The sequence below is a fragment of the Macaca fascicularis genome, chromosome 13 (genome assembly GCF_037993035.2).
Source record: "Macaca fascicularis isolate 582-1 chromosome 13, T2T-MFA8v1.1".
Classification (NCBI taxonomy): Eukaryota; Metazoa; Chordata; class Mammalia; order Primates; family Cercopithecidae; genus Macaca; species Macaca fascicularis.
Genome location: NC_088387.1, coordinates 18,579,242 through 18,723,420, shown reverse-complemented (window position 1 = coordinate 18,723,420; position 144,179 = coordinate 18,579,242).

Genomic DNA, 144,179 nt, shown 5'->3' with positions numbered 1-144,179 from the left:
CCAGCATGACAGGTCTGGGTTCTGTTAGGGAAGCCCCATCTCCTTGCAGGGTGAGAGAATAGGAAACCGGAGGGCCGACACAGGCCCCGCAGCGCCGCGGGTGTGGGGGCGAGCCTGGAGACTTCGAGATCGGTCTGTGCTCACCCTGAGAACTGAGTCCACACACACCCCCGCCCCCTGATTATCTGTCAGAAAATGTGCTGTTAGAGAGAGGGCCCCAGGGCGCCTCAGATCGTGTCCTGCCGTCTCAGAATGCTTTGAGAACATGGGAGGCCAAAAGGGGGGTTTTGGAGGCCTTGAGGCCACCCTCACATTCAATGATGGGCAGTGCTCCCTGGACAGTCTATACTTCCTAGAGTGGCAGCTGGCACCTCCCGCTCCTCGTGGCTGGCTGAAGAGTGTGACCAGGTCCTGGCCAATTCGCTGTGAGCTGAAGTGACACCGTTGAGTGCTGATCTGAGACCCTGGAGAGTGTTCCTCTATCAGTCAGTGTCCCTGAGTGACCCCAGTGAGCACCGGAAGTTGGGGCTGCAGTTGAAAACCAAGGCCCTCCTAGCCCTGGGCAGTGGTGGCCACGTGGCAGAGAAAGCCAAACCAAGAAAATTAGGTGCCCAAGGACAATATCCATCAGAGAGCTTTAGCACTACGCCAAAACTGTCACATGGCTGGAAAGTGGGGAGGCAGGATTTGAACCCAGGACTGCTTCCAGAGTGCAGGCATCCTGCCTCCCAGTAATGGACCTGTGGTTCCTGATACAGACAGCTGTGAAGTAATGATGACAGGCCCAAGGGGTCAGTGACAGAGGCTGCTTCCCAGAGTACCCGGTTCTCTGGACACATGGTGGGTCCTAGAATTCATTGGGGGCGGAAGATGTCCTGGAAAGAGGAGCTGAATAACAGCCTCAGATGACTTGGAAAGCTGGCAAGGTGGCCTTGCCATACTCTCCTTTCTCTCTCTGCCCTGCACTGGGCACTGATTCCATGCCAGCTGCCTCACCTATGACCCTGTGAGGGCAGTGCTTATTATGCCAGGTCACAGAGAAGGTCCTTAAACAGCCCACTGGCCACTGGGTCAGCTCTGTACTCGCCTCACCTTAGTCACCAGCTTCAGGCTTGCAACACAGGACATGGGAACAATTTTAGGGAACTATCGCCTAAGTTAAGGGAGTCCTCTAGCTTGGCTAGATGTCCTTAGTTTAGGCCACAGAAATACCACAGACTGGGTAAGTTATAGGTAATAGAAGTTCATTTCTCACAGTCCTGGAGACTGGGAAGTCCAAGATCAAGGTGTCAGCAGGTTCAATGTCTGGTGAAAGCCTCTTCCTCAGAGATGGCGGCATCTTGGTGTCCTTACAGGGTAGAGGGGTAGAAGAGGAGTGACAGCTGTCTGAGGCCTCTTTTAGAAGGGCATAATCCCATTCATTAGAGTGGAGTCCTCCTGGCCTAATCATCTCCCAAGGACCCCACTTCTTAATACCATCACCTTGCGGATCAGGTTCCAACATATGAATTTTGAAGGGACACATGCATTTAAACCATAACACTAGATATAGGATGGACCTAATCCATTACCAAGGCTTGGCCTGGGCAGGGGTGAATGTGAATTGTGTGGAGGAGGGGTGACATGCTGTTTAATCTTCACCGCATCTTCAGTGCATTTTCCAGAGAAAAATGACTTATTTCTGGTCCTTGGGCATGTGGTTGACACCAATGCTTCTCAAACCTGAAAGTGCACAGGCATGCATGTTTATAGCGGCACAATTTGCAGTTGCAAAAATGTGGAACCAACTCAAGTGCCCATCAATCAATGAGTGGATAGAGAAACTGTGGTATATATATATATATATATATATACACACACACACACACACACACACACACAGTGGAATACTACTTAGCCATAAAATGAATGAATTAATGGCATTTGCAACAACCTGGATGACATTGGAGACTATTATTCCAAGCAAAGTAATTCAGGTATGGAAAACCAAACATCATATGTTCTCACTCATAAGTGGGAGCTAAGCTATGAGGACGCAAAGGCATAAGAATGACACAATGGACTTTAGGGACTCAGGGGGAAAGGTTGGGAAGGGAGTGAGGGATAAAAGACTACAAACTGGGTGCAGTGTACACTGCTTGGGTGATGGGTGCACTAAAATCTCACAAATCACCGCTAATGAACTTACTCATGTAACCAAACACCACCTGTTCCCCAATAACCTATGGAAACAAAAAATTAAGAAACCCCCCAAAACCCTTGAAAGTGCGTATGAATGATCAGGAATCTTGTTGACAGGCAGATTCTGGAACAGCAGGTCTGGAATGGGGCCTGAATTCTCTGGAGGTGCCCTGCTATTCTGATGATAGCAATAACTGATAAGATACTTTAATATCAGGCCCTGTGCAAACAGGTTTCAGAGTAGGCTAGATCTTATTTGGTCTCTGAAATTTTGCCAATTTGGCCACAGAACAGATTGTCAGCTCCAAAATAAGTTTCACTTTCTAGCATATTGAAATAATTAGAAGAAAGGGAACCTTTCCTGCTCTTTTGGAATAAAGAAGACAATGAGACCCGTGAACCAAGGCTAAACCACTGTGGTAGGTGGAATACTAAGATGGTGCCCAAGATGCCTGCCACCCTGGCTTCGACACAGCTTCTCCCAGCTGTTCAGTCAAACATGGATTGAGATGCTGCCACGAAGGGATTTTGCAGATGTAGTTAAGGTCCCAAATAAGTTGACCGTAAGGAAAAGAGACTATCCTGGGTGAGCCTGACCTAATTGGGCGAGCCCTTAGAAAGGCCTGGGCTCTTGTTGGTGCAAGAGATTTGGACCATAAGAGGGGTGGATGTGAGGGAGATTCTCAATTGCTGGGATGGAAGAAATGGCAGGGAATATGGATGGCTGCCAACAAGGAGCGTTCAGTTTCCTTGTGGTCCTGTAGGGACTTCCATCCTACAATTCATTCATCCAACAACTTAAATGAGTTTGGAAGAATCTTCCCTTGAGCCTCTAGAAAAAACAACACTGCTCATCTGAGGCTTTGAGTTCAGTCTCATGAGACCCTGACGGGAGAATTCAGGTACACCACACCCAGACTTCTGGCCTAATAAACTGTACGTAGCAAACGGGTGATGTGTGAAGTTAAGTTTGTGATAATTTGATAGGCACCGACATAAAACAAATACAGTCACAAGAGGGGAACTTTGCAGCCTTAGCAGCACTTGTGGAGGTGCAGCCCTGTGCACGTGGGTTAGCAGGATTCATCTTTTATATTGACATGGTGGGTCAGAATTGTCACAGATAGGGTACTTGGAACCTGAAAGACATAGGCTTTGTATCTAAAATTCGGTTTCTTCCATTTTTCTTGTAGAAAAAAAGACTGTGTGTTAAGGGAAGAACTATTATTTCCTTAAAACAATTGTGCCTGGTAAAGACAATGGTAGTGTTTTAAGTATGATATTTATATTTTTCTGGCCAGCTCAGTAGGAAAATTATGGTTTGAAAATATTTGGCTACACACTTAAGCTCACCAAGGGAGGTGAGGGTGGGGAGTGGGGTAGGAGCTTGGAAGCGGGGTCTGATTGGTGTCATACGTTGCATGTTGGGAGTGGGGTAGGAGCTCTGAAGCGGGGTCTGAATGGTGTCATATGTTGCATGTTTACTTTCCTTTTGGTTACATGTTATTTCTGTTGCTAAAGATCTCAGTTGCTTAGCTAAGAGGTGTATGATATTCAGCTTTATTGCCTAGACAGGTTGGAGGTAGCCCTTCTTAGAAGAGTTCTGAAGAAAGACTCCTCAGGGACACATTCCATTCCTCTGTGCTCCCCAACTCTAGCCACTAGGGGACTCCCACCTGGATGAGATCGGCCTTTATTTTATTTATTTATTTAGTTTTTGAGACAGAGTCTCACTCTGCTGCCCAGGCAGGAGTGCAATGGCATGATCTCGGCTCACTGCAACCTCCGTCTCCCAGGTTCAAGTAATTCTCATGCCTCAGCCTCCCAAATAGCTTGGACTACAGACATGCACCATCACCCAGCTAATCTTTGTATTTTTAGTAGAGACAGGGTTTCTCCATGTTGGCCAGGCTGGTCTTGAACTCATGACCTCAAGTTGATCTGCCCACCTCGGCCTCCCAAAGTGCTAGGATTACAGGCATGAGCCACTGCACCCAGCTGAGAACGGGCTTTAAAGACTGAAGAGATCTCAATGATGGTACTTTCCATGGATGATCTTGTAAACCTGCAAGGCTTAACCTCATTTTCAAATAACCCAACATCATTCATTATTATTATTATGCCATAATCATTGTGATGAACTTAGTATTTTAACAGGGGAACAGATCTCTGACTTCTGGGAGAATTCATGTCTTATTCTGCAATCTTGAGTTGAAGCTTTTCAACAGAACTAGCTAAATTTGGAGGCACAGTTCACCTCAAGTTGTTTGTAACTTCATCTTTCCTCGCTCTTGCCTATTAGATGGGTTAATGCCTGGACCTAACTTTAGAGTGGATTTAATGGGGCAATTTAAGTGACCCAAGTCACGTTCTTGACTTGTATGTCCTTGAGGGGTCTAGACTTTAACACATTGGTAGGTTAGGGGGTAGTTGGGGAAGGGGTGAGCAGACATGTCTAAGCTGGGGTATATATTCCCATTGGAGGTGTAGCACACACGGTCTGTGGGGGCGTGCAAGAAGCATTGCCAAGTGAGAGACCAGACAGCAGGGACCGTGTGGAGGTGATTGCTAAGGCCTGTATCAGAGAAGGAAACCCAGAGGCAGAGGTGAGGACTGGGTGATGGGTGTGATGTGGGAAGTGTGAGGGAAAGAGGAGGTGAGCTTGACTGTAAGGCTTCCAGCCTGGACATGTGAGCAGATGGAGAAACAGGAAGGAGGGCTCACAGAGACCATGGTTGGAGGAGGCATGAGAAGGGTTCTAAACTTGATGTATTTGACATGCTTGAAGACAATTGGTTGGGGAGACTTACAGTCTGTTGGAAAAATGTCCAGTGCTAAGGAGAGATGTGGGGATAGACTGGGAAGAGCCACTGATAGCTATGCTTTCTTCCATACTTATTTTTATTAACTTTGCCTTCTGAACCTCCCCTATTGTATGAGGATTTGTAACCAAGCAGCCCTAGGAAGCAAACTGGGTGACTTATACCAACAGGCATTTATTCTTATACAGTTCTGGAGGCCAGAAATCTGAAATCAAGGTCTTGGCAGAGCTATGCTCCCTCTGAAAGCTGTAAGGGAGGATCCTTCCTTGCCTTTTTTACCTGCTGCTGGCAATTCTTGGCGTTCCTTGGCTTGTAGCTGCATCACTCCGATCTCTCTGCCTTGGTCTTCACAAAGTCTTCTTCTCTGTGTGTCGCTCCACTTCTTATAAAGACACCAGTCATATTGCATTTTAGGGCTCACCCTATTCCAGTATGATCTCATCTGAATGAATTATATCTGTAAAGACCCTATTTCCAAATGAGGACACATTCTGAGGTTCCAGATAGACCTGAATTTTTGGAGGAACACCTGTGAACTCAGTACACCTTTCTTACAATGTATATTTCAAACTCCAGATGTGCAAAATGTGGATACTAATTTCAGGACCACAATTGCAAGATACATGATAGTATTGAAATTTGCATGCATAGCATCAGGCTATCTTGAAGTTGGGGTTGTCCATTCATGTAATGTAAGTTTGATGCAGGCTAGCTCCAGTATTTGTAGTTTTCTTCATGTAAGAGCTAAGACAGAAGTCAGTGCCTTTCTAGCTATCCCCCATAAAACATCACAGAGAGTTTTCTAGGGAGGATGTAAAGGAGGTTGCCCTCATATCATCACAGCCACTGGCTGACACATCCTCGCTGGACTCTGGAGGGCTCTCTTTCTGACACCTTCCCAGCCCAGCCTAGCCTCAGTGGCTCCTCTCATCCTCCAGGGCTTCCTTCATCCCCACCAGAGGAGGCTGTTGCTCCTCTCCTGTTGTATGGAGTTGTGATGGTTGCAGCTCCCTTGGCAAGGGTCATGTCCCCAGTCTCCCTTCCCTCTAGATGGGGCCCCTTGACCAGTTCCCCCCAGTGAGATGGGAGTGGACGTGATGTGGGTTGCCTTACTTAAGTGGTTGTCTACTGGCCAGAAGCCACCACGAGTTGGAAGGATCCTGGATCCCTGAAACACTGTGTGGAAGGCTGCCTGCTGAACACTCACCTTGGACTGCCTGTGAGCAAGAAAGAACTTTCATCGGGAGAAGTCTCTGAGCGTGGAGGTTTATCAGTCACAGCACTCATGTCCCTGCCCAGACCACCCTCAGCACAGCTGGGAAGTCTCCATCCTTGACTACCAGGTGCCATTCAGCCCTGCCCCTGCTCCTATTCCCACCTCACATCCCAGGCCTGCCGTGGGGCTCAGTGGAACCCATTGCTGCCCAGGGTGCAGGGCCCTCTTCATAGGGGGTAGTAGGGATGATAAACAACTCAGAATTGTTCAGGTGGGGTGAGGTATGGGGCTCACGCCTATAATCCCAACACTTTGGGAGGTCAAGGCAGGAGATTCGCTTGAGAACAGGAGTTCAAGACCAGCCTGGGAAACATAGTGAGACCCCATCTCTACAAAAATAAAAAATAGCCAGACACGGTAGCAGGTGCCTTTGGTCCCAGCTACTTGGGAGGCTGAGGTGGGAGGATTGTTTGAGCCCAGGAGTCTGAGGCTGCAGTGAGCTATGATCATGCCACGCACTCCAGTCTGGGTGACAGAGTGAGACCCTGTCTCTAAAAAATGAAAAAAGAATCCTCTGGTGCAGGTTAAACTTAAGCAAATACAGTGCTTGCTGCGGTATCTTTTTGGGGGGGAGAATTTAATTTTTTTCATCTGCTCACCTGAAAAATTCAGTTTTCGGTGCAAGACTAGAACAGCATTGGTGTGACCGATGCATTCTACACCACTGCCATCTCATCTGATACAGGATATATGTCCCGGTGGTTACTGTCACCAAGAAGCCTCTCGTCGGCATTGAATCGTCACAAATGCACATGGCAGCACTCATTTTAACAGATATCTGTGATTTTTAAAATGATGATGCAAGTCTGTGGCTTTTGAGCTTTGTGTCCTTTTCATTTAATGTCTTCTTGAGTGTGATGCTTTCCTTTTGAGGCCTGGGGACCCAGGAGTAAATGAAACAGACAAAGCTCACTACTCTTATGAACTGATAGTTAACTGTAAGCCCAAAATTTGGTTTTTGTTCTGCAATCAGTTTTATGGTATTTTTTTTTCTTATCTTAATGTTAACATTCTGCAGCTGCATATAGAGCTGTGACAAGGGGATTGCTTTGGAGCCTGGCAGACGTGGGCTGGAATGGTCCCTCTGCCCCCACCCTGGGTTTTCCTGGGGGTGTCGTGGGGCTGCTGCTGCCTACTGGCTGAGCTACTGTAAGGAATCAAGGTGTCCTTGTAAGCTTGGTGCCTGATCCTGGGGAACCAGTTGGTGGATGACTCATTTTGCATGAGTAATGCATGGCTTTTGCATTTTACAAATCATCAAATGTAGTGCACATGGATCACATTGTTTCTGGTTTATCAAATACCTAGAAAATCACTCCATTTCCCAAGGCAACCTTGCCCTGGTCCTTCCACCCCTGATGGTGCTTTCTCCTTCTATTCCTCATCTGCTTACTCCCCTGACTCAGCATCATTAGATCAAAGGAAAACACAGGCTTCCTCGGGGCACTTGAAAATGAGCCGTGACTGCTTAGGAGAAGAGAAGCAAAGGACTAGATTCAGGGAGGAGGTGGGGGAGGCAGGGCAGTTCTGGCTGTTAAGCCCCCACCCAGGAGAATCTTCTGTTTGTCTCCATTTCAGCACAGAACTACAATCAGGACTTTTCTTGAGGCCCATCCTGACTGTTACCAAGCTGCGGCGTGGACAGGCTGGTGTTTTACGTTTGCATCCGCTGATTTAAAACAGGAAAATGTGCGTCTTTTTAAAGCAATCAGAATGGGACTCTTCTAGCTGTGATTGCTGTGCACAGCTGAAAACACTTCTTCCCGCGTGGTTCAGGTTCTGTCACCGGGTGCCCCGGTCTGTGGAACGCTTGCTGTAACCTTGAACTGGCCTGGTTTAATTTGCTGCACATAATGATATCCCCCAAGTGTAGTTTTGGAGGCACCTGGTTCTATGCGGTTAATGACGGTTCCAATCCCTATTCTGTGTCAAACTGTTGTGAATGAAAAACAGGTGAAATCTGATCACCACAATTCACTTTGAATGGATAGGCTTTTAAAACCTATATTTTCTAAAGATAAAGGTAATATAAGCTCACATTTGAAAAAAAATGAAAATCAGCAAAGTCCCAAGAAGGAGGTGTACATATATATATATATATATATATGTAAAATCCTACTCAGGATACACATTCTTGCTGGTTTTATTTTGGATTTCCTTAATTTGCTTGTCATTTTCTACTGTCTCCCTCTATCACTTTAAGTCAATGATTCTGCGTGGTCTTCTTTCTTTGAAATTTTCCTGAATACATCTGTGATCTCTCTTAGGATGTTTTTGTTGTTGAAACTCAGATGGAAGTGAGCCCTGGACTTTCCCTTAGAGATGAGCTTGGGGCCGAGGCTGCTACGTCGAAACGACTCCAAACCCCCAGGGAAGGCAGACCTTGTTAAAAAAGGGGCATTTGGGGGTAGCTCCCAAGGACAGGACAAGGACAAGGACAAGGACAGGGTCGGTGGGGACAGGCCCATAGTAGTAGTTGGGGGCTACTGTGAGGCAAGCACTGGTCTAAGGGCTTGAAGATAATTAGCTGGCTCTCCCTTCGCAGGTGCTCTGATCACCCCATTTGCAGATAACAGGGGGAGGGGTGGGGATGGGTGGGCACCCAGGTGGGGCTCCTATTGCAGGCTTTGGCTGGCTAGGATGATGCCCAGCTGTGTAGCTTGGCATCCGCCACTCTTGTATGGGAGCTGAATACCTGGTAAGGAGCAGGCACTTGCTAAATAGTTATTGAATGGCTAAATGTATGGAGCTTTTATTTTATTTTATTTTTTTTGAGATGGAGTCTTGCTCTGTCTCCCAGGCTGGAGCGCAGTGGCCGAATCTCAGCTCACTGCAAGCTCCGCCTCCCGGGTTCACGCCATTCTCCTGCCTCAGCCTCCCGAGTAGCTGGGACTACAGGCGCCCGCCACCTCGCCCGGCTAGTTTTTTGTATTTTTTAGTAGAGACGGGGTTTCATCGTGTTAGCCAGGATGGTCTCGATCTCCTGACCTCGTGATCCGCCCACCTCGGCCTCCCAAAGTGCTGGGATTACAGGCTTGAGCCACCGCGCCCGGCTATATGGAGCTTTTAAATAACAATCAATAATCAATGATATTGAAGGAAATGAGCCTATTCCTAAAGAAGAAAGTCCCCATACCAGCCCAGCTTTAGACACTTGACTACGAAACCCGTTGTTCAGGTCTGTGGAGGTTGACCAGCAGTCCAGGTTTCTCTCCATTTGTCAAATGTGGCCATATATATTCGTATGTGGTTTGGTGTCCCCAGAGTGCTCCCAAGGCCGTGGTACTCCAGCAGTTAGTGTGGCCAAAGCCGCAGTCACCTGTGTGACCAAATGCTGAGTTTCTGGGCCTTCCTGGCGAGCAGCTCCATGAGCCAAGCGGGTCCCACATCCTCGGCTCCAGGGGCTCTATCTTCCCATGGGTTGCATAAGCTCTTGTTTCATCTTCCTGGTGCCTTCTGTTTTGAAGTTATTTTATCGTGAAAAACTAAAGTAATACACGGAAGCACAGAGAACACACCAGTCCCTGTGCTCGTACCGCAGGGATTCGGTCATCAGTACTGTCTCGTCATTCTTGCCTTGGGTCTTTGTTTTCATGCTATATTAAGGCATTGTATAGAGGTGGGAGTCTCGTTGGCTGTCCCCACTCCCCGGGCTCCTGCCCCAGAGGCAGCCTACTCACTACAGGTGTGTGCTCCTCCAGCCCATTTCTTACACTTGTCCATACGGTTCACACACACAGCCAAAGCAGAGTAGTTTATGCCTACCACTCAGCATCTGTGGTTCTTAGGATGTTACCACATTTGCTTACTTTCCTCCTATCCTCTTTGCTGAAGTGTTTTATCACAGATCCTAGTCATCTTGTCATTTCATCCTAACAGCTGTGTGCAATGCTACAATGTTTACTTTTTTTTTTTACATAGCCACAAAGCTACTATCAAATGTAACAAAAACAGTGAGAATTTCTTACCATCTGTAGTCAGATTTCCCTAACTGTCTTAAAAATATCGTTTTTGGTTGGTCTGTGTGAATTGGAGTCCAAATGCTGTGTGTGGAGCATCCTTCCCTCCCCTGTTTTATTTTTATTCCATGAGCAAAGGAACCAATCACTTGCCTGGAAAACAGCCCCCATTCAGGGGTCTCCTTTTGCTCTTGGAGTGTTGTAGAGCCCTGATCCTGCATTTCTTTAACTCCAAGAAATGGATATTTATCTACAGCCTGGACTAGAAGCTGGTTCAACTTGTGGGACAGGACTTCTTTGCAGGTGCAGAAGTTTTTCTTATTTGTGTATTTTAGCTCATCACTGTCATCTGTATCTTCCTGGAGTTTGAACTAGCTTGTTCCCTTTAACTGCTGACCAAGGCGTATTCTACTTCTCCATTCTGCCTGTCTCAATCCATTTGGGTTTCTGTAACAGAATGCCATCTGGGGTGGCTTTTAAACAACAGAAATTTACTCTTCACAGTTCCGGAGGTTGGGAAGTCCAAGATCAAGGTGCTGGCAGATTTGGCGACTGGCGAGGGCCTGCTTCCTGGTTCACAGTTGACGCCTTCTTGCTGTGTGCTCACGTGGTAGAAGGAGTGAGCGAGCTCTCTGGGGCCTGTTTTATAAGGGCACTAATCCCTTGTATGAGGATCTTAGTCTCGCGACCTGATCCCCTCCAAAAGGCCCCACCTCCTAAATACCATCACATTGGGGATTGGGTTTCAACACATGAATTCTTGGGAGACACACGTGTTCAGCCTATTGCACTGCTGTCAGTGGATATTCAGTTGTCTCCACCGTTCTGCCATCCATGTGGAACTGCAGGGCACACCCTGCCTTAGGGACCATGTGTAAGACGATCTCTAGGGGTTTGGTCCAGGTATGTAGTTACTATGTATAACCTTTTTTGGGAGGAAATAGAAATACCTCACTGCTGATGGTAAATATCTGAGCCCACAGCACTGAGTCCAAACATTGATATTTATATAATTTATAGTTTAGGCTTGCATTTAAACTGGTTTCAGTTTATCTCTTGTTTTTCAGACAATGGATTTTTGTGTGTGTGTGTGTGTGTTTTTGCCTTTGGATTTTTTTTTTTTTTATTACTCAAAAAAGTTTTATTTATTTATTCATTATTTATTTTAAATTTAGCTCTCTGGTTCTGTATTTGGGCCTTCAGAATGTTCCCAACAATTTTCGGCTCCTCAATAAGGAAAGCACACTTGGTACGGTCACAGACACATCCAGCACTCACAGTACCACAATAGGCCTTGCTGACATTTTTTTTTTTTTTTTTTTTTTCATTCTAGACAATCTCCTAAGAACTTTGGTTTCACAGCATGAATCCATTTGCCTGGGCACAGGTCACATGCAGATATGAGTGTCTTCCCAGCCTTCTTGGTATAAAGGTAAGCAGTTCTATTATCAGGAGTTCGGGGAAGTCTAGTTTTGTTAGAGGCTGTAGGAAAGCGTATGCCCAATGCTTCCAGACACCATCCCTGGAAGAGCACAGTGGAGAAGTTTTAAGTTTCACTTTCAAATAAAATACACTAGTTACAAAAATAATGAGTCAATCACTTAACTTGTAAAGTAAAAATCACCCTATAACCTACTCTTTCCATAAGCATGGTTCATAATTTGTTGACTGTCCTTCCAGATTTTTTTACATTTGTACACAAACATGCAAATATTCGAGCATTCCATTTAACACAACCGGGGCCCCCATAGGCATATTCTTCTGTGGCTAGTTTAACAAAAACATTCCATGGACATCTTTTCATGTCAATATGCTCAGATCTGAGCCTTTTTTTTTTTTTTTTTGACATGGAGTCTCACTCTGTCACTCAGGCTGGAGCGCAGTGGCAAGATCTTGGCTCACTGCAACCTTCACCTCCCAGGATCAAGTGATTCTCCTCCCTCAGCCTCCTGAGTAGCTGGGCCTACAGACATGTACCACCATGCCTGGCTAATTTTTTGTATTTTTAATAGAGACGGGGTTTCACCATGTTGGCCAGGCTGGTCTTGAACTCCTGCCCACCCTCGGCCTCCCAAAGTGTTGAGATTACAGGCGTGAGCCACCGTGCCTGGCGCAAGTCATTTCATTTAATGGCTGGGTAGCATTTGATGGCCCAGGGATAGGATTTATTTAAACATCCTTTTATTGAAGGGCATTTAAATTGTTTTTTTTCCAAGTTTTTATTTCAAAAAACAAACCTGTGGACCATTCCGCGTGTCTATATCTTTGTACCCTTGAGGAAGTGTGTCTTTAGCATAGATTTCCAGGAGTGAGATGGCCGGATAGAAAGATATTTCAGATTTTGATAAATACTGCCAAACTGTCCTCCCCCAAAAAGTGATGCCAACGTATGGCTCTGCCAGACGTGTACCAGAGCCAAGCCTGACTCTTAGAAAAACAAAATTATCTGACCTCAACTAGAAATAGCACAGAGGTTTAGAATACAGGGTGCAAACGGGGAAAGAGAGGAGCTGCTGGACAAATCTGCCTCTAGATGTGTTCTATTTGGCCAGCAGTGTTTAAATGCTGGAAAAAGTTAGTTGTTAATATTTCAAAGCAGGAGATTTAAAATCTGGATCTCCTGCCTCTCTTGGAAATTTGCAAGTGGACGAGAGGTGAGTGGTGGCTGCCCCTGGCACATGGGGCAGGGGTCTCTGGGACTGCCGGGCCTCTGTATTTGTCCCTTGAACCACCAGCCCCTGCCTGCGTTTGGGTTTGTGACCTCCAGCAGAGCATACCTAGAATGTTTGCAGGGCTGGGGGTGGAATGGCATAATTTGCTTAGACATGGTAACAGTAGGTTTCTATTTTTATCTTGATCTTTTTTATCTTGCAGTTTTTAAACTGTTGCAGAATGAAATAGAGCCACCAGATTTTTCATAATTTACAGCTTCCTTTCATGTGTGTCTGAGTTGTTTTTATGTTTCTCACTTTTACAAAAGTTTTTTTCCCTTCTGGGAAGTCGGGGCTATCCCACTCCGCAAAGGCCTCCCACAAAGGACAGGTCCCCAAGAGAGAAGAGGGTCGCCATCCAGGTACCAAGTCTGATTCCTGTGCCTCCTCACCTAGGACCATGCCGATTCCTGCAGGCGGAGGTGCCAGTTGGTCAGAGGAGGTGGGGAGGGCCTGATGCCAAAGAGCTTCCTGGGTAAACTGAGGCTCACTGCCATTTTTTTTTTTGGTGGGGGCGGGGACTTGCCTGCCAGGGCAGAAGCCTTCTAGTGGCCCTGAACTGAGAGTGGAGGCAGCTGGGTCTCTCCTTTCTTGCCCTGTCACCCCTCCCTCCAGCCTGCGTTGCAATCGTGTGAGGGACAGGTTGGCGAGGGGATGGTGAAGGTTTGATGTCACCGGCCCAGGGAGCATTTGACCGTTACCATGGGGAGGTCAGGCCAGGGCCAGCTCTTCTCGTATTGACTTTGGTTTCCTTCCTCTTGGGTGTCTTTCACTGATCATCTCACTCTTGTTATTCGGGGCTGTCCTCAAGTTGTAATTTACTTACGCTCAAATATCTCAGCTCTGTATTCTTATTGGAATAAGAGACACTCTTGGGCCCCCACCCTTCACTTCTCCATGGCATGTCTAGGTCTTGGAACATTTTGAAACATGACGGTTACTCCATGAATTAAAAAAAGAGGAAGGAATAGCTGCCACATGTTAAACTCTGCTTCACAAATGAGTCCGTGGAGAAGAGAATGGTATCTTCAAGCTCAGGTAGAGTAATTCTTATCCTACAGCTGACACAAGGGCCAGCACTGAAGGTCAGCAAGGCGAGCCACTCTGACTGGCAGGCAGGTGGCCCCTTCCCTCCGTCCATAGCAGGCCTGAGAGTCACACTGTGGAGGAGAGGGGTAACCTGCCTGCCCTCGTCATCACCAGTATCACCACTGCTTCTCTCTTTAGCCAAGTTTCTCCCCGTGCCCTGCCTTGTGGAGATCTTCCAATGCGTCCTAAGTCTCTTCCCCAAGAAGACGATGTTGGCTGTTAGCTGCCAAGAGGTGGGGGCTGGGAGCTGGGGGCTGGGGTTAGTATCTGTGCATAAGGCCACAGCTGCATTGTGCAGGTGGCTGGGACCTCCAGTTTAAAGAGTTTATTTATAGATCACTGTGTCGAGTTCAGACTCATCTATAAATGTGAAACGCTCATTCCATGCCCAGGCCCATGCCTGGTTTAGAGCAATTGAAATGAAAAACAAATTTAAAAAATTAATTTAAAAATGTCAGCTTTACTTAAAATGATTGACACGCACAATTTTTAAAAAATAGAGGTACTCTGGGCATGCTGTCCCAGTTAGCTGTTGAGTTAAGTTGTGCTAATACATAGGTGTTTACCTTTTGGGGTGTGAAAAGGTGGATTAGAGAAGCTGCCCCCATAGGTCTGCTAGCCACCTTTGCTCCTGTTAAATCAGATCTCTTCGAAAAATGTTTAGTTCTCAGCACAGGGCCTGGCCTGCAATGTCAGCCCAGGGCACAGTGTCTGCTTTATCATATACTATTATTAATGCCACACAGGCAGGCCCGCCTCTCTGAAGCTGTGTTGCTGAGGATGAAATGTCAGAATTGAGGCTGCACTCAAGCCAGAGCATATTTCCTGGGTGCTCCGTGTTCACAAATATCAATGTCCGTCAAGTCATAGAGCACTTCCTGACGGTCACCTCAATGGCCTTCTGTGCCGGAGGTGGACATGACCTGAAGGCCCTGCTGCAGCCTCATATGGGCTGTCCCTCCCAGGGAGGACCCGCACCCCAAGACCCCTCCTCTGGCCACAGCCTTTGAGCTGAAGGAGAGTGGTGATGCAGCAGGAGGCATTTTTGTGGGGCTCGTGGTGGTTTTTCAGTGGCTTGATCTGTTGACCAAAACTCTGGAGACATCTCAGATCCCCTTCTGTTACCACAAGAGGGTGTTTTAAAACTACCTTGCAAGTTCTCATAACTAAATACACTTAAATCTCCATTTGTTCTAAAACCAAGGCAGCATGTCACATGCAGAGTGGGCACGGTGCATTTGAAAGGCTGACCTGACAGAGGGTGACCAGCAGCTGCGCACGCAGGACATTTGCCCTCTGTGTGTTCTTGGCTCCCCGACTCAGCCCTCTCGTGGTTTATGGTGAGTGTTTAATGCCCACCTTCACCTCTAGATGTACGGGTGGGACTTCTCTCTCTTGTTTACCTCTGTGTCCCCAGCCGGTGCCTGACAACTAGTAAGTGCCCAACACAAAGTTGTAACAGACTAAATGGATGGGTGCTATTTTATATTTAATGGTTTAGAAATGCTTGTGAATGGAGTTTAAATAAAAAATCAAAATTGATTTAGAGAAGTTGAGCTTGATTATGAAAAAAAAAAAATGCAACCCTCCTCATACCCCTCATCAAGCCCACACACCCTCAAAAAGGGCGGGAATGCCAAGATGTTAACTGGGCTTGTTTACTGATGGTCAGATTAGGAATGACTTTTTTCCATGTGTTTTGAAAATAATTTTTAATTTTTCCAAACTGTCATCAATATGTATGTGTTGCCTTTATTCCATGGCAAATAAATGCAAAGTAAACAGAAAAATAAAATACTTCACTTTTGCTTTTCTGAATCACAAAAATCCAGTAAGTCGGGTGGGAGAGCAGGGCCCTCAATGGTGGGGAGCACCTGTCCTAGGTTACCTGTGTTATGTGACTTAGTGGCTGGAGGTGACTTAGGGGATGAATAAATGTATTTTGTTGTGTTTGTTTTGGTCATGCTCTGTAATCAAGTGTGCAGCTTGGAGCAGGCCAGTAAGAAACTCAGCAATGTCAAAAGCGGGCACAGGGATTCCACCAGTGCTGCCTGGCCATGTGCTTGGTCTACTCCATTCATGCAAGTTTGGTTCTTTGTTGTCACGGTGGTTAGTTTTACATGGTTGTGTGGGTCACGGGACACTCCTGGATGTGTCTGTGGGATGTTTCAGGATGAGGTTGGTATTTGAATCAGTGATTCTCTCAGGGAGACCTCCCTCCCCAGTGTGGGTGGTGTCATTCAATCCACTGAGGGCCTGAACAGAACACAAGGCAGAGGAAGGAGGAACTTGCCTCTTCCTACCTCACCATTTTAGCTGGGGCATCTCAACTCATTTTCTCCACCCCTTGGTCTGGGATGTATATCATTAGCTCTTTGGGTTCATTATCCCCTTGGTCTGCGATGTATATCATTAGCTCTTTGTATATCATTATCCCCTTGGTCTGGGATGTATATCATTAGCCTTGGGACTCAGTCTGATTTATACCACTGGCTTCTCTGGGTCTCCAGCTTGTTGATGGCAGATTATGGAGTTTCTCAGGTTCCATAATGTGTGAGCCAATACCTGAGAATAAATCACACATACATGTGCACGCACATGCGTACATGCACATGTACACATATTCACTGTTTCTTTGCATAGCCTCAGATTTGCAATAGAACATAATGATACACTTAGTGTCTTAGCCACAATCCATTTGGAGTGAAAACCTAAGGCAGACGCAGGGCAGGCAAGGCTCCAAGTTGGGGCTTAGCCCAGGAGGGTTCTTGGTGTCACCCAGGAAAGAATTCATGTGTGAGCTGGAGGTGTTAGATAGCAACTTTTATTGAAGCGGTAGTACACAGCAGCAGCAGAGGGACTGCTCCTCGTAGAGCACGGCTACCCATAGGCAGTGTGCCTGGAGTAGCAGCTCAGGGGCAGTTCAGCAGTCAGATTTAGATCCACTTTTAATTATATGCAAATTAAGGGGAGGATTATGCAGAAATGTCTAGAAAAAGGGTGGCAACTTCCAGGTTATTGCCCTGGAAACGGATGATAACTTCCAGGTGTTGCCATGGCAATGGTAAACTGACATGGCAGCGGTGGGCGTGTCTTGTGGAGAGGTGTTTAGTCTCTTCCCTGTCTCAGCCAGTGTTTAATCTGGTCTGGAGTACAAGCCCTGCCTTCAGAGTCAAGTCCCACTGCCTACCTCAAAACTGGATGATGAAGTTTCAAAAATCTGAAGAGAAACAACCCCTGTCAGGCATATTTCATGAATGCCATCAACAGGACCACATTGGATACTACAGCTAAAGTCTTATGGCTGAAGTCCTCAGAGCTTCATGTGCTTCCAAAAGGGCTGTTCCATGGAATTCCTTGGTTCCTCAGGCTGATGGTCTAGAGCTGGTAGTGGAGACAGCTGGGCAGGCTGGCACCCCGTGGGCCTGGGGCTGTGACTTCTGCAGCGCCTTGGCCTCTGCCTATGTGAGCTTGCTTCTCCTCTGTGGAATGCGGGTCGCAGAGCCTGCCCTGCAAGACTGTTAAGAGTCAGCAAGGGGCTCCGCACTCCATGTTTTTCTTACTTCCTTTTCCTTCCTGGATAGGGCGGTATCCACCTCCCTGATTTTAAGAGGTTTCCTTGTCCCCTCTCCTCTGCTCTCTTTTCCTTTCATTTTGAAGTACCTTTATACCTTTTCAGCAAGTTTTCTTATCACCTCCTAATTTTATCCTTTTGGGCTTAGGGATATCTTAACAGAATTTCCTGGATCAGCTGTTTCTTTTAAGACATAAAAAATGGCAAATTAAATTACATTTATTTAGTACCTACTGTGTGCCTTTGCCTGTAATATGTATACCAGTGAGAAATAGAAAAGAATTAGAAGCTGATGCTGATATGGTTTGGCTCTCTGTCCCCACCCAGATCTTATCTTGCAGCTCCCATAAATCCCACGTGTGTGGGAGGGACCCGGTGGTAGATGATTGAATCAGGAGCGTGGGTCTTTCCTGTGCTGTTCTCGTGAGAGTGAATGGGTCTCACGAGATCTGATGGTTTTAAAAACAGGAGTTTCCCTGCACAGTTTCTCCATTTGCCTGCTGCCATTCATGTAAGACGTGACTTGCTCCTCCTTGCCTTCCGCCATGATTGTGAGGCTTCCCCTGCTATGTGGAACCCATAAGTCCAATTAAATCTCTTTCTTTTGTAAATTGCCCAGTCTTGGGTATGTCTTTATCAGCAGTGTGAAAATGGACCAATACAGATGCTTTTCAAAAAAAGGGTTTACTTTTTTATTTTCTTTACCATAGTACCTGAAATTAATAACATTTTAATAAATCTTTGTTTCAATAGAATCTTGTCTATACCTAATACTGTTACCATTATAACCACCACCACCACCACCACCATCACCACCACCATCAGCTCCACCATCATCACCACTGGTACTGCTAAAGCTGCTGTCACCACCACTGCTGCCACTATCACCAGTACTGCCAGCACTACCACTAACACCACCATCACTACCACCGTCACTACCACCATGACTACTAATATCACCATTACTGCCGTCACTACCAATGGCACCACCATCACCACTACCATGAATACTGACAACACCATCATGGCCACTGCTACCAGTACTAGCACCATCACCATCACCACCATCATTACAATTATATCACCATCAATGGTCATCACCACTACTATTACCATTATCAGCACCATCACCTATATCAAATTACCATCACCTCCATCACCACCACCAACACCATCAGTGTAACATTACTACTATCACTACCACCACCACCAAGATCACTGCCATCACCATCACTACCAGCACTAACACTATCACCACTATCACCACCACCACTACCACTAACACCACTGTCACCACTGTCACTTTTACCCCAGTCCCAACCTCACCGTCACCATCATCATCTCTGCTACAATCACTCACCACCACCACAATGATCATCACCACCTCTGTTGCCATCACAACCACTACCATCTCCTCCATCATAATCTCCATCACCACCAGCAGCAGCATCCTCACCACCCTCATCCCACATGTGGACCACACTCAGAGCAGAGGTTTTCAGATTACACTTGTGAAACCCTCTTCAGTCTGGGGCTTGCCTCATGATTTGTTTCTCATATTGCAGTTTCTCATAAAATTCCACCTGAAGAAAGAGTTCCAGACCTTAAAGGCTCCTTTAAAACCCTGCCCGCACAGTGCTTCATCACACTTTCTCCCACTTGTACATGGGGAGCATTTGTGAAGATGTAAATGTGCTGTCTGAGGAGGGTGCACAGTGAAGGGGGAAGCACCGCAGATTTGTTTCATTAGAGGGCAGGGTCACCTTGGGTGCCATGGGGAGAGGCCGGGCTCCACACTCCTGGGCTGGCTTCACAGAAGGAAGCTGGAAGGAAGTGAAAGGGGGAGAGAAACTGGAAGGCAGCAGAGGCAAATATTGTTTTTATTTCCAAGGCACATTAAGGATGAGATGGGTTAGTCTAAGTTTAGGAAGAGCAGTAGAGGAGGCTGTGAGATTTTTGCAGGGCTCAGTGTGAGGACAGGCATTCCCCACCAGCCTGCAGCCCCCTGCCGGGTGGCTCCACCTGATGCCAGGGCCAGGCGGGCTCTCCTGGGAGACTTCTCTTTCCACACTTATTTCTGGCCCATCTCATCTTTGCAGGCAATGGCATGAGTTTTGTCTTTTTTGGATCAGAAGTGTCAGAGAGCATTATTGGATAATTCTGTCCCTTTAGATTTTACCCTCTGGGGAAGAAGACATATTAATACTTTCACTAGATACATATCATGCTTTGTTAAATCCAGCACTGAAACAGGCCTGAGATGTACAAACAGGTCCAGTACTAATGACACTTCCTTCGTTTATTTACTCAACAATGATTTCTTTGCCCGACTCTGTCAGATGTGGAGACACTGTGAGGCCAGCTTGGCTTTTCCAGTGTTCCAGAAGCTAGCTGAAGTTTGCTTCTCTTTCCTGCTCTGAGGGGCAACTAGATGGGAGTAGGGGTAGGAATGGGGAACCTGAGGCAGGAGAGGGGTGTATTATGAGAGAACCAGGCTCCAAGGAAGACTTCTGGGGCGCGAGCTGACATGCCTGCCGGTGGGCAGGTGGTGCTGGGCACAGAGGGCCAGCTGTGAGGCAGAGGAGAGTGGGGGCTGCAGGGAATGTGGAACACATGCCCATCTCAATGGAACAAAACACTGAGGTCCAGCCAAGTTTTGCCATGAGAAAAGTTGGGCCTATTGTTGCCAGATTTTCTGATCTTCTTTTTTCCAAGAGAAGCTGGAATCTAAACTTTATAAATGCAAAAATACCTCATTTTTAAATGTCGATAACTCCTTGCATTAATAAAAATTACAATGCCATGAGGTCAAACAAACACATCTGGGAACAGTATCTGGTCTCCAGATAGCCAGTTTGCCTTCTCTGTTCTATCCGGTAAAGGATTTCCAGTCTCCAAGTGAACATACAGAAAAAAATATTGGAGTATCTATGGCTAAAGAAGACTTATTTAGCAAAGAACTGTTTTCCCTCCATTGGCATAGTTTTGAGAATCTGTTGGGGAAGAGCCCTGGTTTGAGATGGTTCTGGTGGGCTGGGATGTTCAAGGCCCCTTTCCTGGGGCCAGGAAGCAGTTTGTGGTCAGATCACTGGTGGTGGGGTGAGGGGACCTGGATTTTAAGCATGACCAATGCTAATCAATCATTCCTTCCTCAGCCACCCGTTTATTACCTGTGAAATGAGAGAAATGAATTGGGCTTGGAATTTCAAAATGAGTATGTGTGTGTGTGTTTTTAATATTCTTACTCAAAACTACTCAAAGCTCAAAAAAAAAAAAAAAAAGAAAAAAAAAAGAAAATGCAGCGAAAGAAGCAGATGAGAGAAGATCATCTGCAGTTTAGGGGAAGGGAGGGTCTGCAGCCTCGTGCCTCCACCTCCCCAGGCCCTGGAAGAGTGTGCCAACCCTTGGCCTGTCTTTTCCAGATCCTTTGTGTTGAATCTATTTTTCTTCATGCTCGTCTCAGAGCCAAACTTTTGGGGACATAAATTTGGTCAGATGCCTTTAAGGAGGAGAACTTGGCCAGAGCAGATTCTCACTCTAAAAAAGTATAGTGGAAAATCCAGACCTCAAGGCATTTTATGCGCCAAAACATAAAGCGTATTTTCCTGGTGAGTTGGAACTCTCACTTCTACTAAGAAAAGAAATATAGCCTAAAGGAATCTTCAGAAATAGGAGATACTGTCTTGAAGTAAGCATGGGTCCAGGTACTGCTTGGCTACCGTTAGTTAGTGAAAGATCACAATTTCAGTCCTTAGGACGCTGATGGAAAAATCGAGATGGATTACGTCCTGCCAGCGCATGGGACCCTAGGGAGTGATGGATGTCATCTGTCTAGTTCCTCCTGCTGTGTGTTTCGCCTTCATAAGAGCCGCGACCACCAACAATGATGTGGAGTGTGGAGACTACACTTTGGAAGGGTGGAAAGAGCCAGCAGAGGGAGATGGCATTTGGAATGACTTAATGCCGTGTTTTGAGGCAGCATTCTCACAAGGGTGCTGTCTGTCACTCAGTAAACATGCACGTTTGTGGAACTAAAATCCAAGCAAAGAGCCTCTGAACAGTTGTAATGGAGATGATAACAGCTATCTTGAGCTGCAGATATATTATCTCATTGAGTCTTCATAATGACCCTTTGAACAAATAATTTGACAGATGTCACAGATGAGACTCCAGGATCACAGAGCAGCAGAAGTGGCGGGTTGGAGCCCTTCACCCCTGTCTGTTTTCCAGACCATGCTTAACCCCATTGATGTTCGAAAGAAGCCAGTTCCTGCCTGTCCCACTGATGTCTAGGATTTGCGAAGGGCCCTGGGCATCCTTGTCCTTAGTGCTGCCTACAGAAGCCTTGCTTCCTTGGGGATGAATGTGGAGTCAAAACATAGCTGAGCTGGCCTCCAAGGTGGCTGCCCTGCCCTTGCTGCTGGTTCTAGGAGAGTCTGTGGTTTGCTCCGTTCCTGGCTGAGATTCATAGAGGTTCCTGGTTTGGCCTCTCGGTTTCACCTTCTCTGGCAGGTTCTGGGTTGACTCAGAAGCTGAGTGTCAGGCTGTGAGCAATGGTCTAACTGCCCGGGTGCTGTTCTGCAGGAGAAAAATGCAAAAATGCAAAACAGAGTCCACCCTTTGCTTCCTAAGGGTCCTCTGGGACCTGGCATGTCTTGGAGCTGCAGGAGGTAGCCATATGAGCGACATGGGCTCTCTAGGTGCCAGAGCCGGGAGGAAGGAGAGCCAGGTACTGGTGGGGAGAGGGCCTGGGTCCTACTGGGGGCTCCTGGCACCCACAGTCTGACTGGGATGTGAGGAAAGGAAGAAGCTCTGGACAGGGCAAGAAGGGGTTTCCTGGGGCAAGAAGAACCCAAGAAAGGAAGCCAGAGGGCAGGAGGGTCGGTGGCTTGGGGCCTCATCACAGCCTGGATTTGGGGGATGGGTGCACAGCACAAGTCCCATCCAGCAGCTTGTGTCTGCAATTCAAAGCTGGTCTGGGTTTAAGCCTCAGATGTTGCTCTCAGGCCAAAAATACAGAATGATTTTCACAAATGAAATAAAGTGAGGCTTAGGCATTATTATCTTTGAAAAGAGATGTTTTTCTCTCCCTCTTCATCCCTTCTTCAGGCACCCTTCCCAAATTACAGTGAAAATCATCTCTGTCCAGGGCTTTGCACAGAGGTTACATGCATTGCCAGGAAGTGCAGTGTGAATCACATCTACTGGCAAAATCTGAGTCTCCGGCCCTGTGATTTTTTTTTTTTTTTGTAGAATGCATGCCACTAACAGAACTCTAAGAGAGGACTGCAGGGTTTCTGAGTTGAGATAGGCCTTGGAGATCACCACCTCAATTCCCTTATTTTATAGAAGAGCCCTGGGAGACTGGCAGGGTGGGGACAATGGCTATGGCCGCTTAGTCAGCTACTGGTGCAGACCAGGCAAGGTCTGCGATTGGAGTCATGGCTGTGCTATTTACTAGTTATGTCATCTTGGGAAACCCACCTGACCGCTCTAAAACTCGTCTCTCTCAAGTGCAAAATGAGAACAAGAATGTCATCTACTGTAGCATTTTGGTGAGAATTCAGTGAGTAGAAGCAAGTTCAATCTGTCTGACTCCTCTATCATTAGTGGTTTCCATGCCTTACTCATTTAAACCATTAGTTACTTCTATTTCTAGGTTTATGATTCAATTAAACGAATGTTTATTTCACCCATACTATGCTTCCAGTAATTAGGCAAACATATGACAAATTGAAGGCCTTAGCTCCACCCTCTGGAAACCTCCATATGGAGGGAACGGTTGAAGGGATGGCAGGGGTGTGGCACTGAGTGTTGAGGGTTGGAGAATGACTGCACCTCAGGGCACGGGAGGTGCCAGGGAAGGAGGCTGGGAAGGAATCATCCTCGCGGCGGGAGATCCAGGAGAAGGGGCTGGGCATGAAAGCAGGAGAGAGATCTGAGATGCAGGAGGTGCCAGGGGTCTGAGGAGTGAGTAGATGTGTGGGTTTTCTGTCCACTGACCTTGACTCCATCAACTTCATAAGCGAGAATATTAGTAGGAAGGGACTGGGGGAGGAAGAAGCTGAAAGAGACAGGGCACATGTGCCCTCATGCCACTGGGTCAAGATCTGTTGGATTATCCCAGGGGAACGAGGCCCGGTGGGGCTAGCCTGGAAGCTTACACCCTAGACAGGCACCCGGTGGTAAGAAGACCCAGGCGGGGAACCCACAGAGGTGGCCTTGTATACTCAGGAGTAAGAAGCTGGCTCTGCCACTCACTCTCTATATGGCCCTAAGTAATCTCTTTGCCTTCTTTGAGTCCAGTTTCCTCCTCTGTAAACTGGGCCACTAATAGCACTGGTGTCATAGGGTGCTGAAAGGATCAATGGGGAAATATATGGAACTGACTTAGGCCCATGCAGAAGAAATGTTGAATACATGTTTGCCATTAGTTTTGAGGCTTTGGTCTTCTCATATTTAAAAAGGAAGATGGCAATAGCTTTTCTGCTCTGGAAAAAAAAAATGAGACAGGGTAATGTGTGTGAAAGTAATTTGGAAATGAAAATGTGTAATGTAGTATTATTGTTGGAGGAGCCTTCAGTTCACTTTCGTTGAGGAGGTCAAGGGAACATTAGGGACATGGGGAATTTTATGTGTTGAGTTAGGAGAACAAGCTAGAGAATCACATGCTGGGTTTCAAAAGGAAAAATGGTCTTAAATAAAACTGTGTGTTTTCCCAGTGAATTTGTGGAAAGAACATAAAATCCCCCATTACTGGTCTCTGTTTTAATGCAAGAAAGGGAAACTTTATTGAGAGGGCCCGTCGACCGATGTTATCAAAGGGTAACATTGGTGAGCGCAGGAAGGAATCATCTAGGGCAAACTTAACTTTCAAAATGGGCCTAGTGTGGTGGCTCACGACTGTAATCCCAGTGTTTTGGGAGGCTGAGGTGGGAGGATCGCTTGAGCCCAAGAGTTTGAGGCTGCAGTGAGGCACGGTTGTGCCACTGCAGTCCAGCCTGGGTGACAGAACAATACTCTTGAGGAAAATAAATAAATAAATAAATAAAAAGGAGAGTAGGCCCTTTGAGTCCCAAATCAATTGCCTAAGTATGCTACCTTATAAGGTGGTCTATTAAACCTTTGTGAAATGATCATGCTAGCACTGTTGGTCCGGCACACACTGCTAAAGGGGTTCCCACGTGTTCTGCCCCATATATTATTGATGATGGGCTTTTCGGAATTGTGTTTCAAAATATTTCCATTTGAGCATGATGCCTTATGCTGGCTGTGTGAACCCTTTATTTAGGGGAAGGAGAGAGAAGTGCATTTTGAGTTTCTCATCATGTATTTTCAACCTGCTGCAGGCTAGATTATCTGCCCCTCAGTATTAAAATTACGAGGTTTCAACCCCTCTTGATGATCTATTAACAATCCGGTACCATGTGGAACCCAATCAGGAAGCCTCTGAGCTGGAGAAAGTGTGTGGTTATTGTTACTGATTGCATCAAAAGACGGGCATGTGATCAGGGAGAAGCTGGTGAGGAGGAAAGGCGAGGCTCCTTCCAGGGCCTGGGAGGGGTGAAGGGCATGTCCGTCCAGCACGGATTCTCTGGCATCAACTGGGTGTCCCACACCTCAGTTCAATTCTGATGTTAATTACCCAGAGTTGGCGCAGACCCGATAGGTGAAGGGGCTTGGCAAGACTGCCCTCACTTCAGGCACCAGTTGTAAGCCCCGGGTCTCCAGGCTACTCACACTTCTGTCCCACTTGGCTACAAATTTGAGGGTTCCCATGACCTCCATTCTGGTTGGATGATTTGCTTGAATGACTCACAGAGCTCAGGAATGTGCTACAGGTTACAATTACAGTTTTAATATAATGGATATAAATGAGCAGCCAGGTGGAGAGATGCAGGGCAGCCAGGTCTGGGGCAGGGGTGGGGGCGGGGACAGTGGCAGGTGCAGGAGCTTCTGCCCCGCTGGAGTCAGGGTACTGCATCTTCCCAGAGCGTCAATTATGTTCACCAGCCAGGAAGCCCCCAAGCCTCACTGTTGCAGTGTTTGTCTGGGGTTTCGCTAAGTAGGCATGCATGATGAAATCTTTGGCATGTGATTGAACTCAATTTTCAGCTCCCTCTGCTCCCTGGAGATCAGGGCGTGGGGCTGAAATCTCCAACTCTCTAATCACATGCTTGGCCTTTCTGACATGGCCAGCCTCTCCCTTGAAACTATGCGAGGGCCACCTCCTTTGTGCAAACTCAGGTAGGAGTTATATAAGGGGCTGTTTCTGAATAACAAAGCACACTGGAATCACTCAGGAAATGCGAAGGGTTTGTGAAGCTCTGTGCCAGAAACCAGGGGCAAAGACAAACAGGTATTTTGATGAGATCACAGCACAACTTTGCTCATCTCAGAGTCCTGGCTTCAGATCCTGGCTTCTCCTTGCTGCGAGAGGCTCTGCCCTCTCAGAACCTGATATGCTTCCTGAGTAAGGTGAGGGGACTGACAGGACCTGCCTCTCAGGGTTGTTGTCCAAATTCAGTGGATAAGGCTGAGAAAGGCTTGATGGGAGATCAAGAAATGGCAGGATTCAGGATGGCAGTGATGCTGCGGTGAGGGGTACGCACAAACGCCACACTGTGGATACAGACCCCAGACAGTCCTTAAAGTTCTCAACACGTAAGGCTAGGACAGATAACTTGGTCAACATTTGGAATTTACTGTTGTTGTTGTTGTTTTGTTTTGTTTTTGAATCAGAGTCTTGCTCTGTTGCCCAGGCTGGAGTGCAGTGGCACAATCTCGGCTCACTGCAGCCTCTACCTCCTGGGCTCAAGAGATTCTCCTGCCTCAGCTTCCTGAGTAGCTGGGATTACAGGTGCATGCCACCATGCTCCGCTAATTTTTGTATTTTTAGTAGAGACAGGGTTTCACCATGTTGGCCAGGCTGGTCTTGAACTCCTGACCTCATGTGGTCCAACTGCCTCAGCCTCCCAAAGTGCTGGGATTACAGGCATGAGCCACTGCGCCCGGCCTTGGAATTTACTGTTTTGAGAGAAGGTCTTGCTTGAAGATCCAAATAGTTTAAAAATTGATGAGAAGGATAGTTGCTGGTGCTAAGACTGAGCCCTAATTAGCTATGGAGGAAACATGGGCATTTTAGGGACCACTCTCTTGAAGGTTAGTGGTCAGAACCACTAATCTTTCGGTTCTGAGAGGAAAGGCCTCTCCAAACACCTCATGTCCAGGACTGTGAGTGATACATCCTAGTCTGAACAGCCCATGAGTTTGACCTGATGGCCTTTCCTTTTTTTTATTTTTTATTTTTTGAAACAGGGTCTTGCTCTGTTGCCCAGGCTGGAGTGCAGTGGTGCAATCATGGCTTGCTTCAGCTTCAACTTCCTGGGCTCAGGTTATCCTCCCACCCCAACCTCCCGAGTAGCTGGGATTACAGGCATGCACCACCATGCCTGGTTAATTTTTGTATTTTTTTTGTAGAGATAGGGTTTCATCATGTCTCCCAGGATGGTCTCAAAATCCTGAACCTGAGCCATCCGCCCACCTTGGCCTCCCAAAGTTGATGGCTTTTCTTGAGCCATCAACTTGATTTTAATTGTCTTTATTATACTCATTGTTTCTCAGGAAAAGAAATGAGCTGTGAAAACACTTTACCATATTGCAGTCTTAGAAGCTTGGTTGGTAATTGTGATCAGAAGTATCTCTTGGATATAAAGTACATGCCGAGTTGAACCAGGTTTCCTTCCGCTTCACTCTCTGGAGTGTTCCAGAAGCAGGCTGACAGATGGGGGTTCCCGTGAGTATTCCTGAGCAGTCTCACTGCTGAGACCCTCGATATGAGACCTCCAGCTGTTGAAAGTGAAGCACAGTGATAGGCCTCAGGCAGCCTGGTCACAGGGAGAGCATGGGGCATGAGGAGGTACGACTTCCAATCCCAGCTGTGCCTATGCGTGTCTGAGCACCCTTGGGAAACTCATTTCCAATTCTTGGGCCTTGGTTTCCTCATTATAAAGTGAAAAGATTCGACCAGATTCCATGCATCTTTTTGCCCCCAGCTGTCACGGTGCATAGCATCGATGGTCCTAGCACAGCCGGCACTTCCGGAGCTGTTACCGAGCATTGACTCCGTGGCAGGCCCTGTGCTAACACTTTCCATACTGTGTCTCACTGCCCCCTCCCAGAAAGTAGGACCCGTATCATCCTTATTTGTCGGGTGGGGAAATCGAGGCTCAGAGGTTGAGCGACTTGTTTTAGGGTCTCAGCTGGTCACTCGGGAGCTGGGTTAGAATCCAGTTGTGCCTGAGTCCACCGAATGAAAGCATTATTGGGAAGTGGCTTTATTAACACTGAGCCCCAGCGGAAAGGTCAGAGTGGATACGGTGTAAGACACCTGGAAAGCTTAAGGAGCGAGAGCTAGAGAGACGGAGAGAGAAACTAGACACACACACACACACAGAAAGAGAGAGAGAGAGAGAGAGAGAGAGAAATCTCCGATTTCCTCCGTAACAGTCCCACACCCTTCTCTGCCCTGGCTCAGGGCTAGCCATGACTGTCGTGGCTGCTTTCTGGCCAGCAGAAATGGATACCTTGTCACCCGGGAGCGGCAGTGGCTGATGGCACTCCATGAAGAAACCTTTGCCCTCTGGCTGGTAATAAAATAAGGAAAGCTTCAAGTAAGGTGACACAGAACAGAAGTAAGAATCACGGCAAAGTTATCCTGAGAAAGGCAGAGCAGGTCTGTGTGGGAGGACGGAGTCCTGGCGCTTGCTAACCTGCCCGGCTTGTCCGCCTGGAGTTATCATGAAGGCAGGAGGGAGGATGTTGAGCGGGAGGGGAATTGAAACCATTTGGTCTTGGGGCTGAGATTGTGTTTTACGTATTTGGCAAAGACATTTTCAGTCATTACCTGGATTAACCCTTGCAGGGAGCACAAAGAACAAACCCACGAATGTGGTCCTTTGCTGTGGAAAGACGAGGCACTCAAGGAGCAGGCACACTCCCTTTGCACGCTGACCCCAGCAGAGGAGTGGAGACCCTACTTGAGGCCCAGGGCCTCACAGAGCTCCGTTAAGGACACCCAGACATCGTCTTGCCTTTTCAACAGATGACAATACTGTGTCCCCGCAGCTGGAAGGTGGGCTGCAAGTGTGATGGTTGCAAAAGAGGCTGCTCTCCTGTTTGCCTCTCTGGCTGGCTTTCTGCCTTGTCTTGTGTTTCCCCAAAACAGAACCCCCTTTCTGCCCCCACACATATTCTACCTCCTCACCAACAATAAAAACAAACCCAACTGGGAATGGTTGTACTTTGAGGCTCTGTAGGAAGGTTTGGGTCAGAACTGCCTACTCCATGCGGAACTCTGAGTGCCTTCAGGGAGGTGGCAGGCCCAGGGTGTCCTAGCTGTGGCAGGGCTGAGAATATCAAGCCCATTGCGGGGGCACTAGTAATGCCAGCAGCACACACCGTAGCAATTGACAGTGACTTAAAAAGTGAAAAATGGAAATAATACGTTCCCAGAGCAAGACTCTTGGGGGAGTGATTTATCCATAGCATGGTCAATAAGCATCAATAGACGAAAGGGAAACTTTTGGGTAGAGTTTTTTTTTTTATTTTAATTTTAATTATTTTCTATTTTTAATTTTTTTTAAAAGAAATCTGATCTTTAATACAATCTGAAAAACTCTTCAACTGAAGACCCTCTGGGACTGAGGGGCTTGCAAAACTCTGTTAAGAGTCTCCCCAGTTACATTCTCGGATTTTCTTTTTTCTTTTCTCTCTTTTGGAACAAAGCCTTTAAAGTTTTTATGATTTGTAACATATATTGATCAGATGTGGGTAAAAATCTCAAAACCGTTCCCTCGGGTTAACCGTCTTGCTTATCTTTCCTTTCTGAAAAATGAAACTGTGCATACCAAAAGGTTGGGGCAAAATAAATAAGAGTGATATTTCAGAGAAAAACCCAATGACGAATGAAAAACCCAAGGCTGACAGCCAGTGTCTGCAGAGGAGGAAACAGAGCAGATACTGACCATGAAGTAGCATCTGTGGCCTGTGGGCTGCTCTAGAAATTGAGTGGAGTGGTCTGAGGCCGGTCACCAAGGGTGCTGCGGCTGGATTAGCAGAGAGCACATCTGTGTGTGTTCTGGGCATTATTTTCTTTTAATTAAGCTGAGGAATTACCTGCATCTTTATTGACAGAGAAACACTGAAACATTATTGTCGAACAGAAATAAATACCAGAGCTCTGGTCTCTTTCTTTGGAGGTGGTGGGGTTGGTGGGTGAGAGGCAGTTGAGGGTGGGCTGTGCAGGCTTGTTAATAGGGAGAAGCATCACCCGGTAGGGGCCTTCTTCCCACAGCACAGCCATCTGATGCCATTTCTTGGCTACACACTAAAATGTATGACTGGTGCTCTGCGCTAGTCGCTGAGCTAGGCTTGGTGTGTGAATTTATTTAAACCTCACAACAGCCCTGTAAATAGATCTAACCATCCTGACGCTACAGGTGAGAAAAATGAAGTTCAGAAATGCTGAGCAGCCTCTTTGAGGCCCTGCAGCCTGTGATCAGTGAAGGTGGGATGAGGCTCAGGTGGGCTCTCTATTCCCCTGCTGGGGTTGGCCTGCACAGAGCTCCCCTATCCACAACCTCTCTGTTTTTAAGGCAGGGTCTTCGAAGCCAAACTGAGCGCAGGCAGCCAAGCAGCTGTTCAGCCCTCAGGCTGTGATTCTGCAGTTGTCTCAAGAACTTGATGTGTGCCTGGGTCACCAATACCAGAACAGAGGATGTGGGCAGAAGGCCCAAGGGTGAGAATGCAACTTGCCTTCCTTTTCTTTTTTTAGGATTCAAGGGAGTGGGGGGCTAGAGTTTTTCCAGTGTGGGAGGAAGGTGTTGGGCTCTAAACTAGATTGTGAACATGGAAACTCTGTAGGAGTATGAATATCAGAATGAAATATCATGATTAATAGAACTATTAGAAACCGGAACAATTATTTTGTCCTTGGCTTGCATTTTTTGGACAACATTTTCCATTTACACAAAAGTTTGTATTGCAATGGATGAGACCTGAAATTTTGTAGAATGATCTGGAAAGAAGTATGCAGAGCCGTATTCCCTTCCCTGGAAGGCGATCCTTGAGGCAACAGCATCCTTCCACTTAGGCACGGCACCAACAGGCCCACACACTTAGCAACCACATTATCCATTTGTTATTTCTTTTTAGTCTCAGCGGTATTGGTATAGTGGTTTTTGAAGGAGTTGACTCCATCGGTTGTAAACAGAGAGGGGACTGTGGATGACTTGAGAGGGGCATGAATGGATTGTGTGCTAGAAAATAATGGGCTTGTTAACCGTGACCCAGCTGATCTATAACACATTCCAAATTGTGCATTCACTTCTTTGCCAAGATTGGAAGCTGATATTTACAAATCCCCATAAATGATAAAGATGTGGTTCAAGAGAAGCAGCCATGCTGTACCTCAATGCAGACCTTCCCAGTGTGGACCGGTTCAGGGTCCAGTGCGTTAGGATGGGATCACTGGGCTAGTGTACGTCTGTGCTCCCACATTCCAGCCCTCAGACGCAGCAAGGAATACTCACGGGAGCCCCCATCTGTCAGCCTGCTTCTGGAACACTCCAGATAGTGAGGAGGGAGGACAGAGGGAAGGATCTCAGCAGTGCCAGCTCAGGGTACAGCTCTCCTGAAGTGCTGATGTGCTGCTTCTGAAGGCGAGTGCCAAGTGACTTCCAGGGGCTGTGGCATCATCGGGAGGCCACCATCCTACAGGCACTGCCTGGAGTAATGGCTAGAAACCCAATACAGATGGTTTTCTTGACTGACAAGTGTGCCCTTGAGACATTGTCACTAAAGGGAAAACCTTTTTGCTAGGGCCCATTGTCATTCAGTTTTATAGAATAAAGAGCAGGACTTGAGCCTGGGATTGAATCAGACTTTCCATAGCATGTGTGGACCTCTTGAAAAGAACATCATTTATAGTTGAAATTTTGTGTTTGTTGTCATTTCTGTAAAAATTTGAGGTTAGTCTTTTTATTAGCCATGTGATATCTCTGGGGTGGAATCAAACAGCGTCCCAGCGTTTTCCTCTGGAAGGCACATTTTACCTTCTAGGTGCATGGATTTTGTGCATTGGATTTGAATTCCCTAAGAATATTTCTCCAGAAATGAACCCAGTCTTGCAGAAACTGCCTTTGGTAATATGCAGAGGCAATCTGGGTCTGTGTTAGTAGGAGGTGGTATCTTGCAGAGGTGGAGAGCACAGGCCAAATGCCAGCTCCGCTATTAACCAGCAGCGGGAGCTTGTCAAGGTGTCTACAGTTTTGTACTTTAATATCCTCATCTGTCAAATGGAATGATGATACTAAACTACGCTTCATAGGCTTGTTGTGAGGATTAAACAAGTTAATACATATCAAGGGCGTAGAGCACATCCTGACACGTGGCATGCACTCAACTGTGCTTGTTAGCAGTGCTGCTGAAGGAGCTATGAGTTCTGACATACAGGAGAATTGTGTGCTGGACTTCCAGTACTGCACACTTGCCTTCTGAAATCTGCCTAATATTGTTCCCTGGTCATCTTCAGAGACACTTTTTTTTCCCCAGTCAGCTCTGTGCAAGCACATTTCTTCCTTTTGTGCTATCAGGAAGGAATTGAAGATGGTTCAAAACTATGAGAGGAGGCAAGTGTGATAAAGTTTTCCATGAGGACCAAGTCAGCCTTTCTAAATGTCTCTCTCTCATACTCAGAATAGCAGCTGCTCCATTTCAGCAAGACGAAGCACTTGATTCCTGGAAAATGTGATAAGAGAGTAATCCGGCCTTGCTTTTTGACTTTGCTTGCAGATTCTGCTCAGACTCACTCTCACCTGGACTGCTTTTTATGTACACTTCTTCTGGCAGTTTCTGGATGACCTCTCTTGCCTTGCCTTCCAAACGCCTTCTTTGGTAAAACTTTTGACATACACAATGAACAGTGCACACACCATGATGAATTATTACATAATCAACATGCTTGTCTATATCCCACCTAAATACAGATATTGAACATTGCAAGCACTCAATACGCTTCCTCATGCCTCTTCATAAGCATTACTTCCTTCAACATTAGCCAGTATCCTGACTTTTCTCACAGTAGATTAATTTTTGGGTGTTTTAAAACTATGTATAAATGTAACTGCATGGTTTCATTCTTTTGAGCTTGGCTTCTTTTGCTTAATATTCTGCCTGTGAGATTCCTCCACATTGTTGACAGTAGTAGGGCTTTCTTTTCCATTGTTGTATAGGGCTCCATTGTATAAATTTTATCCATACATTTGATTTATTCATCCACTCTTTTTTAATGGACATTCGGGTTGTTTTCAGTTTTTGACTACCATGAATAATGCTACTATGAACATGCCTTTTGGTGATTACATGTAGGCATTTCTGTTGAGTCTGTGCCTAGGAGTGGAACTGATGAGTCATAAGGCATGCAACTGTTCAGCTTCAGTAAATGCTGTCTAATAGTTGTCAAAAGTGCTTGAACCAACTTATATTCTACTAGCAGTATATGAGTATTCCTTTACTGAACATCCTCACCAACACTTGGTATTATTAGTTTATTTTCTGGAGTGTGTCTAGTAGTATCTCATTGTGGCCTCAATTGTATTTCTTTGATGATTAATAATGTCCTGTACGTTTTCATATTTTTTTTTTTTGCCATTTGGATATCTCCTTTTTTGAAGGGCCTATTTACATTATTTGCTCAATTTTTAAATTGGGTTATCAGACCTTGTCTGATTTATAGATGTTCTTTATATATCCTGTATAGGAATCCCTTGTTGGATACCTATGCTACGGTTACTTTGTCCTACTAGATTATTTGCTTTTTTGCTTTCTGAATAGTGTCTTTTTTCCTCCCCCAACCTCATCAATAACCTCTAATTTATCTTCTGTCTCTATAAATGTAACTATTATTTGTTCTTTTGTTCCGTTTTTTTTTTTTTTCTGAGATGGAGTTTTGCTCTTGTTGCCCAGGCTGGAGTGCAATGGCACAATCTCAGCTCACCACAACCTCCACCTCCCAGGTTCAAGCAATTCTCCTGCCTCAGCCTCCCAAATAGCTGGGATAATAGAGATGCACCACCACGCCCGGCTAATTCTGTATTTTTAGTAGAGATGGGGTTTCTCCATGTTGGTCAGGCTGGTCTCAAATTCCAGACCTCAGGTGATCCGCCTGCCTCGGACTCCCAAAGTGCTGGGTTTACAGATGTGAGCCACCACACCTGGCCTTGTTTCTGTTTTTTAAACTTAGTATCATGTCTTCAAGGTTTACCCATGTTGTAGCATGTATTAAAACTTCATTCCTTTTTGTGGCTGAATAATATTCCATTGTATGTGTACAACAACTTATTTTATTCACTCATTTGTCTGTTGATGAGCAATTAAGTTGTTTGTAACTTTTGGCTATTGTGAATAATGCTGCAAGGAACATTGACATAAAAATATCTGTTCAAGTTTCTGTTTTTAATTCCTTTTGATTTATACCTAGGATTGAATTGCTGGATCATATGGTAATTTAACGTTTAGCTTTTTGAGAAACTGCCAAACTGCTTTTATAGTAGCTGGAGCTCTTTACATTCCCACCAGAAATGTATGAGAGTTCCAACTCTCCACAGCTTCACCAATGATTATCTTCCTTAGCATTTTTTTTTTTAAATAAAAACTATCTTAAAGGTTGTAAAGTGGTATCTCATTGTGGTTTTGATATGCATATCTCTGATGATGTTCAACATTTTTTCATGTGCTTAGTGGCATTTATGTATCTTCCTTGGAAAAATTTTTATTCAAATCATTTTTTTCACTTTAAAATTGTGTGACTTGTCTTTTTAGCTATGTAAGTGTTATTTATATATTCTAAATAATAGACTCTTATTAGATATGTAATTTTTTCCTACTATGTGCATTGTTTTTCATTTTCTTGATAGTGTACTTTGACACACAAAATTTTTAATTTTAATAAATTCTGATTAATTTATTTTTTCTTCAGTTGCTTGCGTTTTCAGTGTCATAGTCAATAAGCCATTGCTTAATCCAATATTATGAAGACTTGCACCTATGTTTTTGTCTAGTTTTATCGTTCATTTCTTATATTCAAGTTGATACATTTTGAATTAATTTTTTTATACTGAGTGAGGAAAGGGTCCAACTTTATTCTTTTTCATGTGTATATCTTGCTATCCCAATACCATTTGATGAAGGGAGTATTCTTTTTTTTTTTTTTTTAATTGAGATGGAGTCTTGCTCTGTTGTCCAGGCTGGAATGCAATGGCATGATCTCAGCTCACTGCAACCTCTGCTTCCTGGGTCTAAGCAATTCTCCTACCTCAGTCCCTCCCAGGGATTACAGGCACCTGCCACCATGCCTGGCTAATGTTTGTATTTTTAGTAGAGATCGGGTTTCACCATGTTGGTCAGACTGGTCTCAAACTCCTGACCTCAGGTGATCCACCTGCTTTGGCCTCCCAAAGTGCTGGGATTATAGGCGTAAGCCACTGCACCCAGCCGAAGGGAGTATTCTTTAGTTATTGAATGCATGGAGTGCTTTATAGACATAAGACTAGTTTGCTTATACCGTTGTTAATGTCTTATATTTCTTTGAAGATCTTCTGTCTGGTTTTCTACACATTATTGAAACTGGATTTTTAAAAAAATTCAGGTTGAAATATATATAGATTCAGGTTGCAATATACATAGTTCTACCTCATTGTAAGCTATTGTTGGATCTTGAATCTTACTGTGATTGGAAAAAAAAAGAAAGTGGAGTATTGAACTTTCTATTATTGTGGAATTGTCTATTTCTCCCTTCAATTCAATCATTTCTTGCTTCATGTATTTTATGGGTATATTGTTAGATGCATATACATATATAATTGTTGTATCTTCTTGGTTGATTGACACTTTTATCTTTCTAAATGTTCTATCACTACAGTAACAACAATTTTTTTCTTAAAGATTATTTAAAAAATATTAGTATAGCCACTCAGCTTTCTTTTGGTTACTGTTTGCATGGTGTATCTTTTTCCATTCTTTTATTTTCAACCTATTTGTGTCTTTAACTCTAAAGAATGGATCTCATATTCAACATATATTTGGTTCATTGAAAAAACAGTTCTGCCAATCTCAACCTAATAGGAGAGATTAACCCATTTATATTTAATATAATTGCTAATAAGATAGTATTTAGGTTTGCCATTTTTGCTATTTGCTTTCTATATGTGTTATGTATTTTTGCCCCTCAGTTTCTCCATTGCTGCATTCCCTTCTTTTTACATAAATATTTTCTAGAGTACCAATTTAACACACTTGTTATTTCTTTTAATATGTGTGTGTGTTTCTAGTGAACATATATACATATGTATTTACAAATGCATAGTGGGAGTCCCACAAATATAAATAAATACATATTTATTTATATATAAAATGTTTGTGTATATATACACATATATAATTATATTTATAAATATATAATATACAGACTTATTTATAAATATATATAATTTTATATATATGCACACATATATATATCTATATAATTTTCTTAGTGGTTGTCCTGGGGATTAACATTAACATCTTAATTTATAACAATCTAATTTATAAAAATTAGATTAATAACTACTCAATTTCAGTGGTATGCAATACCTTTGCTCCTATATAGTTTCATTTGCTTCTTCGTGCTCTTATTGCCACAAATTACATCTTTATACATTGTATGTCCATCAACTTAGATTTATAATTATTGCATTAGGCAGTTGTTTCTCAAATCAGATAGAAAAAAGGAATTATCCGCAAACATTCAATTATACTCTCTTTTACATTTATCTGTGTATTTACCTTTGCCAGTGCTCTTTATTTCTGCCTGTGGACTCAAGCTACTTTAATTTCATTTCAGCCTGTAGAACTCCATTTAATATTTCTTATAGACCAGGCGCTCTGGGCACAAGCCCTGTCAGTTTTGGTTTATGTTGGATATCTTAATTTCTTCTTTTTTAAAGGATAGTTTTGCTAGATATAGAATTCTTGGTTGCCAATTTTTTTCTTTCAGCTCTTTGAACATGTAATCTCACTGCCTTTTGGCCTCCATGGTTTCTGATGAGAAATTAGCTATTATTCTTACTGGCAAATCTTTGTATATGATAAGTCACTTCTCTCTTGCTGCTTTTAAGATTTCTATCTGTCTTGAGCTTTCAACCATGTCTTGGTTGGGGTATAGTTGAGTTTATCTTTTTTGTAGTTCTTGTAGCTTCTCATATGTGTAGATTAAAATTTTTCATAAAATTTGGGAGGCCTTTGGCCTGTTTGTTTAAATATTGTTTTTACACGTTCTCTTTATCCTGTCCTTCTGGGGCACCCACTGTACATTTGATAGTATGCTTGATGGTGTCCCAGAAGTCACTGCACTCTGTTCATTTTTCTTTATTCTTTTCTCCTTCTGTTCCTCATATTGGATTATCTCAATTGACATATCTTCAAATTTGCAGATTCTTTTTTTCTGCCTGCTCATTTTGCTCTTTATTTCTTGTAATCATTTTTCATTTCAGTGATTGTACTTTTCAACTCCAGTGTTTCTATTTAATTTCTTTTAATAATTAATAATAAAATAATCTCTTTATTGATATTATCTATTTGTTAAAGCATTGTTTTTATACTTTCTTTAGTTATTTAACCATAACTATTTTGATTTTTAAGAGAGGATAGCTGATTTAAAATAGCTGATTGTCTAGTAATTCCATTGCCCGGGTTTCCACGTGGACAGTTTGTATTAATTTCTATTTTTTCTGCATACCAGTTATTCTTTTTTGTGTGTTTTTGAATGTCTCTCCCCCCTCCTTTTTTTGTTTTGAAAATTTGACATTTCAAATGATACAGTGTGGCAACTCTGGAAATAATATTTTCTTTTGTTTTGTTGTTGTTGCTTCTTGTCTTAGTAGTTGTTGTTTGTTTAGTGATATTTATGAACTGATTAGTTAAAGTCTGTGCTTTGTAGTATGTGGCCACTGAAGTCTCTACTTGCTTTACATGGTGGCTGGCTAATAACTTGACAAAGATTTCTTTAAATGATTAACCAGTAAGTCTCCCAGTCTTTGTGTTTCTGCCGAGCATTTCTCTGTGGGTGCTGGGATGCTGCTTAACGATCAGCCAGCTAGTTGACCACTATGCCTTAGCTTTCACTTCTTGCTTGGAGAGTCTTAAGGTCAGTTAGAGGTAAGAGACTGGAGCTTTCTCGGGTATTTTCCTGAGCACACTCACACTCTTTGTAGATTCCCAGGACTGTGCGGGAGCTCTTCAAAGCCCATGTAGATATCTCACTTCTCAGCTTTTCCTTTTAAGTGTTTTGGTTAGCCTATTGTTTGGCCCAACTATTATCTATTACCTCAGGTAGCTGTAATTAAAAGATATTCAACAAAGGCCTCTGAAGAGAAGAAAGTTAGAGTGACACCTTTCCAGTATCTGCCAGGGAAACACCAAATAGGCCAAATAATAACTTTTTGTTGGGATTAAGGCTTTTAAAAGTACTCTAGACCCATAATACTCTGTCAGGCACTGGGAATGTGGCTGTTAATCTTCCCAGCCACAGAGCTGGGAAGTCCAGGATGAGACTAGAGTATGTTCAGTTGCCATGAAGCTGGCTTTTGGCTTTTCTTTATGAGATTCAGCAATGTTTCTTGATTAAATTCTCCCTGGGTTGCTGGGAGCTTTTGATTAATTTTCAGACTTCTGGAAAAAGTTGATTTTGAGAATTTTTACCCATTTTTTTATTGCTTTTATGGAGGGGAAGTTTTTGGAATTCATTACTCTTCTGTTTTTGCTGATGTCTTCTCAGCAATTTAATTGATTTATTTATCTCCTATATAATTATGCCTATTCTAATATATATATGTTCTAATATAAATATATATATATATTCTAATAAAAAATATATATATATTTTTAGATGGAGTCTCTCACTCTGTCACCCAGGCTGGAGTACAGTGGCGCGATCTTGGCTCACTGTAACCTCCGCCTCCTGGGTTCAAGTGATGCTCCTGCCTCAGCCTCCCAAGTAGCTGGGACTACAGGTGCGTGCCACCATGCCTGGCTAATTTTTATATTTTTAATAGAGATGGGGTTTTGCCATCTTGGCCAGGCTGGTCTTGAACTCCTGATCTCAGATGATCCACCCACCTTGGCTGCCCAAAGTGCTGGGATTATAGGCATGAGCCACCGCCTAGAATAGATAAATTCCGTTATATTTTTATCTGTATAACAAAAGGACCTAGGATTCATATGGAAATGAGCTTCATTACTGCTATTTCAAATGTACAAGTCATCAAAAGTGTTGCAATGTTTTTGTCACGTGGTATTTCCCTGCTTTGATCTCAAAATAACTACCTACTGTCAAAAGGATCCAAGAGAATACACGTGAAACACAGACACATGTCTTATTTTCCTATGCATATAATCTGTTTTACATTTCTTTCTCTCTCTCTTCCTGCCTCTTTTTGCATTAATAAAGTGTTTTTATCATTTGATTTCCACTTTGCATTAAGTCATTAGTTTTTTAAACCTTGGCCAATTACATCCAAATACAAATGAATATTTTTACCATTTCTCAGTCAATGTTATAACCTTAGAACACTTTAACTCTATTTACCCCTTTCATGCCTTTGTGCTCTTACAGTAATCATAAATTTTAATTCTACATATATTTTAGTTTCTATAAGCCATCATCATTATCGTTTTGTACAACCAATATTTGTCTACATTTACCCAATATACAATGTTTTCCTATGTTGTGAGCTATTTTCTTTCAGCCTTAAAGAAAAACCATTCCATTGTTCCTACTGGAAAGTTAACCATAAGACTCATTGTTGCTCCTTTGAAGACAAATATCGTTTCCTCCCTCTAGGTACTTTTAATATTTTCTTTTGTCTTTAGTTTTCTCTGATTTTATTATAGTACAGTGCAGAAGGTACTGTCTGTGTTCCACATGCATTCCCTTGGATCCTTTTGACAATAGGTAGTTGTATTGAGATCAAAGCAGGGAAATACCAAGTGACAAAAAATTGCAACACTTTTGATGTTTTATAAATTTGAAATAGCAGTAGTGAAGTTCATTTCCACGTGAACTTCAGGTCTTTTTGTTATACAGATAAAAATACAAAACAAGCCTAATTCTCAGCATATCATGTGTACTCTGTAAATGTTACAAATAAATATTTCAGTAATCTTTTCAATGAGGGAATAAATGAATGAATCAGCCCAAATTAATGACCAGGCCAAATTAAAGATATATGGGCCTCAGTTTTGATCTGGCACTCATTTCATTTTGTTGAACACACCCCTGAAACTCTCTTGGGGCCACTTTCTTCAGTTTATTTATTCATCTGTAACAGGAAGGTACTGGTGTGGAACATCTTTAGGTTTTCCTTTAGCTCTACTAGTCTGTGCAATATCTGAAACAAAGTATCTCTATGCGCTGCAGCCAACCCCCCTTGGTGATTTCTCAGTCTGTCCCAGGGCTTCCACACAAAATGGACTTGCCTAACTCATACATTTTTCTCTGTGGGTGCCTCACTTCAGTGCAGGAATAAGAAGATGATGAGGGTTGCTCTGTTCTACCCCAGATCAGACATTTCCTGTGCTCCCTCTAGCTCTGTGTCACCACCTTTGCTTTGCTTCGTGCCTGCACATCCATCTTTATGTCTGCTGCCTTCTTCCTGTGTATGTGTCTACCCAGTGCCTGGTGTAACATCTGACCCATGGCAGGCTCTCACTGAATCACGAAGGGGGTTCCTCTGCTTCTAATGGCACAGTCTTCTTCCTATCAATTGGAAACATTTTTTTCCTCCTCCGGATGAAGTTTATATTTAATGGTGGGAAAGAGATTGTTTTAAAAAAAGTGTGAACCAGAACTGCTCAGAAGCTTTTCCTTCAGTGCAAGTTACTCACCTGTGGGAAGAGCAAATTAGGAGAAGGAGGGAAGGTGCTTGACTCAGCTTCCCTCTTCTGGCTGTGCTTCCCCTTTCCCCTGCTCACCCTTCATTGCCCACTAACAGAGGCACCTTGGGACAGAAACCTGTCTTGGTCTCTGCTTCTCCTTCTGCATGTTAGGGGCTTATGACATCTCTGTGAGAAATATCAGATGAGATGATGCTTGTAATAGCCATAGCAGAGTTTCTAACTCAATACATGTTCATGATTGTTTCTTCCACAGCCTCTGAGACATGGTAGATAGTCAAGATCAATTTCCTCCTTTCTTCTTGGCTCAGCGGTGTTTGAGCACCGAGTCAAATCCTGACTTCTCTCTCTACTTCAGGAATCATAGGAAGAATGTAAAGTGGGAATGTTGCCTCTTCTGATGCTTTATGGTTCCCAGCTGAGGTTGCAGATGTGGGCTTCCTGGAAAACACTGTTGTACTCTTGAAGGAACTCTTTCCCAGTTAGTTATTTGCTGAACTGAATGGTCCGTCATTCATGGGCTTGCCTACATTTCACAAAATTGCAGATTTACTTCTTTTAAATAAAAAGAGGAGTTTCCTTTGGAGACGTCAGCAAAGTCCTGTGAGAAGGCATAAATCGGCCAGGGATGACACGTGGGTGCCCACCCTGGGTCATGGTTGCTCTGTCATAACTGCCCTTTGCAAATAGAGGCAATAACATCAGATACGAAAGAAAGAAAAGTCATTGAGGGGTTAGCATTGGGTGAAACCCCTCTAGTAATTCAATAAGTCACAGTCCACAAAACCACAGTTTATTGTGATGATTATTGTTCCATGTTAGAATTCTGAGAATTAGCGACAGAGAAATGTCAGATATTGTGCCTCCTTAGTGTGAATTCACTATTTTTATAACATTCATCATCTTGATCTTCATCAGATAGTAAAAGAAACCACATCATCTGTTGAGGATTCGTTTTTTTCTCCCTTTATTAACCAAAGTCTTTTATTCTAGATTTATATCTGGTTTCCTTGACTTTTAACAAAAGGATTCTTAAGATGATTAATTTTGTTGAAGCCTCTGGGTTTGATTTTCTATGGTAGGGAGTGGCAGGGGTGTGGACTTTGGTTCTCACCCTTTCTTAAGCAGCACACCAACCTTCCACATGATGTTTTTTCCTGTTGGAGTAGCTGCTGAACTTGGAAACTCTCTTTTCTAGTTTATGTCAAGTGTTATAAGAACCTAGACAACAAAAAGTTCTGAGTGATTTTATAATCAAACAACACAAGCAGACATTCCTGTGAAAAGGCACCTGGATCAGCACGGCAATGGAGTAGGAAAAGATGGCCGGGATGTTACTACTGTGTGTGTATGCATGCATGCCTGTGTGTGCTTCAGGGGACTAGGAGTTATTCAAGGGCTCTGTACTGGGACCCGGGACCCGGGGAGGCATCATTGCATAGTGGCTAATGGACAACCTCTGGGGTCCAACCAATTTGGGATCCCATCCCTACTTTCCATTTAGGGGCTGTGGCTGTATGACCTTGCAAAAGGGACACAGCTTCTCTATGACGCTGTATCCCTGTTATGGGCTGAATTGTATCCTCCCAAATCTATATGTTGAAGTCCTAACCTCTAGTACCTCAGAATGTAGCTGTACTTGGAGACAAGGTCTGCAGTCCTTTGCTATGACAGCCCTAGCAAATGAATACACTCCCATTCCATATAATGGAGATGATAACACTAATAGTTACCTAACAGGACTGTAGAGAAGATTGAACAAGACCAGGCATGTAAAGCTCTCAGCAGAGGCCTGATGCAATGCATGCATTATGACCGTATGTATTACTTTCTATTGTTGCAGTAACAAATCATCACAAACTCTGTGACATAAAACAACACAGATCTACCATCTTACCATTCTGGAGGTCAGAATTACAACATGGATCTCACTATGTGAAAATCAAGGTGTTGACAGACCTGTGTTTCTTTCTGGAGACTCTAAGGGAGAATCTCTTTCCTTGTTTATCTGGGTTATTTGCAGAACTCAGTTCCAAGTGGTTGTGGGACTGAATTCTCCATTTTCTTGCTGGCTGTAGACTAAGGGCCATTCCTAGCTTCTGGAGGCCATCACATTTCTTGGCTTGTGGCTTCCTTCCCCCATCTTCAAAGCCAACAATGGTGGGTTGAACCCTACTCATCACATCTCTGACTAACTCTTCTGCTGCTCTATCTTTTTTTTATTTTTTATTTTTTTCATAGAGATGGGGTCTTGCTATGGGGTTGCCTAGACTGGCCTTGAATTCCTGGCCTCAAGGAATTCTTCTGCCTTGGCCTCCCTTGGCCCTGGGATTACAGGCAGGAGCCAGCATGACTGACCCCTCTTTTGTTTTTAATAGCTCACGTGATTCAGTTGGGCCCACTAGATAATCCAGGATAATCACTTTAGCAGCTGTTTAACAACCTTAATTCCTTCTGCAACCTTAATTCCTTTTTGCCATATAACCAGTAATCTGTAATCCTGGAACCTGTAATATCTTTATACTCAGGTTCCAGGAATTATTAGGCAGACATCTTTGTAGGGCAGCTATTCTTCCTATCATGCCATCACAATCATCATCCTCATTCAGAATGCACTGGACTTGGGTTTGAGAGCCCCCTTTCTTGAGGAAAGCCTTGCCCCAAAGGTGAAGAGAAAGACAGGGGAGAGGCTGGCTGAAATTCTCCTCCTTCAGCACTAGCCAAGAGGCAGTTTCTGGATGTTTAGGTGGTGAGATGTAGAGAGATGTGGGTCCTCGAGGTAGCTGAAATTATGCTAATCTGTGCCCTCAGACAGACTGGTTCTGGCAGCATGGCCTTGCATCTCAGCTCTGAGACAGCCTGTGGAAGGAAGAGAGAATGGATGCCTCAGCCGGCATCTCTGTGTGAAAGTGGCTCAGTGGCAACACACACATGTGTCCATGTACACACACACACACACACACACACACACCCCTGGGGGCTTGATTAGAAAACTGAAAGAGTTCAAAGAACTTAGATTAAGTACAGAAGATTCATAACTTTTAAATCTATAAAACATGCTTCTTTCAGTGCGATACCAATATTGCACCCCTACTGTGTGTCAGGCCCAGGGCCAGGTGCTGTCTGTGCATTAGCTCTCTTAGGATTACCCAAAGCTCTGCAAGGATTTCCCCTTTTACCAATGACAGAACTAAGGTGCAGAAAGGTGGAGGGCGAAAGCTGTTGCTCAAGGCCCTCAACTGGTAAGTGGTGGAGCCAGGCAGAGCCTTCAGTGAACACAAGGAATAGACGGCCTTACGACACAACACAGAGGACTTAGGTTAGACATGAGACTAACTTGGGGAAAAGCTTACTGCAAGGCTTTGCAATGAATTACTAGGAGCCTGTGGAATCTTCTGAATGCCATGGGAAATAGGATGGTTTCTTAATAGCCAGAAGGTGGAAGCAACACAAGTGTCCATAGAAGGATAAATGGATAAACAATGTGGTATGTCCATAAAATGGAAAACAATTAAGCTTTAAAAAGAAAAGACCTTTTGGACATATGCAACAACATGGATGAACCTTGAGGATATTATGCTGAGTGAGATAAGCCAGTCACAAAAAGACAAATACTGTGTGCTTCCACGTATTTAAGGTATCTAGAGTTGTCAAATTCATAGAGACAGAAAGTAGAATGGTGGTTGCCAGGGGCAGGCAGGGAGAGGGGAGCAGGGAGCCAATGTTTAATGGGTATGGATTTTCAAATGAGATGATGAAACTCATCATAGATGGTGGTGATGGTTACACAATAATGTGAATGTACTTCATGCCACTGAACAGTACACTTATGGTGAATTTTAGGTTACGTGTATTTTACCACAGTTAAAACAATAGGATGGTTAAATGTGGTAATTCATGAAGGTGAGTGCTCGTCTTTAAGACAGGCTGTCATGCCCTCGGGTGCCATGTGACTTGCTGTGAATACCGATATAACTATCGTGTCATCCCCCATCCTGGTCCATGTTCCCTGATGTTCTCTTGATTGTTAGCTGGTAATTCTGCCCCTTATGCTTAGCTTTTAATGCATCACATGGTTGAGAGCTCTCCACCAGGGCTCTACTGGCTTGGGCCCCCAGGGTGGTGTTTTTGTGGGTAAGCCTGGGTTTGTGGTTTCTAAGACATTGACTAGGTTTTATGTTGCATGCCTGGGAAGAAGACCTGGGTGCTTTTTGCAAGAAAAAAGCCTTGTGCCTGATTCACAGGTGGGTGAGTTTTGAAGAGTATTAGGTATACTTAGGTATACTTAGGAATCTTAGGTAGATTGACTGCGGAATGTGTGATCCAAAAAGGAAAACAACGTGTGATCTTGTTTTTGGTGCAGATGGAAACATAAAAGAATTTGTGCTTCTCTCAAAGTTCCAGAAATTTTGAGGCACAACTTTTGGTAAATCAAAGAGGACCTTTAAGATTAGATTTTGGTGGTAGATATCTTTGGATAATGCCTCCTTTTAGCCCACTGAAGTTCTTTTCCTTCATCACTATTTTGCAGTTCTCCTAAAAGAGTTCAAGTCCAAAACTTTGTGATTGCCTCTTCCTTCTTTCTTCCCCACAGCCAGTTGGAGGTGGTAGCCGTTAGTGCAGGGACTAGTAAGGTTGGGTATCCTTTTAGCTACTTTGTGCCTGTTTCTCTTTGTGTAAATTGCCTATCCACAGCCTCCTATTTTAAAAAAAGGATTATTACTGTTTTCTTATGAAATTGCTTATAAATTCTGGACACTAATTCTTTTTTTTTTTTTGAGACAGAGTCTCGCTCTGTCGCCCAGGCTGGAGTGCAGTGGCCGGATCTCAGCTCACTGCAAGCTCCGCCTCCCGGGTTCACGCCATTCTCCTGCCTCAGCCTCGCGAGTAGCTGGGACTACAGGCGCCCGCCACCTCGCCCGGCTAGTTTTTTGTATTTTTTGGTAGAGACGGGGTTTCACCGTGTTAGCCAGGATGGTCTCGATCTCCTGACCTCGTGATCCGCCCGTCTCGGCCTCCCAAAGTGCTGGGATTACAGGCTTGAGCCACTGCGCCCGGCCTGGACACTAATTCTTTATTGGCACAGTGTGTTACCATTTTTTTCGTTCCAATCTGTTGTTTTCAAACTGTATTTTTACTGTTGTACATAATTGAGATATGTATGTGGTCCTTTTCTTTATAGCTGTTGCATTTCATTTCTACTCTACTCTAGATTTACCAAAATGTGATCTTACAGTTTTTTAAAATGCTTCTATAGTGTGTATTTTATGTTTGTTCTTTAATTCACTTGGAATTCATTTTTGTGTGTATAATGTGAGGTAGGAATCTAAACTTTATTTTGTCCCACATAGATACTGGATTGAATCCCCAAATTTTATTTTTATTTTTTAATTTTAGAACGAGATGTTACTCTGTCACCAGGCTGAGGTTTAGCGGCATGATCATAGCTCACTGTAGCCTCGAACTACTGGGCTCAAGCTATCCTCCTGCCTCAGCCTCCCAAGTAGTTAGGACTACAGGTGTGCATCACCGTGCCTGGTTACTGCTCATTTTTCTTATTTTTTTTTTCCTTTTTCTTGGTAGAGATGGGGTCTTTCTATGTTGTCCAGGCTGGTCTCAAACCCCTGTGCTCAAGCAATCCTACTGCCTCAGCCTCCCATAGTGCTGGGATTACTGGTGTGAGCCACTGTGTCCCGCCAAAATTGAATTTCCCAGTGATCTGAGATCCTATCACTTTCATATTCAGTGGCCTACATACCCATATCTACACCCACACACTCTCCTAAATTATACATTATTGACTCCTCTCTTGTATTTAGTTATTTATCTAGTTTTTGATCTAGTTTTCAAGAAAAGCATTTTTTATTTTATTGAGCAACTCTACTGCTTTATTACCTCAACTTCATTTATGCTTTTTATATTTATTAATTCTACACTTCCTTGTTTTTCTTTTTGAGTTGAATGTTCTATGCATTTATTTTCACTTTCAGAATTATCTAATATTTGCATTAAAGACCACGTTTTTTTCAGAATATCTTTCTGACTGCAATTTATGGGTTTTGATATGCAGTACCCTGTGTTTGTTTTAAAATAGTTTATAATCCTCTTTGAGTTTTACTGTTTTTTAAAAGGTTGTTTTAAAGTTCTCAAATGAATTGGATTTTTGTTTCTTCTTTTGCTATTAATTTATATTTTATGAAATTGTGTTTGGTGAAGGTGCCCTGTGAGATTTCTGCTTTGAGAAACCTGCCGAGGTTTTCTTTGAAGCTGATAGTGATCAATTTTTGGACAGGTTTTTTTGGTATTTGCAATGAAGGTGTATTTTCTGCTTGTTGGATACAAAGTTCTCTATTAAATAATTTCTGTTGGTAATATTTTTAAAATCTTCTAAATTATTACTTTTCTTGGGTCTATTCAATCTGTTGATTTTTGAAAGAAGTAGATTAAAATATCCATTGTGAGATGGACTCATCTATTTCTTGTCTTTCTATCAGTTTTTAAATTAAATATTTTGGGATTAGTTGTTAGCTGCATAAAGATAGACGATTTTTATATAGGTTCTACCTTTTTTAAAATTAGAAATATTTTTATTTGTCTCCTTTGATGCTTTTATCTTTGAACTCTGTTGTCTGAAATTAACATTATTGATCTGGTATCTATTTGTTAGTGTTTGTCTGCGATGCCTTTTGTTGTGTTTTGCTTTAGCCTTCTTGCATTATTTTATTTCAGGAGTGTCCCTTATTCTCAGAATTTCTGCCTTTACAGAGAAATTCAGCCTTGAATTTGTACTGGTCACCGATCTGTTAGAATTTATTTTTGCCATGTTACTTTATCTCTAAAATGCTACTGGTTCTTCTCCTTTTTGATTAAAAAAAACCAAACAACTTCTTACCTTCTGTTGGATTTTCTTCTTTTTGTTGCTTTCATTTTTATGGTTTGAAAGCAATATACCTCAATTATACATTTTTGTCTAGTGATTATTCCTAAAACTGCAATTTATACATTGACACTTATTTTCCCTATCAATGTCAATTTAATTTCATCTATATTCCTCATTGTTTACTGTATTATCTGAATAAAACAAGAAACTTAACTTTTATTTCCCCTGCCATCACCACCTCTCATTTAAGATTATATGGAATGATCATCAAGAGTATTGTCTTTTCTTGTGATTGATAGTTGTTTAGATGTAAGTATATATTACTCTTTTCTTACCACCAAAAAAAGTTCCCTGACAGTCTCTTGGATCATACCGCATTTTGCTGTAGGATATCCTTTAGTAATTCTTTCAGAGAAGGTGTCTGAATATTAAACTTCCTATTTCCTTATTAATCAGGTGTTGCTGCATTAATGCCATCTAATAATTAATACATGACTTTGTGACTTATAATGGCAAACATATATTTTCCTTGTTTGTGGATCTTTGGTCAGCTGGAATTTGTCTGCTTCTGGTTGGGCTTGGCTGGACTTAGCTCCAGCTGTAAGCTGAATTTGAGTCTGTTCCATGTGTCTGGTTCTGGGAGCAGTGGCTCCCTGGGGCATATTCTTCTCGTGGCAAATCGCAGGAGCTCGAGAGCCAGCAAAACCATGTGGACGCATCCCAATTTTTGCTCACATATCATTGGCCAAAGCAAATCACCTGGCCAAGCCCAAAATCAATGGGGTGGGGTGATGGGGTCCTATATTCGAGGGAGAAAGTGAGTAACTGGAAGCAATAATCCAATTTGCCATGACATAACTGGAAACAGTTTTCTTTTTCCTCACACTTGAATGATAGTTTGGTTGAGCATAGGATTTTATGTTCCTTTAATTTCTTTTCTTTTTCTTAAAAAAGTAATCCTGTCCTCTCTTATGCCTTGAAGATTTTACTTGTTCTCTTTTTAGTAGTTTTTACTTTAAAAATTTTAAATTTCTATTCTTAAAAGAGTGTATACCTATGATTGGTATCAAATTAATTATGTCTATTTAAAGATTATCTTCTGTTTCTTCCTAATTCTTTTTCTGGATAATTTATTTTTCTATTCGTGTGTTTGAAGGTTTTTTTTTTTGATGGATGATAGTCTTCTTTAAATACTTATGCTTTTGTTGATGTCCTTTTCAGTTTTGTATTGAGGGTTATCTGACTGATATTTTCCCTTTATTACAGTCTAATGACAGGGATGGTATGGGGCAGGCAAGGCTGTGCAGTGAGTAGGCCATCTGTGTGTTATGGTTCGAATGTGTCCCCCAAAAGAGATGTGTTGGAAACATAATCCCCAATGCAACAGTGTTGAGAGACAGAAACTTTAAGAAGTGATTATGGCATGAGGGGTCTACCCTCATGAATAGATTAATGTTGTTATTTGGGGAATGGGTTTATTATCTCAAGAGTGGGCCCTTATGAAGAGTGAGTTTGGCGCCTTCTCTCACACTCTCTCTCACTCATGTGATGGTTTCCATCTGGTTATGACACAGCAAAAAGGCCCTCACCAGATGTAGCTCCTTGATCTTGGACTTCCCAGCCTCCAGATCATGAGTGAAACAAACTTCTAGTGTTTATAAGGCAGCCAGTCTGTGGTATTTTGTTGCAGGAACACAGAATAGACAAAGACACTGTGGATGTGGGCTCAGTCACCGTCTGACCTCATCCCTCATGGTGTCTTATAAGTTTTGGATCCTTTAAGCCCCCTTTCTGGTTATCTGACCCAGGTCGGGATTGTTTCCTTTTTACTTTATTCTTGTCTCCGGAGATTTGGGATGAGAGGGAAGGAAGATTTGGGATGTGTGCTCTGGCTAGTGTCTGTTCTGATGCTTTTTTTGAGAACCCAAGAACTCAGGGGAGAGAGAATAGGAAAGGGAGTCTCTTCCTACAGCACAGGCCTTTCTCAGGCTCTGGGAAGCAGCACTGGGCAGGGGTGTAGATAAGGTTTACTCTTTCCTTCCTCTTCCTTTGGCCTCTCCCAGTGTCCGGCACCCCTGTGCTCGGGCAGGCCGAAGGGAGAAGCTGGCTATGGCTCTGGCCCTTCTCCACTGGTCTTTTCTGGCCCTAAGCACCCTCTGCCTGGTTGCCATCCACATGATGGGTCTCTTGGGAGGTACGTGTGTATTCTTTGGAGGACCCAGCAGAGGCTCCCACTGCACAGTTCCCTGATGTGGGAGATCTCCTTAGCCTCAAACTTTTCTTTTTGATGTATCCTTTATTCAATTCAGATAACGGCCTGGAATTCTCTGCCAGCTGCAAGATGCGTTCATTCACTTGCCCAACATTTGTCAAGTGCTGTTATGGGCTAGGTACTTTGTAGGGGCTTTTTAGCCAATAGAAACCTCTGTGTAGGATGATAGTGCTTACAGAATAGATGATGTGGCGTTGTTTCTGTGTGTGGAGGTGGGGAGATGGATGGACCTGTTGGAAAATGTTCTACAGAGGATATGAGTCCTAACTGAATCTTGAAAGGTGAGTGGGCAGCATAAAGGGAGACGAGTGGGGAAAGTCAGGCTTCGAGGTAGACAGTGGGTCCACAGCCCAGTTCCAGGCAGGGAGGCAGTAAGTTCCCAAATGGTTCTGAACAGGGAGGGGAGATATGTCTCCCCTTGGTTTTGGGTTTCAGGAAGACCCAGATGGTAGGAGTAAGGAGGAGGGATTGGATGGGTCAGGTCGGATTGGATGGAGACGCTGCTAAGAGGCTGTTGGGAGTTCTGAGAGCTGAAAAAAGTACCCATGAGGATGTTTATGTTTGGGAAACTGTGCATTTGTGTGCACACTTGCCACACACACACATACACAAACACCCTCATGCACAACCAGATGCAGAAGCTGCTGCTCCCAAATCATTGCTCAAACTGGTGCCAGGCTGCACTTGCCGTGGAAGGATAGAGTCCAAAGAAACAATAGCTCCTGGGGGCCAGTTTTCTTAAAAAGCTGCTTTTCTCTGAGCCCTGGGGTGAAAGCTGAGCCTGAGAAAGGAAGTAGGGCCCCAGGGTGATGTCATTGCCCACATCATTCAGTGCAAGGTGGGAAAGGGAAGCTTCAGCACAGCTCTACAGTCACCTGACAGCTCAGGGTATCTGGAGGGGGATGCCGCATCTCCAAATAACTCTTCTCACTATACATCAGCGGGAGACAGAAGTGTGGAGAGAGAGGGTGGTTTGTCTGGTCCTTACATGTGCTGCTAATGAAGTTTCAGCAACTTTGGCAAAGGTTGTTAGGAAATCAGGCTATGTGATTATTTTAGGAACCTGTCTTGCCTCTAAATGAGTGAGATTAGAAATCTGTGACCATCTATTATGTTTGTCTCCTGAAGTCACACAGGTCTGTGTACCAGCTGGGCCTGATTCCAGGACCTGTGCTGTGGACTTTCAGGGCTGATTGTCAATGATGGAAGGTCCCTGGCATTGAGACTCAGAATGAAAATCTGAGTCTAGGAGAGGAGGGTTCTACATTTTGGAAATGGCATTATCCAACACACATTTAATACTAATTATAATTGGATTTAACTTCCCACAAAGCTCAGCTGAAACCCCCCTTTGCCTCCATACTATTTTTCTTATAGAAAAGCTATAATTAAGTTACCCATGACATTGTCAGATTTCATTTTGGGATGAAATGTCTCATGCTTGATTTTGGCACAGAAACACTTTCTTTTGGAAAGTGTTGTAAAATACTCTTTCAATTGCTTTCTTGTAATAAAAAGTAGAAAAAAACCTATCTTTACTCTTGTGTATTCTTCCGAAAAAGGACTTGAGTCTGTGTCTTGAGCTTAGAACTGTTCAGTATTGTTTTTTGGGGATGTAGCGGGGTTGTGGGGAGAGGGTGTTTACAAAGTAAATGCAAAAATTCTCCAGTTATCTAGAGGCCACTTTTCTAGCAGCCTTGATTGTTTGTAACACAGCCAAGAACACGAATGTAGTAAAAGCAGCTACTGAACTGCCAAAATATTATCAAAACTCCAAGAACCCAAGCTCTGGCTCTCAATATATATGTCTCTTAGATGCGCCTTCCTAGTCAACTTACTCTTCATTTAGATTACAATAATATAATCCTGGTTATTTGATTTCCTTGACCCTCAGCAAGTTAGAAGTAAAGATGGAAATGAGAGCCTTCCAGAAGTAGGTACCCTGATGTCAGAGTGACAGTTGGCAGGCTGACATCAAGGCTAGGGAGAGAAGAGGTATAAAAAAAGGAAGAAGAGAGATCCACTTATTGAGCTGGACCATGAGCAGGAGACAGAAACACAGCAAAGGATGGAGGATACCCAGAGGAGTTTAGATTTTGATCCATTTAGTGACTGTGCAATACATCGAGAAAACTTTTCATCCTGTGAAATTAAATAAAGCAACTTTGAAACTTTGGGTTAAAGGAACATTCATGTTTGTGAAACTTCACCTTTCTCAAAGGCTACCGCTGAGAAGCCAATAGCCTTACAGCAGAGGTGAGCAAAGTCTCTGCGGGTCTGCTGTTGGGTAGCCGTGGAAGCTGAGCACAGTGCCTGGTACAAAGTGGCATCAAAAATAAATGCCAGCTCTTCCAGTTCCAGAATCAGATGGCATAGACTCAGTTTCCCCTCTCCAAATATATCTAAATCCCCTGGAAATTATTCAACAGACAGTTATAAAAGGACCCTAAAAACTGAAAAGAAGGAGGATTTGGTATGGGCTTCAGGACTTGAGGAATGATGATGAGGTGAGTTCTTGGGTTTTCTTTATATCTCTCAGATTGGGTACAGGAGGGATCTGCAACCTGGGACCGACAACAGACATAGATTAAAAACAAACAGACAAAAGAAGCCTGATCTCCCTGGCCAAAGGACTAGAGAAAGGAAAGCCCACCAGAGACCTAGTGGGGACCTCCAGCCTCAGGTCTGTAACCAGGTTCCCTGGGGGTGGTCTGATCTGTTTGGAGGAGGAGAAATGAAGCCTTGATCAGTCCAGGCCCCACTCACAAGAAGCCCAGATCCGTTGGCGATCCCATCTGCACATAGTGGCAGCAGCCAGGCGACCTGTGTCGGTGTGAAACTAAAGAAAATATTAGAACTAATGGCCGAAAACTTCCCAAGTTCGGCAAAATACATAAATCTTCAGATTCCTGAACCTAATAAAATCCCAAATAGGATAAACCAAAGAAATCTACACCCAGACACATCATAGCCAAACTTATGAAAACTAAAGACAAAGAAAAAATCTTCAAAATAGCCAGACAGAGGCTGGGCATGGGGGCCCACGCCTGTAAGCCCAGCACTTTGGGAGGCTGAGGTGAGTGGATCACCTGAGGTCAGGAGTTTGAGACCAGCCTGGCTAATATGGTGAAACCCCATCCCTACTAAATCATAATAAAAAAATTAGCTGGGCATGGTGGCCCGCGCCTGTAGTCCCAGCTACTTGGGAGGCTGAGACAGGAGAATCGCTAGAACCCAGGAGGCAGAGGTTGCAGTGAGCTGAGATTGCACCACTGCACTCCAGCCTGGGTGACAGAGCAAGACTCCGTCTTAAAAGAAAAAAAAAATAGTCAGAGAGAAGTGATACATTATCTATATAAGAACACCAGTTTTACTGACAGTGGATTTCTCATTTGAAACCATGGCTATCTGAACGAAGTGGAACAATGTTTTTCAAGTGCTGAAAGAAAAGAACAGCCCCAATTCACATATCCAGTGAAACTATGCTTCAGGGTTGAAAGAGAAATAAACACCTTCACAGAGGAAGAAAAACTAAGATAATTTATTGCTAGCATAGCTACCCTTAAAGAATGTCTAAGGAAGCTCTCCATACAGAAAGAAAATGATAGAAGAAAAAGGCTAGAACCTTCTGAAAGGAACAAACAAACAACAACAACAACAACAAAACAATGGAATGGATAGAATTAGAAGTAAATGGACTGTCCTTCATCTCATGAATTTCTTTGATTATATTTTATGGTTTTATGGTTGAAGCAAAAGCTGTAACACCATTTGATGTAGTGCTCAATGTCTGCAGAGAATACTTTTAAGGGGATTACATTTAATAAGCAGAGACAATAAAAGGATCTAAATGAAAGTAAGATTTCTACACTTCACTTGTGTTATTGATTTTCTGCATTGTCTTTATTTTAATGTCATTGATTTCTGTTCTTCTATTTACTATTTCTTTTTTTTTCTGTTTGTTTTGAGCATATTTATTTTATTTATTTTTTTGAGGTGAAGTCTTGCTCTTGTTACCCAGGCTGGAGTGCAGTGGTTTGATCTTGGCTCACTGCAACCTCTGCCTCCCGGGTTCAAGCCATTCTTCTGACTCAGCCTCCTGAGTAGCTGGGATTACAGGCATGCACCACCATGCCTGGCTAATTTTTATATTTTTGGTAGAGATGGGGTTTCACCATGTTGGCCAGGCTGGTCTTGAACTCCTGACCTCATGTGATCTGCCCTCCTCAGCCTCCCAAAGTGCTGGGGTTACAGGCGTGAGCCACCATACCTGGACTGTTTTGAGTATATTTTGTTCTTTTTTTCCCTAGGTTCCTTAGGTAGAAGTTTAGGTTCACTTGAGACTTTCTTTCTTCCAATGTATACATTTAATGCTATGAATATCCCCCTCAGTACAGCTTTAACTGTGTCTCACGACTTTTGATATGTTGTATTTTCATTATCATTCAGTTGAATGTATTTTTTAAAAAACTCTTGAGACTTCTTCTTTGACCTATGGATAATTTAGAAATATGTTGTTTAGTTTCCAGGTGTTTTGAGATTTTTCTTATTGATGTCTAATTTTATTCCATTGTGGCTGGAGAACACACTGTATGATTTCAATTCTCGTGAATTTGTTGAAGTTTGTTTGGCTCAGGATAGTCTGTCTTGGTATAAGCTCTGTAGGCAACTCTAAAGAATGTATATTCTGCTGTTGTTGGGTGGATTGTTCTATAAATGTTGATTAGATCCTGTTGGTCGATGGTATTGTTCCATTCTTCTATACCCTTGCCAATGTTCTGTCTGGTTATTCTATCAACTGTTGAGAGGGAGGTATTGAAGTCTCCAGCGGTAATTGTGGATTGATCTATTTCTCCTTTCAGTTCCATCGGTTTTTGTTTTGCCTATTTTGCAGCTCTGTTGTAGCATATACATTTATGATTGTTAAATCATTTGGTGGATTGTTTCTTTTATCATTATACCATGTCCCTCTGTCCCTCTGGGTCTCTGATAATTTTCTTTGCTCTGAAGTCTACTTTATCTGAGATATACAATATATATATAATCTCAATTTGTTTACCTTCAACCTGCCTATATTATTATGTTTCAAATTGATTTTTATAGATATTATAAAGTTGGATCATGTTTTTTTAACCCACTGTGCCAATCTCTGTATTTTACTTGTCATATTGTAACCATTTACACTTAATGTAATTATTGATATGACTTAAATCTGACTTTTTTTCTCTCTTCTCTTTGTTTGCATTTTTCTCTTTTTTCCTTTCTTTCCTGTGGGTTATTTAAACATTTTTTAAGAATGTAGTGTTGGTTTACCTATGGCATTTTTGAATGTCCCTATATTAGTCTGTTCTCATGCTCCTAATAAAGACATACCTGAGACTGGGTAATTTATAAAGGAAAGGGGATTAATTGACTCACAGTTCCACATGGCTGGGGAGGCCTCATAATCATAGCATATGGTGAATGAGGAGCAAAGTCATGTCTTATATGGCAGCAGGCAAGAGATAACTTGTGTAGGGGAACTCCCCTTTATAAAACCATAAGATTCATGAGACTTATTCACTATCATTAGAACAGCACAGGAAAGACCTGCCCCCATGATTCAATTACCTCCCACAACACATGGGAATTATGGGAACTGCAATTCAAGATGAGATTTGGGTGGGCACACAGTCAAACCATATCAGTCCCTCTTTGCATGGCATTTTAGTTGCTGTAGGTATTACATTATATGTTCATAATTTATCACAGTCTACAGGTGTCGGTATTTTACCAATTTTAGTGAAGCATAGAAATCTTATTTGCCTTCCTGACCCCTTACTATCCTCATTTATAATATAATTGTTTTAAATATTTCTACTACATAATTAGAGCTATATCAGAGGGTGCCATAATTTTTACTTCAAATGTCAAACATAATTTAGAAAACTTAAGAGTCTTAAGGAAAGTGATATGATTTGGCTACGTGTTCTCACCCAGATCTTATCTCAAATTATAATCCCCATGTATTGAGGGAGGGACCTGGTGAGAGGTAATTGGATCATGGGGCAGTTTTCTCCAAGCTCTTCTCATGACAGTGAGTCCTCATGAGGTCTGATGGTTTAAAAGTCTGTGGCTTTTTTGCATTCTCTCTTTTGGTCCTGTTTTGCCGTGGTAAGATGCTTGTTCCCCCTTTGCTTTCTGCCATGACTGAAAGTGTCCTGAGGCCTCCCCAGCCATGTGGAACTGTGAGCCAATTAAACCTCTTTTAATTATAAATTATCCAGTCTCAGGTATGACTTTACAGCAGTGTGAAAACCGACTAATATATAAAGTGGATTGTACTTATCCACATTTGTGTTTGCTGTTTTCTTCCTTCCTTTCTGATTATCCAAGGTCTGATTTTCTTCTTTTGTCATTTCTTTTGTATTTATAGAACTTCTTTTAGACTTTCTTTTATTATAGGTCTATTTGCTACAAATTCTCTTAGTTTTCTTTCATTTGAGAATGTCTTAATTTCCCCTTAATTTCTGATATTTTTGTTAGATATAGGATTCTGAGTGGACAGTTATTTTCTTTCAACACTTGAAAAATATGCCATTTCCTTCTAGAGTCCATGGTTTCTGATGAGAAATATGCTGTTATCTGAATTGGTTTTTATCTGTAGGTAAGGTGTCCTTTCTCTCTTACTGTTTTAGGTTTTTTCCTTTGTTTTAATTTTCAGAAGTGTGATTATGATAGATTTTTGCATAGATTTATTTGGTTTGACCCTGTTTTTGGTTTTCTCAGCTTGCTGAATCTTTAGGTATTGCCAAATTTGGAAGGTTTTAGTCATTATTTCCTTTACCAGTTTGTCAGCCCTGTGCCCTTTCTCCTCTCCTTCAAGAACTCTGATAATACAAAAGACGTATCTTTTGTTACAGTCTCGCAAATCCCTATGGCTCTGTTTATCATTCTTTTTCAGTCTGCTTTCTCTCTGTTGGTCAGACTGAGTAATATCTATTGTTCTATGTTCCAGCTCACTGATTCTTCCCTGTCCCCTCCATTCTGCTGCTAAGCCACCCACTGAGCCTGTTATTTTAATTATTGTATTTTTCACTTCTAAAATTTCAGTTTGGTTCTTTTCTTTGTATATCTTCTTTTTCTTTGCTGAGAGTTTCAGTTTATTTGCTGAGAGTTTCAATTTTTTTTATTGGTTTCTAGTGTGCTTATAATTGTTCATTGAAGCATTTTTATGACAGCTACTTTAGAATCTTTGTCAGATAATCTAACATCTCTGTTCTTTCAGAGTTGGTATCTACTGATACCTCCCTGGCTGAAAAAGATGTGAGTGACTCATTTCTGCTCTCCATGCAGCCTCAACTGACACCACTGATATGGGGTGTGGGCCTTCTTACACTGGGCTGTGGTGAAATCCTGGTTCTCCATTCTCCTTTGAGACTACACTAGCAGAGATAGGGAGGCCTTATAACTCTGAGTTAGGGGTGAAAATCCAGACTGACCAGGTGGTCCCTAAAGGCACCATGTAGTGATGGGAGATGCTTGTTACTGCTTGGTAGGAATAGAAGTCCTGGCTCCCTACTCAGCTTTCTCTGACACCACCTGACAGGTGATTGGGACACATTCCTGCAAGTTTAGGCTCCCACTTGACCTTGGCTGGTGTGAGTAGTGGCTGAGCCAGAGTTTTTCTTTGGTGTTTGGCTGGAGTAGGATGATTATTGTCTGAAAGTTTTCTGTCTTGCTAGGCTGACTTTTGTTGTCCCTTTGACTGTGGGGAGCAGGATTTTGTCAGGGCTATTATTGTCTGTGCCCACTGGTGTTTGCAGTTTGCTGGCTTGTTCAGCTCCAACTCTGGCATATGTGAGACAAAGCATTAACTTGGAACTCCTTATCATTTTGTGACTTGTGTATTGGGGTTCTAGCCTTCTGTCTGCCTTCTCTCCACCTCTCAGAATCTTCTTCCCTAGTTATTGATTTTACATATAATGTCCAGGGTTTTTAGTTGTACTTTCCAGGAGGAATAGGGAAAAGTACATCTCCTTCATCTTCTCATAAGCTCGAATTCTGGCATCACATTTTAAATTATAAGAAACATGCTCATTTTTACTAACTTGTCATAGATTCCGGCCTGATGGATTATAATGTTGAAAACATGAATAAGATCCAAAGACAACAAAAGCCTCATCAAAGGGACTGTGTTCTATATACCATGCACCAAGTGTGCTGATTTTTACAACTGTGACTCGCTTCTGTGAGCAAATCTTGTAATTGGAACCCTCACTGTAGCTTTCTTCTTAGAAATCCATGTTGAGAAATGCACTGATATGCTGGGCTTAAGTGAGATTAGCATCTGAACATGTTGCTTAACATAGCTAGTATTTCCACACAAACTCATAGCTACTATTTCCACACAAACTGTGATTTATATCAGGAAATGGGCTCTTGACAGTTCTTAAAGAAACACAACCAGTTAATTCGTGGCAAACACATATTTGGCAGACTTGGGTTATTGGATCAGGAAAAATAATTTCTTAAAAACAGTAGGTGCCCCCATTAAAAAGTAGGCAAAGGACATGAACAGACACTTCTCAAAAGAAGACATTCATGAAGCCAACAAACATATGACGAAAAGCTCAACATCACTGATCATTAGAGAAATGCAAATCAAAACCACAGTGAGATACCATCTCATACCAGTCAGAATGGCGATTATTGAAAAGTCAAGAAACAGCAGATGCTGGCAAGGCTGTGAAGAAAAAGAAATGCTTCCACACTGTTGGTGAGAGTGTAAGTTAGTTCAACCATTGTTTAAGACAATGTGGCAATTCCTCAGAGATCTAGAAGCAGAAATACCATTTGATCCAGCAACATCCAGCAATCCCATTATTGGGCATATACCCAAAGGAATATACATCATTCTATTATAAAGATTCTTGTACGTGTATGTTAATTGCGACACTGTTCACAATAGCAAAGTTATGGAATCAACCCAAATGCCCATCAACAGTAGACTGGATAAAGAAAAGGTGGTACATGTACACCATGGAATACTGTGGCAGCCATAAAAAGGAATGAGATCATGTCCTTTGCAGGGACATGGATGGAACTGGGAGCCATTATCCTTAGCAAACTAAGGCAGGAACAGAAAACCAAACACTGCATGTTCTCACTTATAAGTGGGAGCTAAACAATGAGAACACATGGACACATGGTGGGGAAGCAACACACATTGGGGCCTATCGGAAGGTGCATGGGAGGGAAAGCATCAGGAAGAACAGCTAATGGGTAATGGGTTTAATACCTACCTGATGGGTTGATCTGTGCAGCAAACTACCATGGCACATGTATGTAACAAATCTGTAAATCCCGCACATGAACCCTGGAACTTAAAAGTTGATTAAAAAAAAATAGTAGGTGCGTGATTGTGCCTGCTGCAGTCCAGCCTACATAACACAAGGAGACCTGTTTCTAAACATAAATAAATAAATAGTAGGTGTAACAGGTGTGAGAAGGCTGGAAGGTGCTGGAAGATGAGACACAATGCTTGGTTTCTGATCCAAGCATTCAGTGTCTGGTGGGAGAGAGAAATACAAAGAAATGATCCCGGGGCGGTGGTATAGTAGGGAAGAGACTCCTTGAGACACCACAGAGGGAGAAGCAAACTGCCGGGGAGGATAGTGAGGCACAGATAGACTTGGTATGGCCTCATAGTGAAGTGAGAAGCAGCTTCTGAGCTGAAATTGTGCAGGCGATGATGGGATGCAGGGAGCAGCATGCAGAGTCTTGGAGGAAGATCCATTACTGCTGAAGGAGAGAGTGGATGTGGGGCAGCATTAGAAGACAAGACTGGAAGAATAGGCAGAGACAGATTTCAAGAGATCTGGATGCCATGAACTGCAGAAAACATTTTTTTTTTTTTTTGAAGAAAAAGTTGGCTTTGAAGGGAAAAGGCTTTTTAGGCCTTGTTTTGGTACCTCTGCAATAGTTAAAAATGCAAAGGCAGACTAGAAAGATGAAGAAATGGGAAATTGTGACATGTGGAAGAAACAAAGGTGCTACCCTCCGAAGGCATGGCTGAGCCTAGGAAATGGGAGGGCGGGGCAGGTGGAAGGTGTTTGCACAGATGGGAATGTTTCGTGGAAGAAGTGTCTTTCTGATGTCATTGGGTAATTCCGAGGCATAGACCAGACCCATGGGAGAGCCATGGCCAGGCTGATTTGTCTTTGCCACAGGAATGTTTCCACGCAGCTATGCATGGATGCCATGGTTGCCTACAAAGGAGTGAGCTCCCTGTTCCTGGAACGTATTGTCCAGTGTGTTGGACGTACTGGCCGGCCAACCACTGAGCTAGTGAAATTTGAGAATTTCAGCTTCCAGTGGGCCATTGGATGAGACAATTTCCTGGGTCCCTTTTAGGTCTGAGGATCTGTGATTCATATTTACTAATAGACTGGATGGAAATCATGTTGGGATCAAAGTGTGAAACACTCGATTCTAACATAATCCACTCAGAGAAATGGAAACTTTGCAGTTTTCATTATTTATGTGTTCTGTGAGGATCTTTCTCAGTGCAAGGCACTTCTATAAGCCTTTGTCAGAATTTTCAGCCCTTCCACAATTGGTATGATTCCTTCAGAGCTGAACTGTGAACCTGCTATGGGCTTAGCTGGGAAAATGTGTCCTCCATGTGAATCTAGATTGGACCATGTCCCCAGATGTGCCCCAGAATCAAACTTGCTCCAAGTTGGGGTCATTTGACCCAGGACCATTCTAAACCACTGTAGATTCAATATTTTCAGAGTAGGAGGGAGCTCAGCCAGCCACGGGGAGAGAACAGAGCCATACGTATACACATCGGGCAGGAACGGTGTTCTTGCATTCACTGGCTGTATTCTCAAATATGCGTTCTTCTTCTCTTTCCCTTCTCCTACCCATCTGTGGAGCTGAGTAATAATAATAATAGCCAATATATTGGACATTTGTAGTATTAATATGTGACACATATTTAATCTCCTCAACAACCCTAGAAGTAGAAGGTTTTTGTTTTTGTTTTTCTTGCGATGGAGTTTCACTCTTGTTGCCCAGGCTGGAGTGCAAATGTAATCTCGGCTTACTGCAACCTCTGTCTCCTGGGTCAAGCAATTCTGCCTCAGCCTCCCAAATAACTGGGATTACAGGCATGCACTACCACACCCGGCTAATTTTGTGTTTTTAGTAGAGACGGGGTTTCTCCATGTTGGTCAGGCTGGTCTTGAACTCCCGACTTCAGATGATCCACCCACCTCGGCCTCCCAAAGTGCTGGGATTACAGGCATGAGCCACCATGCCTGGCCAGAAGTAGAAGTTTTTTATCTCCACTTAGGAAGAAACTGAAGGCCAGAGTGATTAGAACTTGCCCAAGTTTGCGGAGCTGGATGGAGCCGCTGACTCTGGCTCCTGATCCTGAAGTATTCAAGAGTCCCGTGTATGACCGCATTTGATCTCTTTTAAAGGTTCAGTCAGTGATCTTTTTCCTCATGAAAGGGAATAGAGGGTCCTCATTTTCCTCTCCACTACCAATATGCATAGAAATGTTATGAGACTGTGTCTATGAAAAACATTCCATCATATATGTGAAGCACAAAGAAATAGAAATCATTCTATTATAAAGATACATGCATGCATACGTTCATTGTAGCACTATTTTCACACACTGACCATGCCCATGAAACCACCACCAAGATCAAGACTCAGAGCACAACCAGCTCCCCGAATGCCCTGCCATACCCGTGGCTTCCATCACCATAGCTCAGCTTTGCTGTCCTTGACCTCCTCCTATGGGTCATGCCTCGTGTCCTCTTTTGTATCTGGCTGCTTTTGCTTAGCGTTTGTAAAAGCCATCCAGTGGTGTTCTGGTCAATTGGTTCACAGAAGACAAAAAACAAAACCAACCAAAAAAATCCAAAAACAAAACAAGACCTCATTTTTAGCATTTACCAATGTCCACACCTCCACCATGGCTGATGGCAAGCTACCGATGATTTAAATTCCAGACTATTTCATGATCAAGTCTTGTGAGCTGATACGGGCCAGCCCCGTCATCTGCAGGGCTCATTCACCTGCTGACGTGTGGTTGCATGTCATGCATTTTCAGTGTCCCAGGTATACAGATATGTGGGCTCTTTTTATTGTGGCCTTTGGGCAAGTCACTGGTTTCGAAAGCAGCCTCTTTGGGAAATTTCATTTCTGTAGCTCTGCGATGCTGTTGCAGAGATGCAAACACTGGCGCCAAAAACCTGCAGTCCTGGTCTTGTCTCTACCAGTAACCCTCTTGACTCCCATACTCAACCTCATCCATGCAGATGGGAAGCCGCATACCTCCTCACAGGCTTGTGAGGTCACTTACCACTCATTGGGTGCTTAATAAAGGTTTCCTCCCTCCCTTTCTCTCTCTTTTTCATCTCAGAGAAGGTGACTGTACCTTGAGTGAAGTTGTATGGAGGTGTAGGAATCCATGTGCCTCCACTGATCTTTGGAGTGTTTTGCTTTGACACCCAGAGCCTCTGCAGGATCCTCTGAAGGGAAGGAAAGGAAGGAGGGAGGAAGGAGAGAAGGATGAAAGGAGTGGAAGGTGGGAAAGGAGAGAAGGAAGGAAGAGAAGGAAGCGAAGGAAGAGAAGGAAGGAAGGAAGAGAAGGAAGGAAGGAACGAAGGAAGAGAAGGAAGGAAGGAAGGAAGGAAGGAAGGAAGGAAGGAAGGAAGGAAGTTGAGCCTATCAGTTCTGTCCCTGTGAGCCTGGAAGAAGAGTTCTGTTGACAGATGGACCACTTTGAATTGGCTGCCTGTGATGGACCCAGAAGACCTACTCACACATGGAAATGATGTTCTTTTTGCACCAGAGTCTCCTTGTTCCTGAATACAGTCAGTCATGTGTCACTTAATAATGGGGATACATTCCGAGAAATGCATTGTTAGGTGATGTCGTCCTTGTGTGAACATCACAGGGTGTACTTACACAAGCTTAGATGGCATAGCCTACTACACACCTAGGTGTATGGTGTAGCCAATTGTTCTTAGGCTAAAACCTGTACAGGATGTTACTCTACTGAATATTGCAGGCAACTGTAACACAATGGCAAGAATTTGTGTATCTAAACCTTAAAAAGACACAGGAAAAACACAGTATGAAAGATTAAAAATGGCACACCTGTGTAGGGCACTTCCCATGAATGGAGCTTGCAGGATTGGAAGTTTCTCTGGGTGAGTCGGTGAGTGGGTGGTGAGAGAATGTGAATGAGAGAATTAGGACATTGCTGTACACTGCTGTAGACTTTGGAAACACTGTACTCTCAGGCTAAATTTATTTCAACATTTTTTTCTTTAATAATAAATTAACATTAGCTTAATGTAATATTTTTACTTTATAGATCTTTTCATTTTTAAAATTTTTTGCTCTTTTCTAATAACAGCTTAAAACACAAACACATTTTACAGCTATACAAAAATATTTTCTTTCTGTATGTTCCTATTGAACAAGTGTTTTTTCTGTTGTAGTTTTTTTTTTTTTACATTTTACACGTTTTTGTTCAAAACTAAGACACAAACACACACATTAGCCCGAGCCTCTGCAGGATCAGGATCGTCACTATCACTGCCTTCTTGTCCACATCTTGTGCTGCTGGAGGGACATCGGGGCAATAAGATGCATGGAGCTGTCATCTCCTAGGATAACAGTACCTTCTTCTGGATACCTCCTGAGGGACCTTCCTGAGGCTGTTTTACAGGTAACTATTTTTTCCTAAGTAGGAATACACTCTAAAATAACCATTAAAAATATAGTAGTAAATACATAAGCCAGCAATCTAATTGTTTATTATTATTATCAAATATTATGTATTGTATGAAATTGTGCTATTCTTTTACAGGCCTGGCAGTGCAGGAGGTATGTTGACATCAGCACCACCACAAACATGTGGGTCATGCATTGTGCTATAATGTTGTGTGCTATGGCTGGAAGAAGTCCCTGTGAGCCTGGAAGAAGAGTTCTGTCGACAGATGGACCACTTTGAATTGGCTGCCTGTGATGGACCCAGAAGACCTACTTACACAAGGAAATGACATTCTTTTTGCACCGGAGCCTCCTTGTTCCTGAATACAGTCAAGTGTCACTGTATTTGCGACATGTGGAAGAAACAAAGGTGCTACCCTCCAGAGGCATGACTGAGCCTAGGAAATGGGAGGGTGGGGCAGGTGGAAGCTGTTTGCACCTTCTCCCAATTACTTAACAACGGGGATGCGTTCTGAGAAATGCATCAGGAAGTTTCCTGTGCACTCCTCACCCCCACCCACAGGAAGAGCTACGGGACCTACAGGAACTCCAGTGCTCCTGGGGCACTCCCAGCCTGTGGCACTAGAGTGTCATGTGGACAACAGAGGGTGGCTTTGTGGTCAGAACAGCAAGGGCTTAAATCCAGCTTGGTCTTGCCTGGTGGTTTCGTCATTGTGTGAACATCATAGGATGTACTTACACAAGCTTAGATGGTATAAGCCCTGCCACTTGGTGATAGGAATTATTCGGCTCCTTTATAATCTGAGGGAGTCACTGTGGTGTATATAATCTGTCATTGACCAAAATGTTGTTCTGACCATAGATCCTCACAACCCAGGTGTCCTCTGGAGAGATGTCCCATCGTTGGGGGTTTGTGAAAGGAGACTGGAGAAAGGCAGTCAAGAGACCAAAGAATGACAGTCTGTGAAGACATTTTTCAGGGTGAAGAGAAAGTAAAGACTTGGCTGCAGAGGGGGACCCAGGGCCTTTGCAGCCAGGAGCCTGAGGCCTCAGCAAGGCAGACAGTGCCTGCTGACCCTGCGTTGCGTGCCTCCACCAGCAGGAGCTCCTCCTGGAAGCGGGGTGGGGAACATCTTCCATAGAGTTGGCTCAAGGGCACTTTCTCTCTGCCACAGGCTGGAGAGTCATCTCCTGCTCTCTCAACTGTGAAAACATGCTGATGTGGCCAAGGGAAACAAAATGCCCCTCCCTGCCTGCGAGTTCAATCCATGTCCCTTTAACAGCTGGCCGAGATGGAGAATAGCGTCTCCTTCCAAACCAATGACTGTTTTTTTTGGATCCCCCTCCAGCACCCCAATCCCAGGACTCGGGGCTTCCTGGTGAAAGCTGCTGATTTTTGTGACCTCTTGGATGGATGCCTTGTGTCCCAAGGGCAAAGACCACGCTCAGATCCCTGGCTGGGGCCTCACTTCTTGGCCGCCTGTCTGCAGCTCATGCTGCTGCCGCCTCCCCAGGGCTTTTTGGAGGATAATCTAGAAAGACTCAGCCTGGTATGCATAGGGAACGGAAAAACTAATGATTCTGGAACTGGCTGGATCTAATTTAAAATCCTGGCTCCGCAACATGCTGGCTGGGTGACTGTGGGCAGAGGCTCCCTCCCATGTGTCAGGCACCCTATAACTTCTCCAAGAGCCCTGCAGATTCAGAATATCAACCCCACTGGGTTGGGGGAGGCGGAAGAGCTGCCCAGGCTACCCAGCCAAGGCAAGACCAAGCTGGATTTGAGCCCTTGCTGTTCTGACCACAAAGCCACCCTCTGTTGTCCACATGACACTCTAGTGCCACAGGCTGGGAGTGCCCCAGGAGCACTGGAGTTCCTGTAGGTCCCGTAGCTCTTCCTGTGGGTGGGGGTGAGGAGTGCACAGGAAACTTCCTGCCTGCAGAAGGTGCATGCACACGTGCGTAAGGTATGCATTCTACTCATGGGTGGCACATTTATTTAACTATTCCTTTACAGTCAGACATGGCGATCACTTCCAGTTGTTTACTATTCATCAGCAAAGCTGTGTAAAATATTCAAAATCCCAAGTCTTTTCTCCATTCCTACTTCCTTATGAGACATACCTGGAAGCCGAATCACTGTGTCTCTGTATGAAAAATTCAGGCCTTAAATAAAATACCTGTTGTTAAATTGCCATCAATAAGGGCTCTGGTGGGACTTATACTCCCCCTACTCAGACACTTTTTCCCTGTAGCTGGAGGCTGTTTGTGAGTTAAGGTCAAGGCTATGTTGTTTTGATCTTTGGTTAAGACTGACAAAATACCCAGTGTGTGTATGTGCGTGCGTATGGGGGGAGGGGAGGGCTGCAAAATCAATTTCTACTACAAAAGGGCACCCTCAGTGCCCTCTCCTCTGTTTTCCCAATCTATTGTTTAAATCCCGTGGTGCATAGGCAAATGCACAGAGAATGTAAGGAAATGAAAAAAAACCAAACCAAAACAAAAAAAAAAAAAACAGAGAGGAAAAAGTAAAAAGAAGAATCTTGCCTGGGATAGTGAGTATATAAGAGGTTTTCTTTTTCTAGTCAAATTTTTTTTAGTAAAAATGGGAGGGGAGGGAGAGGATATCCTTAGCCAGATTATGAACCCAACTCTCTTAGATGTTAGACACTTGGGAAGAGACAGGCCCTGTCAATTAATTTTTAAGGTAAAAAATATGCAAATCCTTTTGTTCTACCTGGTAACTGAAGTCCAAGTGTGGTCTGTCTATCCTCTGGCAAGGCAGGCTGCTGACTTTTCTCTCTGGCTGTGCACCTGTGTGCAGGTGCCTCTCAGGTGTCATGCACTGAAGTGAAGTTACTCTGACCCAGCCTCTGAAGAGGACAAAGTGGCTCTGATGCTGCTCCAGTGAACACTCCGTCGGCCGAAGCACGGATGCTCAGGCTCTGGCTGACCAGGGCAAGCGTGGGATAAGAAAGAGCAGCCGTATCTGGATGTGCAGGCCAATGATGCCCAGTAAGGCTGCATTCCTCAAACCCCAGGGACAGGGAGCCATGGACTCCACCTGGTGACCTTCAGATTCTGCCCTGCACTTAGCACAGTATGCGGGGAGGGCAGATTTCATCTTCATTTTACTTCTGGCCTCCTCAGTCACTGGGAATGGTGATGCCAGGACTTGACTGTAATTGGAGATAGGCCCTTTAAAGAAGTAATTAAGTTAAAATGAAGCTGGTAGGATGGACCCTGATGCAAACTGATGGGAGCTCTTATAAAAAGAGGAAATTTGGATGAAGAAGAAATACCAAGAGGTCTTGTTCGTAGAGGGACAACCACGTGGAGAGACAGCGAGAGGGCAGCCATCTGCAAGCCAAGGCGAGAAGCCTCAGCAGAAACCAATCCTACTGACACCTTGATCAGGACTTTGAGCCTCTAGAATTGTGAGACATAAATTTCTGTTAAGCCACTCAATTCATGGTATTTTGTTTTGGCCATCCTAGCAAACTAATACAACTATCCTCTCTCATCTCACACACGATTTAATAAAATTGGAGTGATTCTGCATTCCAGTTCTGTATCATGCTTTATTCACTTTACCTCTGCATTGCCAGCCCTTTCCTGTGTTCATGGTTCCCTGCTGAACAGGAGGATAAGGTTTGAATGCCACAGCCCAGCACTCATGATCATCCATGGACAGCCCTTCTCCTACCCAGACATGCTGATTTGCTCTCTGTTTCCCAAATTCTCTCCATCTTTTCCGCTCCTGCCAGCCCCTGGCATCCATTAAAAGTGATTTTCCCTACTGTCATTCAGAGCATGGCTCATACTGAAACCTGTCTTGCCATGTATCCCTCGTCATGGCAGGGCATTTATAAATCAACCTGTGTCTCCAGCATTTACCATACTCCTTTGTAACACATGTTACGTCTTCACCCAGTCTTAGGAGACGGTGATTATTTTAAAAGGAGGATTGAGAATTGTTAGCCTGTGCTGGCATTGCTATAAATAAATACCTGAGACTGGGTAATTTATAAAGGAAAGAGTTTTAATGGGCTCATGGTTCTGCAGGCTGTACAGGAAGCATGATGCTGGCATCTACTCCACTTCTGGGGAGGCCTCAGGAAACTTACAGTCATGGTGGAAGGTGAAGGGGGAGCAGGGATCTTACATGGTAGGAGCAAGAGAGAGTGAGGGGGGCAGTGCTACACACTTTTGAAAAACCAGATCCCCCAATAACTCACTACCACAAGAATAGCACCAAGAAGATGGTGCTAAACCATTCATGAAGGGCCACCCCATGATCCAATCGCCTCCCACCAGGCCCCACTTCCAAAACTGGGGATTACAATTCAACATGAGATTTGGGTGGGGACAAAAAATCCAAATCATATCGAGAATTACAGGCATAATTAAATTACTCCTTGGTCCCTGTCTCTGACTGCCATTAACATTAGAGAAAGGGTAATACATCTTCATTAAGTTGGGTTTATCCCAGGAATGCAGCTTGGTTAAGCATTAGAAACCCAATCAATGTAATTTACTCTATTAACAGAATGAAGGATTAAAATAATAAAATCTTTTCAAGGAATGCAAAAAGCATTTATCAAAATTCAATATCCATTCATGATAAAAACTCTCAGCAAACTAGGAACAGTAGGAAACTTCCTTAAAATAATAAAGGCATTTACAAAATTCCTGCAGGTTGCATCATACTTAATGGTGAAAGCCTGAACTATCTCCTAAATCCATTTACGCCTCCTCAGGAAAGGCTTCCCTGACCCCATGTTTAAGTCAAACCCTCACTATACATTCCCTTAGGACCAGCCTCTCATCCAAAGAAGTGATCATAATTGCAATTTAAAATGTATCTGTGGTCGGGCGCGGTGGCTCATGCCTGTAATCCCAGCACCTTGGGAGGCCGAGGCAGGTGGATCTCTTGAGGCCAGGAGTTGAAGACCAGCCTGGACAACATGGTGAAACCCCATCTTGACTAAAAATACAAAAATCAGTTAGGTATAGTGGTGCGTGCCTGTAATCTCAGCTACTTGGGAGGCCAAGGTGGAAGGATCACTTGAGTCTGGGAGGTGGAGGCTGTAGTGAGCCAAGATCATCCCACTTCTCTCCAGCCAGGGTGACATGGTGAGACTTGGTCTAAAAAAAAACATATTTCTGCCACTATTTGCTTAGTGTTTGTTTTCTGGTGTAGGCATTCAGCTCTGTGAACAACAGCATTCTGCTGATTTCTGCTGCCCTGTATCCAGATGGCAGGAACGGGTGAGTGAATGACAGGCACCTGTTCTGCTTACAGTCAGTAAAGTAAACACAATGCTACACATGTGAACTCCACTGGAAAGATGAACACTTGTGGTATATTTGGGGCCACTGTCCCAGGGAGAGTAGAAGTACAGGGTTTTGTTCCTCTGATTTGAGAAATTTTTGTGCTAGAAGGGCCACTGAGGGTCATCCAGGCCTATCACTGCCCACCCCAAATTTATAGGTGAGGTCCCTAGCGCCTGAGATCTGAAGCATGCATGTCATCCCAAATGAACCACAAATCCTAGGCCAGAGTTAACAGTAGTAGTAACTGCACAGGATGAGTTGGTGCAGGGTGACAAGCTCATGCGTGGTAGCTATTTTGAATCAATACCCTGTAACTGACTTCTGCTGTTTGAAACACCTGGTAGAGTGCTGCAACTCACCCTTGGGTAAAGCCCCACCCTCTGAGGCTGTGGTGGGGTTCAGGGAATACTACCCCAAAATTTGGCAGGTTGGCATTGGAGAAAACGGCAGAAGCAGGAAGGCCTCTCACCTCCTCACCCTTCTTTTCCTGAAGCAGGCCATGACACCAAGCTGACCTTCCCCTGGAGCAAGTCATAAGGTCCTTGTGTGAGAGGTGCCATGCTGAGTTCCCCCTTGTATATAACTATTAGACCATACTCCCTTTGTCCAATCACACTTCTCCACTATGATCCACTTCTCCATCAAACTTACAATAAAAACACACAGGTGTCCCTCTTTCTTTCTTTCTTTCTTTCTTTCTCTTTCTTTCTTTCTTTCTTTCTTTCTTTCTTTCTTTCTTTCCTTCCTTCCTTCCTTCCTTCCTTCCTTCCTTCCTTCCTTCCTTCCTTCCTTCCTTCCTTCCTTCCTTCTTTCTTTCTTTCTTTCTTTCTTTCTTTCTTTCTTTCTTTCTTTCTTTCTTTCTTTCTTTCTTTCTTTCTCTTTCTTTCTTTCTTTCTTTCTTTCTTTCTTTCTTTCTTTCTTTCTTTCTCTCTCTCTCTCTCTTTCTCTCTTTCTCTCTTTCCTCTTTCTCTCTTTCCTCTTTCTGTCTTTCTCTCTTTCTTTCTTTCTTTTTGATGGAGTCTAGCTCTGTCACCCAGGCTGGAGTTCAATGGTGTGATCTCGGCTCACTGCAACCTCCACCTTCTGGGTTCCAGCAATTCTCCCACCATAGCCTCCCCAGTAGCTGGGATTACAGGCACCCGCCATCGTGCCTGGCTAATTTTTTAATTTTTGTAGAGACTGGGTTTCACCATGTTGGCCAGGCTGGTCTCAAACTCCTGACCTTAGGTGATCCGCCTGCCTCAGTCTCCCAAAGTGCTGGGATTACAGGTGTGAGCCACTGCGCCCAGCCTCTTTGGGTCTTTTTTCCTGATGTCTCATATGTCACATAAAATTTAAATTAAATAAGTTTGATGTTTCTCTTGTTAATCTGTATTTTGCCATAGGTGCCTCAGCTATGGACCTAGTAATGGGTGAGAAAAATTTTTTTTTTCTTTCCTGCATCTGCTTGGCCACCTGCCTTTTGCTTAGATTGGCAGAAATCTGGCTTCTCTAGTCCTCTGTCACCTGGCCAGGAGGTAGCCCTTGGTCTAACCCCTTCTCATGTTTGGAAGCAGACTTTCACTTTCTGTCTAAGGACTGGTAGGCAGCTTCCCATGGATGGAGTGATAGCTCCAGAATGTCTTCATGTGATGGCTGTTGGAGCGAGAAGTGGGCTGGTAGATTGTGCTGGCATCGACCTTGTGTAGGGCTGAGAAGACAGTAACTACCGGTGTGAAGATCAGGCAGGAGTCAGGAAGACAGCTGAGAGTGGCCAAGGGGAGGCCAAAGCCTCTTCAAGTCATCTCTTGATGAGTGTGAAAGGGAGAGAAGAGGCCAAGAAACCATGAGATTAAAAGGTGGAGGTGAGAGCATAGAGATCCCAGCTGCTCTAGGGGAGCCTCCCAGGCATGTGCTGTGTGCATGTGCTTCTCCACTGTTCCGTCTGCAATGCGTTCCATCCAACTGCTAGATACGGTAAAGGGAATGAAAGGCAGGAAAGGCACAGGGTGTATTTAATCCACCCTTCAGCTGTGAATTCTCTAGAGGATAGGCTAGCCCTTGTGTTTGTTGATGCAGCTGCCTCTCTTCTGAGACCTGTAAAAGGACTTTTTTTTTTTTTTAAATAAAATCATGACTCTTACCCACATGTAGAATGAACACATGTCAAAGATTTTATTTAATTCATTAATTAATGAGGGAACCAGTAAGATGCTCCAACCAGTCCAAAGGAGAATTAAAAATGCCACGAATAGCTGGGACAATAGGAATGCTGACATAGAATTTACAGATAGATGCAAAATTGATGATAGCCACGGAACCATCTGTCCACATGTCCATGGACAAGGATAGTTGGCCTTCCATGGGTCTTTTACAACTTACAAACCGAGGAAACTATAGGTCTTCCTTCTTCCTTGCTGACCATTCATGGGTCACCCTCCATCTGGACATCAACACTCCGGAGACATGTGGCCACTGCAATAATTGACTGAAATCGGTAAACACACAATTTCTCCCTCTGTTTGCTGGTCTGTGTTCTTGTCTAGAGAGTTGCTTTCCTCTCCAAGTAAAAGTTGTTAAAGAGCTTAAAGGCAATGAAGGGCAGAGAGAGCCAGGATGTGAAGACTTTTCCATTTTACCATCTTTCACAGATCCATGTTGCAGCTGGGAGCGAGGGGAAACCTGGACACTCACTTCACCAAAGTAAGACAACTGCAGCAGGAGACAGGCTAAGGCAAGTGGGGACAAATCAATGTGCTGGATGCCCCAGCGTACCTGTGAGGAAGAAGCAGGAGCTGGAAAGAGACAGGAAAAGGAAATAGATAAGTGAATAAATAAGAGTTCAGAAACCCTGTCACTATTGAAAATACAAAAAATTAACTGGGCATGGTGGCTGGCACCTGTAGTCCCAGCTACTCAGGAGGCTGAGGCAGGAAAATGGCGTGAACCCAGGAGGCGGAGCTTCCAGTGAGCTGAGATTGTGCCACTGAACTCCAGCCTGGGTGACAGAGCAAACTCCATCTCAAAAAAAAAAAAAAAAAAAAAAAGTTCAAAGGAAGCATAGAAGAGGTGAGGGAAGAACTCTATTTGCACATTCACTCTTCAGTTCATTTCCTCATTCATTTTCTGAACAATGAATCTGGCTCTGTGCTGGATCCTGGAGCATAAAGACTAAATCAGCTGAACAAAGACCCTGATCACTAACATCCTAGTGGGAAAGGCACATTGTGTATTAAGCTGAGTAATCACCACCTCCCCACCATGTCCACATCCTGTTCCCTGGAACATGTGAATATTATCGTGTATGGCAAAATGGACTTTGCAGATGTGATTGAGTTAAGGATCTTGAGCTGGAGAGATTATTCTGCATTGGCCTGATGTAATCACAGGGGTTTTTATAAGGAGGAGGCAGGTGATCAGCATAGGAGAAGGCGATGTGATGACGGAAGTAAATGTGGGAGTGATGCAGCTACAAACTGAGGAATGCTGGCAGCTCTGGAAACTGGAAGAGGCAAGGGACAGGTTCTCTGCTGGAGCCTTCCAAAGGAGCCAACCCTCTGACACCTTCCTTTCAGCCTTGAAAGACCCATTTTGGACTTCTGATCACCAGAACTGTAAGAGAATAGATCTGTGTTGTTTGAAGCCACTGAGTTTGTGGTAATTTGCTACAGGAGTCATAGGAAACTAATATACATGCTGAAAAATTGTACGGTCGCATGACTGCAATGTAGAGTGTTTTGATGAAGGAAATTAAGGCAGCTGGGGGGCTGATGACAGGTGTCCTGGAGGAAGAGGTTTCCTGCGGAAAGCTGAGGGCTTCGAAGGAGGCCGCCCATGGTGTGGTGGATTGGGGATGTGGTGGTTTGAAAGCATACACCATGTGAAGGAAGGACCCTGCAGAAGTCCCAAATCAATGCTTTCTTGCTTATCCCTGGTGGACAATGGAGGCTGGTGGCAGGGGCATTAATGTGTGGCCATGGTGGTCCGCGTGATGCAGTAAAAATGCAAAGGAGATGAACTCCCAGGACTTTTCGGAGACATTTATAGGAAGATGGGTGCTAAATAAATCCAAGGCAGTCTTTTCAGACAGAGAGCTTTATGCCATTAATTAGGCAACTTGGATGAGGGGCACCATGGAACTGGCTGGTGGTTTTCTTGTGAAAATAGCCACAAACTCCCTTCTCTCCGTGTCCTTAGAAGATGTGAATTTAGAGGTCTCCACATTGCCTGACAAAGTCTGTTTTTAACAGGGTAAAATTTAAAAAATTACCATAGCATTGCTCCTGAACCTTGCCTAAAATTCCCTTTAAAGATCTACAAAAGGGTTTTGCTCATTTGTACAATCTCAAAGGTCACAAAATTAGAAGCTTAGCAGCCACACGCCAACTGCACACGGCATTTGAAATCTTTGACACAGATCATTCCAGAAGTCACAACTGGCCAAGCTGCGCTTCTCGTGACACTCAGTAGCCTTCACACCCATCTGCTGGCTTGTAAGCATGTGTCTTTTTGTCCAGCCAGCTAAGGTACTTGGTTCCTGATTGTTTTTTTGTTTGCTTTTTAATGCTCAGATATTCTCCTGTGGTGAATATTTGTGAGCCAAATTATTTGGCAGCAGCATTTGATGCCATGGCCAAATGGGGAGCCCAGAGTCAGCATCTTTTTAAAGCTAACTCTTATTTGCCAGCTTCTCTTTCTGCCCACATACTCGCCTCTGTACCAGGCAGACCCGGTGGTTGTTGCACAGACAAAAATCAAGCAGTCCTGCAAACCCTGTTTGCTACCTTCTGGGCTTGATGCTGCCTAGGAGTGGGCTTCTCCCTGGGTGGTATGTAGGAGTTTTCCTTACGTTTTCATTTCTTATCAGCTTACCGTTTGCAACTGATGCAGGACAGACAAGACCCCACACTGGGGCTTAGCCCAGGAGGATTCTTAGCTTTCCCCAGGAGACAGTTCAAGCACAAGTGGTGGTGTTAGACAGCAACTTTTATTGAAGCAGCGGCAGCAGTACTGCTCCCTGTGGAGCGGGGATACTCCACAGACAGTGTGCCCAGAGTAGCAGCTCGGGGCAGTTCAGCAGTCATATATGTACCCACTTTTAATTACATGCAAGTTAAAAGGCAGTTGATGCAGGCATTTCTAGGAAAAAGGTGGTAACTTCCAGGTCACCGGGTCACTGCCATGGAAAGCCGTGGTAACGCTCAGGTGTTGCCACGGCGATGGTAAACTGACATGGCACACTGGTGGGCATGTCTTATGGAAAGCTGCTTCTGCCGTGGCCCTGTTTTAGCTAGCTCACCATTTGGTCCAGTGTCTGAGTCCTGCCTCTGGAGTTGAGTCCCGCCCCCTACCTCACTATCTTTATTCTATTTGGGGATGCCCTGAAAGGCTGTGTCCAGTCTCATAGTGAGTGAGGAATCTGTGCTGAGGTTCCTTTGGAGGTGAATTTTGGATGACATATAGCCCAGTACAGTGGAAAAGTCCAGCACTGAGGGATGCTGGCTAATATTAAAGACTCATAGTTTTGGGGGCTGTCTGTCCAAAGGCTCATGCATGGGTAGAAAGAGTTCACATGACCTGTGCTATGGGAAGTTTGCTGTAAACATTCTGATAAACATTTAACTTTAGTCCCTTTTAGTACCAGTGCCATGCCCTGCAGTGTTTGCTAAGCGCCCACAGGCATCTGCTCTCTGTGACCTGCTCACATAACGAGCTAGAGTCGAGCATGCTTCATTCACAGCCAGGCCTCCTCCTTCCTGGTTGGCCTGAGTGTGCTGCTGACCATTCATGGGGCAGCCTCGACCTGGGCGTCAACACTCCTGAGAAACGTGGCAACTGCAATAATTGACTCAAATCAGTAAACACACAATTTCTCTCCCTGTTTGCTGGTCCATGTTCTTGTCTAGAGAGTTGTTTTCTTCACCAAGAAGGTGGAATCGATTTTTCCACCTTTTGTTCCCCTCACTTCAATAATGATGAGACACCAAGAGGGAAATTTCTGACTTTCCGCAGGCATTTATGTTTTGCCTCACGTCATCATAGTATTTATTCCTTTCATGTAGGGGAACCTTAAATGAAGCTTGTTGGAAACAGGCCATCCTCCATAACCAGGTTTTGTTGGAGCCCATGTATAGAAATGATTTCTTGGCAACTCTAGTTCTCTTGAGCATGTGTGCTGTGGTTAAGGAGGCAGAAGGGCACAAGGATTTTAGTACCCTGAGGACTGAAAACCTTCCGTAGAACCAGCATACATATTGTTTTATAAATAAGGAGTATTCCTGGGGTTGAGTTGTTTGCAAAAAAAGTGAGCTCCTTAAGATTTACGACCCAGCTCACAATAACCAGATGACCTGAATCAAGGGTGTATGTCAGGAAATAGGATCCCGGAGGGGTCAGCTGACAGTGTCAATCTGTGGCCTCAAAGAGCCCGTTCCAAACTCTCCTGCCTTTTGACAGAAGGTCTGTCTGGTTATGGCTTTAGGGAGCCAGATGACTTCCATATAGTCACAGGAAGGGCCCGTGTGCCTGGAGCTGTGGACTGGAAAGGAGGTGAGAGACGCTGGCCTCTCCAAGGCCTCATCCACGTGCCCCACCTCCAGACAGGAGCAGTCAGGGCTCCATTAGGCTGCAAATAATTCAGGAAAACCTGAATAGCAGAGACTTAAAAAACATGGGGTTTGCTTGTCCCACCTGAAAGAAGTCTCAAAGTTGGAAGTCCAGGGCTGGGTTAGAGGTTCAGGGATGCTGGGGCTGAGGCCTAGATGGTTTTTTGGCCTTTTCCCCAGGGAAAAGCATAATCAATCAGAAGGTGGCTGCCGTAGGTTGGGTGGGCTGGGGCTGGAGGGGATGGTAGGCTGTGAGTCTGGCGCTCCCTCTTGCTGGTGTGGGGATGGGTACTGGGAGGGCTTCTCTCCTTCACCTTGCTCTGTTGCTCAGGCACCCTTTGCCAAGAAGTCAGACTGGAATTCCCAATGGGATGGGGCAGTCCCAAGGCACATGGAATCTTTGGTGGGACTCATACACCCTGGATTCCTGTGAACTCCTCAGTCACTTTGGTAAAAAACTCCAATATTGTTCCTTTTAACACAGTCATCACCCAGTACCCTGTTAAACACACAAATGCACCTGGGGCAGCCCTTGACCTTATGGAGCCCACTTTCTTTGCAGACAACACAAATGTTGAGATGGAGCAGGAAGGAATGGTTACATAGGAGCATCCAGAATCCCCAACCCTGAGGAGTTTGACATGGGAAAAATGCCTCTGAGTAGGGCAGAGGAATGCTCAGAGGGCTGCAGGGTCCTGGGAAGTGTCTGTGCCTCGAAGTGTGCCCCATATTCATACCCTGTCTTTCCCCACTGCTTTCATTTGCTTTGCTTTCGATCTGTGATTCACCTTCTTTGCTCTCACCTCTTTCTTGGGCCCTTTGGTTAAGGGCAGGCTGAGTTACTGCATATGGCTGTGTCCCAGCCCTCTGCTTTACCTGGTGACTAAGGAGAAGCCTACACCAATTCAACAAGGCTTGCATTTTAGGAGCCGACAAAAATCTTAGACCCAGAAGCCAGGTGTGCAGAAAATGCATGTTGGCTTCCCTTTAGCATAATCTAATTTCCCAGGCTCCATTCTGTCTAGGTAAAGGAACATTATTCTTGGTTAGCTGAAGTCTCCTGCTTCTCCTGCAGATGTGTCTGATGCTGGGGGCTGGCATTGCTCCCCTTGGGGGCTGGGAGATGCTTTCCTTTCTGGTCTTTGGTTGTCCAAACCTGTTGTTCGCTGCTGTTGTGTCTCTTGTTCTCACTCCACCCCAGCCCTGCTTCAATCCTACGCTCTCCAGGCCACAGCCACTCACTTGGACCTCCCATGAGGCTCTTGGGAGCTCCCACCCATCCTGGAGGCAACCCATGTGAAACCGGGCCTGGCTTGTTGATTCTGAATCACCAAATAGGCATTTGCGCAGCCTGCCTCTCCAAGGGAACCTCAGGGTTTTGCTCTCACTCTGGCATTTGTCTGAAGCTATCTTTCTGCACAAACCGCCCAAAGTGGGGATGAAGCCCACTTCATGGGCACAGGCCCTTCCCAGGACACTGCAGCCTCTGCATACCCCTCCACCCTACTCAGGAGGCCTCTGTGCTGCTGAGGCCAATTTTGAAAGACCAAATATTCTTCCTGAGCCCTGGTCTTAACCTGGGGCTGAAGCTTTGCTCTCAAAGGTAAAGGTGAAGGCCTCCATTTTCCTCTGCTCTCTGCAAATTGCCTTTGGCTGAAGCAGGGAACAGGAAATGAATGACCAAGTTATGTGGCCTGGGAGAGGGAGAAGAGCTCAGTCAACAGCTCAGGAAATCCCGCCATACCTACTTAAGGGGAAGAAGAGAGAAAGGAGGATAAAGAGAGATTGTTTTCCTTTTAATATAATGCAGATTAAATTTTAGATTAGTGTTTTTTTTTTTTTTCTACATTAGGTCCCTTACGTGGCAGAAAATTCCAAAATATATTAGTAAAAATGAACCCGTCTTCCATACTCTTGGGGTTTCATTGAAATGTTGAGAAGTTAAGAAACTTTGTTAGATTTTTTTAAACTTAATTTTAAAAAAATAGCCTATCAAGGAGTTTTCAAAACTTTTTAGGTGTATAAACACCCTATTTCGGAAACCACCGTATTTTACACTTTCACTTCCCACCTACACCAGATCAATGACAAGAAAGTGTCTGAAACAAGGTGCAAAATCAAGGTTCTCAGAAACACGCTTGGGACCTCTCGTTCCACAGCATCTGCTTGGCTGCTCTTTCCGCCTGGAGTGTCCTTAGCCTGTGCCCCTTTCGAACTCCGGCCCTTTGTCTGTGGACTAGCTCTAGCGCAGTCTCCCAGTGTTACCGGCAGCCTCCTCCTTCCTGGAGCAGGAGAAGTGGCTCTCTCTTCTGTGTTCCATCATCCATTACGACTGCTCTCACACCGGATTAGAAAGATTTGGTCACCCGAGTGCCTCCCTCCTCTGTGCTGTTGGACTCCATGCTTTACATACTCCTAGACGCTGTTTTTCACATACTCCTAAATTTTCAACCTGAGAAATCTGAAGCCATCCCCTAACCTTACCTGGTTGCCTGTTGGAAAATGTGTTATCCCAGTGGTAGAGTCTTTGGATCCTAGGCATCTGGACTTGCAAGAGTCTCATGTCAGTTTCATGTGCTTACAAAAGTAATAACAGAGAGGGACACAGCTGTGAGTTTTCCCAACAGCCAGCGAGTGCTTCGTTCCCCGTATCATGTTTTATTTATTTATCTGTCCCCAGGGCTAGTGCAGTTTGGACATAGGTTGCTATGGGTTGAATTGCATACCTGCCAAATCCATATGTTGAAATCTTAACCCCTAGTACCTCAGAATGTGACATTATTTGGAGAGAGAGTATTTATAGAGGTAATCAAGGTAAAAGGAGGTCTTTAGGGTGAGTCCTAATTCAATATGACCGATGTCCTTATACAGAGGGAAAATCTGGACACAGAGCTGTGTACATCCAGGGAGAACGTCATCTGGAGATGAAAGCAGAGATCAGAGTGATGCATCTCCAAGCCATGGAATGCTGTAGATGGTGAGCAACCCACCAGAAGTCAGGAGAGAGGTATACACGGTTTCTCCCTCACAGCCCTTAGAAGGCACCAACCCTGCTGACGCCTTGATCTCTGATCCTCAAGGATGTGGAGTAACTGTGTGAGAAACTGTCTGAGGGCTCTTCAGAAAGTTCATAGAAAATGCTTATTATGAAAAAAACTATGCTGGATTTCAATTTTTTTTTGCACCAAAATTGATTTGTACTAACTTTTTATAACATGTTTGTACACAATCTAGTTTGAGGCACTAAGAAGGATAATATGTCAGTTTGAAAAGAGCCCCTATCACAGCAATGTCAATTTCTGCTAAATTTGAAGTAAGAACAAACATCAAATTTATAGTGAAGCTTGAGGGGAAGTATGGTGAACTCACTGATGCTTTGTGAAAAGCTTATCGGGACAATACCCCCTTCCCCCAAATCAGCAATTTACGAATAGATAACTTCTTTAAGAAGGGAGAAGTTGAGGCTGGGCACAGTGGCTAATGCCTGTAATCCCAACACTTTGGGAGGCTGGAGCAGGTGAATCACTTGAGATTGGGAATTCAAGACCAGCCTGGTCAATATGTGAAACCCCATCTCTACTAAAAATACAAAAAAAAAAAAAAAAAATAGCCAGGTGTGGTGACAGGCACCTATAATCCCAGCTACCTGGGAGGCTGAGGCAGGAGAACCACTTCTGGAACCTGGGAGGCAGAGGTTGCAGTTAGCCGAGATCATGCCACTGTACTCCACCCTGGGTGACAGAGCAAGACTCTGTCTCAAAAAGAAAGGAAGGAAGGAAGGAAGGGAGGGAGGGAGGGAGGGAGGGAGAAGTTGCTGTTGAAGATGAAGCCTGTAGTGGCAGACCATTCATGTCAATTTGCAAGGAAAAAATTAACCATGCCCTAATTGAAGAGATCTGATAATTAACAGACATTTCAATTGGTTCAGCTTTTGCAATTCTGACTGAAAAATTAAAGTTAAGTAAGTTTTCCACTCAATAGGTGTCAAAACCATTGCACCCAGATCAGCTGCAGACAAGAACAGATCTTTCAATGAAAATTAAACAAGTAGGATGAAGATCTTGAAGGATTTATTCAAACAATTGTAATAGGAGATGAAACATGGCTTTACCAGTACAATCCTGAAGACAAAGCACAATCAAAGCAATGGCTACCAAGCGGTAGACATTTTCCAGTCAAAGCAGAAGTGGACCAGTCAAAGCAGAAGCAGACCAGTCAAGAGCACAGGTCATAGCAAGAGTTTTTTGGGATACTCCAGGAATTTGCGTTGACTGTCTGTAGAGCCAAAGAATGATAACATCTGTTTATTATGAGAGTGTTTTGAGAAAGTTAGCCAAAGCTTTAGCAGACAAATGCCACTGAAAGCTTCAGCAGAGAGTCCTTCTCCACCCTGACAAGACTCTGCTCATTCCTCTTATTAAACAAGGTCAATTTTGTGAATTTCAGTAGAGAATCATTGGGTATCCAACTTGCAGTTCTGATTTTGCTTCTTCTGACTTCTTTTTGTTTCCTAATTAAGACCAAATACTTAAAAGGCAACCATCTTTTTCAGTTAATAATGTAAAAAGACTTTATTGATATGGTTAAATTCTCAGGACCCTCAATATTTTAAGAATGGACTAAATGGGTGGTATCATCACTTACAAAAGTGTTTTGAACTTGATGGAGCTTATATTGAGTAATACAGTTTATAAAGTTTATATTTTTCATTTTTATCTTTTGATTCCATTTTCCGTGAACTTCTTAAAGTCCTCTTGTATTTCTAGGAGGGTCTTGGATTAAAAAAAAATAGGAGGAAGGGGCCAGGTGCCATGGCTCATGCCTGTAATCCCAGCACTTTGGGAGGCTGAGGCTGGTGGATTGTGAGGTCAGGAGATCGAGACCATCCTGGCTAACATGGTGAAATCCCATCTCTACTAAAAATACAAAAAATTAGCCAGGCACGGTGGCAGGCACCTGTAGTCCCAGCTACGTGGGAGGCTGAGGCAGGAGAATGGCGTGAACCTGGGAGGCAGAGCTTGCAGTGAGCCGAGATCACGCCACTGCACTCCAGCCGGGCGACAGAGTGAGTCTGCCTCAAAGAAAAAAAAAAAAAAAAAAATAGGAGGAAGGAACAAATGAGAAATTATTCTCATAGTTTATGGCATGTCTTAACATCAAGTTACTTTTAAGTATTTTATTCTTTTGGGAAGATATTTTCTCTTTCAGGGAAAATTAACTAAGAAACATCAGGGTCTGAGTTATGTTGGAAAATCTCTCTCCTACTCTGACTGTCCGGCTTTATTCTGAGCTTTATTCCCCAAGCTATAACAGTGGCACTTGGGTGGGATGAGAGTGGGGTGGGGCTCACATCTACATGGTTGAAGACCAAGGCAGACTCTTACACCCAAGTCTTGATTCTTTGTGCTGCTTAGCTGTTGCTCATACCATTTTTCCTGCTTGTGTCCAGATCTGAATGAAACTGATACTGTTGGAGAAGCCCTTGTCATCTGACTCTATCTGTTCCTCTGCCAAGGAATACCATCAATGATGCTATTCGTAGAAACATTTCATGTTTGAGAGCTGTTAGGAGTTGAATTGCCTTCCCCCAGAAGCTGTTGAATTCCTAACCCTTTATATCTGTGAATGCGACTTTATTTGGATATAGGTAGGGTCTTTGCAGATGATCAAATTAAGATGAGGCCAGTAGGGTGGGCCTTAATCCATATTACTACTGGTCCTTCTGAAAAGGGAAAATGCAGATATAGACAGATGCACTCAGGAGAATTCTGTGTGAAAATGAAGGTGGAGATCAGAGTGATGCATCTCCACACCAAGGAACACTAGGGTCACCAGCAAACCACCAGAAATGAGATGAGAGGCATCTAAAGGGTTTTCCTTGCAGCTTCGGAAGGAACCAACCCTGTAGACACTTTGGACTTCTAGCCTGCAGGTGGTTGTGTAAGCATTTCTGTGGTCAAAGCCACCCAGTTTGCAGTAGACTAACACAAGAGATCATTGAAAGTGCATATCCAGAACAGTGTGCCATATGTGGGAGGGAAGTCCAGTTGGCCCATTCACATACACGAATATCTCATATTTAAAGACACAATTCCAGGCTGTCTGTGGACACTCACAAGTGCCCATGAAAGCCTCCTCAGCCATAAGCTTCTTGGAATCACATTGTGAAGTATTTATTTTTAATTACAGATTTTCTTTGATGATCCTCTGCTCTTCTCTTTTTGTTTCCTTGGCATGTCTACTCTGGTGAGTAGACTGCCTGCTGTTTACGATGAGAAGTAGCCTGTGCTTTGGTCTGGGCTCCTGACGCCCGGTCGCCAGCAGTCCTTGCTGTCTCTGGGTTGGAAGCCGTGATGCCTGCTCGTGGGCTTGCTCTCTCCTCAAGCATGAAAGTGGAGGCGTCCTTCTGGCTCTATTTTCAGCTTAGCTTGGTGAGGCCACAAGACTCTATTGACACGTGAAGGGGAAGCACAGAGCCAAAGGGGGTTTTACTTTTCCTCTTCAACAGGGCTAGCACTCAGGGATTGAGTGGAGAGAGTTGTGAATCCTGGGTTTTGAAACTGGCCACAAACGATTGGCTCCTGGAATCAGAGAAGGAACAACCAACCGTGCCTAAAATAAACAGTGTTTTCCAGCCTTGCTGGGAGGCTTTAAAAACCCGAATACATATGCATTCTCATTAGCCCATAGCACTCAGCCATCTTCACCCCCATTAGAGAAAGCCAGTCTGCTGCTTGCCCTCCTCAAGTCGCTGCTGAGCTCATAGCACATGCGGGGGTTCTAGAACCTCGCAGATGTATTGCTGCAGACACCCTGTAGACGAGAGGTGTAGGTTAGGGGCACAGGCAAAGGAGCGGTCACTCCTAGACCCGAAGCATCTCTTCCATAGACGTCACAGGATATATCTTCCCAGCCAACTCCTCCCCAGCCTTTCAGGGAAGGTGAACACAATTCCACACTTAGAGTGGCTTTTAAAGAAAAATAACGTGTGAACTCTTCCCAGAATTCTATGAAGTGAATGAGTTTGCGTTACTTTTTCTAGCTTATGACCTGACTCTTTTATTTTTTCAGATACATTTAATTGTGTCTTTCAAAACCTATTTTTGCAGAACCTACCCTTTGTTAGCACTGGGCTGGATCCCGGGAAGGATAATTATGGGTGGGACTTGGTAGCCGCCCTCAGGTGGACAATCCCATAAAGGAGAGATGCCACATGCGGAATGATGAAATGCAGCATGAGGCTAAGTGTCCAGCATAGGTTATGGAGGGTAGATTAGGGAGCGATTGGTACCCAGAGGACAGCTGTGCTGCCTTGGGCCTGTATGTCTGCAGAGGTTCACAAGAGTGGGGCAGTCTTGTTCAGGGAGGGCTGAGGGGTTCTCTGAATCTTATCAGGTAGGACAGGGAGACTTTAGAAAGGATTGGGGCATTCTGTTTGTGGGGATGTTATAAGCAAAGTCTGGAGCAGCTGTGCGTTGGATTTCACTGGGCTGCATGGAACAGATGTCTCTTGCTGGGGAGTGATGGGATGTAAGACTAGAGACAGAACAGACAGAGGCGATGTCTGCCTTGAGGCAGACAGATTTCAACTTAGTCTTCTGGGCCTAGGCAGTGAGAAGCCTGGAAGGTGTCTGAGCTTGGAGGCGACCTCATAGAGCCAACTTTAAGGAAGCTTGGTTGGGTGGCAGAGTACACTGTATGAAGGCACAGGAGAGAGAAAGGACAAATGCACAAAGGAAGGATCCAGAACTCCGGGGCAGGCTGGACAAGTGGGCCTGAAGGAAGGGGAGGGGTGAAGGGAGACCTGACCATGGCCTCTGCTTGCTTGACCAAGTTTGGCGTGTGCATTAGAATATAGGGAGTTTGAGGCCTGAGGACCCTTGTTCTTTTTCAATAAGTAATGGTGTTTTAAAAACCATCTCTGGGTTTTATCATGAACAGAGGCTGAATTCCATGCACAGTGAGGACTGTGTTATTTACTTATACTTGTTGAATAGTAAACAGCATTGAAGAATGTTTGTAAAGAAACCCAAATTTCCCTTTCCATTTCTCAGTATTAACTTTCTTTTTATCAACTAGAGACACAATTGAATATTATTTTCTTAAACCTCCCTGACAGAGCAGAGGTATACAATGGGGAGCGTGGGAGCCTCTATTTGGCAAAGGGAACTTCTCCTCTTATTCCCATATGGAAAGGGACATAAATTTGGGGAGAGCTTGCTCCTTGCCTACGTTTCTGTGATCCATGGTTAACAATCTCCTCAAGTGAATTTCAAATTCTCTTTCCAATAAGCTGCAGAAGTACTTAAATCATTTATTCGTTCTGGTCCTGAAATGACAGTTACTCACTAAAGTCCCAAAGTGTCCCAAACCATGAGGTGTCCACAGTAAAATGACATGTTTAAAAGTTTCCATAAATGCTGGTAACTGCACATGATAATAAATCTGAGTCATTTCACATGGCCAGTTGGGTCGGTAATGCAAGACATGTACTTAAAATATATATCTTCTTGCCTTTCAGGCTATAAAGATTAATAAATTTTGTGAATTTTCAAGATAAAGTGTGAGACATTCTGAATTTTATGTGACTATCTTGCATGGCGACAGTAACCACGTTCTGGCCCTTGGAACAGGAGGTAATTTACTGTTGATGGTTTCTTGGCATAATATATATACGTATTTGGGGGGTAATAATTTAAAATCACCCAGCACATGGTCTCTGATAAGGTGCATAACTCAGGTACTCAGAGTTGTTTTATAGGAAAAGAGATGCATGCACACCGTGCGATTGCAATCGGGCACGTTCTCCTTCCTCAGGAATGACAAGGGATGGAAACCTGGCTCCCCACGGGGAACAATAAAGCATGCCTGTGAAAAATGAATCCTGGACCTGAGCTCAGGGCCAGAGTGCTCCAACATTCAGAGCTTTCCCAGGACTTAGTCCAGATTTGCTTCTGTCCAGGCCAGTGACCACTTGAAGCTGTAGAGGGAAGGGGAGGGAGGGTCCCCTTCCTGAAAGGGAAGTGCTGTGAGATGTGGCTGCACTGATACCAGTGGGCACCTCTGTGCCCCCAGCCTTTAATCATGCTTGAAGGTTTACTCTCTGAGCATGGCTTGAGAAGACAAGGGAAAGCAATGGAGATTAGCCATCACAGCCAAATTCTGCCTGATGTCGAGGCCTGAGTCCTTTTGTGCAGGTGACTCACTGCCCTGCTGAATGGGTGGAAGGAACAGTGATCAGACCCAAACACTCTGGTTTTCTTCCCACCTGTTTCTCAGAAGTAGTAAGTGCAGGGCTCAGTTCTGCCTGTGCGTGCGTGTGTGTGTGTGTGTGTGTCTTTCTCTCTGTGTGTCCTGTGTGTTTCTCTCTGTGTGTGTCCCTCTTTCTCTGTGTTTGCTGTGTCTGTGTGTGTGCACATGTGTGTATGTCTCTCTGTGTGTCTCTTTGTGTACATGTGTGCCTCTCTGTGTGTTGGTCTCTGTGTGTGTCTCTCTGTGTGTGTGTCTTTGTGTGTGTGTCTCTGTGTGTGTGTGTGCACGTATGTATGCATGTATGTCTCTCTATGTCTATGTGTGTGCATGTGTGCCTCTGTGTGTTTCTGTGTGTGTGTGTGTGTGTTGTGGAGGGGCTGCTAATGTGTTCTCATGCTGATTGTACTGCCCTGTCCCTCCTTGGAACAACCTTATTTTTGGGTGCAGTAGCTGGGCGAGCCTGGAAGCTGCCAGATGCAGCACATGATGGAGGAGAGGGGCCTGGAAACTTTTACAGTTGTTACTCAAAAACACTCATGCAGCTCCTCCTGTGTGCCAGGCCAGGTGCCAGGAGCTGGAAGGAATACAGAGAATGAGCCTGCCGCTTTGGAATCTCATCTCCTGGAGGAAGAATAAGTTATCTACTTAGGTGTTCAATTTTAACTGGTATTTAATTACAACCATACAAGTGGTTCCATTATTAGTCAGGATGAACTAAGTTTTGCTACAATAACAAATTTTCCCAGAATCTCAGTAGCTTAATGGAACAAAGGTTGGTTGCTTGTGAATGCTGTCTGTCCAACAAGGTGGTGCTCTGCTCCATATAGTCACTCAGGATTCAAGGCTTAGGCAATGCATTCTGGAACATGAGGCTTCTTTAGCCTCTGTAGTGGGGAAGAGAGACAAGAGACTCACTCACAAGCTTCTCTATCATACTACCTTATAATGGAAGTGTTGTTATTAGCCTTTTTACATCTGAGGAAACGGAGGCACAGAGGAGTCAAGTAACATGTCCAAAGTTTCACAGCAAGTGAGTAGCAGAACCAGGATTATGAGCTCCAGCCATCTGGCTCCAGAACCCCTGTTCTTGTCATGCTCTGCCATCTAATTAAACAGTGTTTCTTGGGAAGGGAATGAAGAGATGTCAGACAGGCCAGGGGCTCAAGGCACTAGAAAAATAATTTATCAGAAGAAGGAAAGTATGTCAGGGAATGACAGGGAAGGATAAATGAGCAAGGCTAGAATCCCAGAAAAATAGAGAGACTTCATCTTGGCTGGCAGAATAGCTTTTGCAAATTCTGGATTAGAAGCCTGGTTTAATCAGTTTGGGATGAAAGCTATAGAAAATGCAGACACAGGGTGGATCTTATGGATTGTGAAGTCAGGGAGGTCTGAAATAAAATAGAAATGGCCCAAGGAAACCTTTCATATTCCTTTTTGTTTCCATATACATCTGGCCACGAAAGCTCTTTGGTGGTTTATCCCAGCTCACTGCTTCCTTAGGGCTCTTTCAAACTCCTCGTATCTGTGGAAGCATGGATAAAGAGTACAGCAGACATGGGACACACCCGTGTTGCTTTCTGGGCATGCTGTAGGACGCCACTTTTTGGCTGTGCACCTGGAGCAGGAGGCAGCAGAGCAGCACCTAGCCCCCTGCAGGTGAAGCTGAAGACTGCAGCTGCAGCTCAGGAATTCCCCAGTAGGACAGGAAAGCAACCACAGGCAAGATAAGGTCAGAGAGAGCCAACTGTTTATAGCGTCCAAGCTCTTGCTGGGTTTGGTCCAGCCTATTAAAAGATAATAACCTCTTAAAGCATTTCAAAGGATGTGTTAGCAATGTTTAAGAGGAAACATAATTGTCACCACAGCCTGGGTAGTGTGCAATTGAGTAGGAGAACATCTTCAGGATAGGATGGGTTATGGGCAAGATTGTGCTGGGAGAAGGGCTGGTTTGAACTGCAGACTCCAGAAGCTACAGTGGCTGCCCAACCCATGAAAACACCCACAGATGCTATAACTGCTGGGTATAGGTCACCTATGAAATAAACCACTCATGCTGGGGTCTCACTTTCTAAGCCATTACCAGCTGCAAAGTTTGGCTTTGTGAAGACAAAGGGAAGTTTACTTTATAAGGATGTAGGCCATGTGGAGATATAGAATTATAGGAGCACAAAGTGCATTACTGACCTCACTGTTTTGCCGCCCGTAGAGTAGCTCGTCCTGCTTTGTGAGGCGTTGCTGTGAGTTGCCTTGAGGCAGGTTGGGAGGAAGAGCTGCCTGAAACCCTTTCTTGAGTCTTCTTTAAGGATGCTGATCAGGACCCATCTACCATGGGAGGACAGTGGGGATTCCTCCATGAGTCAGTGCTGAGCTGATCTGGCTCATTAAGAGATGCTTCTTACCACTGGGTTCGGTGGCTCACGCCTGTTATCCCAGCACTTCGGGAGGCTGAGGCAGGCGGATCACCTGAGGTTGGGAGTTTGAGACCAGCCTGACCAACATGGAGAAACCCCGTCTCTAATGAAAAAATACAAAATTAGCTGGGTGTGGTGGCACATGCCTGTAATCCCAGCTACTCGGGAGGCTGAGGAAGGAGAATCACTTGAACCTGGGAGGCAGAGGTTGCAGTGAGCCGAGATCGTGCCATTGCACTCCAGTCTGGGCAACAAGAGCAAAACTCCATCTCAAAAAAAAAAAAAAAAAAGAAAAAAAAAGAAAAAAAAATACTTCTCACAAAGAACTCTTTCTTTGCATCTCATGGATAATCTGAATTGTACAGCTGGCTGGACTACCTTCTTTGCCATGGCTGCTGGGGTGCCCAGAGCAAGTGGCCATGGCATGCATGCTGTCACCCAATTTTTCTTATAATTTCCTCCTTTGTTATTTATTCTGTTGTATTGTTTATATTTTGATAAGCTCACTTAAATTCATTTTGGGAGAAGGTGGGATCTAAACCAAGAAATAGATAAATATGTGTGCTTCAGAGCGTAGTCATTGCAGAGTCTATCCTGGAAAGAGTGGCTCCTTTGTCTGGAATGCCTTTCTGGGTATGAGGGATGGGTTCAATTCCTTCCATCCCTTGCTAGAAGTATGTAGTCTTTGACTGATGGATTCACTGAGTCACTGATTTGTTCTATGGACACTTATTATGTACCAGGCCCTGTGCTAGGCCTGAGGAGGGTGACGGTGACCTCAGAGCTACGTTCCAGTTGTGGGAGATAGGCAAAGACTATGTAAGTGGGCAGAGACACTAATTACATGTAAGAACCACTGCCTTGAAGGGAGAATGAGGATGAGGGTGTGTCTTTGGTGGGCTGCCATAGCAAAATACCATCTACTGGGAGGCTGAAACAACAGACACTGATTTCACATGCTCTTGGTGGCTGGAGGTCAGAGATCAAAGTGTCAGCAAGTTTTATTCTGAAGCCTCTTCTCTTAGCTTGTAGGCAACCGCATCTCACTGTATGCTAACATGACCTCTTCTCTGTGTTTGAACAGAGAGAGAGAGAGAGAGCGAGCTTTGGTGTCTTTTCTTACAAGGATGTTGATCTTATTGGACCCCATCCTTATGACCTCATTTGACCTTAATTATCTCCAAGAAGGCTTCATCTCCAAATCACATCACACTGAGACTTGGGGCTTCAACATAGGCATTTTGGGGTGGGCACAAACATTCTGCCATGACAGGGAGGGAGAAGATCTACTTCCAATAGGGTGACGCAGGAAGCCCACTCCACGGAGGGCAACATGCATGCTGGAATGGAAAGGATGAGAATGAGGGGGCTGTGGGAGAGGAGGGTGGGGAGGAATGAGAGGGCACGAGGCAGAGAGAACAGCCAGCACAAAGGCCCTGAGGCTCCCTGAGCAGCTGGTGTGGTTGGAGCTTACTCAGCTGTGGAGAGTAGCACAGGGGAGGATGCGAGATGGGTGGGGCAAGAGTGTGCAGGGCCTTGTAAACCAGCTATGGTGAGGGTTTCGGGTTTCCTACCACATCCAGTGCAGCGTTACTGAAAGATTGTAAGCAGAGGGATGTCATGATCTGGCTTAGGCTTAAGGAGCTGTGTGGACAGTGGGTTGGAGGGATTGGGAATGGAGGCAGGAGACTGCTTGTCAGTTTTGGTAAGAGGCTGGGACCGTGGTGATGGCCATGGTCTAGAAGAGAGAGTGGAGTCTGTTGATGGAGGAAATGTGACAGGGAGAGGGAGCACTCAAGGGCAACTCCTAGGCTCTAGGCAGAACATTTAGGTGCATGGCGATGCTGTTTACTGAGCTGAGGGAGTGTGGAAGGGAACAGAGACAATGTGTATGTAATGGGTAATTGCATATGTCAATTTGGCTGGGCTAAGGGATGCCCAGATAGCTGGTAAACATCGCTTTGGGGTGTGTCTGTGAGGGCATTTCCAGAAGATACTAGCATGTGAATCAGTAGACTGAGTAAAGAAGATTACCCTCACCAATATGGGTGGGCATTATCCAACTGAGGACCTGAATAGAACAAAAGGGCAGAGACAGGGCAAACTCACTCTCTCTGCTTGATTGAACATCTTCTCCTGCCCTCGGACATTGGTGTTCCTGGTTCTCTGGCCTTTGGGCTCAGACAAGGTGATATGGTTTGGCTGTATCCCCACCCAAATCTCATCTTGAATTATAGCTCCCAAAATCCCCACGTGTCATGGGAGGGACACAGTGGGAGGTAATTAAATCATGGGGCTGGTTTTCCCATGCTGTTTTCCCATGCTGATAGTGAATAAGTCCCATGAGATTTGATAGTTTTATAAAAGGCAGTTCCGCTGCACATGCTCTCTTGCCTGCCACCATGTAAGACATGCCTTTCCTCCTCCTTTGCCTTCCTCCATGATTGTGAGGCCTCCTCAGCCATGTGGAGCTGTGAGTCCACTAAACCTCTTTTTCTTTATAAGTTACCCAGTCTCAGGTATTTCCTCATCGCCATATGAAAATGGACTAACACAACAGGGGTTATACATCACTTCCCCTTGAGACTTGAACTGAGTTACACCGGTTCACTGTCTGCAAGCTGGAGGCTTTCCTGGGCCTCCAGCTTGCAGACAGCAGATTGTAGAACTTCTCAGCCTGGGTAACTGGGTGAGCAAAGTCCCATAATAAATCTTCTCTTATGTTTCTCTATATGTCCTGTTGTTTCTGTTTCTCTGGAGAACCCTGACTAATGTAGTGTGTAAGGCACCCAGTCATAAGGGCAGACTATCCTTCCATTAATGACCTCATTCCAGGTATATCTGTACCCTAGACCACTCTTCTAGGAAAATTCTATTCCCTTCTTGTCTCTTCCATGTGGAAATCTCACAGACATCGCAACCCAACTCATCCAAATCAGATGGTAACCAGGGGTTTAATGTTAATAGGTGTTATCTGCTGCTGCTGGTCTGCCATTGTCCTAAGCATTTTATACACATTTTCTTATCCTAGAAAGCCCCTGTAAGATAGGTGTGCTAACAAGTCTCATTTTGCAGCTGAAGAAATGGAGGTGCAACTGGCTCAAAGAACCTGGCTTCATTTAGAGAGTGCCTGGCATGAGACATGTGGAGAGCCCGGCCTGAGCCAACACTGAGGCTCCTGGACAGGAGGTGAGTAAGGAAGAAGGGGCAGGGAAAGAGGGACACCGGGGGAAAGGAGGTGGGTGTAGGAGGAAGGACGTCACAACTGTGTTGAAAGTCCTAGCAACCTGACAGATGAGGGAAGAAGGCCCTGCAATGAACCTTGTGACCTTGGAAAGGACAAGTCCTCTTGCCCCTGGGGCCCATTGTCTGAGTCCCTAGGAAGTATATACACAAAGGGTTTCAGAATGCAGAGTTTGCAGATGTGGGCTGCAGCTGCACTCTCTGTGGGACTGGATGGAATTCACAGCTAGAAGTGGTTATGTCCCCGGCTGCTGAATGTATCAGCTGTTGGTGCCACTTTAGTTTTATTGAGTGGGAAGGATGTAGACCCTGAGTCTGGAGAATGGGACTGGGCTGGCTGTGGAACCTGGGGAAGAGAATGAGACCACACAAAACCTTTATTCCTTGTTCTTGGCTTCTTGTTAAACAGGCCCAATGCCACCGGATTAAGGAGGTGAGGGGGCGGTTGTAAGAAAGTAAGAGATCAGTCTGAAGATTATAAACATGGGCCTGTGCAACAAAGGGAAATTCTTGTGTCAATATTTTTCTGAGCCAGCACTTGGGAGATTCTGATTTCCTTAATAAAATGATAACAAACTTTTTTTGTGTTAATAATGTAAGTTGAACATTTCCTTCATGTTTAAGCCACTGACTGTACAATGAACAAAAGACATTTAGATACAGGCATACTTTGAGGATATGGCAGGTTGGGTTCCACGCCACTGCAATAAAGCAAATATCACCATAGAGTAATTTATACAATTTCTTTGGTTTTCCAGTGCATGTAAAAGTCATGTTTACATTATACTGTAGCCTAGTAAGTGTGCAATAACCACTCCTCATCTGTCTAAGAAATGTACATACCTCAATTAAAAGATATCTTATTGCTAAAAGATGCTAAAGGTCATCTGAACCTTTAGTGAGTGGTAATCTTTTTGCTGATGGAGAGTCCTGCCTCCATGTTGATGGCTGCTGACTGATCAGGGTGGTGGTTGCTGAAGCTTGGGGTGGCCGTGGCAATTTCTTAAAATGAGACAACAATGAAGTTTGACACATCAATTGACTCCTACTGTCATGAAAGGTTTATTTGTAGCATGCAATACATTCGGGACAACATTTATTTGTAGCATGCAATACTGTTTGGAATAGCATTTTACCTACAGAACTTCTCTCAAAAAATGGAATCAAGCCTCTCAAATGCTGCTGCTGCTTTATCAACTAAATGTATGGAATATTCTAAATCCTTTGTTGTCATTTCAACAATGTTCACAGCATCTTCACCAGGAGGAAATTCCATCTCAAGAAACCACTTCTTTGCTCACTCATAAGAAACTACTCCTCGTCTGTTCAAGTTTTAATATGAGATTGCAGCAGTTCAGTCACATCTTCAGGTTCCACTTCTCATTCTAGTTCTCTTGCTGTTTCCACCACATCTGCAGTTACTTCCTCCACCAAAGTCACAAACCCCACAAAGTCACCTATGAAGGTTGGAATCAATTTCTTCCAATCTTATGTTAATGTTGATATTTTGATCTCCTCCCATGAATCAATGTTTTTAATGACATATAGCATGGTGAATTCTTTCCAGAAGGTTTTCAGTTGACTTTGCCCACATCCATTAGAGGAATCACTGTTTATGGCAGCTATAGCCTTACAAAATGTATTTTTTAAATAATAAAACTTGGAAGTCAAAATTGTGCCTTGATTCATGGGCTGCAGAATGGATGTTGTATTAGCAGGCGTAAAAACAACATTCATCTCCTTGTACATCTCCCTCAGAGCTGATGGGTTGACCAGGTGTATTATCAGTGAAGAGTGCTATTTTTGAAAGGAATCTTTTCTTCTGAGCAACAGGTTTCAACAATGGGCTTAAACTATTCCACAAACCATACTGTAAATAGATACGCTATCATCCAGGCTCTGTTATTCCATTTTTAGAACACAGCCAGAGTATGTAATTCTTAAAAGCCCTAGGAGTTTTGGAATGAACATTGGCTCCAATTTAAAGTCACCAGGTGCATCAGGCCCTGATAAAAGAGTCAGCTTGTCCTTTGGAACCAGGCATTGACTTCTCCTCTCCGGCTATGAAAGTCCTAGATGGCATCTTCTTCCAATAGAAGGCTGTTTTGCCTACATTGAAAATCTGTTGTTTAGTGTGGTCACCTTCATCAATGATCTTAGCAAGATCTTCTGGATAAGTTCCTGTAGCTTCTATATCATCACTTGCTGCTTCACCTTTTTTTTTTTTTTTTTTTTGACGTTCTACTCTCGTTGCCCAGACTGGAGTGCAATGGTGTGATCTTGACTCACTGCAACCTCCACCTCCTGGGTACAAGCGATTTTCCTGTCTCAGCCTCCTAAGTAGCTGGGATCATAGGCGCCCACCAGTGCTCCTGGCTAATTTTTGGTATTTTTAGTAGAGACGGGGTTTCACCATGCCTGCTGGCCAGGCTGGTTTCAGACTCCTGACCTCAGGTGATCTGCTCGCCTTGGCCTCCCAAAGTGCTGGGATTACAGGCGTGAGCCACCGCACCTGGCCCACCTTGCATTTTTATGTGATGGGGACAGCTTTTTTCCCATAAGCCTCAAGAACCAACCTCTGCTAGCTTCAACCTTTTCTTCTGCAGCTTCTTCACCTCTTTCAGCCTTCATTGTATTGAAGGGAGTTAGTGTCTTGCTCTGGATTAGGTTTTGGCTTAAGGCAGCATGGCTGGTTTGATCTTCTATTCAGATCACTTACACTTTCTCCATATCCGCAATAAGGCTATTTCACTTTCTTATTCATGTGTTCACTGGAGGACGACATTTAACTTCCTTCAAGAACTTTTCCTTTGCATTCACAAGTTGGCTGTTTGGTGCAATAGCAGCAGATGGCTTTCAGCCTATCTTGGCTTTTGACATGCCTTTCACTAAGCTTGATCATTTTCAGCTTTTGATTTAAAGTGACAGATGTGCGACTCCTCCTTTCACTTGAACACGTAGAGCCCATTGTAGGGTTATTATGGACCTAATTTTAATATTGTTGTGTCTCAAGGAACAGTGAGGCTTGAGGAGAGGGAGAGAGATGGGAGAGCAGCCGGTCAGCAGAGCAGTCAGAACATACGAAACCTTTATCAATTAAATTTGCCGTCTTATATGGGCCTGGTACCGCAAACAGTTATAATAGTAACATCAAAGATCACCGATTGTATGTCATATGTCACCATAACAGATATAACGATGAAAAAGTTGAAAATATTGTGAGAGTTGCCAGAATTTAGCAGAGACAGGAAGCAGCACATGCTCTTGATACAATTGCTGGACACAGGGTTATCGCAAACTTTCAATTTGTAAAAGATGCGACGTCTGGGAAGTGTGATGAAACAAGGTATGCCTTTAACTGACTTCAATTTTAGTAAATGACTTCATAAGGAAAAGGAAAAAATGTCATTGGGAGGGCACTGTGTTTGTTATAGACTAGCTAGCTCATCAACTGGGTGCTTTTGATGATACTAGCAGAGTCCTCCATGTGCTAGGATACTGTTTGAAATTCTGGTCATAGCTTTAAAATTCATAGTTTTATCAACTAAATCCCTATTAGTTACTGTAATTGAATATTCATGTTAGCTTCCACTAGTAGCAAGTTTTTGAGTCAAGATGGCCCTTGGGTTTTATTGCCAACCCTGGCAGCAGGATCCTAGACGGGGTCGCTTTGCTCTTGAAGCCTCTGATGCCCAGTAGCAAAGTGGGTATAATTGCTTCTCTCTCAGATCTGTGTTGAGGAGCTCAAGAAATAACATATGTGGAAGCACTCCGATCAATTACTTTTTTTTGTTTGTTTCTACCTTATCTAGTTTCCTAGGTCAAAAGTTTGCTTGGCTAATGGAAGAAAGGAGTCCCAACCTTTCCAAGTGGGACAGATTCCCTAGCTGTGCTCTGTATATTCAATCTGCTTCTTATGATTTGTCCGCGGTCTGTGTGAGTGCTGAAAAGGAGGAGATAATTTAATGCACTAGGGAAATGGAAACGACTCCTGCTTGGCAGGGACCAGGGTGGCAAGAGAATCCAGGATGTGGCCACGCACAGCTTAAAGACTACATTTCCCAGCTGCCTTTGCAGTGAATGCCATCAGTGAGACCTAATTGAGAGTATAGTGTGGGGAGTCTGGGAATGTTGCCTAAGAAAGGCTGATTTTGCTGGTGGTGCAACTCCCTTTTTGCCTCCCTCTTTCTCTCTTTCTGGAATGTGGATATGATGGCAGAACCACAGATGACCTTGAATGAGGAGGTCACATGCTGAGGATGGTGCAGCAGAAAGATGGAAGCTCAATCCCTGATGAGCTTGTAGACCTACTGTGTTAGTCCTGGATTACTCACTTCCTGTCTTTTATGGAGAGAATAAACCATCCTCTTTTTAAGTTGCTCCTCCCTCTTTTTTGTGATCCCTTTTACTACTATAAACCAAACTTAATTCCTAATGAATAGATCTGCTAAATTGTTTATATCAGAGATGACAACAGGAACACATCTGTTTACATTTTCCTTTCTCCTGAAGCCCCATCTAGTCCCAGAGGGTGGTGTGTTTCTTCACTGCTATTGTGGGCAGAAGCTACCTGGCTGTGGTGGTTAAAGTCAGCACTGCTGTTAGCCCTTGTGGGGCCTTTGTGCAAATTGAAAAAAAGGCATTTCTATCCTAAGACACCTTCCTGTTCTCTGCCAGAAAAATGTCTCAATGCAAATTGACAATGTGTGGACAGGAATGGAACATGCCCTTGAGAAGCAGCCCCTGCACGGGATGCCACTGCTCAGCTTTGGGTCAATGTCCAGGCCAGTATCTGACCTTGAACTTCTCTCTAGGTCTTCCACCTTTACTTAGCACAGGCCTCAGAACAGCCCAGCCAGGGGTCGGGGAGAGAAAGTGGCTGAGACTGTGTGAGATGGGGATGGGGCATAAGACGGATGGGGTAAGTTTCTGGCTATTAACTGCTTTCACATGAGCAGCTCATTTCTGTGCCAACCATTTGACTAGTAACTTGGTAGAAGCCCTGCCTGTTGGTCACATTCTGGCCTGAGCTACAAGGCCACCTGGCAGGCTCAGGCTGCAGCATGGCAGGTTGTGTGCTGAGGGTCATCTACCCTAGTCCGTCCCCAGAGCTGTCTGTGCAGTCCTGAGCTCCCGTGTAAGCCAATGCTACTTTTGTGTGAAGAAGGTGGACGAAATCATCAGCAACTCTTGCTTATATAGAATATGACCTGAGCAATGAAAAGAGAAAACCCAGATCTTGGTTTTGTACTGGCTTGTGAGAAATCCTTATTTTCCTCTCTAGCAATTTCCCTACACCCATCCCTGCCTACCCACATTGGATTAAAGGGAAGAGAGAAAAATGCCCTAAGCCCCAGAAAGGTGAAAGGTGGCAGAGGTGAAAGGTGGCAGAAAGGGAAAGGTGGCAGAGCCATGATATTGCTGCTCTTGATTTTGTAAGACGGCCAACATCAGCCCATAGAAATCCGATCTGAAATAGAAGGAGCTCACCTGACTTCAAAATTTACCAAATTTGTCGTGAGGCAATCACTTACCCTAAAAAGTAATCAGGCTCTGTCATAGTTTACATTTTTGTGTGTGTGTCCTTTTCTGTTCTTTCTTTCTTTCTTTCTTTCTTTCTTTCTTTCTTTCTTTCTTTCTTTCTTTCTTTCTTTCTTGCTTGCTTGCTTGCTTGCTTGCTTGCTTGCTTGCTGTCTTGCTTGCTGTCTTGCTTTCTTTCTTGCTTTTTTGTAGCTTTGACTTGTTCTGCAAACAAAGAATATAACAGAACAATGTACGTTCCTTTGAAATGGCACCATTAATCTTGATAGCAAGTTTCTCATTCTGAAGGATAGAGACCTTTGGCTGCTTCATGGAACTGTCTCCTGGTGACTTTTTTCAGATCCCTTTTTCTTGCTTTCTCTGTCTCCGGTAGCTTCCTTGAGAGTTGTGGTTTCTCAGTGTTAGATATTCAAAAGCACAGCAGCCTACAGGCCATGGCTAAATCTTCTTTACAACCAGATGCATATGAGATCTTAGCAAGAAGTAAGAAAAGTAAATGCATTATTAATAAACACACTTAAATGCGTACAATAAAATGAATGCTGTTTCCTTCAAAGTAACCTCCCTTGCGAATATAGTCTAACCAAGCCTCCATTTCCCCACTCAGCATGGTTCTGAAACTCTCCTCCATAAATTCTCTAGAACTCTAGGACCCCCTCCCCCGCCAAAGGCCCACAAGAATCCCAACTGACTGAGGGCAAAGACACACCTTATTTCTGGTTCCCTTTTGCTTCACCACTTGACTTCAAATGACGTCAGGCTGATTCCAGAAAGCTAAGACACCCTCAGAGGAGAATGCGCCTTCATTTAGCTCACTTAGGACAGAGGCCATAGTCTTGAGGTGAGGCAAGTCTCCAAGGCATAGCTCAAAAATTGTTTCTAGCAATGGAATCTTCACGTGAATGGGCACATGGCCTCCCACAGCAAGGATGCTGGCTAATGGGGAAGAATCACTGGAAATCCGAATTGAGACATGTTTCAAAAAGCAGCTTCAAAGTCTGTGACTGATCTTCCCAGTCCTGGGAAGAACAGAATTGGCCTTTAGAACCGTTGAGAGTCAGATTGTGAAACAGAGAGTTCTTGTTCCCCATATGTTTCACTCTAAATGGAACTTGAATCAGAGCTGGAAGAGGAACTTCCAACTTCTGTCAATAATAAAAGCCTTCTTATGAGTCAAGTGCTTGGTAAATAATTTGATTGGTAGAGGGAAAAGAAATTGCGTATTGAAAGGACTGTATTTCCATTAAAAGGCAAGTGTCTAAAGTAAAGAAGGGCAGGAAACATTGAGCCCAAGACTTTCTGAGTTTGAGTGAACCAACCTGCTGGAGTGGTTTCTGGCCGCCACTTTGTGCTACCATGTTTCAGCCTGTGCTAAGTCCAGGGGATCTGGGGTTCTGATATTTGCAAGAATAAGCAAGGACAACAGGTTTGAAGTCAAGCAATGGGAAGGCCTCCCAGAGACCTGGAGTAGGAGGGACGAGTGCCTTAGCTGCTTCTGTCTGTCCATCTTCCATCTGTCCCGTGATCAGGGTGTTTTCTGGGGCCCATTCAATGCTTCTCTGTTGGCTGGGGGCTCACATCAGCTGCCAGGGGTTCCACCTGTTTTCAGTGCTCCATGTGCAGTACTCAGAGAAATGCCTCCTGAGGGAATGAGTCCAGGGGGTGAGCGCCTTTTAAGAAATGCGGTGGCTCACGCCTGTAATCCCAGGACTTTGGGAGGCCAAGGCAGGCAGATCACCAGAGGTCAGGAGTTCCAAACCAGCCTGGTCAACATGGTGAAACCCTATCTCTATTAAAAATACCAAAAATAGCTGGGTGTGGTGGTAGGCGCCTGTAATCCCAGCTAATCAGGAGGCGGAGGTGGTAGAATCGCTTGAACCTAGGAGACGGAGGCTGCAGTGAGCCAAATTGTGCCACTGTACTCCAGCCTGGGTGACAGAGCGAGATTCCACTTCAAAAAACAAGGAATACGAAAATGCTTTCCAGTCCTGTGCAATAGGGCCTGTCTCACGGGGTGCAGCCTGGCAGTTATGCAAGCCCCTACACAGAAGGGCCTCTGCTTGGCCCAATGCTCTGCTCCTGCTGTCTTGTCATACTTAATACCTTTTTTTTAGCAAGAGGCCCTGAGTGCCATTTGCATTAGGCAAATTCTAGAGCTGGTCCTGATGAGGCTATTCTGTGTGGGGACCTGCACAACTGCAGGGCTGCACCCTACGATGCAGGCCCTATTGTGAAGGGCTGGAAAGCGTTTTTTGTATTTCTTAAAGGGCGTTCACTCCCTGGACTCAGTCGCCCCCAAAATAACGTCTTGGGTGTCTTATTTAGGTGGTGGCTGCTTGGTCTGAAAGAGCTCATGTGACTTCAGGAAACACCAAATTTGTTCTGAGAAAGCCACTTGCCCTTAAAAAAAAACATGTGAGGGGAGTGCTCCTAGTCTGTCATAGTTCAAGTTCAAAGGTTATTTACAGCGTGTTGCATCCGCTGTGGCGACTCCTGGCAGATCCCGAACTTAAACAGACGTGTGTTAGAGAGCTTAATGGGTGTGTTGATGCCGATGGGAGTCGCCAGGATGACAGCAAGTGGGTGATAGGTGGGTGAGAGGAGAGACATTCTTTTTGTAAACCCCTCATTTCCACAGTCAGTCTCAGATGGTCATTACAGACTTCTGCTGAATCTGGACCTTAACAAGCCCCACTCACCCCAGGGACAAAGTAAGGGTCATGCGATGGCCTCTGAGCTGACCTTCGAGTTCAGAGCCGCCGTGTGCCGGTGCTGTGATCACTAAACTGACTGCTTTGCAAGGTCAGCACCCAAGGCTATAGATTTATATCTCTCTTTTATTCTACAACTAGAATATGCCACAACCAGGCAACTGTGGTGCCTCACTCAGGTGGTCTGCTTTCTGCAGTTGAAGGCGGGTCTTTTTCTTCCATCCATTCAGATTGAATCCAGGGGGTCCTCCCTGGAAGACGTGTATTCCACAGAAGACTCCCCTGGAGCTTCTCCTCTCTGCACCTCAACTTTCTTGTGGGTGCAGCAGGCCACCCAGGCCCAGCCCCTGCTCACGACAGTGACTTCGGACACGGCCCCAGGCCTTCCAGGGTCTTTCTCATGCATTCTCAACCATTAGACTCCCCAGTCCTCACTCTATTGTTTCCCCTTATTTAGTAAATATTTACTGAAGATCCATTACTTGCACAAAAGACAGCAGGCCGCAAGGAAAGGGGTTTATAGTGGGAGATATGATGAAAAGATGATTAAGATTGCAAGTTCTCAAAAGTTTAGATGTTGAAGTATTATTTTCCAGAATGAGTTACCCAGGGTATTAACGGGTGTCGCTCAAAGAAAGGGTTCTAGAGTGAATATGAAACATTGGTTTAAACACAGTTAAACATTTTAAATTACTGCACAGCTTCTCAAAAGTTTTAATATGCTAATGTGTCATCTAAATTCCCAAAAGGAGAAACATAATATATTGGACTTCTTAAAAGTATTTATGAAATTTTTTCTTGCATTGAACTAGTCCCAGATAGAAGACTTAGCCTTAAAGGGCAAAATAAAAAGATGAGTTCTTTTTCTTTTTAACTGACAAATAAAAATTTTATACATTAATGGCTTATAATATGATGTGTTGCAATATGTATACGTTGTGGGATGGCTAAATTGAGCTACTAACATGTGCATCACCTCCTATTTTTTGTGTGGTGAGAACACTTAAAATCGACTCTCAGTGAGTCTCAAAATACATTATTAACTATAGTCACCATGTTGTACAGTAGATATCTTGAACTTATTCCTCCTAACTGAACTTTTGTATCCTTTGACCAATATCTCCCCAACCTTCCCCATACCCCTGACTCCAGCCCCTGCTATCACCACTCTTACTTTCTACTTCTGAGTTTGACTTTTTATAATAGATTCCATAGATGAATGAGATCATGCGGTATTTGTCTTCCGTGTCTGGCACATTTCACTTAGCACAATGTCTTCAAATGTCCTCAGGGTCTGCCCCTCTTTCTGCCTCTGTGGGGGCTCCAAGTTGGAATTCACGGTTACTGTAATTGGCAGGGGGCAGAGATTTGGAGCTGGAACCTCTAGAGTCTGAGCTCTACCATGGAAAGGCTGTATGATGCTCAGCAAGTCATTTAACTCCTTGGTGTCTCTGTTTTCTCATTGATAAATGCAAAGATAATAGTGCACCTTCCCTGAGCTTCACTGAAGTGATGCCTGGCCCTGGCAGGCTTGAATGTTGGCCATTGGCTCTGGCTCTCCCATGTGGAAACAAAGCCTGCGTCTCACACCCAGCAGCACAAGCAGCAGCGTCTCGGCCCAGCCAGTGTGTCCTGAGTGGCACAGGGTCAGATACAACCAGGTCCATGAATATTTGTGTCTTTGTATAAGGTCGGACTTTTATTGATGCAATTTCAGTCATAAACGCCACTAGCTGCATGGAGTTCCCAAGGAGGCGATTTTCTTTAGTGCTACCTGTTTACTTGGTAGTTAAAGCCGCAGGCACACTTTACAAATCAGTCAGTATTGCAAACAAGACATAGTAGGATACTTAATCAATATACAAATGCCATAGATTAAATCTTCTACATCAGTAAACATTCATAGAGTAATATTTAACATTAAGAGAAAGGGGGATAGGATAACGGGTTAATGAACCAGTCCAAGAGGGTAACATGAACAAGGAGAATGCCCTGGACTGATCTGGATGGACATCAGCATTTTGTAAGAAAGAGACTTTGGTGGCAGATGCTGGGTGCCGGTCATGAGTGACAGCAGGATGGGGTCTATGAAGATGGCCATCTGGAGCTGGTGAATTCTTCCTCTTTTTATAGCCCCCGAGTCCTCTGGTGAGGACTGATAAAGTAAACCTTATCTGACTGGGTATAGTCACTATTGATTAGACAAACATCTGGTTCTTGTTGGCACGATGTTTTTTAAAATGTAAGATGGAGTCTTTTTCTAAGATGGAGTCACTTATGTCAAAGGTCCTGTATACACAGGGGCTGCCCACATTTCAACACAAGGTGCCATAAGACTGCCCAGGAGGACCTGAATGCCTGGAGTGCTCCAGCCATGCTCATGCTAATGGATTTTGTCCCTCCGTCTGTCTGTGGACACCCCTGGTGTGCAGTTGGAGATGAGGAAGAGGCTTGGGTTCCTATCAGCAGCATGGAATGAGTGGAGGTGCGGGTAGAAAGAAGCTCTGTGTTTAAACTCTATTTACAGAATATGGACGTTGAGAGAGAGTGTGGGGTACTTAAGGAAAAGTTTGATTGCATTGTAGAAAACAGTTTCTGAAACTTAGACTGTTTCTGAAGAAATCAAATTTTAATTCTTTTGAATTTATACAGCAACTCATCTCACAATAATTATTAAATGATAATAACAATAATAATGATACTCTTCCTCCTCCTATTATCACCAAATAGCATTTACTGGGTGTTGGCAAAATGCTGGGCATTGGTCAGGAATACTGGACTTGTATTTCTCATTTGACCCTTTAAAAATCTTTGTGATCAATCAATTACTATGTTATATAATTAAAATATTAAAATAATTAGAAATTTTATTTAATAATAGCAATAATATATTAGTGTAAATACTTTTTCGAATAATGAAATATACAATAATATATTACGCACAAACACAAATGTGTTAAGTAAATGCATTAGAGCTTGTTGCCAGCCAGGATATAATGTGCATTATCATATGCTATACCGACATTCCCATTTGACAGCGGAGGATATGAGCTCTGGATTGCTAAGTGTCATTTCCCAGGTTACAGCTCCTTGGAGGAGGCAGCTGGACTCCAGGCCCCCATGTTTCCTGAGACCTCCATAGCCTGCCTCCCACTTTGCTATGCTGCTTCTATGAGAAGATAAAGTAATTTAATTAATAGCAGCTGTCGATATGCAGGGCCACCTCTCAAGTGCTTGAAATAGTTCTCTTAAGCAGGAAATACTTTTTTTTTTTTCTCCAAAATAATGTATTGTGTTTCAAAAGTATTTCCTCTAATTGCAGGGAATCCAAATCAAGCGCTTGCATTTCTCATAAACAAACACCTCTGTATACTTTCCCCTGACCATGGCTGACTTCAAAAGCAGGCGGGCCTGCACCAGAGCCTCAGGGCCAGAGGAGATCGCCCCAGGCAGAACCACAGACTATGCAGGGCACCTCTGCACCCCTCTGCACCCATCTTCCTGAAGTGCTGGGCTTGACTTCCCTGGCAGCATCGTTCATTTCAACAGCTAAATACGCGGTCAACAACGGGTTGGTGAAAATGGGGCGCCCAGGAGCCATTCCATGCCTTCAGATAGGGTCTGGGGTCAATGTGCAATGCATCAATTCACACAGGTTAAAAGGAAAAGCAGTCGCCAGTGCCTGTTGTTCATTTAAGGAGATTAAAATGATAGAAAAAGAGGATTTTGCATTTTAGACAGTGAGCAGTGGAATTTAAAAAGCAGTGCCAGAAATCATTCAGTATGCGTTACATTTTTTTTTTTTTTTCCCAGACAGAGTCTCACTGTGTCATGCAGGCTGGAGTGCAGTGGCGTCATCTTGATTCACTGCAACCTCAGCCTCCCCCAAGTTCAAGTGATTCTCCTGCCTCAGCCTCCCAAGTAGCTTGGATTACAGGCGCCTGTCACCAAGCCCAGCTAATTTTTGCATTTTTAGTAGAGACGGGGTTTCGCCATTTGGCCAGGCTGGTCTTGAACTCCTGACCTCAAGTGATCCGCCTGCCTCGGCCTCCCAAAGTGTTGGGATTACAGGCGCGAGCCACTGTGCTCGGCCTTAGTAGGTGTTACATTAAAAAAATCACATGTACTCCATAAAGATGTACAATTATGTATTAATAAAAAATTAAAATAAAAAGACCATGTAAACTGCTACGTATTCCCACCGGAGAGCTGGTGAGTCTCTCCATGGGTCGTACCATTACCACAAGAGTCCTCTGGCCCACGCACACCCTGCTCCGCCCATCAGCAGCGCTCCCCCTCCTCTCTGCCATTTGCTTCTCATATCTTCCTGGGCTGATGTATCCATGCTGTGTACTCAACACTGCCTCTGGCTGGTGCAAGCCTGGAAGGAAGGTAGACAGTATGGATGGCTAAGCAGAGGAGCTGGGCTGAGTGCAGCCTCGGCTGTCTATCACGTTACTACCCAGCCTCGGATTCAGGTCAAACCTGCTTGCACTTTCTGAACAACAGGAAAGATGCAGCCCGGGTCCAGATGGTTCACTTCTCACTCAGCAAACGGGAAAAAAAATGGACAAGGTGCTGCGTCCTTTGAGGTTCCTGCCCTGCAGCCATCTTATCTACTATGTCCCTCTGGGCTCAAATGGCGCTTTCCTCCAGGGCTCTCCTGGCTTCTCACCCCGCCACCTCCACAGGGTTTGGTACCTTCCTGGGTTCCTGTGGTTCCCACTGCACGACTGGATCTCTGTTCTCACTGCCTGAAATTAACATTCCTGTTTCTGTTTCTCTTGCCTTCCTGACTTCCAGGAGGTGGTGGTAGTTACTCAGCTGTGCTTCCACACCCTGGCCTTGTCTTCCTCAACAGACTCAACCTTTTGTCCTGCTACTTTCCTAGTCCTCAGGTTACAGGCAGTGGAACTTGTCTTCGGCATTTACTGAGAGACGGCCTTTCTGATTTTGTGCCCCAGTCACGGTGCCAGTCTTCTGGATCTTTCCCAACAGTGTCGACACTGTGAGTGCTGCCTGTGCACGCATTCATTGCATTCTTGCTCCAGATGGCAGTCTGTGACCAGCACGACTCAACTCCCCTCCCGTTCTGTCCCTTTCTAGCAAAATTTCCTGTATGTTACCCCAACCTCTGCTGACTCACAGGTGACTGCTGTCCTGATTTTTAACCCCACAGAATAATTCTGTCTGTTCTTGAGATTCCCATAAATGGAATTGTATAGTACACACTATTTGGTGCCTAGTGGCTTGAATTTAGTCCAGTGTTTTAGAAACACATCCCTGCCGTTGTGTCTGTCAGTCGTGTATTTGTTTGCTGGGTGATGTTCCATTGTATAATTATCCCATAATTTCTTCATTCATTCTCCCGTTGTTGTGCCCTTATTTATTTCCAGTTTTTGGCGACTGTGAGAGACAGCATTTGTAGCAGTAGCGCTAGCTAGGCTTGGACATTAGTCTCTCTGCAGAACTTGGGACAGGCCTTCAAGGTCAGGACCCATGGATGTGACCCAGAGCTTGCTGACCCTCGGCTGCTGGGGACAGCAGGGGCAGTCTGACCCTGGGGGAGTCAGAGGAGGGCCACGTGGTGACCATTACACCCCAGGAGATATGGACTCAATGAACAACCCCTGTGGAAAGGGGTCAAGGAATTTCCCTCCTAGACAACTATAGGGTTTTGTGATTTTCTTTGGTTCAATGTCAAGAGAATCAAGTTGTGGGAAATGCTAGAACCCTCCTCAACTCAGTGCACTGAGTCCCTGAATGCTCACTCAAGGAGACAGGAAAGGTGGGCAGCCCTGCACAGCAGCTGCTGAGCTCTGGACCAGGGAGGGCATCATACAATATCCAGGTAGAGAGCAAGGGAAGGAAACACCAGTTAACTCATTTAAACCTCACAATCACATGTCATCTCCATTTCATATATAGGAAAACTGAGGTTCAGATGTGTTAAATAAATTATCCAGGGGCAGCAGCTGGTGTGAGAATCATTTCTTAATAACTGACCCATGACTAGATAATTCTCAAAAGATAAAATGCAAATTAAGTGACTAATAGAAAACATTGATTATATATCAGTTTTATGCCAAATGCTATTCTTGCCAGGGTATTACAGTTAAAAAGGCAGACAGAAGTTCTTGCCCTGATGGTGCCCCAGGGTGAGATGAATGATGAACAAAGCGAACACATAGAGTATTCTAGAAGGTGGTAAGTGCCATGGAGAAAAATGAAACAGAGAAGAAACAAAGGTTGTGGTTACAGGGGTATTTGCAAGAGTAAATATCTTGACCGGGAAAAGCCTATGAGAAAGTGGCATTTGAGGACAGACTTGAAAGAGATGAGAGCATGACCCTGGGGTGGGATTGAGCATTAAAGGTGAGGAAATGGCCATGCAAAGGCCCTGTGACGGCAGTGTGCCAAGACTGAGAAACTGCAGAGAGGGCAGGGTGACTGGAGTGAGTGAGTGAGGGGGAGTCATAGGAGCTGACGTCAGAGGGGGGTTTCTCGGGATGAGCTCAGGTGGACCTCATAGGCCATGGTGAAGAATGACTGTTTGCTGAGTGAGGTGGGAAACCATGGAGGGTTTGGAAAAGGGAGTCACATGTCTTGAGTTGTGTTTAACAGGATCTCTCTGGCTTCTCAGTTGACAACAGATAATTGTGGGCAAGGACAGAAACATGAAGACCCATTTGGACATTATTGCAATAATTCAAGCAATAATTCAGAAGGTGACTTTGACCAGAGTGGCTGTTGCACAGATGGTGGAAAGTGGTCACAATAAGGTTCAGTTGGGAAAGTGAGACCCAAAGATTTGCTCAGGGATTGGATGAGGGGTGTGAACGAATTGATTCTGACTCCAAGGATGGTGACATTACTATTCACCGAGGTGGGGCAGGTGACAGGAAAGCAGGTTTGCAAGGAAGAACAGGAACTCATTTTTGGATACATTACACTGGGAAATGCCAAGGGCAGATGTTAGACAGTTGGATACCTGCATGTGGAGTTGAGGGAGGGGTCCAGCCTGGAAATATAAACATGGGCGTCATCAGCATACAGACTGTATTTCAAACATGAGAGTGGATGGGGTTACCTAGGGAGTGCCTCTGATATTTTGAGGTTGGGCTAGACCCAGGGCAGGAGACAGAGGAGGGGCATTCAGTGAGGGGAGAGGAAAGCAGGAAAGCAGTGGTGAACTGGAGGGAGTGTCTGGCTGTGTCACAGCAGCTCTTAGGTCAGGTAATCTGGGGGCTTGGCAATTTGGAGCTCATTTGAGTAGAGATTTTGCAGCAAAAGCCTGAGTGGGGTGGGTTCAAGGGAATTGGGGACTGTGGACACAGACAACCGCAAAGGGTTGGATGGAGAGGATGTGGGTCAAGAGAGGCTCTGTCCAGCCTGACCAACATGGAGAAACCCCATCTCTACTAAAAATACAAAGTTAGCTGGGCATGGTGGTGCACGCATGTAATCCCAGCTACTCAGGAGGCTGAGGCAGGAGAATCTTTTGAACCTGGGGACGGGGGTGGAGGTTGCAGTGAGCCGAGATCATGACATTGCACTCCAGCCTGGGCAACAAGAACAAAACTCTGTCTCAAAAAAAAAAAAAAAAAAAAAAAAAAAAAAAAAAAAAAAAAAGGCTGTCTTCTAACTATTTTTCATGGCAGATTTCAAACATAAACATGTGCAAACATAGGGTGAAAGAACAAATGCTTAAATGCTGTCTCCACCACCCGCTTCAACAACGATCTTGACCAACCCTGCTCCATCAATACCATTCCTTCCCCTGCAAACCCCAAACATGTTTATTAAATTAATTGATATTGCCCCACAGCTCACTGAGGCCCTGTAAAAGTTTTTTTTTTTTTTTAACTACTTCTCCTCTCTCTGCTTCATTTGGGATAGGTGCCATGGGCCTGCCTTCTAGTTTGCTGATCTTTTCTTCTGCAGCATCTAATGTGCCGTTCATCTCATCCAGTGAACTTTCCATTTCTGACATTTTACTTTTCATTTCTAGAAATTTCATTTGTGTGGTTTTCGTATCTTCTGTTTCTTTGCTTCTCATGTTTATGCCTTTTCGGTGGCTCACACCTGTAATCCCAGCACTTTGGGAGGCTGAAGCGGGTGAATCATCTGAGGTCAGGAGTTACAGACCAGCCTGGCCAACAAGGTGAAACCCCTTTTCTACCAAAAATGCAAAAAATTAGCTGGGCGTGGTAGCGCATGCCTGTAATCCCAGCTACTCGGGAGACTGAGGCAGGAGAATCACTTGAACCCGGGAGGCAGAGGTTGCAGTGAGCCGAGATCGTACCACTGCACTCGCTTGGACAACAAGAGCAAAACTCCGTCTCAAAAAAAAAAAAAAAAAAAGAAAAAAGAAAAAAGAAAATATTTGTAAGATTAAAAATAGCTGTTTTAAAGTTCTTATCAGATAGTTTAATCATCTCTGTAATTTCTATTGACTGTCTTTTTTAAAAATCCAGTTTATGGGTTATAGTTTTCTTGCTTCTTTGTATGCCTAGCAGTTTTTTTATTAGATGCTCTATATAGTGCATTTTTCATTGTCGAGGTCTAGATTTTATTGCATTTCTATAAAGAGTGTTGGACTTTCTTTTGGAACACACTTAAGTTACTTGGGATCAGGTTGACCACTTCAAAGCTTACTTTTATGTGTTTTACGGCAGACCCAGAGCAGCATTTAGTTTAGGACTAATTTAGCCCTACTGCTGCAATGTCCACAACTAGGGCATGGCATGGATGGGGTGGCCCACGCAGAGTAGGGAGGGGCAAAGCGCATTCAAGAGATGAGAGGCCGTTATAGGAAAGATCATCTTGTGACTATTAAAGTGGCCAAGGTACTAAATCTTTTTCCTTCCCTCCCTCCCTCCCTCCCTCCATCCCTCCCTTCCTTCCCCTCCCTCCCTCCCTCCCTCCCTTCCTTCCCCTTCCTCCCTCCCTCCCTCCCTCCCTTTCTTCCTTCCTTCCTTCCTTCCTTCCTTCCTTCCTTCCTTCCTTCCTTCCTTCCTTCCTTCCTTCCTTCCTTCCTTCCCCCCTCTCTCCTTCCCTCCCTCCTTCTTTCCTTCATTCCTTTCTGAAAGTTGGAAAAATAAATAACTGAATCCCATGCATGATCCTAGATTGGATCCTGAATTGGGGGTGGGGTCTTATAAAAGATATTATCAGGACAATTTGATGACATTTAAATTTGTACGCTATATTAAATAATAATACATAAATAATAAGTTTTCTGAATTGGGCGAGGTGTGGTGGTTCATGCCTGTGATCTCAGCACTTTGGGAGGCTGAGGCGAGTGAATCACTTGCAGCCATGAGTTTGAGACCAGCCTGGCCAACATGGTGAACCCCGTCTCTACTAAAAATACAAAAATTAGCTGGGCATGGTGGCGGGTGCCTGTAATCCCAGCTACCTGGGAGGTTGAGGCATGATAATTGCTTGAACCCTCCAAGCTTCCGCCCTCCACCTGCTGTTCCATGTGGTGGGTCTGCACAGCCTGGCTTGTGAGCAAATCCATTTTTCTTTCTCTTTGGGACCAACATGGGCTTAGAGATGACATAGCCTTGGGCATCCAAGAAATTAAAATTTGAGACAGAGGTTGCAGTGAGCAGAGATCACGCCACTGCACTCCAGCCTGAATGACAGAGTGAGACTCCGTCTCAAAAATAAAAATAAAGCATAAAATGAATAAATTTTCTGAATTTGATCATTGCATTGTGATTATATAAGCTAATTCCTTGTTGTTAGGAAGTACGTGCTGAGGTATTGAGATGTGAATGGTCAATTTACTCTCAAATGGTTCAATAGCAACATAAAGAGAGATAAAAGAAAAAAGAGAAAGAGAGCAAAAGGTGATAAAATGTTAACAAAGAGTGAATCATTGTACTATAATTCCCAGGATCCCAGGGATATGTACTCACTAGGACAGTCATTTGTCAAATTGTTTAGGAAGCAGGTTTGGAGTCTTGTGTGGGGAATTCGTTGACACCACCAGTCCCGAGTTTACGTGCAGTGGAAAATGGAGCAGTGTGGTCAGCAGTGGGAGAGCCGACTTCCGCCCTCCACCTGCTGTTCCACGTGGTGGGTCTGCACAGCCTGGCTTGTGAGCAAATCCATTTTTCTTTCTCTTTGGGACCCACATGGGCTTAGAGATGACATAGCCTTGGGCATCCAAGAAATTAAAATTTGAGGATCTCAATGATTCAAAATTGCTGCTCTCAATTAATATATGATGAAGTCATGTTGTTTTGAAAAAAGAATGATTGAGGTGACCAACAGAAGGCTTTAATATTTGTCCCCAAGTAGGTAGGCCACCCCAGACTTCCAACCCTGGGTACATTGCATTGGCAACCTAAATTCCAAGGACTATGAACGCGGTGGTCATTCTGCAGTTTCCTCTGAGAGTATTCGTGGGTTTGGGAATCTCCTGCTGAATAGGATATTGGGTAAAATTGCTTTATGTGAGCAGTAGTAAACATTTAGCTTATGTTACCAAGAAAAGCAACACTGTAAGCCCAGGAAACTTAGAGCTTATCAAACGGAAGGGGATGATGGAGCAAACAGGTGAAAAGTCTGGCAGGCAGGATGAAGATCAATCAAAAAAGGGCAGCTGGCTACAGGGAAATATCATTTCACCCCCACTAGCATGGCTGAAAAAACTACATGTTGGTGAGGATACAGAGACCTTGCTGATGGCATTTTAAAATGGCATAGCTGCCTTGGAAAACAGTCTAGCAATTCCTTGAAAAGTTAAATGTAGAGTTTCCATATGACCCAGCAATTCCACTCCTAGGTATATACTCAAGAGAAATAAAAACATATGCCCCCACAAAAACAAAACGTGTACACAAATGTTCATTGCAGCATTATTCATGATAGCCCAAAGTGGAAACAGTCCAAGCGTCTACAAACTGATGAACCAATAAATAAAATGCAGCATATTCATACCAAGAACTTTCCTTTGGCAAGACAAAGAAATGAAATACTGATAAATGGGACAATAGGGGTAAGTGTTGAAAATGTGCTGAGTAAAAAAAAAAGCCAGACACAAAAGGCCACATATTGTATGATTCCGTTTATCCAAAACATCCATTAACAGGCAAATCTGTAGAGACAGAAAGTAGAAGCAGGGCACGGTGGCTTATGCCTGTAATCCCAGCACTTTGAGAGGCTGAGGTGGGCAGATCACGAGGTCAGGAGGTGGAGAACATCCTGGCTAACATGGTGAAACCCGTCTCTACTAAAAACACCAAAAATTAGCCAGGCATGGTGATGGGTGCCTATAGTACCAGGTACTCCGGAGGCTGAGGCAGGAGAATGGCGTGAACTCGGGAGGCGGAGCTTGCAGTGAGCCGAGATTGCGCCACTGCACTCCAGCCTGGGCGACAGAGCGAGACTCCGTCTCAAAAAAAAAAAAAAAAAAAAAAAAAAAGAAAGTAAAGTAGTGGCTGGCAGAGCTAGAGGGAGAGGGGTCTAGGGAGTGACTACTCATGGGTGTGTGTTTTCTTTTTGGGGTGGTGAAAATGTTCTGAAATTAGATAGTAGTGATGGTTGTATAACTCTGTGAATACACTAAAACTACCTGAATTGTACTTTCTAGAAGGATGAATTTTATGGCATATGCATATATACACAGCACCTAAAAAAAACAAAAGAGGGCGGCTGTGTGTCCTGGGTTGTTCCTTGCTTCTTGTATGTGTGTTTCTGCAGTCCAGTTGAGCAGCTGTGCCTCAACCCTCGGGTCTATCCTGGTCTTGAATGCTCCTGACTGTTGCCTTCAGCCTTGGAACCACACAGCACCGCAGCACAGCCTGCAAGCCTTCCTGGGAAGATTTACACCTCTAGACTGAGTCTCTGCTGCTGCACTTTCTCCTCCCTCTCAAATGAAACCGCAGTGCCTCTCTGTGTGACCTTCTCTGTCATGCAATGACTTCTCTTTCATTTCCTATAAGCCTCTGAGCCCTGCCTTCTCCTTGCCAATTTCCCTTAGTTCCATCTTCCTTTGGCCTTCCCCATTTGTGTAAATCTGTAGGGAAATGTTATTTAAAGACAAAACCCACGACTTACTCTTCTTTCTTAATTGCTCCTTGGGAAATGTTTGCTTCTGTGTTCTTGGTGAAGGAAAGCTTCATTTTGTCTGCTTTTATATCACTAGTCTTTTCAGATTGCACATTCTAATCAGTCACCTCTTGAATCAGGTAATTAGTTTTATTGTATCAGTCTATCCTTCAGAATTTCATTATGCAAATATAAACATGCATAAATACATTCATGTTTCCCCCCTTTTACACAAAAGGAGGCATACTGTTTTGTGCTTTGCTTTGTTTCACTTATTATGTCTGAGAACTTTTCATATCATTTTATGGAAACCTTCCCCTTTCTTTATCAGCTGTGTGAGAGTCCAGTGTCAAGATGGACTGTGTTTGGTTTCATCAGTCTCTGTGGAAGGATCCTGGCTGACCCGCGTCTTTTGCTCTTACAAACCTTGCTGGATGACCTTACAGTCACCTTGTTGCATGCACACATAGGTAGAGCTGTAGAATAGATTCCCAGTGGGGGAGTTGCTGGGCAAAGGGTAAATCCCTTTATAATTTTGGCACACATGGCCAGAGTGCCTTCCACAGGGTTCTATCAACTGCTGGGCACTCCTGTCAGCTATAAGAATGGCTGCTTCTCCAAGCCTTTCCAATAAAATATGTTACCAACATTTGAAGCCAGGTGCAGTGGCTCATGCCTGTAATCCCAGCACTTTTGTTACTAACATTTGGGATTTCTGCAATGGTGTGCTGGTAAATGTTTAACAACCACGTCTCCAAACATAACAAAACAAAACAAATCCCAAAACCAGAACAACAAGAAGCCCTAATTGTAGTGTCTGCTGATTTCCATGGTGTAAATACTTCCACCCAGGACAATTGCAAGCTATCAACATGATGTCCCTGAACATGGAGTTGGGAAGAGATGGGCCATAGCACGCACCCGCTGTATAGTATTTCTACCACACAGATGCAAGAGATACAAGTAACAGGGATAATTGTGAAACGTAGTAAAATAATGAGGAATTTAAGAGTTTTTATTTCCTTTGTATTTCTATGATTTATTTAGTTATAAATTTATATAATTAAATTTTAGCAACAATCTGCATATAACGACCTACTCATAAATCCAGCTCCTGAAAATTTGGTAATTATTCATGGTCAGCTGTCAAGAGTCAGCTGTAGCACACTACTACAATTTTGCCAATTTGAAAGGTAGTGAATGCCATCCCAATGTAGTTGTCGTTTTTATTGTGGTTGTTTTACTTGTTTAAGGACCATTTGTATTTCCTTTTCTGTGAAATATGTGTCTGTTCTTCGCACATTTATCTACTGAGTTTTATTCTCTTGTTGATATCTGGGAGATCCTTATACATGAAGCTCCTTTGCATATCTTTGGTCTGTGTTATAAACTGCAGTGTTTTTTCCTGGTGTAGTTATTTATCTTTTGTGCTTGCCCATGGCATTTTTCTTTTTTTTTTTCTTTTTCTTTTTTTTTTGCCATGAAGTTGTTGTTGTTATTGTTTCAAAATGTAGTTGAATTGTTTTTTTTAATTTTTTCTGTTTTTTTTTTTCTCTCTTCTTTTTTCTTTTTTTGACACGGAGTCTCACTCTGTTACCCAGGCTGGAGTGGCATGTGTGACATGGAGTGGCATGCTATCTCGGCTTACCACAACCTCCACCTCCCAGGTTCAAGCGATTCTCCTGCCTCAGCCTCCCGAGTAGCTGGGATTAGAGGTGTGTGCCACCATGCCCAGCTAATTGTTTTTGTTTGTTTTGTGTTTTTAGTAGAGACAGGATTTCACCATCTTGACCAGGCTGGTCTTGAACTCCTGACCTCAAATGATCTGCCTGCCTTGGTCTCCCAAAGTTCTGGGATTACAGGTGTGAGCCACTGTGCCCAGTCCATTTTTTCTTTTATGGCATCCAAATGTTGAATAACTAGGAACAACAGGATTAAATAACTAAATTTTTTTCTAATCACAATCAAGTTTCACATATTTAAGCAAGTTTCTTTATTATTATTATTATTATTATACTTTAAGTTCTAGGATGCATGTGCATAACGTGCAGGTTTGTTACATATGTATACTTGTGCCATGTTGGTGTGCTGCACCCATCAACTCGTCATTTACATCAGGTATAACTCCCAATGCAATCCCTTCCCCCTCCCCCCTCCCCTTGATAGGCCCCGGTGTGTGATGTTCCCCTTCCCGAGTCCAAGTGATCTTATTGTTCAGTTCCCACCTATGAGTGAGAACATGCGGTGTTTGGTTTTCTGTTCTTGTGATAGTTTGCTAAGAATGATGGTTTCCAGCTGCATCCATGTCCCTACAAAGGACACAAACTCATCCTTTTTTATGGCTGCATAGTATTCCATGGTGTATATGTGCCACATTTTCTTAATCCAGTCTGTCACTGATGGACATTTGGGTTGATTCCAAGTCTTTGCTATTGTGAATAGTGCCGCAATAAACATACATGTGCGTGTGTCTTTATAGCAGCATGATTTATAATCCTTTGGGTATATACCCAGTAATGGGATGGCTGGGTCTATACTCTAAGCAATCTGTACAGTTCCTGTATCTTCTTGGAGTTCATTATATTCAATTTTGTCTTTTTCTTTTGAGTCAGATTATTATTTAAAAACCCTCTACACTTAATGATATCACAAACATGCAAAATATGTTAGAGATAGGCCTGGCACACTTCAGCTAAAAAGAAGTATGCATGGAGGTTATAAAATATTTATCAAGCATTCCATCACTAGTTCAGTGGTGGCTAACCCCACCACTTTTCTCTGACTAGTATTATTTCCTGCTGGGGAGTTTCTTCACTTATATTTGACTTCCCATGTGGGCATTGTCTTAGTAATTTTGTGTTGCTATAACAGAATAGCACAGACTAGGTAATTCATAATGAATAGATATTTATTTGGCTTATGGTTCTGGAGGCTGGGAAGTCCAATATTGAGGGACTGCATCTGATAAGGGAAGCTCTCATAGCGCAAGAAAGTTTACAGGAGAGAGAAAGAGAGGGCTGACCTTGCTTTTATAACAAATCCACTCTCAAGATAAAGAATCCACTCCCTCAATGATGACATTAATCCATTCCTGATGGCAGAGCACTCATGAAATAATCGCTTAAAGATCCTATTTCTCAGCACAGTTGCACTGGGGACTAAGTTCCCAATGCATGAACTTTGGGGAACACATTCAAAGCATAGTAGGCATGTACTGGCTTAGTCCTGCATTGCTCTCTCCATTAGACTTCAAGGCCCAAAGCTCTAAGAATGATTCTGGAGTGTGGTTTGTGTTCAAGAAATATTAGTTGAGACACCACATTCAAAGGTGTGAACCCCTCAGATAGACTTTCATCTGCATCTCCACCATCCCTGACAATCTCCATTAACATTTAGTCATCAGCCACATTTCCAGCATCACTTGAGAAAGCTGTGCATGTGGTCTATATGGTGTAGTCTCAGAATACCGTCATGTGGAAAGTTCTAACTCGGTGTATCTAAAAGCCACTTGACCACTTACAGTGAGCTTTTATTTCTAGCATCTCATTTTTGGTTCTGACTTTAGAAATGTGAAAACCAGATCTCAGATATGATATGCAATTTACCCACAGTTACCTCATTGCGACTCTGGCTTCTAGTAGTGCATCTGGCACATAGTAAGTCCTCAGTAAAATGAAGAGCATTTGAGATGACATGATTTTTCCAACTCCCAATCCAGGGCTCATGTCACTGTCCTATTACAGGCATGACCCGAGATGGTGGTGGCTGGATAGTTTCCTTCCAAGGTACTCTTTACGGGGTAGACATGAAAGGCAGTGATCACTCATGCCAACACCCTATGCTTGTAACCTGGTTTCTCCCTGGCTGGTAGGCCTTATTGTGTCAACAGTTACCATTAGAAAAGCATATGATAAGTATAACAACTACAAAATGTTGAGGGCATATTATATACCAGTTAATGTGCTATGTGTTCAATCCTCATCCAACTCTGTCTGATGTTAATATTATTACTGTCATTTTATAGGGATAGGGATGAAAATTGAGGTGCAGAGAGGTTATAAGACTTGTCCAAGACCAGACAGAAGCAACAGTAGAGCCAGGTGGAAATTCATGATCACAATGCTCTTTGTCTGTGGGGCATGGAGTTGCCCAATATATTATTGTTTTACAATCTTCAGACACAGTGTCCTTGCTTGACAGGAGGCACGTTCCTTTATGTTGCAGGAAATGCATTGAACCTGAATAACTCTACAGGAGAGCTCTCATCCCTCCTTCCAGGCCATCCCTGCTCTCAGTCTGCACCTCCCATTTTTTGATCAAGACAGCCTTGGAGTTCTCTGTGTCTGCGGAAGGAAGGAGACGGAGCTTGTTTTTCACTTTTGCTGCCATTATTAATTATTTTTAGGAAAGCATTGTGTCTTTTGAGAGAAGATTGTAAGTGCTGGGAGAATAAATGGACCTTAGAGTGAGCTGTGTATGCTCCAGACTTCCCCAGCTTGATGAACAGCTTCCTGACCAGTGGCTGGCAGTCCCTGGTCTTATTGGACGGACACTGGCTGGGGGCCAATGTCTGAGTTGAATGGTGAGGACCGGACAGTGCTTCTTCCCAGCCAGTGTGGCAATGAGCCCACTGTTGAAAAGGCGCCTTGGCTTGGGAAAACACATCACACTTTAGCTGTTGGCATCCGCAGCAGGGACCTGAGGCTGGAGTCACTGCCAGGCACCTTCTGGGAGGCCTGGCTTTCCAGCAAGGCCTGCTTCACGTTCTCAGGAGAACCAGACCCAGCATAGGAAATGCCCTATTGCCCAAGAGGAAACTCCATGTCTAAGAACTGATATAATTAGAAGACTGATAAAAATTAGAATGAGAAGGGGAGGGCCTAAATGAAGGGTCATGGGGTTTACTTTTTTTTTAAAAAAAAAACCTTCTTCCTGCCCTTCTCTGCATGTGAATATACTACATGCTTATCCAAGAAAACTTTGACAAGCAAATACAAATTTCTTCCAATCATTTCACCCAGAAATTTAACTTCTAGTATTTTTAAAGGAGTGTCTTTTGTATGCCAAACTTCTCCTATTTTTAAATAATATATCATGACAATCGTTTTATTTTGTAAATTGGACCTCAGGTACAGGAAACTGGCTTAATTGTGACCTATGATTCATAGTGCATGTATTAGTCCATTTTCATGCTGCTGATAAAGTCATACCCGAGACTGGAAAGAAAAAGAGGATTAATTGGACTTACAGTTCCACATGGCTGGTGAGGCCTCAGAATCATGGTGGGAAGCAAAAGGCACTTCTTACATGGTGGCAGCAAGAGAAAATGAGGAAGAAGCAAAAGCAGAAGCCCCTGATAAACCCATCAGATCTCATGAGACTTATTAACTATCAGAAGAATAGCATGGGAAAGACTGGCCCCCATGATTCAATTACCTCCCTGCTGGGTCCCTCCCTCAACATGTGGGAATTCTAGAACATACAATTCAAGTTGAGATTTGGGTGGGGACACAGCCAAACCATATCATTCTGCCCTTGGCCCCTCCCAAATCTCATGTCCTCACATTTCAAAACCAGTCATGCCTTCCCAACGGCTCCCCAAAGTCTTAACTCATTTCAGCATTAACCTGAAAGTCCACAGTCCAAAGTTTCATCTGAGACAAGGCAAGTCCCTTCTGTCTATGAGCCTGTAAAATCAAAGGCAAGCTAGTTACTTCATAGATACAATGGCAGTACAGGTATTGGGTAAATATAGCAGTTCCAAATGGGAGAAATTGGCCAAAACAAAGGGGTTACAGGGCCCATGCAAGCCTGAAATCCAGTGGGGCAGTCAAATTCTAAAGCTCCAAAATGATCTTCTTTGACTCCAGGTCTCACATCCAAGTTATGCTGATGTAAGAGGTGGGTTCCCATGGTTTGGGGAACCTGTGATTTTACAAGGTACAGCCTCCCTTCAGGCTACTTTCACAGGCTTCCATTGAGTGTCTGCAGCTTTTCCAGGTGCATGGTGCAAGCTGTCAGTGGATCTACCATTCTGGGGTCTGGAGGACGGTGGCTTTCTTCTCACAGCTCCACTAGGTAGTGCCCCAGTAAGGACTCTGTGTGGGGGCTCCAATCCCACATTTCCCTTCTGCACTGCCCTAGCAGAGGTTCTCCATGAGTGCCCCACCTCTGCAGCAAACTTCTGCCTGAGGATACAGGCATTTCCATATATCTTAAAGATCTAGGTGGAGGTTCTCACACCTCAGTTCTTGACTTCTGTGCACCCACAGGCTCAACATCACATGGAAGCTGCCAAGGTTTGGGACTTCCACCCTCTGAAGCCACAGCCTGAGCTGTATCTTGGCCCCTTTCAACCATGGCTGGAGTGGCTGGGACACAGTGCACCAAGTCCCTAGGCTGCACACAGCACAGGGACTCTGGACCCAGCCCAAGAAACCACTTTTTCCTCCTGGGCCTCCAGGCCTGTGATGGCAGGGGCTGCCATGAAGGTCTCTGACATGGCTTGGAGATATTTCTCCAAGGTCTTGGGGATTAACATTAGGCTCCTTGCCACTTAGGCAAATTTCTGCAGGTGGCTTGAATTTCTCTCCAGAAAATGGATTTTTCTTTTTTATTGCATAGTCAGCCTGCAAGTTTTCCAAACTTTTATGCTCTGCTTCCTTTATAAAGTTGAATGCCCTTAACAGCACCACAGTCACCTGCTCAGTGCTTTGCTGCTTAAAAATTTCTTTTTCCAGATACCCTAAATCATCCTTCTCAAGGTCAAAGTTCCAGAAATTTCTAAGGCAGGGGCAAAATGCCATCAGTCTCTTTGCTAAAACACAACAAGAGTCACCTTTACTCCAATTCCCAAAAAGTTCCTCATCTCCATCTGAGACCACCTCAGCCTGGACCTTATTGTCCATATCGCTACAGCATTTTGGGCAAAGCCATTCAACAAGTCTCCAGGAAGTTCCAAGCTTTCCCACATTTTCCTATCTTCTTCTGAGCCCTCCAAACTGTTCCAACCTCTGCCTGTTACCCAGTTCCAAAGTCGTTTCCATATTTTGGGGTGTCTTTTCAGCAATGCCACACTCTACTGGTACCAATTTACTATATTACTCCATTTTCACACTGCTGATAAAGACATACCTGAGACTGGGAAGAAAAAGAGGTTTAACTGGACTTACAGTTCCACATGGCTTGGGAGGCCTCAGAATCATGGCAGGAGGCAAAATGCACTTCTTACGTGGCCGCGGCAAGAGAAAATGGGGAAGATGCAAAAGCAGAAACCCCTGAGAAACCTGTCAGATCTTGTGAGACTTATTAACTATCATGAGAATAGCACGGGAAAGACCAGCCCCCATGATTCAATTACCTCCCCCTGGGGTCCCTCCCACAACAAGTGAGAATTCTGGGAGAGACAATTCAAGTTGAGATTTGGGTGGGGACACAGCCAAACCATATCAGTGCACTCTCATCATTTGACCATGCAATGCATATTTTAAATAATAAACATCTCCATCCAATATGAAAACTCAGTCTGTAACTGTGATTTATAAAACCTTTGGCTCAATCTTTTTCCCACAACTACACTTATCTTTATCTCCTTTTATTTTTATTTTTTGCTAACTTGAGCACATTCTATACATGCCCCCTCTGTATGCCTCTCAGGAGGTTTATGGTGGTGGAATTTCATCACTCAGATAGCTTTCCACTACACTGCCCTTTGGATCCCGAAGTGGACTGCCCATTTATCTCTTTCTGTGTGAGGGAAGTCAGGGTTAGGAGAGTCATCTGTATATGCCTCCTCATTTATCTCTGGTTCTTTAGCAAAACCACCCTGAAACCCAGGCGGATGTCAAATCAGCTTGTCCTTGAGGGTCTCTGCTAAAGGAGAGGCCACAGTGGCCACTGCAGCCTCCATAAATTGCTGTGGTCAAGAATGCGTCTTGCCATCAGACCAACCACCACCTGATATGTGAAATTCACATTTGTTAATTATTTGCTAGAAATCTAAGAAGCTGTTATTTATTGTCATGTAGTTGAAAGCCTCTTTTTGCCTTCTCCAGAATTCACTTTTCTTTCTATCTTACTTCTGATCATTGTTTTTATCCTTTGACTGTTCTTTTGTAGTTCTTTTCTCTATTCCTGAGTTTCTTTTAAGTTGCAGATCAGGATTTTGGCTATGTCCACACCCCAGAATTCACCAGGAAGGTATCTTATGACTTCCCCAAATCCAACCAAACTGTTCTCAAATGCAGGAGGAGAACTCTCCCCTTCCCCTCTACCCCCACCCCCTCATTTCTTCTCTTACAGGCTTTTCTAGCTCTTTTCCACCCCATGCCCCTTCTGTCTCTCCTTCCATCCTGGGGTTTGTGGTAGAGGACTACCCAGTTGCGGATGAGTCACATGCCTTATCCAGTGAAAATATTGTCTTATGGATGCCAAGAACAACTCGTGAATGTACAAACTATTTTTGATGCTCATTTGAGATTGATAGATATCAGGCGAATAATAAAAGTTTCACAAGATTGCTACAAATAAATAATTTTAAAAACAAAATAAAACAAACCAAAGCAAAAAACAAACAAACAAAAACAATATTTGCTGTTATGATTAGCATTTTTGCTCAAGTCGGCTTGGGCTTTTGGCTTTCCAGACACTCTCATTGCAGGTGCTTGGAGCTCAGTTCTGTTCCTCCAGGCTTGTGCACTCTCCTTGACCCCACCTTTTGTGCATGTGCTGTCCTTGTCTGAAACCAGCCTGGAGCTCCCTACACAGATGTGTCAAGGTCAGGCCAGGTCAAGGCTGAGCGCAGAGAAAGGAGCTGCTGTAGGAGGCCCACAAGGAATTTTGTTGGATCTGTGAGCTCAGTGTATGCTCCAGCCCCTCTGACATATCCAGAGGAGACAGACTTGAGTTTGGGCCCAGTGCTGCCACTTATTAGCTGTGTAAACTTGGAAAAGTCAATTACTTTTGCATAAGTCTAGTGCAATAAAGTAAGAGTCTCCAAGTCATTACCCTGTTGTCATGGATTACATGAGATCAAGCATGTAATATGTCACCATGATAACTGGCAAAAATAAGTGCTTAGTAAATGCTGATCATTCTTCTTCTTAACATCATCATCATCATCATCATCATCAACAACAACAACAACACTAGGTCCAAGCACTAGCCCTGGCCAGGGCCAATAGGCACTGTGTAGGTTGCGGGCTACCCACTCAGTCTGGATGCTGGTTTCCTGTTCTCCTGCTCCTGTCTTTGCTCTTGACCTGTTTTCTCCTTGCCTCTGCAAAGGACTCTGCTGCTGCTTGTGCCATCTCCTCAAGGTTGGACCCCTGGATGCTGACCTATAGCTGGTACCTTCCAGCTACCTCTTCAACACCCCTGCATAACTTGAACTCTGGTGACCTGCTCTGTTCCAGGCTCCGAGTCCCCCAGGTGCATTTTCCTGTCCTTGCTCCTACCATGGGCTCAGACAGTGAGTGCCTTGAAGGCAGGAATAGGGGGTCCTCAACCAACTCCCTGGCCCCTGACAGGCAGCTGGCTGCAGGAGGTCCTCCACTACTTGTTAGTCAAATGCATGAAACACTGAATGAAGGTAAGAAGGTGAGATAGCCAGCTGTGGTGGCTCAGCCTGTAATCTCAACACTTTGTGAGGCTGAGGTAGGCAGATTGCTTGAGCCCAGGGGTTCAAGACCAGCCTGGGCAATGTGGCAAAACCCTGTCTCTACAAAAAAAATTAAAAATTAGCCAGGCATAGTGGTGTATGTCTACAGTCCCAGCTACTCTGGAGGCTGAGGTGGGAGGATTGCTTGAGCCTGGGAGGCAGAGGTTACAGTGAGCTGAGATCTCACCATTGCTCTTCAGCCTGGGTGACAAAAAAGAGACCCTGTCTCAATAAATAAATAAATAAATAAATAAATAAATAAAGAGATAGACAGGAACCTTTTCCTTTGTTGAATTCAGGTTGAGTAGGATGTTCCTTTCTTTTTTCTTTTTCTTTCTCTTTTTCTTTCTTTCTTTCTTTCTTTCTTTTTTCTTTTTCTTTCTTTTTTCTTTCTTTCTCTCTCTCTCTTTCCCTCCCTCCCTCCCTCCCTCCCTCCCTCCCTCCCTTCCTTCCTTCCTTCCTTCCTTCCTTCCTTCCTTCCTTCCTTCCTTCCTTCCTTCCTTCCTTTTTCCTTTCTTTCTTGACAAGATCTCACCCTGTCATCCAGGCTGCAGTGCAGTGGCACAATCATAGCTCACTGCAGCCTTCAGCTCTCAAGCTTAAACTAACCTCCCACCTCAGCTTTCCAAGTACCTGGGACTCTAGGAGCAAGCCACCATGCCTGGTGGATGTTCTTCTCTATTGAAAGTCTAGAGTAATTCATGGCCAATACTTAATTTTAGCAGCTTTGTTTCTTTTGAATGAGCCCTCAAGCCAAAAATGTATCCATCTTTTAATAGTTTCATTTATTTCCTTTGAAATCACTTCAACTGGATTCAATGCAATGCATTTGAACAGATATTTACACAGTGTGTTGGGCATTGTTATGGGCACATGACTGAGAAGAGAACATTCAAGGTTCCTGCCCTGGACAGAACTAAAATTTTACCAAGAAGAGAGATGCTGAGCACCTAACTAATAAATACACAGGGTAATTTCATTTTAATAAGAGTTTCCAAAGCAATTATCATCACCACCAAAGAATCAGGGTAGATTCCTGGGCCTTGACTAGTGTGCGTGTGGGGGTGGTGGTGGGGAGGAGTGCATGTGTGTATCTTGGGGAGGAGATGAGGCCTGAATAAGAAGGGGGAAAGGCATTGGCCAGCTTTAAAGGCACTGCAGCATCAGTTGAGCAAGTGCTTTTGATAAATTACTCTCTTCTGGAGCTCTGTACTTTTTCTGGTGTGGATAAGCTATCTAACATCCAAAGCAAACTCATCTTAAACCAAGAATTCAAACAAATGATAATAAAGATGGTAGAATGCCAATTCCACTCCATTTGAAAGAGATGAACAAAAGAAAATGGTAGGTGTTGCTTGCAGGAGTGTGATAATAGTGTTGCTCTTCTAAACTGGCAACTTTATGCATAGATTATCAGAGCCACAAAATTTTACTTTGTGGAATAAGAAACGATCGCACTGAAAATAATAAAATTCAGCATTGGAGGTTTTCTGTCCTTTATAAATGTTTTTCAAAGACTGAACCAAAAGAACAGCTTGAGTGATAACAAGCTTTTCAGAAGGAACTCTGGAAATGAATATGGTGCAGATGATAGAGCAAGACTTTCAGCAGGAAGAAGCCCAGGAACTGGGAAAATGCAAGTCTTTACTTCAGAATCACCCCATAGCCTCCAAGTAGTGTGTTGCAGGTTGAATCTAGCTGAAAATGGCATAAAACAGAATATTAATAGCTATATCCACATATCACTAAACAGGACATTCCTGATGTTTCTGAATATAAGGAGATTATAAATTAAAAGGATTCTGAAAAACTACAGACATTGATGCAAGTTTCTAGTTTCGATCAGGATAATATCACATCTCACCTCAAACAAAAGGCATTTTCTTCAGAAAGGAACTAAAAAAAATGGCCTTTATTCTATACTTGCTTATGGTTCTGGTTTAAAAACAAAAACAGGTTCCAGAAAACTATTTATTCAAACAAAGACCCTGCCCCACATTCCTCTTGAGGATCCCAATGAATGTGGCACTGACAATATGAATGGTTTACCTTCCATGAGATTGCATTGAGGGGGGGAAATATTCTTAGAAATAAAAATTTAAAAAAGAAAATCTGATGTAAATTGACCGAGGGTTTTAAAAAATCTGTCAATCTCATATCCTATATCTAGCAAAAATATCCTTCAGAAATGAATGAAAAATGAAGGCATTCTCAGATAAAAGGAAAATAAGAAAATTTGTCACCAGCATTAAAGAATGACTAAAGGAATGTCTCTAAACAGAAAGTGAATAATAACAAAGGGAAGCTGGAACTTCAGGAAGGAAGTAAAACAATGCAATGGTTAAGAACTCTCCTCAAGAGTTTAAAAAAATATGTTGAAGCAAAAACATATAACATCATCTGGTGAGGTGTTCAGTGTCTGTAGTGGAAATATTTATTTAACACATTTGTATTTTAAAGGGGGAGGGTAAACAATCTAAATGAAAGTCAGGTTTCTATACTTCACTTGAAGAGGTAAAATACTGATACAGTTAGCTGTGACATATTATGTATATAATTATAATATCTAGGGAAACCAGTAAAAAACTATGTGAAGAGATATATCAAACATGTACTATACATATTTATGTATGGGTTATATATGTATATACATATATATGTATGGGTTAGTATACATACATAGCTTTCCTTACTCTGTCACCTGAGACGACAAAGAAGCAATGACATCCTGCTAACAATTAGCACACTGGGCACACAGATCTTGGTTTCTAACACCATTCACCAATAAAACAAATCAGGGCTCCTTGAAGAAATGACTGATTCCAGGCCTCGGAGGGAAAATATATGAGATGAACCTGGAGCATCTTGTAGTGCCAGAATGTAAGGAAATGGTGTGTGTGTGTGTGTGTGTGTGTGTGTGTGTGTGTGTGTGTGAAGGGACACAGGAGCCAACCAAAAGGGCTCTCAATGGTCAAACTTGGAATAATTAGAGCAAGAAAATAATAAAGTAGTAACATATTGTCACCCAAAATAAATATCCATGAGTTCACAGTGATATAAACAAATACTTGAATAAATAAATGGGGGAGAAGAGACAACTCTCCCTTATGAAGAATTGGAAATAGTTAATACAGATACTACAGCCTGAAGGAGAAGTATAAGTTCCCAGTCCTTAGGTATGGGCCTACATAGTGTTTTTCTTCCAAAGAGTATAGAATAGATAGGGGGTGGGGGAAAGTAACTTTACGCTGGAGACACCTGACAAGCACTACTTCAACCAGGTGATCATGGTCAACACCTGCTGTGATAAATCATGGTGTGAGTATGTACCCTGGATACGATGTGATGAAAATGACACTTCACCTCTTTACCCATTACCCTTGCCAAATCATGAAAAAAGCCTCAGGCGAATTTCAATAAGGGGGCATCATAGAATACATTGAATATAGAATAATACCTAACCAGGACTCTTCAAAATTGTCAAGGTCATAAAAATCAGGAAAAGTTTGAGAAACTGTCACAACCAAGAGGAGCCTGAGGAGATGTGATGACTAAACACAATAAGTATCCTGGATGGGATCCTGGAACACAGAAAGATGTTAGGTAAAACTAAGGAAATCTAAATAAGATATAGACTTTGGTTAATAATAATGTATAAATATTGGTTCATTAATTGAAACAGTCATACTAATTAATATAAGATGTTAATAAAATGGGACACTGAGTGAGCATATATATGGGAACTTTCTGTTCTACCGTCTCTTTTTTTTTAAACTTAAAAAAATAAAGTATGTTAAAACATTATAGATAAATCAAAGTAGAAATCTAAAAATGCTTGAAAATGCAAGTAAGGGAAAAATAGGAATGAGAAACAGAATGAACAAACAGAAAATAAAGAATAAAATGGCAGACGTAAGCCCACCTAACATATCGGTAATTGCTTCATATCTTATGGTACAAGGCTAAAAAGTAAGCTCCAATATTATATATGCCTATGTGGGAAAACGGAGAGGGCTTCACATGGTCTAACTGCAAGTTCCATACCCCGATGCCCCTGTAGATAAGGTCCCTTAGCCAAACCACATTCTTGATTGTGGAAACCAGGCGTGGAGCCTGCTTATCTCTGAATAGCGGGCTTCATTCAGATCCTTGCCAGCTCACAGGATGATTCAAACAAGCTGATCACATCCTTCTGCAGAAAGCAGGAGTCACCCCATCCTCTTGTTATTACAGAGCCTGCCTCCCACAGCGCTTGCTTGTTCCCTCTGCTCCTGAGTGCAACCCCTGTGGCCCTGCGTCACATGCTGTCCCCTTCCCCAGACTGTGAATGTCTGTGATTAACAAACTGCACTTGATCTCATCTGTCTAATGTTGCGTGTCATATGTTCAGCCATTCCCATGACCCTAGAATAGGAATCTCTCACCAGTGGGCTTAAGGGTCTAAATTAAACACAATTCAGTACAAATGGTCTAAATTCAACAACTAAAAGACAGAAATTGACAAGACAGATAAAGAACAAAAAACATGAAACAACTATATGCTTTTCGTAAGATGATTGTATTAAATTTAACTGTATAGGAAAGTTGAAAGTAAAAGGATGAAGAAATATATTATGGAAACATTAAATTTTAAAAAGAAAATATGTTAATATCAGATAAAGTAGGCTTCAGAGCAAAGATTACCATGGATAAAGAGGGATATTGCATAATAAGAAAAGGGTCAATACACCAAGAACTTAGGAATTCTAAAGGTAAATGTACCAAACAATAGAGCTTTTAAATAAATAAAGCAAAACTGATAAGGCCGAAAAGATAAATAGACAAATACATGATTATAGTAGAGGTCTTCAACATCCTACTTTTATCTCAGCAATTTGTAAAAGTACTATACAGACATTCAACAAGTGTATGGAACTGCACAACACCATCAACCAACAGAATCAGATTGACATTTATATTTCATTCAATAAAAGCAGAATACATATTTTTCCCAAGTACCCAGGGAATGTCCACTCAGATCAGATTATGGGTCATAAAACAAATGTCAACACACTTAAATCAATTGAGATCATACGGAGTGTGTTCTCTGACCACAATGGAATAAAACTAGAAATCTGTAAGAAAACAGTGAAATCTCAGAACACTTGGAAACTCACTGGTCAAATAGATAGTCTCAAGGGAAATTTAAAAGAATCTTACTTTTTAATGAAAATAAAAAACACAAAATATCAAAATTTGTGGGATACTATTGAAGCAGTGCTGAGAGGGAAATTTATAACAAGAATGTTTATAATAGAAAAGGGGAAAGATTTCAAACCAGTCATCTAAGTTCTTATCATCCACAGAAAAAGAACAGCAAATAAACCCAAAGCAAGCAGAAAGAAGAAAATAATAAAGATAAGAGCAGAAATAAAGTTGAAGACAGAGAAATAATAAAGAAAAATCAGTGAAACCAAAGCTAATTATTTGAAAAGATCAATAAAATTGTTAAACTTCTGGCAAGACTTACGAAGATAGAAATAAAGAAGACACATATTATACATATTGGAAATAAAACAGTGGATTTAGCTACAGCTCTTGCCGTTATAAGAAGGGGACATTAAGAATAAATTTACATAACCAGTTCAACAACTTAGATGAAACAAGCTGCTTCTTCAAAATACATGAGCTACTTCAACTTACCAGTATGAAATACAGAACTTGAATATTCCTGTAACTATTAAAGAAATGGAACCTATAGTTTAAAAACTTCACTCCTTGGTTTCACTCAAGAATCCTACTGAACATTTAAATCATGAGTTTAGGCTGGGCGCGGTGGCTCCCGTCTGTCATCCCAGCACTTTGGGAGGCTGAGGTGGGTGGATCATCTGAGGTCAAGAGTTCGAGATCAGCCTGGCCAACATGGCGAAACCCTGTCTCTACTAAAAATACAAAAATTAGCTGGGTGTGGTGGCAAGTACCTATAATCACAGCTACTCGGGAGGCTGAGGCAGGAGACTTGAATTTGGTGGGGTGGAGGTTGCAGTGAGCTGAGATCACACCACTTTACTCCAGCCTGAGGGACAGAGCAAAACTCTGTCAAAAAAAAAAAAATCACGAGTTTAAACATAAAACTTAAAAATATACAATGTTTAGAAAGAAACACAGGAGAAAATCTTTGGGACCTAAGGCTAGACAGAGTTCTTAGACATGACACCAGCAGCACCATCCATAAAGAGAGAAGAAAAGGTCAATATACTACACTTCATTATAATTAAAAACTTTTGTGGTCTAAAAGACTCAGTGAAGAGGATGAAAAGACAAACTGCAGACTGGGAGAAATTATTTTCAAATCCATATCTTTTTTTAAATTATTTTTATTTTTTAGTTTTTTTAGATGGAGTCTTGCTCTGTTGCCAGGCTGGAGTGCAATGGCACAATCTTGGCTCACTGCAACCTCTGCCTCCTGGGTTCAAGCGATTCTCCTGCCTCAGCCTCTGGAGTAGCTGGGACTATAGGGGCACACCACCAAGCCCAGCTAATTTTTGTATTTTTAGTAGGGACAGGGTTTCACCATGTTGGCCAGGATGGTCTCGATCTCTTGACCTCATGATCCACCCACCTTGGCCTCCCAACGTGCTGGGATTACAGGCGTGAGCCACGGCGCCCAGCTTCAAATCCATATCTTACAAAGATCTTATACCTACAATAAGTAAAAATTTATCAAATCGAACAGTAAAAAGACAAGAACAAAAATGAAGAATCCCATCAGAAAATGAGGGGAAAATATGCACAAGAATTTCACCAAAAAGACTATACAGATGGTAAAGAAGTGCAGGAAAGAATGTTTGATATCACTAGCCTTTAGCCTTTTAAAACCACCATGAGATATTGCTACACACCAATCAGAGTTGCTAAAATTAAAAAAGCAACAGCAGCAAAAGCCAAAATTGACAAATGGGATCTAATTAAACTAAAGAGCTTCTGCACAGCAAAAGAAACTACCATCAGAGTGAACAGGCAACCTACAGAATGGGAGAAAATTTTTGCAATCTACTCATCTGACAAAGGGCTAATATCCAGAACCTACAAAGAACTCAAACAAATTTACAAGAAAAAAACAAACAACCCCATCAAAAAGTGGGCAAAGGATATGAACAGACATTTCTCAAAAGAAGACATTCATACAGCCAACAGACACATGAAAAAATGCTCATCATCACTGACCATCAGAGAAATGCAAATCAAAACCACAATGAGATACCATCTCACACCAGTTAGAATGGCGATCATTAAAAAGTCAGGAAACAACAGGTGCTGGAGAGGATGTGGAGAAATAGGAACACTTTTACACTGTTGGTGGGACTGTAAACTAGTTCAACCATTATGGAAAACAGTATGGCGATTCCTCAAGGATCTAGAACTAGATGTACCATATGACCCAGCCATCCCATTACTGGGTATATACCCAAAGGATTATAAATTATGCTGCTATAAAGACACATGCACATGTATGTTTATTGCAGCACTATTCACAATAGCAAAGACTTGGAATCAACCCAAATGTCCATCAGTGACAGATTGGATTAAGAAAATGTGGCACATATACACCATGGAATACTATGCAGCCATAAAAAAGGATGAGTTTGTGTCCTTTGTAGGGACATGGATGCAGCTGGAAACCATCATTCTTAGCAAACTATCACAAGAACAGAAAACCAAACACCGCATGTTCTCACTCATAGGTGGGAACTGAACAATGAGATCACTTGGACTCAGGAAGGGGAACATCACACACCGGGGCCTATCATGGGGAGGGGGGCGGGGGGAGGGATTGCATTGGGAGTTATACCTGATGTAAATGACGAGTTGATGGGTGCAGCACACCAACATGGCACAAGTATACATATGTAACAAACCTGCACGTTATGCACATGTACCCTACAACTTAAAGTATAATAATAATAAATAAATTAAAAAAAAATTATAACACAAAACGCTGGCAAGGATGTGGAGAAACTGGATCACACCTACATTGCTGGTTAGAACAAAAAATATAGTCATTCAGAGAACAGTTTGGCAGTTTCTTTAAAAACTAAGTATACAATTGCCGTTTGACCTGGAAATTGCATTCCTGTGCATTTATTGCAGTGAAATGAAAATGTATGTTCACACGAAAACCTGTACAAGAATGTTTATAGGAGCTCTATTCATAATAGCTAAAAACTGAAAAGAAGCCAGAGCCCTTTAGTGGGTTAAACAATACATATCATGGAATACTACTCAGCAATAAAAAGGAACCAACAATTGATACAAAACTCTGGTTAATCTTGAGAATTACATTAAGTGAAAAAAAGCCAATCCTCAAAAGTTACATACTATATTACTCTATTTATATAACATTTTTAAAAAGGACAAAGTTATAGAAATGAAGAACAGATTAGTGGTTGCCAGGGGTTAAGAACAGATTAGTGGTTGGTGGGACAGGAGTGAAGTGGGGTGGTTGCAAAAGGGCCACATGAGGGATGCTTGTGGGGATGGAACTGATTCATAGCTTGACTTTCTTTTTGTTTGTTTGTTTGTTTTAGATGGAGTCTTGCTCTGTCACCCAGGATGGAGTGCAGTAGTGCAATCTCAGCTCACTGCAACCTCCGCCTCCCAGGTTCAAGTGATTCTCCTGCCTTAGGCCTCCCGAGTAGCTGGGATTACAGGCGCCCACTACAACTCCTGGCTAATTTTTTGCATTTTTAGTAGAGACAGAGTGTCACCATGTTGGCCAGGCTGGTCTCGGACTCCTGACCTCAGGTGATCCACCCACCTCAGCCTCCCAAAGTTCAGGGATTACAGGCGTGAGCCACTGCACCTGGCCAATAGCGTGACTTTCAATAATAGCATTCTTGCTGTGGTGTCATACTACGGTTTTGCAAGCTATTACCAGTAGGGGAAATTTGGTTAAGAACATGTGGTGTTTCAATTATTTCTCACAACTGCCTGTGAATCTACAGTTACCCCAAATTAAGTGTAATTTAAAAAAATACTGGAAAAGAACAACCCCTTCACCCCATGCAGATATTTTCATTTATTTTGGTTGTATTTATTTGGTATCGACTTCCACATTTTATGTAGTATGTTTTGATTGCTAATCTATGATTTATTTATTTATTGAAGACAATTTTAGCTAGATCTGTATCTATTGATACTCTTTATGGTAGAGTTTACTTATTGTAGCAGCATTTTAATTTAAAATTTAATTACTGTTGCTTTGTTTCCTTCTGGTTTCTGCATGATTTCCGCTGCGTCTTTTGTGTTCTCTTTGTTTGTTTTGGAGTTTCTCACATTGAGAGATTTTTCTCATTGTTGGGTAACCATGACTCTATCTTCTTGTTTAAGAATTAGGGGCTGGGCACGGTGGCTAAAGCCTGTAATCTCAGCACTTTGGGAGGCCGAGGCAGGCAGATTATCTGAGGTCAGGAGTTTGAGACCAGCCTGGAGGGTGGAGAAACTGGCTGTTGCATTAGTTCGTTCTCATACTGCTATAAAGAATTAACTGAAACTGGGTAATTTATGCAGAAAAGAGGTTTAATTGACTCAGAGTTCTGGAGGCTGTACAGGAAGCGTGGCTGGGAGGCCTCAGGAAACTTACACTCGTGGCAGAAGGACAAAGGGGAAGCAAGCACATCTTCATGCTGTGGCAGGAGACGGTGAAAGAGAAAGCACTACACACTTTTAAACAACCAGATCTCGTGAGGACTCTCTCACTATCATGAGAACAGCAAGGAGGAATTCCGCCCCCATGATCCAGTCACCTCCCACCAGGCCCTCCCCCAGTATTGGGGATTGCACTTCAACATGAGATTTGGGTGGGGACACACAGCCAAACCATACCAGCTGTTACCTCATGTTTCTCATTTCATGGAAGGTCAGATAACAACTTAGTTCCAGTTTGGTGGAATTGTAGCATAGATACTTCTGTTTTGATTTTTAGTCTGGCTGTTGGGGCATAGTGAGGGGGCTTAGTGGGGGCCCTGTGTGTTTTGTCTGGTGACCCTCCAGTTTCTCAGCGCCATGCATTTGCTTCTCCTAGCCTCTGCAGTCACCTTTGCTGGCTGTGGCAGTGTGAGGGTGTGAAGGCTGCAGATTCTTAGAGGGGGATTATTCCAGGCTTTCCTGTGTTCATGACTCTCACATCCCGTCTTGGGCAAGGCCAGGCTAGAGTCCACCGGCTCCACTCGGGCTCTCTTTCCCAGACCCCGACACCTCTGTCAGCCTTGTTGTAGGTCCTCTTTTGATTGCTATTGCCTTGGGCCTGGACAGTTTATAAACCAAGCTTGCCAAGAGGCAAGAGTGAAGAGGTCTGCTAAATAGGGAAAGAGCTTGGAGTCTCCTGGGCCATGTGCTCAGTGCACGAGTTCCTACAGGTGGGTAGTCCTGTTTGGGATAGTTCAGACACACCAGAGTAGGAAGTGAGGGTCCCATGCTGGCCACCTTTCTTCTTCATCTCCCTCTTCTCATGCCTCCCTGCCACCACCCAACATTTTCAGCCTTGAGAAATTCCAAGTAAACCCCTTGCTCAGGGCTGGGAATCCAGTTGGCAGTTCGGGAGGCGGTGGGGTCAGAGTTACTGCTTCTTTCCAGGCCTTTCCAGAGGTTCTGCTGCTCCCCCAGTACCCCTTCCATTGTGCTCCAGTGCTGGCCTTCCAGCACATTCCCATAGTTAGATTCTTTTGGGGACTGTTGTAGGCACATCCCTGAAATTCCCGAGGGATCTCCCCCTGGCTAGTGTACTTCCTTTTCTCAAGGTATGTGGGAACAGGAGCTGTCTCTTGGGATTAGCAGCCCACATGATTTCCCAGTCTCTCTCAGGACCTGTTTCCTGTTGGGAGCCCCTGAGCTCTGAGACATGTAGTTCCCAAGTGCTTGCAGCGGTGGGTGTGGTGGAGGCCCAGGCTGACTCTCCTAGGTGGCGGGCTCTCGGGGGCAGGCTCTTCCCAGGCCGGGGACAGGCTGGGGGTGGCGGGCTCTTGGGGGTGGGCAGGATCTCCTTGGGTGAGGGGGGTTTCCTGGGTGTTCAGCTCTGAGGAAGGAGTTCTGAGGAGGGGGCAGACTGTCCGAGGGAGGTGGGCTCTGGGGGTGGGGAGCAGGTTCTCCTGGGTGGGTCTCTCCTGGAGCCAGTTGTCCCCAGGGGCAGCGCTCTTGGCCACAGTTCTTTCCTCCACAGCAACATCCAGGTGCAGAGGTGCTGGAGCTGCCAGTACCAGTTTCCCAGAGCTGGCTTCTAGATCTTCAGGAACTTTTTGGCCTGATTGTTAACCAGAGCAACTATTAAAAATTATATAAACCTCAGGTAAAAAATTAAATCACAAAAGTAATGGATGCACAAAATTTATACTACCTTTTTATGGCATTTTACCATTTCCTGTGCCCTTGAGGCTCTTTACGTTATGGTACCCGTGTGGTGGAAACACTGTACTGGGTGACGGGGTGGCTGTGCTTCTCTCCCCAGTTCCTACTTCTGTGGGAGTATTTTACCATGGAAATCAGCAAATCATGCTTAGTTATTTGGACAGCTGGTTATTAAACATTTACCAGCACACCATTACCTGAGTGCTATCAGCTTATTAAATTAAAAAATACATGGAGTCCTTTAATCACATTGTTCTCATTTTATTTTATTTTTTATTATTTTTTAGAGACAGGCTCTTGCTGTGTTGCCCCGGCTGGAGTGCAGTGGTACAATCGTAGCTTACTGTAGCCTGGAAATTCTGGGCTCAAGTGATCCTCTTGTCTTAGCCTCCTAAGTAGCAGGGACCACTGATGCTTTCACCATGTCTGGCTAATTTTTTTTTTTTAATGCTTTTTTGTGGAGATGGGTCCTTTGTTTATTGCCCAGGCTGGTGTTGAACTCCTGGCAAGAGATGCAAGTCACCCTTGCATCTCAGTCTCCGGAAGTGCTGGGATACAGGAATGAGTCATCGTGTCCGGCCTAATCATATTGTTCAAGCATTGTGCAAATCATTGGAAGCTTAGCTCACAACACTCCTGGTTTAAATGCAGGCACACTTCCCCTCTGCCTGGCCCTGACTCCTGCTGCCGTCTCCTACTCAGTTCTCTGGCAGCTCATCCCCCTCACCCACTCTACTCCATTCCCCACCTGCTTTCCAGTGTCTCGACGTGGACAGTTTTCTGCCCCTCTCCCCATCGCTTCTTTCAAGTACTATGTACCTTCCTTTATCCTCTCAGCTAAGGGGTTTCCCTTTTCTTGCCAAGGTTTGTGATCTATCTCTCTCTTCTCATTCTCCTGATTCTGAATTTATCAGAGCATTTCCTGGGCACAATTTAAATATGCTTATTTGACCTTCCCAGGCTGTGCTAACAGCACCACCACCGCTGCTGCTGCTGAAAAGAGTGAGTGACATTTATCTATTGTACCTGTGCCACCTGAGTACCATATCAGAGACCCCAGAGCACTCCATGGGCAGGTCCCATTTAATGCTGATACCTCCATGAGAAATGAGTGTTTGGTTGAATATAAGTACTGTAAGGGAACTTTTTAGACTGCCCTAGGTGGTATGTGAAACCTGAGGGCTTTGTGGTTGTGCTAAGGGGCTTCTGAGTAGAGAAGAAGAAGAAGTAGAGAAGAAGAAGGGATACCAGAGAAGATGAGACTCACCCATAGCCCTTCTAACTCCAGACCTAGCAGAGCATTTCACTGTCCAGAAATAGGAGTTGAAACTGTGGCCTTCGGAGCAACGTTTTAACCTGGCTTTACTATTCTTCCTAGCTGAGTGACCTTGGGCACTCTGCCTCAATTTCCTCATCTGAAAAATGGGGATAATACTATTACCTTATAAGGTTTTTATGAGGTTTAAATGAGTTAATGCACATAAAGCTCTTAGAAAAGTGTTCAACTAATAAATATTAGCCGTTGTCATTAATGAGGTTATGTGCAAAATTGTATTTAACAAAATAATGCTGTCAGTAAGAGGTTGAAGACCACATATATAGCTCTATGGCCTTTATTTTATAGTTGAGAAAACTGAAGCTCAGAGCTAAGAACTGGACACAGCCAGTGAGCAGCAGAGTCAGGACTAAATCCCTTTCTGCTCTGAATTTTTCAACAAATGGTATTAATCCTCTTCTTTGACCTGGAAGGGGCATGACACCTACAACATTTGACACCCATGGCATTTGACACCCACACCACTCAACACCCTTGTGCCTTGATTTTGATTAAAGGCGTGTCTTTAAAGTGATGAGAAGAGTGTCCAAATAAATATGACAGAACCCTTCTATCCATTTTTTCTGGAAAGAAATGGAAGTCCCAAGGCCTTTGATCCTCGGCCAAGGCCTTGCAGCTAGTAATGATTGTGAACCGTGTTTTACGTTGAGTTGCTCTTGTGATCACAGCTGGCTGCCCCTATTGGCAGTGAAAATTTGGGGTCTAGCAGTGGCCATCCACTGTGGCCATCCCAGGCCCACAGGAAGCTTTTATCAAACCCATGTCCCTTTTCTGTCCTGATCTCTGTGTACAAATGCCGCATTACTCAGGCACAGCCATAATTGTCATGTGGGCTCAGTTTTGGTTCTGGGAATTCCTGAGCTCACTCTCCAGGCCCAGGATCAGAAGTCAGCCCAGAGGCTGGAGATTCCCTGCCGGCTCCTCACTGATCTCATTCTCCATCTGTCTCCCCGCCTCCTCCCCATGGATGGGAGTTAAAGTGGCGCTCGCGTGTGCTCCTGCTGGCTGGATCTCTGACCTGCCCAACCATGTGCTCTGCTGTAATTCCCTAGAGCTTTTGAGGTGAGGGGCACAGAAGCTGTGAGCAGAGAGTGTCCAAGGTGACGAGGCAGCCACCATGCCTTGGGAACCATCACGGGTCATCTCTGTGGGTGCTAATCAGCCCAGAGAGAAGCTGGGCTGGTCAACATTTCCCTAAACATAAGGGGCTTTTTCACCCCAAGATGCCCTAAGCCAAACCTGCTCCCTTTAAACCCAACCCTCTCTTCCCTTAAGAACTTGACCCCTGCTGTCGGTGCCACATCCTGTCAGCCTGCAGGGCTAACCCTGGGGCCACTTTCATTCTGCCTCCCATCCCCATACCTTCTGGGGGGCCCCAGGACTCTGGGGGCTGCCTCCCCACTTCAGCCTCACTCTGCTCAGCTGCCGCTGGGCTCTGACCACACAGCCCTGGGCCAGGCTCCCAGCTCTGCTCTTTTGTGTCTCACCTCTCGCCTGTAAAGTCAGAATGACCCTGTATACCAAAGGTTTCTCTTGAGGATTATCTGAGGTGGCACACCAAGAAGTCACCAGGATAGGGACTGGCATGTGGCAGGGCTGAATTAATGTCAGTTCCCTGCCCCTCTTTCCTTTCAAGTGCAGATTATCTACGCAGCAGAGGAGAACGAGCGAGGAATGTGAGGGGGAAGATGTGTTACTTGTCTCCTCCACTATCTTCTTCAAGATTTGCTTGCTCTGTGGGGAGAGAGGTGTGGGCGTGTGGTGGGTCTGAGTGGGGTGTGTGGGGTGGGTGGAGGTGGAGAGGCCAGAGAGGCCAGAAGGGTCAAGAGCCAGCTTGACGGGAGAGCAGCAGCATTTCACAAAAGGTCTTCATGTAGCTTTTCAGGTGCTGTGCCCACCTTCCTGTACCTTGAGGAACTCTTAGGAACATCCACATAATTCACAAGAGTTGGGCTTGAATCCCAGCTCAGCCTCTTCTCAGCTGTGGGACCTGGGATTCTCCCTCTGTAACTAGGGGTGATGGTCACTCAGAGTGCAGGGTTGGGGGAGATTAGGAGGGCACCCCTGTGGGAAGGATGACACAGTGCCGGCCCCTACGGAACACTGCGTTGGCCAGGCCACAATGGATGGTGACGTTGACGGGGACTGTCGTGTGGGGTGTCAATCTGTGTGAGTGTGTGAGGCTGTGTCCTCACTGAACTATTATTCTACTAGGGGACAGCGGCAACAAACGAGCAATCATGATATCACAAAATATCAGGTGGCCATTGGGATATCAAGAAAATTTATACCCTGGCCAGGAGCTGCAGTGTGGCAGTTGGTGGGGCCAGGCATGTCTGAGGGGCTCTCTCATCATGGAGGCTTGCTATGCTGGGCCCAGTGCCCTGCAGAGGGGATCAGTAGCTGTGACTGATTGGCTGTTCCCTCGCCTATTTCCTCTCTTCCCTAGAAATGCCTCATTCAGCTCTGTTCATAGCACTTTCCTGGGCAGGAAGTTGAATGTCCATTTGAGGTCAAAAGCCCACCAGTCCTAGTCAGTTCTTTCTTGTATGGCAGCCCCTCCAGCCACACGCCGTGTGTGCTAGTGTCAGAAGACAAAATCACAACTGACAGTTACAGGTCTAGTTGTCTGATGTTCATAATTCATGAATTGGGGCAGCCTTCATTCTATAGAATAGAATGGGAACTCCCATTGGACAGTGGCAGAACAGTGGGTTTTGTAAGGCGGAACAAGGATACAGAACAATAGAAAAAATACTGATGGGTTAACATCTGATTTCTTCAGGTTACTTTTTTTTTTTTTTTTTTTGAGATGGAGTCTGGCTCTGTCGCCCAGGCTGGAGTGCAGTGGCCGGATCTCAGCTCACTGCAAGCTCCGCCTCCCGGGTTTACGCCATTCTCCTGCCTCAGCCTCCCGAGTAGCTGGGACTACAGGCCCCCGCCACCTTGCCCGGCTAGTTTTTTTGTATTTTTTAGTAGAGACGGGGTTTCACTGTGTTCGCCAGGATGGTCTCGATCTCCTGACCTCGTGATCCGCCCGTCTCGGCCTCCCAAAGTGCTGGGATTACAAGCTTGAGCCACCGCGCCCGGCCTCAGGTTACTTCTTTTTAAGGGTTAAAGCAGAGAGGACTTCGTTATTAGGCTGATTTAGGTAGACTGGAATCTTCTGTTTCCAGGAAAAGCTGGTCGATTTGGGGATCTACCTGTTTCCTTAAAGTTTCAGTTGGTTATGTGGCATTTAGCATGAGTGACTTCATTTTAGTTGGGTGTGGTCTGTTGAAGCCTAGTGCAGGAGCTCGGTCCAAAACAACAGCCTCTCATAATTTCATTTAACATTAGTGAGCATTTCCTTAGGGTATACTCTATGGAACGCCTCTTTGAGTAATGTGACAATTTACAATGATACCTCTAATGTTCAATGGCATACAACTTTTAAAGAAAGTATCATTTTATAGTATTTCTTTTTCATTCATTCATTGGTGTGTGTCTTCATGGTATTATTAAAAAATATATATATATGTGGGCCAGGCGAGGTAATGTGCGTCTGTAATTCCAGCTACTCAGGAGGCTGAGGTCAGAGGATCCCTTGAGCTCATGGGTTTAAGTCTGCAGTGAGCTATGATGGCACCACTGCATTCTAGCCTGGGTGACAGAACGAGACCCTGTCTCTAAATATACATATATATGGTACTGGCAGAGAAAAGGATAGAATTTGGAAGTTCATGAGGACGATTGCAGCCGGTTTTAACACACCATATGATGCCATCTTCCCCCTCAATGACTCTGATGTTATAGTTAGGACCAGCTTTATAAAAATGATCCTACGATGTGAAAGTTTCTGCTGTAAAGGGCCTAAGTTATGGTGGCCATGATGAAAGGGGACACTTGCCCGGTGGCTCTGGCTTTCCTGCCTATCTCCTGTGCTGATGGCCATGATGGATTGTGAAGTGCCCCAACTCAGACCCAGATGAGGGCTACTCAAGGCCATATAAATCACCTTGACTGTGGAGTGACCCTCCTGCTCAAGCCTCCCCATCGACAGCTGTTTCCTGGACACCCCACTGGCTCCAGAGCTCAAGTGTTTTCTTCAGAAGCCCCCTACCCACTAACTAGTCTCCTTACCCTCTCCCTACCTCCTCCCTCTGCTCCCACTGACTCTCCCCCTGCCCCTTGCCCCCCACCATCCCACATGCTGCGTGTCTCCTGTGCAGCATCCCCACCTCCACCCCCCACCAGGTTCCTGCATTCTAAACCACTTTGCCAGTTCTTCCAGTTGTCTGCCCCATCTGGAGCTGCCAACAGGTCTCTGTTAGGCACAGGCCTCTCTGGCCGTGGCTTGCGGCGATGTGAGTTTCCAGGGGTTCACATGTGCCCCACACATGACAGAGAACCTCAGGGCTGCTGCCGGGGGCTCAGCACTCTGTGGGGCATGGAAAGCTGACTCCTGAAGTGTGCCATTTCCATGAGAGAATTTCTCATGGCTGATTGTTATTTGCAGACAGTTTTGGTGGTAAGATTTGAATATTAAACAAAGAGAAAGAACTAGCCCCCTGAGTGGATGTAGCATGGTCTGGGGAACAAAGAGACAGCCCAGATGAGAGCACGTTATTGGAGAGGGGTAAGGACGGTGCAAGGTCAGGTGTCGGTGAACAAAAGTTGTCTGTGAAAGAATTTGAAGGGAAGATACTTTATTCCGCTGAGCAGTTTGCAAAATGGAGAGATGTGGCCTCTGGTCTAACATGAAGGTTTGTTCCAGGGAACAAAAGGAGGGTTCAGTTTTGACAGCAAAAGTTCCTGTCCGGGTTCCCAATCAAGTCCACTTATGCAAATGAAGGATTCAAACTTGCTTAGTTCTAATTACTTGATGAAACTGAGTTCTGATTGGTTGGTTCAGGTGAGTTCTGAAAGTCCCAAAGTTGAACAGAGGTATGGGTTTTCTGAGAACACAGAGTACGTCTGTGATGTCTAGTCAATAAATGACCACTAGGCTCAATGTTAAATTTAGGCCCAGTTAGCCACTAGGGATCCATCTTGAAGGACTGGCTCTTTCAGTTTCATATTCATTCCCATGACCCAGGCAGGACCCATCCTGCAGCTTTTGCCCAGCAGGTAGGGGACCAGGCTTGGAAGGCCATTAATACAACTTCAGACACTGTTTTACTGCCCAGGGTGGAGGAAGGTCTCTAAACTGAATGCCTACAGTATCCACAGCTAAACCTGGCTGGCAGGTAAAGAACCAGCTGTAAGCGATGTGCCTGGTGTGCTGTGGCACACGAATGGAGGTGCGCCGGGCGCTGTAGTGAGAGTCAGTTTCACTGGGGCTACCCTACTCCAGACAGGAAGTCCTCATTGCTGACAGTACTAGGAGCAGTGCCTCTCCACCAGAGTCGTATTCTCAGCAGGGATGGGTCTGAGAGCAGAATACCTGGTGGGTATTCTGTGGGGAAGAGGGGTTTCCACTTGTGGGGTGGAGCTCTTTCAAGCACCCGGGCCACATTCAGAGAAGTTCCCCTGCGCTGGGCTAAATGAGTCAGGTGGCCTCACTTCGCTCAGACACACCTGGCAACCTGGGCAGCTTTTGGGGTGACACTGCGGGACCACAGGAGGGACTCCTTCTCTCTGGCATTCTGAGAGGTGAAGGGCTTCACATCCCAATGATGGAAATCTTGGCAACACGAGGGAAAGGAGTGCAGCTCCTAGCTAACCAGTGAGAGAATATTATACATGATTTTGTATAATCTGATTTGAAACTTGAAATAATGCAAAATTTTCTTAGTTGAAAAACAACAACAACAAAATACATAGTTTCAAAGCTGTTATTGGGGGTGAGGTGCCGAGCGTGAACTGTCTCTCACTTCAGGGGGTAAGCAGATAGACAGGAATGTCACCATCCTTTGTTTCGTGGGTGTGAATCACACAGTTATATGCTTCTGGACTCCTGTGCTTTTGTTAATTATTGCAAAGTAATTTCAACTTTGCTGTGTTATGATCTTTAAAACAAATAGTGTATTCTACTGCAAGATCGGCTAATTGTCATCAAGAGATGATTCCTGTGGTATTGTTAAAAAAAAAAAATACACCCACAATCGGTAAATTCAGAAGGAAAGTTAGGTGAGATAAAATATCATGAAGATTTAAAAACACCAAGAAATAAATACCAGTCTGCTGATTTTAGGACAAGCATCCTAAGAAATACTGGAGATGATGCTGAGAAAATAAAAATAGCATTAAAGATCCTCAAACAGCCCCTGTTCCTCTTACTCTGCAGCATTTGGAGGGGAAAGCACTCTTACATTATGAGGGCTTCTGGAGCCCCACCTAAATCCTTAAGTGAAAACTCCCAGGGAGCATCATTTTCTGACTGTTGCAGCTGGATTGGCACCATGTGGGCCAGTAGCCTTGGAGAAGGGATTGTGCAACATCAGCTTTCTCCAGAGAGAGGCTGATGCATCCATTCCGGGCCCCTGTTTCCGTACCCGTAGCCTCTTAGGGGACACAGAACGACTGGGAAGTGCTGCCTACTCATCTGTGGACTGTGGGTACTTCTGGGGTCTGACTTGTTACCTATATATCTCTGTAGCTTTTGAACACCTGTAATAATTATGTACTGTATTAATTTTTAAAAATCTATTAAAAAGAAAAAATAAAGGAAGAGGGGCTGAGTTCTGCTGTGGAAATCAGATCTATTTAGAAAGCAAGAAGGTCTGTGGACAATCCCATGCAAGGTGGCTCAGCCTCCATACCACCTCCAGCTGTGCCCAGGCTGCTTTGCAGTAACAACCTATGGGCAAATGGCAGCGTGTGCCTCCCTCTTTCTGCCCTATATGCCCGAACTCACAGCAGTCCTTCAGGAGTGATATAACTCATTCCATGGGGAGGTGGGGGCATGTTAGGTGTCTTAGTCCATTGTGTTTGTTCTCATAAAATACCATAGACTGAGGGGCTTAAACAATAGGCATTTATTTCTTACAGTTCTGGAGGCTGGAAGTCCAAGATCAAGGTACGGCAGATCTGGTGTCTGGTGAGGGCTCCCTTTCCAATTTGCAGGTGGCCGCCTTCTCTCTGTGTCCACACATGGTGGAGACAGGGAGAGTTCTGATCCCTTCCTTTTCTTATGAGGGCACTAATCCGTCATGAGAGCCCCATCCCCATGACCTCATTTAAACCTAATGATCTCCAAAGGTAATTAGACTGGGGGTTAGAGCTTCAACATGTGTATTTGGCAGGGATAGAGGGTAGGGAACATGAACATCCAGTCCATTACCATAGAGATATTCAAGTGGGGGTAAATGCTTCTGTGGAAAATCCCCCCATGGGAGGCTGCTCTGGGCTGTGTGTCCACCCCAACTTGCTGCTCCCACGAGACTGTGGGACAGGGTGGCAGCCCTGTGTCACCAGTACGGCCCTCAGCATGTGCAGTCCCTGGCCTGGCTACCTGCAGAAGCCCACAAGAAAGAGGAAGCCAGGGGTTGAAGGAGGAAGGAGGAGAGAGGATTGGGGATGAGACACTCCCTTCCAACACTCCATTCTGAGGAGAGGTCCCCAGGAGGAGGTTACACAGATTCTTTGGAACTGGAATTGCCTGAGGAGGCTCAGGACAGCCCTGCCCATTAGACTACTGCCTGGGAAATGGCCATCAGCTGAGAATGTGAGACCTTAGTGTTCCTGTGCTTAGGGGAGTCCAAGAGAGAGAGGTGGATACTGAAGATTTTGCAAAGTGGCATGGCTGGGTGAGTGGGTCCTCCACCAGGAGACACTGACTACAGGTGCTTGCTGGGCATAACCGAAGGAGGGCCTGGCAGAATCCAGACCCTGCTCATCACTGTGAGAGACTCAGGAGGCTATCTTATGAGAAAGAGAGCTAAAAACTAGAGGACACATTCCGAGGATACAGAATGCACAATGAGCCCTCATTTAGATGAGGAGTAGGGTCTTAACCGAACTCAAGCATTACACCCCAGACTTTCCTTGTGGTTCTATGTTGTCATGTACCATGTGCTTAGCTACAGCTCTGCTGGGTGCTGCCTTCTAGAGATGGGACCACCTCAGTGACAGTGAAGAGATGAAGTGTGAGAGCTGGGGACAGCGAGCACATGGTTAACACTTCCTGACTCTGACCAGTGCTTTGCAGGGTGATGCTGCATACAGCCCATCATAAGCACAATCATGGCCCAATCTCTCTGAAAGTGAAATCACTTCTCCCCACTGAGCTGCATCTGGAATTTTAGCAGATTAGAGCAATGCAAAATAATGGCGCTTAAACTCAGACCAGCCTCCTCAATTTTGAGTTGGCTGATCCATTACACACACATTTTAGACAGAATGGGATCCTGGTAAATTTGCTATCTGTGTATGTGGCCCACAAATTTCCATTCATTGAACTGTTGTCATTTTTAAGAGCTGCAAGGTAAAAAGGTTATTTGTTGACTTTTTGTTTTTTGCAAATGATATTACCCTGCAAAAGAGCTTACCCTGAAACTGAAAAGAATGATTCTGTGTTACCTTGCTTTTATAGACTTAGCTCTTGTCTGTGGGAAGTTTGCAAGCATTCCCTCCTCTCCTCCCCATTCATTTATAAAGAAACCTCCTACATGGTGCTATTAAAATAAAAACTTACTCATATGCTTAGTCAATGCTGAGCAGAATTTCTTTCATAGATTCCGTATGAATGAGTTCTGAAGTAACAGGTTTAGAAAATGAAACTGCTCAAAAAGAATATGAAAATGACTTGAAAAGGTGCCAGAAAATACTTTGACTGTGTGTGCACGGGGGTGGGGGAACTATCAGATCATGGGAGTGTTCCAAGGCCTTCAGGTTATAACGGCATGTGAACAACCTCAGGAGTTGGTGTGGGAATAAACAATTCAGGCTTAAAATGAGAAACTCCTATTTTGGACACCACAGGATGTTCTGGTCAACAGATCTGAACACGTGGCCCCATGGCTACCTGTTTATGTGGGTGTAATCAATTCCCAGCTCTGCTATTTACCAGCTGTGTGGCCTGGGACAAGTTGCTCCACCAACCTGATCCTCAGTTCCCTTGCCTGTAACATGCTGATAATAACAGCATTTATTCCATAGGACATAGGATCCCTGCAACCCCAAATCCTTGGAGCTCAAGAATGAGATGAATCTTGATCCTTGTTCACAGTACTTTCCACCACTGATCTGTCCATGACTTTGTCATTTATTTAGTTACATAACTAGTTATTTCCAATATTATAATGAGGACCCATGAATCTACCCCCCAAAACAAAAGCTAAGTCTAGGACAATAACCTACATCTTACCAGCTAGTCCCCAGTATCTCATTAATCTCTTCTCCCCACTTCTAAGGTCTACACCTTCATGAGTCTTCTGTTCCTGATATCCTTGCTTCCCATTTTATTTGGTTTTATGCTTCTACATGTATTTCTAGAAAGTAGGTACATTTTTATCTTACTTGTTTTTTAACTTTATAAAACTTTTAGGGACTTACTTTTTTTCCATTTAATGTTATATTGCTAAGAGTCATTCATAGTATTGTGTGTCATTGTAATTTCTTTGTTCTGACTGCTGCATAGTAGTGTATACAAATAAACCATAGTGTAATCATCCATGCTGCCATTGAGGGGTATTTGGGAAAGGAGAGGGTCCAGACTTTTGCTAGTCAGAACAGTGCTGTTATAATCCTACTGGTACACGTCAGCCTTTGTACAAGTATAAGAGTTTCTCTTGGGTATGGACCTTGAAGGAGAATCATGTCAGAGAACATGTGAACGTTCAACTTTAGGAGATAATGCCAAAACATTCTCTGAAGACTCTGTGCTAATCTACAACACCTCAAGCTTCATCCTCTCCAGCACTTAATTGTGTTAGGCTTTTTACTTTTTGCTAATTGAATGAGTACAAAATGTTGTTTTATTGTGATTTTAATTTTCACTTCTTTTCTTTTTAAATTTTTTTTATTTTTAATTTTTGTGGGTACATAATAGGTACATATATTTATGGGGTACATGAGATGTTTTGATAGAGGCACGTAATGCATAATAATCACATCATGGGAAATGGGGTATCCATCCCCTCAAGCATTTATCTTTTGTGTTACAATCCAGTTATACTCTTTTAGGTATTTTAAAATGTACAGTTAAATTATTTTGACTATAGTCACCCTTTGTGGTATCGTATACTAGGTATTCATAATTCTTTTCACATTTCTTTATGAATCTTTTCAAAAATTTATTGGACATATATGTTTTCTCTTCTGTGAAATGCCATTGGTACTTTTTTCCCCATTATCATACTGGTTATTTGTGCATTTTTAACAAAATTGATTTGTAGCAGTTCTACATATATTGTTGGTACTAAACCTTTCTGGTTGATCTTATGAATATCTTGTCCCAGTTTTTACTTTGTCTTTTTGCTTTTTAAAAATATCTCTATGGCATGAACCCAGGAGGTGGTGCTTGCAGTGAGTGGAGATCGCGCCACTGAACTGCAGCCTGGGTGACAGAGCGAGACTGTCTCAAAAACAAAAAACAAAAAACAAACAAACAAAAAAACAAATAAAGATATCTGTTGGTGAACAAAAGTTCTTTGTTTTGACATAGTTAAATTTATCATTTTATAGTTAACAATTTATGTGCTTAAGAAAAACTTTAGCTACCTGTATTAGTCCATTCTTGCATTGCTATAAAGAACTCCCTGAGAATGGGTAATTTATAAAGAAAAGAGGTTAAATGACTCACAGTTCTGCAGGCTGTACAGGAAACATGGCTGGGAAGGCCTCAGGAAACACAATTATGGTGGAAGGCGAAGGGGAAGCAGGCACATATTCATTGGCCAGCAGGAGAGAGAGAGAGAAGGGGAAGGTGCTACACACTTTAAAGACACAACTGGTGGGATGGTGCTGAACCACTAGAAACCACCTCCATGATCTAAACCATATCACTACCCCAAGGTATAAAATAGTTACCTGTATTTTACTATAAATTATAAAGTTTCTTTTTGACATTTAATTCCTGAATCTACCTAGGTTTATTTTTCAGATATAGTTTAAGGGAGATACTCAAGTTCATTTTTTCCCATATGAATAACTATTTTTTCCACCTCCATTTGTTTATCAGCCTCCTCTCCTCACTGACATCCTGTATCCTCTGTAATAAACCAACATTCTTT